The 140,118-nt window shown below is 43.8% G+C and overlaps 8 protein-coding genes and 1 long non-coding RNA gene across 19 annotated transcripts in view; 4 read left to right on the forward strand and 5 right to left on the reverse strand.

Annotated features, from left to right (window-relative positions):
* Window positions 1-1,493: 1,493 nt before the first annotated feature.
* stag2b (STAG2 cohesin complex component b) lies at window positions 1,494-25,066 on the reverse strand. Of its 3 annotated transcripts, none has more exons than XM_030104686.1 (34): window positions 25,002-25,066; window positions 22,761-22,885; window positions 22,601-22,682; window positions 22,323-22,466; window positions 22,135-22,231; window positions 21,887-21,963; window positions 21,512-21,716; window positions 20,481-20,632; window positions 19,289-19,362; window positions 19,066-19,189; window positions 18,447-18,545; window positions 18,194-18,273; window positions 17,750-17,857; window positions 17,433-17,544; window positions 17,197-17,314; window positions 16,991-17,094; window positions 14,881-14,973; window positions 14,693-14,782; window positions 14,401-14,604; window positions 14,126-14,196; window positions 13,948-14,035; window positions 13,771-13,851; window positions 13,582-13,674; window positions 13,047-13,221; window positions 12,810-12,949; window positions 11,975-12,076; window positions 11,718-11,866; window positions 9,948-10,076; window positions 9,511-9,737; window positions 7,403-7,637; window positions 5,992-6,099; window positions 5,777-5,906; window positions 3,739-3,816; window positions 1,494-2,661 (listed from the first exon to the last, which is right to left on the reverse strand). In XM_030104686.1, the coding sequence occupies exons 2-34, from the start codon at window positions 22,802-22,804 to the stop codon at window positions 2,638-2,640; spliced, it is 3,837 nt and encodes a 1,278-aa protein (XP_029960546.1). In that variant the 5' UTR covers window positions 22,805-22,885; window positions 25,002-25,066; the 3' UTR covers window positions 1,494-2,637. The 3 variants fall into 3 exon arrangements, with proteins under 3 accessions (XP_029960546.1, XP_029960537.1, XP_029960554.1); XM_030104677.1 differs by having other exon boundaries at window positions 24,869-25,054; XM_030104694.1 differs by lacking the exon at window positions 25,002-25,066 and adding an exon at window positions 24,524-24,723.
* A 1,993-nt stretch (window positions 25,067-27,059) lies between these two features.
* Window positions 27,060-33,808, reverse strand: xiap (X-linked inhibitor of apoptosis). Of its 2 annotated transcripts, none has more exons than XM_030112553.1 (8): window positions 33,671-33,808; window positions 31,439-31,726; window positions 30,795-31,353; window positions 30,589-30,688; window positions 29,371-29,449; window positions 28,306-28,345; window positions 28,026-28,208; window positions 27,060-27,944 (listed from the first exon to the last, which is right to left on the reverse strand). In XM_030112553.1, the coding sequence occupies exons 2-8, from the start codon at window positions 31,676-31,678 to the stop codon at window positions 27,751-27,753; spliced, it is 1,395 nt and encodes a 464-aa protein (XP_029968413.1). In that variant the 5' UTR covers window positions 31,679-31,726; window positions 33,671-33,808; the 3' UTR covers window positions 27,060-27,750. The 2 variants fall into 2 exon arrangements, with proteins under 2 accessions (XP_029968413.1, XP_029968403.1); XM_030112543.1 differs by having other exon boundaries at window positions 33,613-33,800.
* Window positions 33,809-35,191: 1,383 nt separating this feature from the next.
* Window positions 35,192-40,030, reverse strand: psmd10 (proteasome 26S subunit, non-ATPase 10). Its single transcript, XM_030107672.1, has 5 exons — window positions 39,830-40,030; window positions 39,470-39,568; window positions 38,493-38,639; window positions 36,649-36,815; window positions 35,192-36,276 (listed from the first exon to the last, which is right to left on the reverse strand). The coding sequence occupies exons 1-5, from the start codon at window positions 39,941-39,943 to the stop codon at window positions 36,123-36,125; spliced, it is 681 nt and encodes a 226-aa protein (XP_029963532.1). The 5' UTR covers window positions 39,944-40,030; the 3' UTR covers window positions 35,192-36,122.
* A 249-nt stretch (window positions 40,031-40,279) lies between these two features.
* On the forward strand, window positions 40,280-45,869 carry nxt2 (nuclear transport factor 2-like export factor 2). The gene is made up of 4 exons (XM_030106762.1): window positions 40,280-40,442; window positions 40,558-40,644; window positions 44,692-44,836; window positions 45,586-45,869. The coding sequence occupies exons 1-4, from the start codon at window positions 40,428-40,430 to the stop codon at window positions 45,768-45,770; spliced, it is 432 nt and encodes a 143-aa protein (XP_029962622.1). The 5' UTR covers window positions 40,280-40,427; the 3' UTR covers window positions 45,771-45,869.
* Window positions 45,870-45,897: 28 nt separating this feature from the next.
* Window positions 45,898-55,645, reverse strand: acsl4a (acyl-CoA synthetase long chain family member 4a). Of its 2 annotated transcripts, XM_030106742.1 has the most exons (15): window positions 55,574-55,645; window positions 52,486-52,998; window positions 52,229-52,406; window positions 52,045-52,154; window positions 51,354-51,492; window positions 51,087-51,237; window positions 49,976-50,099; window positions 49,798-49,869; window positions 49,499-49,638; window positions 49,246-49,418; window positions 49,088-49,162; window positions 48,789-48,977; window positions 48,525-48,639; window positions 47,300-47,457; window positions 47,050-47,207 (listed from the first exon to the last, which is right to left on the reverse strand). In XM_030106742.1, exons 2-15 carry the CDS (start codon window positions 52,840-52,842, stop codon window positions 47,050-47,052), a joined length of 2,139 nt encoding a protein of 712 aa, XP_029962602.1. In that variant the 5' UTR covers window positions 52,843-52,998; window positions 55,574-55,645. The 2 variants fall into 2 exon arrangements, with proteins under 2 accessions (XP_029962609.1, XP_029962602.1); XM_030106749.1 differs by lacking the exon at window positions 55,574-55,645 and having other exon boundaries at window positions 45,898-47,207; window positions 52,486-52,842.
* A 3,479-nt stretch (window positions 55,646-59,124) lies between these two features.
* Window positions 59,125-62,883, forward strand: eif4ebp3l (eukaryotic translation initiation factor 4E binding protein 3, like). Its single transcript, XM_030107374.1, has 3 exons — window positions 59,125-59,522; window positions 61,236-61,412; window positions 62,271-62,883. The coding sequence occupies exons 1-3, from the start codon at window positions 59,390-59,392 to the stop codon at window positions 62,297-62,299; spliced, it is 339 nt and encodes a 112-aa protein (XP_029963234.1). The 5' UTR covers window positions 59,125-59,389; the 3' UTR covers window positions 62,300-62,883.
* Window positions 62,884-71,645: 8,762 nt separating this feature from the next.
* LOC115399791 (cysteine-rich and transmembrane domain-containing protein 1) lies at window positions 71,646-76,983 on the forward strand. The gene is made up of 3 exons (XM_030107364.1): window positions 71,646-71,794; window positions 74,505-74,827; window positions 76,271-76,983. Exons 2-3 carry the CDS (start codon window positions 74,533-74,535, stop codon window positions 76,372-76,374), a joined length of 399 nt encoding a protein of 132 aa, XP_029963224.1. The 5' UTR covers window positions 71,646-71,794; window positions 74,505-74,532; the 3' UTR covers window positions 76,375-76,983.
* Window positions 76,984-82,724: 5,741 nt separating this feature from the next.
* Window positions 82,725-140,118, reverse strand: part of tenm2a (teneurin transmembrane protein 2a) — a 232,366-nt gene continuing 174,972 nt past the window's right edge. For 4 of the 7 annotated variants that reach the window (XM_030101639.1, XM_030101613.1, XM_030101664.1 and 1 more), the window contains 32 exons: window positions 131,161-131,399; window positions 119,512-119,634; window positions 117,703-117,929; window positions 116,366-116,561; window positions 114,739-114,840; window positions 114,021-114,215; window positions 112,221-112,421; window positions 109,042-109,227; window positions 107,943-107,969; window positions 102,781-102,927; window positions 102,276-102,486; window positions 100,432-100,551; window positions 98,890-99,151; window positions 98,342-98,609; window positions 96,934-97,077; window positions 95,493-95,742; window positions 95,092-95,112; window positions 94,735-94,964; window positions 93,428-93,582; window positions 93,039-93,140; window positions 92,558-92,731; window positions 91,771-92,408; window positions 91,310-91,485; window positions 88,641-88,876; window positions 88,258-88,554; window positions 87,454-88,011; window positions 87,087-87,356; window positions 86,492-86,902; window positions 85,278-85,388; window positions 84,858-85,125; window positions 84,275-84,405; window positions 82,725-83,714 (listed from right to left, as the gene is read on the reverse strand). In XM_030101639.1, the coding sequence (XP_029957499.1) occupies window positions 82,977-83,714; window positions 84,275-84,405; window positions 84,858-85,125; window positions 85,278-85,388; window positions 86,492-86,902; window positions 87,087-87,356; window positions 87,454-88,011; window positions 88,258-88,554; window positions 88,641-88,876; window positions 91,310-91,485; window positions 91,771-92,408; window positions 92,558-92,731; window positions 93,039-93,140; window positions 93,428-93,582; window positions 94,735-94,964; window positions 95,092-95,112; window positions 95,493-95,742; window positions 96,934-97,077; window positions 98,342-98,609; window positions 98,890-99,151; window positions 100,432-100,551; window positions 102,276-102,486; window positions 102,781-102,927; window positions 107,943-107,969; window positions 109,042-109,227; window positions 112,221-112,421; window positions 114,021-114,215; window positions 114,739-114,840; window positions 116,366-116,561; window positions 117,703-117,929; window positions 119,512-119,634; window positions 131,161-131,399 (7,414 nt within the window). In that variant the 3' untranslated portion in view covers window positions 82,725-82,976. The remainder of the gene's footprint in view (window positions 83,715-84,274; window positions 84,406-84,857; window positions 85,126-85,277; window positions 85,389-86,491; window positions 86,903-87,086; window positions 87,357-87,453; window positions 88,012-88,257; window positions 88,555-88,640; window positions 88,877-91,309; window positions 91,486-91,770; window positions 92,409-92,557; window positions 92,732-93,038; window positions 93,141-93,427; window positions 93,583-94,734; window positions 94,965-95,091; window positions 95,113-95,492; window positions 95,743-96,933; window positions 97,078-98,341; window positions 98,610-98,889; window positions 99,152-100,431; window positions 100,552-102,275; window positions 102,487-102,780; window positions 102,928-107,942; window positions 107,970-109,041; window positions 109,228-112,220; window positions 112,422-114,020; window positions 114,216-114,738; window positions 114,841-116,365; window positions 116,562-117,702; window positions 117,930-119,511; window positions 119,635-131,160; window positions 131,400-140,118) is intronic. The other 3 variants (XM_030101622.1, XM_030101630.1, XM_030101647.1) reach the window with 3 other exon arrangements.
* Window positions 132,438-140,118, forward strand: part of LOC115395961 (uncharacterized) — a 16,524-nt gene continuing 8,843 nt past the window's right edge. The window contains exon 1 of the long non-coding RNA XR_003932338.1: window positions 132,438-132,491. This is a non-coding gene — a long non-coding RNA (uncharacterized LOC115395961). The remainder of the gene's footprint in view (window positions 132,492-140,118) is intronic.

The following is a 140,118-nucleotide window of genomic DNA, read 5'->3' on the forward strand; positions in this document are numbered from 1 at the left end:
AAGCTCTGTGGCGGCCGACACGTGACGGACGGGCAGGCTGACTCGGCCTTGCACGAAGCCTCTTCATGTACTACAGGCCGGACATGAAGGGAGCGCTCGGCATTGATCTGAGCCCCTCTCTATTAATCATGCACTTAACACACAAGTCTGCCCGGCTTTCATCCTTTCTTCTGCCGCCTCGTGTCCTCACTTTTATCACTGGGACGACTACGGCGCTCTTTTGTCTGTGCAGAAACAAGACATTGCTGTGGCTGGAAAAGGGGCCCTTTTGATAGCAGCGTGCATTAAGCCCGAGCGGCGGCCGATACATATTCATGGGCTTTTCAAGCAAAGTGAAAAAGATACATACATTACAAGAGTGTCGCCAAGTAACACTGATCACAAATTTTAAAAAGCACGTGCCGGCTGGATTCTACCGCCCCCTGGTGATTGAAAGGAGAAAGAGCAGGGGGGGGGGGGGATTTTGAGGGGGGGGGGGTTGGAGAGAGAGCCCGTTATGGCTAAAAAGTAAAAGAGCACCACAGATGAAATGTGTTGATTTTTATTCAAAAGTTACTGTCTCCAGACAAGTACAAATCAGAAAACAGAGTGACTGAAAGAGGATGGGATAATAGACAACAACTCAGAGTGTAGGCAAGAGTGCAGAAAAAAAAAAACGAAACACAGAAATGGCCAAAAAAAAAAAAAAAAAATCAAAGAGAGAAAAAGGAAAGAAAGTAAATTTTGTATATATACACATGATCTAATAAGAATTTATACCGATGTAGTGGTAAGTAACAAACAATAAACAGTACTTTTTCCTTAAAAGAATTTTCTTTTTTTCTTTTTTTTTTTACTTACATAAAATAATTAGGCAAAAACACATATAGGCTGTTTATCTACTTTATCACATTACATCTGACCACCTCATATTTCATGTTCTAAAGAAGCCAATTATCCACCTTTAAACATGACCGATCCTCTGACATATGGAAGATTAACTGTGAGAAAAGGTGACCTCCACAAGCATGTTTAAGGCTTAAGCATGGAATGACTACAAAAAAAAAAAAAAAAAAAAAAACCTCAGTAGACAAAACATTTTCATTAAAACCTGTGTGTGACAAATATATGTCAAAATCTAAGCTTTGTCTAGCTGCCACAGCGCTGCTGAATATCTCCTCTTCAGTATTGTCTGGATGACTACCTTACAGTTTGAACGTGAGAAATCTAGAAGTTTCTTTTTGTGTGTGTGTGTGTATGTGTGTGTGTGTGTATGCGTGTGTGACAGGACTTTTTCATGTTTGAGAAAACCTTTAAAGCTGAATTTTTCACAAGTCTTTTTCATCATAAGCTTTATCCAAACTAATTTACATGTAGGAAAAAAGGTAGAAACCCGAAGACATTATCAAGACGAAAAGGAAAAACAAACAAAATAAAACGTAAAAATACAAATTTAAAAATCTTCCTTGACGCATGGCTTCACATGCTTTCTTTTTTCTTCTTTTTTTTTGGAATTTTTTCTTTTTTACTTACACATTTCTTAAACTTTTGTGACTGAAGGTTTTGAAAAGTTGAAAATAAGAAAAAAACAAACAAAAAAAAAAAAACAAAAGCACATATATAAAATCAGCACCGATTCATATATACTTTTTATTTAAAATGTAGAGATACCCATTTCAACATTACGCTGCTGGATTTTAAGAGACAAAAAACAAAAAAAAACAAAAACAAAATAAAACAAGTGTGATCTTACTGCTGTCTGTCGGAGCCCACACAGTGGCACTACTGGAAATAAACTCTGCTCGTCTTAAAGGAGGGGAGGGAGGGGGGGGCGATTTCGAGTACATGATGGTTAAGGAGTGATCCGAATCTCGGGGGAGGGGGGAGGGGGGGTTCAGCTCGAGGACTTGCTGCGTAACAGTGTGGAGCGTTCAGTGGACTCTAGCAATCTTCACAGCATAAAAGGGATCTGGACTGATTCTACGTGACGTCTCACCATCTTAACCACCAGTGGTTATCAGGGCCGCGAGTCGAGCCCCGCAACAGGGAGGGGGGGGGAACTCAACAGACAGAGGGGGGAGAGGAAAATAAAAAGAAAGAGAGAGAGAAAGAGAGAGAGAGAGAGAGAGAGAGGGAGCACAGAAACATAAAGACCTCCATCCACTTGGCTAACACAGTACAAGCAAGCTACTACAGTCCGTTTATAAATTACTACTTCACACCTGGTAACTTACTACAATTGTAAAAAGGGTTAGACATAAACAAAAACAAAAAAAAAAAATGTTTCTTAAGTTAAACACACCAATTCATCCCCGTTTAAAAAAAAAAAAAAATAAAGGGAAAAAAAAAAAAAGCTATTATTGATTTTTCTTCGGACACGTTTCTAATAGGTTTGGAAGTGGCCTGTTTCACTATTTCTGAACAGGAAGAGCTTACCCAAGATTATAAAAGTAAATATTTGAAACAAAGTCCTCTCTGAGCAAGCAACACTGAGTGTGGGTTGTCATTGGTCCACGTGGAGTACAAGCCAGAATTTTTTTTTTTGTTTCATTTTTGCTTTTTCTTACAGAAAACACTTCTGTTTTCGCATCTAAAATTCTCTTTAAATACAAAGCGCCTCTTCTCTCATCGCAGCCGCAAAACCGTCCGGACACGAGCTCAAAACATGGACACTCCCAGGACCTGCAGGCGACACACAACACCAGCCAGTTAGACTTTCACGTTTCATCCATCTGTGACTCATTTTCTATCAGACAGGCTCATTTTATTTTAATTATTTTTCCCTCTAATTGTTTCTATTCTCATTACATTTAAAGTAAAAGGCTTCCAGCATTTTTCTGAATTTGCGCTAACTTGGTCCTTCAGTTGACAGAAAATATGAAAACGTCTGATTTTATAATATATTCCAATAATGTAGAGACACTGCAGCTTCACAATAAAAAAAACATATGACATAAAATGTTTGCAAAATGTTTCAGTCTGTTTGCAGTCTCTTAAATATACCGTAGTATCTTGAAAATGTTGATTAGCTTATTTTAAAAATGAACTCTCTAATAATGTCTGTGACATCCATGATGTTTATATTTGGGGGGAAAGAAAAAAAAAAAGGCTCAACTTGTGTTTCAAATGAACAACCGGTCACATCAGAGATGGTAAAATATCTAATTCAGTGAAAACTGTAAATAAATACCGATTGTTCGTAATAATTTAAGATCCCGCTGCACGGGACATGTGTGGCGTTCTGTTTAGTTTTAAAAATAAAATTAAAAACCACCACAGCATATCTGAACCTTGGGGGGGGGAGTGAGTGGATCTGAGGCCGTCCGGTTCGGAGCCGTGGTGCTCGATACTAAATACTTCACAGTGGAGAAGCTACTTTCTTCTCTTCTACTGTTTAAAGTTGAAGCCAGACTTTCACACGGAGCTCTGCTGGGACTGGAATTCAGACGGCTGGCTTTAGCGCGGCCCCCGGGGGGCCGACCCCCGAGGTTTCCCGGGGTTGTGACACGCTGGAACCGGGAACTCGAAATGAGTGTTTACATGAGCAGAAGCGGATGTTCGGCAGCCAAAATGGAAAGCGGCACTTGTCTCGAGGTCGGATGAACTTGTCTTAATATTTAGCATAACATCTTAAGACCGGTGACCCGTGTCATGCGACGCCATTACGGCTCAGACTCCAAGACGGCGTGGAGCAAGTGTGTTCACACGCAAACTGTTCCTCTATCCGCTGTGAGCGGCGCAGAGAGAGGCGCCTCTTACCGATTCATCCATGATGGAAGCGGGGTCAAAGTAGTCCGGCTTGAGTTCAGACCGCTCGCGACGGTTCTTGGAGGGCGGCTGGAAGAGAAACACGACACATTTAGAGGACAGGCTCCACTTCCTCTCTTCTGATGCTTTTTTTTTTTTTTTTTGTCCAGACAGCCGTTAGTCTGAAAGGTCATCTCCCAGAAGAAGGAAAAAATATAGCGATTTGTGTAAGTTTATTTAACTTCTATAAAGTCATTACGAGCAAATTCTTTTACTAAAATATTATGGATTTCATTATATTTAAAGTTATCATCAGATTTTTATCTAAGGGTTTAGAAATGTCAAAAAAATCTGCCTTCCTCAGTCCGTCTGCCCCTTTTTCCAAGACAACTTCAACTCTCAATATGTGGAAAATGATTCAGCGTTACTGTTTAGATGCTAATGAAAACATCGTGTTTCAAATGTTTGACAGTGGTGATTAGATCGCCGTGCTCTATACGTTCCACTTTAATGACTACATGAGCTCCATTTCTCTGCTTTCGGTTAGCTTGCGAATTCTCCGCCTACCGTTGAACGGGTTATGAGGAACATACACGCCAACCCTTGTCGGCGGCAACAAGACAGGAAAGGGTTAATAATAGCGTGCGCAGATATTTGGATCATTCGACTGGAATGACTTCAGAAAAGTAGGGCAGTCGCACAATTTTCTGCTTGATTGAATCTGACATCCTGAGCCTGTCTCGTGGAGTCCGGCTCCAGCTCCCGCACCCAAAGCAGACGCCGGCCTTGAATGCGATTCAGTTGTGGCTTTAGTCATCGTGCGACGCTCCGCGGCGTTGGTGTAAACGGTCAAATAGATTTGTCATGTTGCAGCGACAGCTGCAAGGATCTGTCAGCAGAAAACATGACTCATTTTCTTTTAAGACAAAGGAGACTATTGTCGCTGCGCCACCGTGGCAACAATATTTTCTTAAGATTTCTTCGGTTTCAAAGATGCAATTTACATGTAAATAATCCGAAGATGATTGTTCTTGACAGGTGGCTGCAAGATAAAACTAAATTCGCAAGAGAATCTGGCTACTGGCTGTTAGTTCCCCGGGTAAACAAACAAAAAACAGTCAACGAAATGAAGTCAAACGAGGAAACATTTGGTCTCGGCCAAGACAACATTACTTAAAGTTCGTTAGGCTGCAGTCAAATCTTCACTGACGGATAAAAATGAAAGGCAACGGTTTAATCTGGAAGCTATTACGCTGTGAAACAAAACGACGACGGTTTGATGTGAAGGATGCTCGGTAACGACGCCTCCGAGGCCCCTAAAACATCTCAACAGCGGCTTTTCATTTCCCTTTAGCAAAAATAAATGGTATAGATAATAACGGCTTTCACTTTTATTGCAATTCATGATGGGAGGGTTTGATGAATACAGATCCAAACAGACACCAGAGTGTTGAGCTTGTGTGGATTTATTTGTTTCTTTGATCTAATTCTAGGATTAAAGGAAAATCCAGCATGTAAAACGGTAAAAATCCTGACCAAACCGGGAGTCGATGCCTCACTGGTGCGAGGTTTGACAACTTCACTCACACCGGGTTGCCTTAATGTCACAAGAATCTGTCGAAGAAACTGTATAAAGGTGTCAAACTGCGTGATGCACCAAATGAAACGCGAAGCGATGGCGTGGTGAAAAATTCCCTTGGTCCACTGAGGAGCACAAACCGCTCCAGGAGCCCTGCTGTTGACAGCCACACTTCATTAGAAAACTTAGATTGAGTCAAGCAGACAAATATAGAACCGAGTGACGAGCGCTGCTGAAACCTGACATAGTGCTATCTCCCAGAGACGCAACTTCCACTGCAGGAGCTTCTCCAACAACGAGGAGCATTCACAGAACCGGGCTCTAAATTTAGTTCCTGTGGGACTTTCTGCTCGTGTGGCAACAACACGAAAAGCTTCAGAAACTTCAGGGGTGGAATTTGCAATGAAAACAGTTCCAGATTATTCATCTTGGCATGAAGGAATCCTAGTGGTTTATAAACGGGCGTCCTACCAGATCAATGTCCATGGTGTCGAAGTCCATGCCCTCATTGAGGTCGTCCATACGGCCCTCAGAGGACATCATCACGTCCTCCACGATGGGCTCCTCGTCCTCCTCCATGAGCCCAGTGCCGCGTCGACTTCTAAACAGAACGAGGACAGCGTCACCGAGGTGTGAGCGTGCTGAGATTTGCCCCTCTGGGCGCGCGGAGCGTGTGCGAGTCTTACATAGCGTGCTGCAGATTGGTCCTGAGCTTGGCGTAGTTCATGGCTCTTTCTTGCTGCTGGCGTGCCTCTTCCTGCTGCCTCTGGGCCAGCATCCACGTCACCTGGGAGCTGAACGCAGACGCACAGGAGCACATCAATTAGCCACGTGTGTTCCACTCTTTCAAATGGAAATACCATGTGGATGTCAGGAACAAGCATGTTGCACACTGGCCCGGCGCCTGTGAAAAGTCAGGCTAGATAAATAAACTAGTCAGTCATTGTCCCTGTAGAGCCAACACTTGGCAGGCTGTTAAATACGAGCGTTTTACTGCCGTTTGCCCTCGAAATTAACAGCATGCAAATGGGAAATTACACTGAACGCTCTCCTAATGTATTTTGGCTCATTCCAGCCGGATCCCATTCTCTCAGAACAAGTGATCTGCTGAACTGAATGATGGTCCTGGATGCCGGCCGAGATATATTTATAAAGTTTTGGGGCTGTGCGGCATTGGGATGCTCTGAAATAAGAGATAATTATTTTAAAGTTAATGGCCATTAAAGAGTTTTAGGACCGCTGGGTCAAAGAATAGGAAGAGAGGCAGAAAATGTATTAATCTAATATTTGACTGGGGAGCTTGTGAGTGCTGTGAAGTCATTTCAGACGGTGATTTGTTGCCGCCGCGGTCGCTTGGCAGAGCTGGTATTCTGTATTTTGAACAGGACGCAGCAGACACGGGGCTGCTGTTCCACCTAATCCACCTTGAACGAGGCCGTCATGAAGGTGAGCGGTGACTCACAGCCTAAAAGCAAGCAGTGTGTTCCCGAAATGTTATATTTATTCAAATTCTGCATGGGAACAAGAATAAGGTTATTTATTGTAATCATAGTTAGAAGCTGACGTTGAACAATGATTTTATCTGCTAAATAAAAAAATGCATTCTATGCTGGTGAAGAGGGTCAGCAAATTCAGGTATTTGTTTTCCCTCTGCGGTTTCCATGGACACACAGAAAGCTGCGGTGGCAGGCTGAAGCTCAGCCATCATCAACTGAGGCGAGAAGGACAAAGTTTCCACTGAAAAGGACCCCAGCGGCTTGTTGTACGAAATCTAACCCGGCTTTCTGAATACGGAAAGTATAAAACATCAATACATAATAATCTATTTAAATCGATCCGTTGCTATTCAGAAAATGGAATATTAAATTGAAGTAAACTGCATGACAACCAGGGGAGAGTTACGCTCCAAAACTTTAGATTATAGCGCTAAATGAGCGTATACGCAGGATTTAGCAAGCTCTGCTCCGTCAAGCCGTTTCATTTAAACTCCGGAAAAGAAACGGGCAGATACTGAACTGTGACCCCTTTTAACAAGCATTATCCTGAACTGTGAAGTGCCTGAAACAGATGGGGAATGTGGGATGAAGGCATGCGTACTTGTAATCCATGGGTGTCTGGTGGTGCTGCGGCGTCTGTTGATGGTGCTGCGGGTGTTGGTGGGGCTGCTGCTGCTGCTGCTGCTGGTCGTGAGGGAGGGGGTACACTCCCATGTAGCTGTCATCGCGCCCCCTCTTGGGGTCTCGCATGGCAGTGGAGGTGAGGTGGGGGGACGGCATCATGACTGGGGTCTGCATGCTCTGCTGCCACACCTCGCTGCTGCTGCTGCTCTCCTCTGCAAGGAAAAACAAAAAAACACCAAGCGTTTAGGCCACGGTTAGCTATTTACTCCCACTAAGCTGCAGCTAATGACCAATTTTAAATTAAAGACTGAGCACATTAGGTGCGTGATTACATTTCTCTTAGATGAATCACCGTACATTACGCTTGTTTTATAGCTTTATAGCTAAAGACTTTTTTGTGATCTCCAGCAAGAAGGATCAGCGACAAAACAGAATTGATTGTTTGGTTTTGTAGGTTTCACCATGACTGCAGTGAATCTGTGTCACTGCTTCACGGCTCTACCTGCTCAGAAGGAGACGGAGACGTTTTGAAATCATTCCAAGTCTGGAAACCATTTTCAGGGACTCAAAACGCTGTTGCTGCGTAAACAAACAGCCAAAACAAAAGTTTACGGTTTCCACTGGGAAACGGCGTTGTGTAAACACGGCGTCAGTGATATGAATCGTCTCTGACTTCGTTAGAGTGTTTAACCACGTTGGGGGCAGGAAAATCTACACAAGTGCCAGATATATATAGAAAAATAAATAAGCAAGAGAAACATAACGCGAAGTAGCTCTTTTCACAATTAGTAGTTACGAGAAAGAAACTGTACTGTGTTTGTGTTTTTTAGAAACCGGAGCCACGACCAAGCAACTTTCAGATGGGAAGTATAGTTATTTAGTTTTAGGTGAATATGTAGTTAGGATGTCAGCTCGGAGGCTTCAAACGCTTCAAAAACACCGTTACTCACCACGTTTTCAATGCATCAACGGTATTCATTTCTGCTCATTCGATTTAACGCAGCCAAGTAAACAAGCTACTTGAAAAAACTCGAGTCACGTTGTACCCAAGTTTGTTAAACTCATATCAAAGCGTAGGAGCTAATCAACTTAAACAAGTGTCCTAGAAGCCTGTAGATAATTGTGGAAATCTGCCAAAAATAAAAAACGTGAAAGACACTCGACTGAGTTTTGCTCAGTGTAGTGGCACAGGGAGTCAAGTGCTTCTGTTGGAGGGTTTGGAGGGTTCGCATGCTGTTTCAACACAAATTATAGGTGAGAGGTATATAATGCTCACTGCTTTTTGCTGACATATTTACTGCCATGAAAATTACTGCTGCTAAGCCCAACTGTGGCTACAATACGGCCGGACTGTTTCTCATTAGAAAATGCATCGTAGTTTTTTCCCTCCCTCGTTTTAAATCTCTGGTGATTAGACTCAGCAGGGAGTCGATTTAAGCCCAGCAGCCTGCCAGCGGCTTGCAACACACGGGGAAAGCATGTGGTATTTTCCCCCAAAAAGTTTGAGGCATGAAGTGAGGACTTTGCATGATTTTGTACTTTCTCAGAAGAAGATGAAGTCTGGACAATACTAACTGCAGAACTGCTAAATCCAAAAACCATACTAAATAATCTCAACAAAATACGCCCAAAATGTGTTGTTGATGTAGTGACACAGAAAACCAAAAACACTGATGTTTTTTTTAGAAAGATCCCGAGTACAAACTAAGATTTAAGAGAGACTGTGCGATTCTTGCTAAGGAGTGGTTTGACTCTCTCCCACCATCTGCTGTTTAATCTCCACTTCCATCAGCTCGGCTGGCTGAGCCATGCTGGTACCAACGCATCTGGGTTAATCTGGGCTCCAACCCTGCTTTTGTAACATCCGTCACACTGAATGTGGTTTTGAGAAAAAAAAAAAAAGTAGATGTCAAGGTGTTCTGACATATATTTTCTTGTTATGTATTTAGTTTTCTTTTTTTAAAGCTTAGAAATCAAGCTTCCTAGTATGCTTAAAAAAAAAAAAAAAACACACAAAGTAAAAACCATAAATACCACTGTTCATTAAATATACATGAAGATTGTGATTCACTCCTGAGTGTGTACCTTCTGGCAGCTTCCTCTTGGCTGCCGAGGTTCCCGCTGCAGCAGCAGGAGGCTTGGCCTTCTTGGAGCGAATGGAAGAGCCTCTGCTGGAGTAGCCGCTCATCACAGACATGGTGTCGTCGTCGCCGCCGGCCTGCAGGGAATTCCTGTAGGAGATGAGGGGGAGCCAGCAGTCCTCCCGCTGCAGGGCCATCTGGAACGTCATGAAGCGCTCCAGGTACATGTGCCTGGGGGAGGCAGGAGGTCATGTCGACAAGATGAATAAACTCCGTGCATGCGGAGGACAAACTTTACGCGTGAAACCAGGTGCACATTCCAACGGCGGCGGAAAAACGAGCCCCTCACGCATCAGAAACACCAGTTGCACCAGTTGTCACAGACACCTGTTGCGCCGCGCCACTGACGCCTCTGAGCAGAGAGAAAGAGGGAGAACTTACACAGTCCTCTTGTCTTGTCTCATGAGCTTGGAGGAGAACTCGCTGAGGATGTCCAGGAAGGCCAGGTTGAGCGGAGGGCCTCCTTCTCCCTGCGGACTCGGGTCTTTAAACGCAAACTCGATGCCATCCCTGAAGATGAACAGAGAAAGAGAAAGGTTCAACAACTGCATTTAATAAACCCAAAACAGATCAATCCAGAAAAAATCGAAGTTATTCAGTTATTGCTACAAATAAAACAAACGGAAAAATTTCAAACATGTAAAATTTTGATGATTATGGCTTCTGGTTGAAAAATAAATGAAAACTGATCTTATGTCGTGACAATCAAAAACCCAGGATCTCAAAACATTGGAATAATAAGTAAAAATTGCTGGCTAAATACAAAAAAATAAAGACTAACTTATGTGTAATGAAGCTGAAACTTGAATCGGTGACAGTTTAAATCAAATTATGGGAAAAATAAACTTTTCCACAGTATTCCCAGTTTTTTGAGAAGTGCCTGTATTTTACAAGCATGGCTGACTCTGTTTAGTGTTTCGGTCCAACTTTTCACAGTCTTAAAGACAACGAGGAATTTTCTTTCTGCATCTGACTGACTTTTTCCTTTAAAAAAAAAAAAACTTTCACATGATTATAAAATGTTTAGAATTACATCAGCCTGTTCCCCTTCAAAAAATCTGCTGAATTTTTTCCCCCACCACTCGAAAGTTTTGACAACTAGAGACAAGATCATTTTTTATGTACACGCAGGAAAAGTTTCAGGTTTCCTCAGCTAATTTCTTATGGAGCCGTATGAAAAAGAATTGGCTTCCTAAACAGCAGCTGTGGGGCCACAAATCAAACTCGCATGTTGATGTCTTTAACAAAGACTTCAATGAACTTTGAGGAAATACATCGGAATCTAAAAGTTCTTGTGAATCGTGCCGATCTAATTCGAAGAGGCTGCCGGGTTAGAAGTAACGTTGGAAACATCACGGCGGGATTAAATCATTCAGGATCTGTGATTCTTTAAGACATCAGTCACAAGCAGTTTTATTTTCTGACTTGGTCTTTTTTAAAGCACAGATGTGGACCGAGCTGGAATAATGTGACACATTAAAGGAGATCGAAAACAAAACAAAGCTGAAGATCAAAGATCAACCTGTGCCTCATCACTTGTTAGCCACACGCTCACCATAATCCTTCAGTTAGTGTATTTACGTCACACAGGTTCGATGATACATGACTTTCTGAAAAAAGCTGCACAATAGTCCACTTTCGGAGTGTTTGTGAAGCTGAGAGAACCTTGCGCTTTAAAAGATTGAGTTTTCCGTTCCTGAGATAAGAGATGACTTAAAGGCAAAGATGTCTCTAAACACTGGCGACAAGTTACCAAGAAATGTGCAACGATGCGGCAGGAGAGATGATTTCAGGCTTAACACTTTGTTACTTATGAACAAAAAGAACAGCCTGTGCAGCGCTTCAGATGGATGCACAAGTTCTGTGCACTTACTAAGTAACAGAGCTGTTTTATACTAATGTTGCTTCACTCTATTTGAAGAGCTCAGTGTGTTTCTTTTCCGTGTTTTGCTACGCTGCTTTCAGACCATGGGAATAGGCTAAACTGAAGCATTTCAGCACTTAAGCCCTCAGAGGCCCAGAAGAAAAATAACAGAGCAGAAGGAGACACAGTATTCACGGAGTAATCTGTCTAACGTGACAGTTCCCAGATATTCTGCCAAAACTCTATGAGGAGTAACACAAACCGCCGCGGGCTGAATAACGCCTTACTTGTGCAGCATAGCTATGGCATCTCTGGTTTTGACTTGGTCGAGGCCGAAGGTCAGAGAGAACCGGCGGGCCAACTCTTTGATTCCACAGAACGCCGAGGAGGAGCGGTCGAACCCGTGGCCCAGTTCAGACAGCATCTCGTTGAACAGCTGGCACAGACAGAAACACAAGTTAGACCAACAATCTAAACACGGGTCAGACGGGAGGCAAGCTGATCAATTCAGAAATAATTTAAAGATAGAAGAGAGCACACCCACCTGCTGCAGACTGAGGATGAGTGTCTTGGCACATTGAATCTTATCAATTTGCCGGGTCTTACTCATCGTCTCTTTGATTATGTCTCCGTAGTCGTTGTAATACTGTAACAATAAATGCACGTCAAAATTGATTTTTATACAAAATATTACATGTTGAGTTGCATGTGTAACTGGACAAATCTGACACATCAACATTTGATACATTAAAAAGAAAAAGTCCTACTTAACACTACATACGGGCCCTGATCAGAATACTTAACATCGTGACTTTTTACAGCTCTAAGAATAAACACCAGAGTAAATGAAGTGAATGCATTAATAAAGTGGAGAAATTGTCCAACCACAAGCATAATTCACATTATATCATCTTAAAACATTTTTATCAAGAATAAAATTGCCACAAAAATTGGTTGAATGTCACATGCTGTAAACCACTGAGGTGTACTACCATCTAGTGTAAAGTTATTCAGAAAGAAAAGACTCCAGATGGAATATGCTGCGAAAACGGAGGTTATACTTATTGTGGGCTTACTGTTATTTGCTCTAGTGGTGTAAATATGGCGTCACTAAGAACTTGTTTTCATTGTCAAGTTCAAACCATCAGTTGGGTCAAATCTGATCAAAGTAACACCAACGTCAGAGCATAGCACTATTTAATCATGTAATCTTTAACTTCCTTTGACGTTTGATTATCTGTCTGCAAAAAACTCAACAAAGAGCAAGTTAAACTAACGATTTCACTGATTAAGGGTTCATGCTTCTTCAATACACATCCCTTTCATACCAAATAAATGGCTTCGCTGTCGTCGTTTTAAACATCAAACATGTGACTTACCCTCATATACTGTTTGAAAATGTCAGCCCCAGTCTTCATTTCCACCACACAGTAGATGATGAGTTTACAATAGGCTGCCAGAAGGTTTCTCCTCTTGTGAAGAGCCTCAATCTTCACCGCCTCATCATCCTGCTGCCCATCTAGAATCACATCAACACAGAATACGTAAGAAAACTTGATATTTTTCCTCTCATCATCATCACAGATGTTCCAGAGAAAGATAGTTGCACGGTATACCTGTGCTATTTGTGTCATCATCCTGGTCTATGAAGACGTGGTTCAGGATGAAGGAGAGCAGTTCAGACTGCAGCGAGTCCTCCGGGGAATAGATGAGCGACTCCAGGTGTTCCCTGCTTCCGGACACCATCTGGTGGCTGAAGATGAGCAGGAGATCACACAGGATGGTGAACGCCTGTGGGAAAGAATGAAGACGAGCACGTTAGTGATTTTGGTTTCCTTTGCATCGTTTCCTGATACACTGCCTGAATTTCATAAGCACCTTATTGTTGAGTATTTTGTTCTAGTTTTTCTCTAAAAAAAAATTCACCGATTTGCACCTGACTGGCTTTTTCCATTGAAACAAGCTGACTAATTAACTTTAGCTGGATAAGCTAACAGAGCATTTTCTTACAGGTGTTGTCAGACAAACAACTGACATCCAAAGAGACAGGACGGAGCCTTTAACAAAGAACTGAAGTCAGTTCTGTTCAGTTTTGTGTTGCTGTTGAATTGATGTAACGGTTCATGTTTTCTCTTCTCCTTCCTGCGTCACCTGTTCTTTGACGGCGGTGTTGACGTTGGTGAGGTAGCGCTGACACATCATACAGAATGCCCGCATCTGCTTCCTCAGGGTCACCAGATCATCCTGATGAGAAGAAGAAACACCTTCTTTTTAAGTATCCCGCTCAGATCTTTCCGGTGTTGGTGAAACAGCGAAGGACAAAGCGGGTTTGGCCCTCACCTTTCTGGAGCTCCCCTCTGACGATTTGGCCAGATGCCATAAGATCACATAATGGGTACATTGCAGTGAATGGATGACTATCTGTTTCCGAGGAAGAGAAAAAAATGGGTTAATATTAAAAAAAATCTCTAAAAGCAAATTAGCTTTTGGAAACATGATTGAATTTTTTCTAACTACCTGCTCTGGCATGTCTCCGTTCTCAATGCCTGTGTTGAGCAGCTTGAAGTTGCTTGTGAAGAGATCCCACCCTGACAGGTCATGTGCACTGTGGCAGAGTCCGATAAAGCATCGTTAGGATCAGACACGGCGGGATACAGACACAGGAACAGGTACATGTCAGGAAATCACTTCGTACTTATGAAACGCCGTGATCCTCTTTAGAGTCGACAAAACCTGATAAGCATCATCTTCATCAGCATCTTCACCCTGAGGAGACAACGCACGCAACTGTGATTTAACGGCTCAATTCCACTTTGGTTCAACAAACAATTTAACTGAGAGTTAATGGATTATACAGAGGAGGCTGAAATATCACATTTCATGCATTTAGAAAGTACTGCTTTTGTTTGGTGGCATGACAACAGAAATCTTAAAAGTTAACGTCAATAAGCAATCATAAATTGTCTCCACCTCTTGTAAAAAGTCCTCCAGTAGCCTGTTGAACTTGTCCACCAGCTCATCCAGCAGCTGAGAGCGGGCTATGTCCACCCTGTTGAAGATTGTGAACTCCTCGTTGCAGAGGGCGTGGTAAGTCTTGGAGCAGGACTCCAAAACCTCAGTGTCTGTGTGCTTCTCCACAATTTCTCTGATCTGACGCAGCAGGGACTCCAGGTGCTGGAAGGGAGGAGGATTCAAATTATTTAAGAGAACTGTGCTTTGTAAACTGATCAACATTGCAATAAAAACAAAAAAAAAGCTTCACCTTCTCTAGACGTCCTGTGGTATAAATTTCCAGATCGAAGAACTGAGGCAGCTGCAGCAAATTAGTCACCTTCTCTGCATCCACCGCGTACTGTACAACAAACAAATAACATCATATTTTATTTATGAGGAAATCCTTTTGGGACGGTGATGCATAGTGCACGGGAGCATGTAGTTGAAGTAACAAACCTTGGCCAGTAGAGGGGGCAGTGCAACAGCAAACAGCTCTGTCATCCTGGTTCTGTCATCCAGCTGAGTCTTTTTCTCTTTAGCTGTCATCACCTGATCAGAAACACAGGTTTTTAACTCTCGCTGAAAAGATTCTTCAGTCTCAATCACCACACAGTTTGGCTCCTATGAACAGATTTGCTATGAAGTACAGCCGTTTCCTCCCGTTTGTTCAAGCCAGTCATTCTGAACGGTCCATCAATTTTTAGGTTTCAAACACACTTCAGACAATCGCTCAACTTTAAGGTAATAGTGGGGAAAGCTTCCCTTTCACATACTCCCCTCCCAAGTATCTTCTCCTACAGGACAGAAGTACACTGAACTTTGGTCTTTAGCCATGATGTAGTATTCCACATGTATGGAAGAAAAAGAAAAAGATTGGTATGTTTAAAAAAAATAATAATTGTGTCTACATTTAATTTCTGATGGGAATGTTCCTGCTACCAAAAGCAATAGACTGTATGTGTGTGTGTGCCCACGGCTTAGCATTCAGTCACTAAGTCAGTACAAATAAGGACACCAAGACTTCCTGCCAATCCAGATGTAGTTCCAGCTGTTCAGAAACCAGAGGACTGTGAGCTGTTTATTATTGTGTACTTCATTTGCTCATTAACACAGTTATGCTACAATGATCATCAAAATATAACATGACAGCAAAGAAACCGTGGCACTGTAGGCTGCTGGCCCGTTAGCTCGGTTTAAAAATGATAGTAAGATTTATCCTTCGCTCTTCGATCAAGTGCGCCCCCACGACTGCGAGGACTAATGGAGGGAAAATAATCCTGCTTAAGTAAGAACTACAGCATTTATTTTCTAATGCTACAGTGAGGGTAAATACAAGCTTTGTTAAGCCTAGAAAAACAATAAGGATTTAACAATAATTAACTACTTTTAATCATCTAATCGAAAGTGTTTCGAAAAAGCACTCATGAATATATTAAGTACATTTATGTATAGCTGCACATATTTACAATAATGTTGATTACGCAGACCTAGGTTTTTGCTGAGCTGCTTGTTTGTGTTCACAAAACCTAAAACTCAACAAATATACTAACTTTAACAGAAAAAAACAAATTTAGTAGGTACAAATTACAGGCAGATCAAAAACAAAGGGTAGCATAATGTCAAGTGACTTTAAAGAAACTTCATTAAAATGCTTTGATGCATTAAAAAATGTCAAGGGTTTATCTTCTCGATCACTGACAGAGTTACAAACAGCAGCTCTCAGAAAGCAGCAAAGGTTGAAAAACAAATTACCCCACTGGCCTTCTTACAGTGGAGTCAGTTATTGAAGAAAACATTAGAAGAGGTAGTAGAGCAATTCCTCCAACTCAGTCGGGTGTGCTTCTACTGACCCAAGTTCAAAGTTCAAAGTAATCAATTTTGAAACAAACGGTCACCTCAACAATCCCAAGACAGAAAAAATAGAACAGATTTATTGTGTACAGTGTTAGAAGTGGCACGGGATGAGCAGCTGTGTGTATCGCAACCAGCAGATGAGAGTCGGTATGCTCTTAGTTTGAAGACGCGGGCATGAGCGCTAAAATTCAGAGATCACTGGACTGATATGACTAAAGTGAGGCACGGAGCCAAAGTCAGGGCGGGTCGTTTGTCACACGATGTGACCACGAGGACACAAAACCTCTGGCACCCCGAACAAGCAACTTTCAGCCTATTTCCCAGTGATCACTGGTTCACATTGATTCAAGTTCTCTGAATGGCCCGAACACAGGAAGTGACTGGCTTTCGAGGCACTTTGTCTTTGTAGTAAAGTACATTATAACTTCAACTTGTTGTAATCTTGTTTCCATGAGCTTTCAGCAGGAAAAAAACAACAACAACAACAATCAGACATACACTGCTGACGTTATTTAACAACTTTCTGCTCTCACTGTTTGCACAGCAAGCTCCTGTCAAATCCAGTTTAAAACTTCACTAAAAATGTGCACACGGCCCAAGTAATTCACTATTGTGAACAGTCAGAAACAACCAGTTTGCCACAGACAAATAACGCCACTTCAAACAATCCAAATGATCAGATTTGGTTGTCTATTAAAACAGCTTGTCTTACCCTCTTTCCTGTTCCTCTTCCAACAGGTGGGTGGCATTCAGCAGCCTGGCGCACAGTGCACAGCATGATTTCAATCAAGGCTGTCTCTTGTCTATCTGTAAGAGCTGCAAGGAAAAACAAACAAAAGGCAATCATTGTAATCCTTCCCATCCATGCACTGGACTGCAAGACGGAGCAGAGGTTTATGGAGGAGAGCAGAGCCGAACCTTCTTCTCCTGGCAATGGGTCATCTAGCAGTAAGCTGATCATACACTCCCAATCTTTCAGTAGCTCAGCACCACATTCCCAGAGGGAGTCCACAAGGTAAGCTGCATGTTCGTGAAGCTAGCAAAAGAAATATTAATCAAGGTGGTGAAGAAGCTGTTTATGTTTTCTTGTGAGCTTTCTAAAAATGATGAGTAAAACATGACCTGAATATACAGAACATAGTAGGAAGACCCACCTCACTCTCCAGGAAGAAAAAGACAGTGGTCTTGATGAGGTTGGCATTCGGGCTTTGTCTGCCTCTTCTTTTGGGGGCACCTTCCTCTTCCGGTTCTCGCTGGCTGAACAATCTTCAACAAGAATCATCAGTTAGTGATCACTGAACAGACTCAATCCATTCGTAGTATAGTAGGCACCTTCCTTAAAATATCTGATTCATACAGAAAACAGATTCCTGATTCCAACAGTCAGTGAGCAACTGTACAAACTAGACGTCTGGAATTAGCTCAAAATCACCCAAACAATAAACCGAAAACAAATTCATCTCTGACGTACTTCTTATAGAGGAACTCTCCAGCTGCAACAGCGACCGGCCTGTGTGCCGAGTACACCAAGTGGTACACGCTCTCACAGTCCTCGGGGGTCAACACCTCATCTGTACTACTGCAGAGACACAGAGAGAAAGCCGCACATGTAAAGGACATATTATATAAAACAAGAACAAGGACTTGACCGCTGTGTCAGAATAACATGTAAAAAACACTTAAACATCAGTGTCTCCCTTTTGCTTAAAGGTGAGATGGACTGAATATACTGTTGAAAAAGATGGACGACCTAAAGAACAACAACCTATTCTATAAGCAAATGTAACAGTTGCAATGTAGAAATAAATGGGATATAAAGCTTTAAAAATTTGCTTGACCTTCAAGGGACAGGGGAATCCTCATCCTAACATAACGACAGCAAAAACAATCAACATCAACAGAGAAAGCCACTTACTTCAAGACCAGAGTGAGAAGTTTGATTGCTTGTACTGCAACATCGTACTCTTTGTCCAGAGTCATCGAGACAATACGATCCTGAGCAAAGCGAGAAGACGGGTGTCAGAAAGTCATTAAGCTGGCAAGTCATCAGTACATTCCATTTTTATGAGCAGAAACATATGCTGAGAACGTGTGAGTCGGGACTGTGTTGCAGGTTTCAGACAGAGCAAAGGAAAAGTGGCAGCTGTTGTCCAGCAGGTGGTGCTAACCTTGAAGCGACTGGTGAAGAGCTCCAGCCTTGCATTGAGTTCTCTGTTGTAATAGAGGCCCTGCAGAGCTGTCAGACACTTCAGACGTACCTCGCCTTGCTGTGGGAAAGCAGACATTTGTCTATTATGAGTCCTCAACTGCAAGCATACAGGATTTAAAACTTGACTAAACCAAAAGGGTTGGCTTTTGGAGAACATTTCTCTCACATCTGTTTGAAGTTGACAGTTTTAACTCATTTTTACAAAGATGACTAAACATCAGAAATGAACATGAATGACGTGTTTTTTGTTGTTGTTTACCGATTCATCCTTTCTACGGCCCACAGAGCTGAAGTTTCAGGAATGCACGAGGCTACACTGTTTACATCTTAATCAGGGGCCACAGTTGTTCACAAACATTTATCTTTCTTTGTTTCTCCAGTTCTGCTTGTGACTACAGTGAGCGCCGATGAATGGGAGTTACTCTATGGTGAAAAACACAAATTGTCTAGACAACTAAATTCAGTAAAACTGCAAGGTAAAAGGAGCAGCAATTATGATTTGTGTCTGATCGGCCTCAGTTTTATGCTGCAGATCATTTGGAGCTTGATGGAGAAACTATAAACATTTTATGTCCCACCTTATCGTGCATCGTCCATCCCACATACTTCAGATAGCTGTCGTTGAGGAAGGCATCGCTGTACAGTTTCATCCAAACGCCAATCTCCTCTATACAGATCGCCCTGATTTCTGCTATCGAGTCACTGTAAAACATCAGTATTACAAAAGTTTAATCACATCAACTAGAAATACTGTACAAAATGATTTTACTGAGGGCAGATGATCATTACGTCGAGCCGTACCGATATCGATGAACAAACACTCCTTTGAATATTGCATTCATCATGTTCTCGATCTCATCCTGATTTTCTTGGAGCTGAAAACAAGAGCAGAAGAAAAAAAAACATATGAAGACACTTGACTGATCAAACATGCAGCTTTACCGTCACAACTGCCAGAGAGTTAACAAGGAGGTATGGGTAATATAAAATGATTTGTGTGACAGCCAAGTGTACCACCGTGCTGCGGTGTGGCTGCACACTGAACGAACAGATGGATGCCCGGTGGGACCTGGAGTTACATAACCAAATAAACTGACAATGCGAGCTGAAAAACACTTGGTAATGTCAGTCCAGCACTGATGGAGCTTCAGAGCATATGGGCAGCATGACTCTGAATTGATTGGTTAACAAGAAAAGACAGAACAATATGCTCAATGGAGGAATGACAAATCCAAGCTGGGACATTACCCGTTTCTAAGTTTTTCTCAACTCAACTTTTTTTCCCTTAAATATTTAAGAACAGAATAACAATCTCTCCAGGAAGAGAATCTGCTCCATGTACTGTTAGAATAGATGGGAAAGGGGGAAAACAAGTGGTTCTCCCCTGCTGTGCTGTTATCGAAGTCCTACCTCCAGCAGCCCAGAAAAATCTCTTAGCAGCAACATTATTGCCGGTTAAAGCCATCATGTTCCACAACTGTGCACACACAAGGCTTTTCAAATGATACAACTTCTGCAAAAGTGTTTTTCAGCTGATAAGTGCTGGGTTATAAAGTGCATGTTTTTCCCCCCATCAGCTTCTTCAGTGACTCCAGAGTTTATTTAACAATGCCTACATCAGTCTTGATATTACCGTCATACACATGAAGCCAGAAAATCTGAAACAATTCTAAATGTGTGCCTGGTGTGCACATGTGGCACGCCATCAGGGCACTGCAACGTGCTCTCTGGCGTTTTTCCCTTTACGTTAAAAACACAAAATCAAATTAAATTAAGATCAGATTTTTTTTCTTTCTACCAATACTGTTTTCTAAAACAAAGAATTGTGGCACAGGCCAAAGATGTGTTTGTGTAAACAGTGAGCTGCTAATAACCCCAACAAATGCTCACGAAATAGTTCAAATCGACCGGCACGGTACATCAAGCAACAAACAGCCCAAACAAAGATTAGATAAACCTCGAAACCACGGCAGTTTTTTGTGGATAACCTCACCTCTTTGCGCTTTTGCAGGAGCAGCTCCAGTCTGTCATTTGCCCTTTTAGCCACCATTTTGTTCCTCTCTGCCTCGTACTGGCGCTGGGTGTTGTCCATGTTGATGCTCAGGTTTAGAGCTACATTCACCAGGGCAGTCATCAGCTTCATGGCTTTTAGGAAACACAACAAATAACATCAATACATTTATAAGAAAAACAGATAAAAGCAATAACAACAAAAATTTTATGGCAAATATGTGTTAGTATCCTAAACAATAGAAACAAAAGCAACGCCGCATGTATTTTTTTGGCCTTTAAGGTAGATGTTTAACACCAAGCATTCAGAGCACCTTTAGCTACACAGTGATCAGGACCAGCCATCAATAATATATCAATACAAACTAACCTGTGGCCCAGACGAGCACCGACACCAAAACAGGTAGAACAGACAGACCACAACAAACAATAAGGGTGTCGCTTTGCTTGTGGTCACACTGCCCACCTGCTCAATTAAGGATTGGTTATGTAAAGGACAAAACACTAGTGCAGAAACAACAGTGTTCTGCATAGTCCAGGCTATTATATAAGAAGCACGGCCAGTGGCCAACCTGTGAGACCTTCTGCTGAGGCAGGCACAACTTAAAGCAGAAAGTTTTAGCGCTCTGAAGAGATCAGCAGGCAGCACATGTCTGGTCACACCACACAGGTGGGTGTGTTCTAGAGTCTGGTGACTTTGGTGGTTAAATTGTTTCAGCTTGCATCTAACCCACGACAGTGGCTTTAAAATTATCCAAACTCAGTGTCAACAATCATAATCGATAAAAACAAAAGAAACTATTGTAATATGAAATTCAGAAAAACATTTTACAAAATATAAAGCAAAGGTTTATGATCATTTGGACTGAAAATAGTTTTTTTTTCTTCTATTTAACCCCCAGAGAAAGCAGTGCATTTTCAGTCCTATGATAGATTATATTCTGCCAAGTCAACCTACTCACTCTGGTACGTACTACGCAACAAAACACGCCATTTATTTACGGATGATCTTACCCGCCAGTGTTGAGGTGTGTCTGAAGGCTCGGACTTGGGAATCCGATAGTCCGGTGAGAAGGGAGATGACGGTGTCCATCATGTACTCATCATAGATGATACTGTATTGACACTGGCGCACTAGCACCAAAATGAATTCACAGAAGCTTGATTTGAACTTCTTCCACTGAGGCCCAGCTATGGTTAGAGGGTAGTCACCGCTATCCTGAGGAGACACAGAATAAACAAACATAAAACATGCTTAGTGGTACCTCACTAAAAAAAATAGCCAAGTTTTTCCCTCCTTAGCAAGTAACAGATATGGATTCGCCACTTTAGAAGCTAATGGTGAACATTAAAGTGAATTAGTAATGATTATTTGATAGGACCATTTACCTCATCGAATTCCTCTGTCATTCGTCGGATGATCTCAGAGTTTTGCATGTTGCGAAACATTTCTCCACTGACCACACCTGATAACCACAGAGCAGACACACAGAACATCCTTAATTAAGCACCCATAAAAATAAACTCAGTCACAACAGTGTTTGCTTGACCAACCAATCAAACCATTCAGTTTCCTAACTACATTTTTAAGGACAACAGAAACACAGATCAATGACCCGATCAGGCTTATCACCGACCTTTGCATCCTGAGCACTGGATGAAGAAATTGATGAGATCCAGTAGTGCAACGTCTCTGTCATGTTTGTAAGACTCAATCCAGTCATCGACGACTGACTACAGAGAGACAGGGATACATATGTTCAACCAAGTGCAGGAAAAAAAAAAAAGACTTCTCTTATGTTAAAAGAGGGCTCTCCTCTCATACCTGCATTGCACTCCGACCAAGCTTCACCACCTCAAACAGCATCATGTTTTCCATGCCATTCTCTTGGTGGTGGCCATTTATCCGGCCTGCTCCCTTCCCACCTTTGCCTTTCTCCCCTGCGGCCTTCTTTCCCTTCTTACCACCCTGGGAGTACAAAAAAAAGCTGAGTGTTAATGCACAGAGTCAGAGAAAGCAACACTAAGTTCACAGATGTAAAAAAAAAAATGCTTGTGCAAAAAGAACAAAGCACCAGAAAGTTTTCATGCCCACTTTCATACCTTTCCTTTAGCTGAATTTGCACCCCTTCCATCTGGATCTTCAGAAAAGTCTGTGTCTGAGGAGAAACGGGTGTCTGTATCCCTGGCACACACAAAAACAAAAGTTAATAATAATGATCTAAGAACTTAAGCAGACTGAAGACTTGTATTGGAGACTTACTGAGTATAGGAAAACTCTGATGGTATTTCTGGTGCTGCTATCATTTCTGTAACATCTTCTGGATAACTTCAACTTGCAACTGGCTTGAGATCTTCAGAAAATCCAAGACAGAGGTTGCATGTGACCTGGAATACAATACAGAAATACTGAAATAACTAAACATACAGTCAGAGAAAATTCCTACAAAAAAGAAAAAAGAAAACCAAAACATATGCATGTGCATTCATGGGAGCTACAGCCTCTGTAGTGTTTCTTTGATGCATTCAGAGAGAAAAAAAAGCGTTTCACATGGTAACAGGGGGCGGACACAAGCCTCCTGTCACGCTCACTGTCTAGCCATTGGCTCCCTCCTTTTCTCTGCTTCCCTCCGTTTACAGACAACGTCATGAGAGAAAGACTGGAGTATCTTCCTCAATGGCCAAATATGGCACTGCCCTATCCGCCCCATACATGCCTAGACCAATCAAAAGACAGTATCAACATCAACAAGATACTGCAGGCCACAGGGAAACTATTGCATGGCTGTGATGTGTAAATTATTGGCACATACATCAAAGTTGGGAAAAGAAGCAACTTTTCACAAGAAGACTCAGTCGACTGATCACTCGGAGAGAAATTAACTACAGTTTTTAGCAGCCAAAAATCAACAAAAGCACTCCTGAGTCAAGTGCCCAGTCTTCAAAAGGCAGACACAAACTCCACCCATCGTACAGCTCGGGGTGCAGTATGTGCCTCGTTCAGTCAAGAGTACACTCAGTGCAAACATGGAACTGTGTCACTGACAAACGCACAATAGGTGAAGTGAGTAGACAGCACAATTAAATTATAATGATGTGGTATACGGTTTATAAACAAACCGTTTCTGCTGATTCAGTGAAGTCCGTGTGCTAAATCGCAGTTCGTAAGATCTGTAATTGTTACAAACAACGATTTATACAATTTACTCACACAACGTTTTGCGTAAATCCATTCAACGTGAGCACCAAGTTTGAGGTAGTTGCTACGAGTTTGCAAAATCTAATTAAAGTGTTATTAATCCCGGACTAGATGTCTAGTAACGTGTCTATTTCCTTGATTTGTGGGGGGGCTCCAGAACGCCAAGACGACCGGATTGTATGGGTGTAGACTGAAAAAGTGGCGCCAAATCTGCCAGTGTACCTCATAAACTTGTTAGTAGGCAACCACACTGAATTATCCTAAACAAAACGAAACGGCAAAACCCGGTTCTGTGGATGAGCGTAGGACACAAAATACCCACTCAGGTCCATGCAACGACGCCGGCGCCGCTGCGCTCTTCGTCGGCTACTGTCAAAATTGACGCCGGTGCGCCGCTGGTGCTAGCGCTGCTAGCTACGCAGCCGATGGTTTTGGCGTCTTTTCCCCCCAGCGTTAGATAGTTGAAATCGGAGGAAGTAAGCATGCACTCCTCCGTGCAAAGGAAACGCGGGCAGTCGAATAAAAAGTGCGACAAGACCGTACGGAACATTGCAGCTGGATTTCGAGCGTCTGCCGAGCTAAACCACTCGGATCATAATAACAAAACAACGCAAGCCTACTGTACTAGCGCAAGCTAACGCGAGCTAATGTACCTCAGCGCGGCTCAGCAGCACTGCCATGAGTACTAACCGCCTCCCGAATGCGTACCGATCGCTTAGGAATGCTTGTGGAAATTCAAACGGAATAAAATCGGAGATGGGCTGAAACTGACGAGATGAAAAGAACTCCCACTGGTTAGCCTTGCTAACAGCCACCGCTAGCGTTACCTAAAAAAACATCACGTCCTTGCGTCCTCCATCTTGCCTCGGGAGTTCCAGTAGCGTATTGCATAAGCAACAAACACTTTGTTTACAAATATATAAAGTGCAACTAAGTGGATTGAAACTGCGAGAGGCTTCGTTCTGCGGCGAACTACGTATTTTGCGCCGCTGTACTAAAAAATCCAGGTCGTTAGCGTGCTAACACCGAAGTAGCCATGTAGCGCGAGCTAGCGAAGCGGACTCGGTTGAGGCAGACATCCGCGCGCAGGGCTCCTCCACAGCTAGCCTGGCTAGCAAAATACAAATCAACTAAGTTCCACATAGCTCTCCGCCATTTTACAGCTAACTTACCTTGTTGTGAAATGTAGTCCCGGCCGAATCGTAACTTTTACTATTCTCACACGGCTTCCGTCTGAATTCCGCTACAATACTGTAAAAAGAGTTTAAAAGTCGCGGTCAGAGGCGGTTTCGGACGTTCTCTCACCCCGCTTGCTCCGTAGTTCGGTTTGTTGTTTCGACGACCTGGGAGGAGGAAATCCTGGTGCAGAGCTACCACCTAGCGGCCACAGCACCGCGCCGGAGCCCGGAGAGATCTGCTGACACCAAGTGGCGAGTGGAGGGAACTGCACCTCAAACGGCGCATATGGAGTTCACGCAGACACAACATCTGGATTTTAACACTATATGCCGATATACGCAATGTAAAGGCCTGCAAATAATCTGTTTTTCTCAGTTCGTGAAGTGCTGATTTATTTTCAATATTTTTGGACTAACATTTGCTTTTAGGCCTATTTATTTCACTTAATAATACCTTACATCAAGGGTGTCAAACACGTTTTATTTAGGGCCACATAAAGCCCGAACGTTAACATTGTGCCATTATAATCTTTAAATGTAAACCTATTTTTTTTATTGTTGTTGTGCTGAGTATGTTCTAAATATGACGGGGATCAATAAAGGAGTATCTATCTGATATTTTCACAGATATTACTACAATCTCAACATAAAGCCAATTTTAATGATGCTGTCAGTGCAAAACATTGAAATGGCCTCGAATCTTCTTCCATAGATATTGCATTATATATTATTTTACAAATTCAACCTGACAACACAGGTGTCAGTGTTGTGATAGGTTGTGTCCAAGAATGTGTTAAAAAAATGTTTCTCTTGAAATTTTGAGTTTTGCACTAGTTTTGACCAGGGCCTTATGTTTGACAACCCTGCATTATTTTGTGGGGCAGTGATAGCATATGTTTGTTTCTTGAACAGAAATCTCCCAATCTGAAGACTTTTCAGACTAGATATGGTGAAATATGTGATGTGGTACACATGTGTGTATGCACACTGACTTTATACATAATATTTCATTATCTTTGGATAAACCTCTGAGTTGTGGTATGTCAACAAATGCCCGCTAAATGTTACATTTGGATTCTACTCAGAAGTGATCAAGAGACCTGGTTCTAACATCTCTCATACATTATTTTGAATACATGCTTTTCTTATGTGTATTTATTCCCATTTGTTAGCTAAGTTAAGTGCAGTGAGTAATTTATTCAATAGAATTCTAAGCAACCTCAGATAAAAACTAATTTAACCTAAAGAAAATCCCCATAAGTAATATTTAGCGCCTTATTTTTATAGTCAAATGATTATCCAGTAAAATATACTGTATATGTTTACACTATATTAAATGTGCTTTGAAAATATGCATGTAAATATTCCCTCAAAGGTAAAACAAGGACATGTAAAGTTCCTTCATATTTTTACCAATCTTTTTTATAAATAAATAGATCAAACAGGCATGCTAAGAAACTGAGCCGGTCAGATAATTAAATAAATAATATAAATACGAATAAAATTCGGCAAGAATAAATAAACTTACAGTAGCAGATCTATTTTTGATTTATTTATGGTGAACTAATGCTTTTTTTGATTAGAGCAAACAAGAACAGATGCAACAAAATGAAATCAAATAAATTCAAGCAAGAAACAACAACAGAAAACAGCATCACAAAATTTGTTAAAAAAAAAGGAATGTTGAGCAATATAAACTCATTAAATCAGTTTATTTTAACCATTCCAATGAAAAAATACTGGTAAAACTCAATTATCAATGAGTCTGTTTCGTTCATCATTGCTTTTATCTTTGAAAACTTCGATTCTCAATAGCTAACCCCAAAAGTTTATCTTATTGTGAAGAAAAATACTAAGTTTAATTTTTTTTCCAATATAACACTGATAGAAGTCAGTCTCTCATATCAGTCCAAATCTTCTTTATCTCAAATTTAAATGTTAATATATTAATAAGTTGGAACATTTATTTGAGTATTTTGAGTAATACCTGGATTCACTTTGGGGTTTAGTGGAAAGGGTTGATAGTTTACTCCAGTGAATTTTGTGGTTAAGGAAGTGCACGGTCATGGTTAGTGGCCTCACCTCACAGCAAGGATCAACCTGCAGGTGGTTGAATGACAATGAAATCCTTCTGTACGCCCTTTCTTTAAATTATTATGCTATGATGAATTGCACGTGTTTTTTGAGGACTGATTGATTTAAAGGAAATGTTTATTTGCTTATCATACAAGCCCTTCATAGATGTCTATCTTCCATTTAGATGCAGTGTAATGACAATAATGAAAAAAAAACATACTTCAACACCAACTCAGAAGATTTATTGACTCTTGATAGCATCATGATGGAATGGTAAAGTAAGGTCACAACACACTAATTCCTTGCGGTTCCTAAACTACAGTTTCTTAATGATAAAAGCAAATTCTTAAATGGGTTAATGTCCACAATGTCAGTGGAACAGCCAGAGAGAGATGAAAGTTCATTTCAACATAAAACAAGATAAATTACATAAGTCAGACATGAGACAAACTTTCAGTGTCAGATTTAGTTTATCTGTGACCAAGGAGACTCATGGATTACATAAACCTAAATAAAGGAAGGCACATCGGGCAGTACGTGTTTCCAAGAATGAAAAACGCCCATTAGTGAGTATTTATATATATCAGTAATCATTTCTGACCTAGAAAAATCTGCACTATATACATACCCACTAAATGAGAAAATAATTCTCTCATCCTCTGATTTCAAAAGAAACAAAACAATCCATAAATATATTGCAGCCTATCTGCTGTTCATTTATGTTTTTAATTCAATTACAACTGGATTAAAAGGATAGTTGGAAAGCAGCACTGTTGATCGGCAGGAGTCTGGGGGTCCCTTTAAGCGATGTAGGTCATGATCTTCTGCGATATGGACTGGCAGCAGATGGGACACTTGACCAGCGACCCTGAGCACTCTTTGCAGCTGACCAGGTGACCGCACGGGATGAAAACAATGCAGATATCTCTGTCCATACATATTTTGCATTGTTTCTCTTGTTGCAGCTTCCGCAGCTTCTCCAGTGGGTCTTCATCTTTAAGAAAAAGATGGAAAACTATTAAAAAAACGCACAAAAAAACCCAAAAAAGTGGTTCATTCTTAGGTTTGGCACTACCTTTCTCTTCAGTCTTGGCAGCGTCGCTGCCTGGTGTGTTGCTGAGCGTGTCCTCGATGAGCCGCTCCAGGCTGGAGTATCCCGAGCCGGTCCTGCTGATTTTCTCCAAGATGATGTTCTCCACCACGCTGGGGTCAAGACCCATCTCTATGGCCTTCTGGGCCATCGGGGACTGCAGCACGTCTGGAAACCAAAGAGTACAGGAGAAAACCTCAGTTTCTGCTGCTCTGCAACTTGAAAAGAACAAAAAGAAATGCTTCATTGAAATATAACTCCTCACCATTCTTGGCCCCTGAAAATCCATTCTGATGACTTGGATTCTGAAGAGAAAAGAAAAGAAATACACCTTTTTAAAATACATAAGTTTCAATGTGATATGGACTAATCTATTCATGTTTATGACAGACAGCATTTTCAATGTATTACCCAGAAATTATTAGAAAAAAATTAAAACCTTTTTAACAATTCAACCAGGACAATGGGAAAAAACAAAACAAAAAAAAAAACTGATTTATTTTCAGGTTTTATGCCTTGATCCTGCAGCACTTTCCTAAAGAGATGGATTTTTGTTCAACAAGATACTGAATAGGTTTGACCGAAAGGACAAGATCCCGAATACAAGCGGCTGAAATGAGCTTCCTCCGTAGGGTGGCTGGGCGCTCCCTTAGAGATAGAGGGAGGAGCTCGGAGTAGAGCCGCTACTCCTCCACATCGAGTTGGGCCAGCTGAGGTGGCTCGGGCATCTGGTTAGGATGCCTCCTGGACGCCTCCCGAGGGAGGTGTTCTGGGCATGTCCCAACAAGAGGAGACCCCGGGGAAGACCCAGGACACGCTGGAGAGACTATGTCTCGCGGCTGGCCTGGGAACACCTTGGGATGCTTCCAGAGGAGCTGGAGGAAGTGTCTGGGGACAGGGAAGTCTGGGCATCCCTGCTGAGACTGCTGAGACTGCTGCCCCTGCGACCCCACCCTCGGATAAGCGGTAGAAAATGGATGGATAGATGGAAGATACTGAATAATCCTACTTTGACAATGTGGCATGTGCCAAGTATGCACTGCGACCGGAAGATCCAATTACGGGAAAACATTGTTACACTTATGAAGGTCATGAGAGGAATGCAGACTGACCAGAAACTAATCAGATTTCTCAGTTGTACTACTTTGCCATTTTTTCCACTTTTTTTCCCCCAGTATCTGTATTTATTTAGGAAAACGCTGCACCTCCATGAAAATAACACAAACGCTCTTTTCATCTAGACCTTTGTTGTGCTAACGACCAAGATGTGTTTTTTGAACTATCAACTCAATGAACCCAGTTCTTTAAGAGAGCAGGAGAGCATACTTACTGATTGGTTGTGTGACGGTCCTCGTAGCTGAATGTTGCTCACAAACTCCTGTCCTTTCTCTGCTAACACAAAGCTGCAACTAATTGAAAAAAACAAACAAATAAACAAAAAAACATTTAGAACACTAAAAAGCTTCTCTTCAAAAGTGATCCAGTAGAACATGTCAGCCTCCATTAACAGTCAAATATTGATCAGTTCTGCTTCAGATACGAGGGTGTACCCAAAAAAAAACGGAATTTGATTATAACTTTTTATTTATTACATTTCAAAATAAAACACCACCGTCGCCTTCAAAATAATCTCCATCAGCATTAATGCAGCGCTCCAGCCGTGTCTCCCACTTCACGAATGCGTCGTCAGACCCGCGCGTAAAAGTGCCGTTTTGTGCCGGCTGCGATTTTTCTGTCACCTCCTCCACATCTGCAAACCGCTGTCCCTTCAGCTCCTTCTTCAACTTGGGGAACAAGAAAAAGTCACTCGAGGCTACTTCTGGCGAATAAGGCGGATGGGAGAGGAGAGTCATTTATTTTTCCCCCCCTATAACTGCGTGACGCGCAGCGCCGTGTGCGCTGGCGCACTGTGGTGGTGGATCACCCGGGCTCCACTCCGCCACTCCGCGGGCCGCTTCCTCCTCACATCCTCACGGAGCCGTCTGAGGACTTCCATGTAGTAGTCCTGGTTTACAGTCTGACCTGGAGGGACAGACTCGCTGTGGACGAGACCCTGGACAGCGAAGAAGCAGCTCAGCATTGTTTTCACGGCTGAGCGCACCTGACGCGCGGACATCTGGCCCTTTTTAAACCACCCGAACCACTCATGGACCTGATTCTTCCCCAGAGCATCATCCTTGTAGGCTTGCTGCAACAAGGTGAGTGTTTCTGCTGCTGTTTTTTCTCAGCAAAAAGCAGAATTTAATGTTTACGCGCTGCTCTGGCTTCCCAGTCAATGTCGCCATTTTGGAAAAAATCGCAGACCGCCTCTGCACTCTGTTGCTATAAATAGCGCCTGACAGGCGTCAGTGTCACTCTCGGAGCTCAAATTTCTCACAGATGTGCACGAGGCTTACCTGCAGCACATCTGACGGCCAGAAGTCGGAACTCCTTATTATTATTGTTTTCTGACCAAATTCCGGTTTTTTTGGGGTACCCCCTCGTATTCATTGGCAAAGCTGTTGCAGTGAATTACACAGCAGAAATAAAGGGAGTGTGTTGTTCTCACCCTGGGTAGTGTTTGGCATGTTCCTCCCACGGATCCTCTTCAGGCTGCCAGCCTTTCAACCCTCCACCACATCGGAAACACAAAACCTTGTCTCCTGTCCCTGAAAATGGCACAGTCCGAAATATAAAGGTTACTCCGCTTTGAAATTTACAGTGGTAGCTCAGGAACAAGGCCATGTTATTCTTAGTCCACCATCTGTGTTGTACCTGTGCTGTAGAAACCGGCCCTGGCGAGCCTCTCGTGCTCGATAGGGTGCTGGACACCTGCAAAGCTTCTGAGTCTCTCCTCCAGACTCCCCATGAGGACGTCTGTGCTTCCACGCTGACTGCTGCTGCCGCTCTCCTCCTCTATCGGGCCCCCCTGGAATGGGACATTACCCACATCGTGCCCGAGGATGAAAAAGCAGTTGGAGTAATATTTGCTATGTTCGTCCCACGCGTTGTCCTCCGCTGCCCAGCAGCTCAACATGCCGCCGCAGCAGAAACACTGCACGGAGTCGTCCTGTCCCAAGTAGTAGAAGCCTGCCTGGGCCAGATCTCGGGGTCTCATCGGATTATTAGAGGGCCACGATGAGAAGGTCTGGAGTCGGGCTTCTTCATTCCTCATGTGAGGGCTTAATGGGTAGGTGCTCTCATCGACCACTTCTCCCGTCCTCAGTCGATATTCCATGTCCACTGCGTCCTCGTTGGAGACAGAGCCGTTAGTGAGCGGGGACTCAGAACCGATCCGGTGAATGCAGCTCAGAAACATGCAAGACGGGGAAACCTGAAACACAGAGGAATGTTGGATTTCTCTATGAATAAAAGAAATAAAGCTGAGCTTAGCCACCTTGTCATTTCATCACTGTCACCTCCTTGTGCCTCTCGACGGGTGTGTCGTCCTCACACCAGTTCTCCACCGTCTTCTTGCAGCTGAAACAGCGGACACGGTCAGCCTGGCCAGTGAAGTAGAAACCAGCCCGGGCCAGCTTTTCTGCAGACACCAGCTGGGTCACTCTGGAGCCATGGAACGAGCTGAGACGGCTGTTCATCAGGGAGAAGTCAGTCCTGTAGTCCGATTCCAATTCACCATCTTGTGCGTGATCACCCATTATTGAACAAGGAAATCAAAGGATGGACTGGCTTGAGGAACAGAAAGTCTGCAGATAAAACAAAAAGAAAAAAATGTTGCAGTCAGTGGGTGTACACAGGTTTATCAGAATATCAGCTACGGGTTAGAAAATATAAGGAAACGACATTTCGTGCCAACCCAGTATCGGGCAAGGGACCATATATGGTAACTTCCTAAGTCCCGGTTCTTCTATTCTAAATATGATGAGTTCAGGACAACTACAGAAGAAACAAAAGCAAGTTGTGCTTCACAATGAAACAGGCCAGCAACTGGAGGAGAAACTACACAAAAAACAAAAACATATGAATCTCCTGCTTTAAACTTATACTAGAGACATAATCGTGCAGATTGTGTTACATGAAATATTTAATAATGGAGTATTTCATGGCAGCACTCGCAACTTTTGTTGCAAATAATAGCATATAAAGAGTGTTTGTATAACTTACAATAGATATTTCATTTTAAAGATATTTTGAGACTATAAAGCACAAAAGCTGTGCATCAACCTCTTAAATTTACAAAACAAGCTCAAGAAAAATAAATTCAACATATTGGTGTTATTCATGTAAATATTACAATTGCATATCCCTCGATATCTTCTTTTATTCAAATTAATCTGTGACAAGGACATTTTCAAACAAAAATCCAGTGTGTGGTAATGTGCGATGATGAATCTTAAGTCATATCTTATCAGAAGTAAGATTACCTCACAGTCACAAGTCTTTAACTGATAGAGTTCAGTTTACAGAATGTCCAGACCGAGCAAATAAAGTAAGCATTCAATAACAGACAACAGCCTGTTTGCTGTACATGTTGCATCCTGCCTTTGAACCCTGGGCTCAATAATGCAGTATAAAAGATGGTATGACAGTATGTTTCTTCAAAACACAAACAATTTGGTGGTGGTATGTATTTCCATGAGGGCCAAAGCTCTGCTCAGAACTTCCAGACTTTCACAGGATCACTGTGCCTTTAAGAGAAGCAGCCCGTCTGTAATCACATGGAGGAGCTGGATAATCCATGTGAGGGATGGGCACTTTGGAGGCAGACTTTTGCACAGGGCACCTCATTCGCTGTGGCACAGGAGTGCAGCCCATCCCATAGCAGCCCAACAAATACCGTGCCAGGCAACAACAATAATAAAAACTTGTCCTTAAGGATCTCAGGAGCAAGTTAGGCAACCACCATGTCGGCTCTGGTTACAATACAAATTAAAATATCAATAGAGTAGAGGTGTGGCATGATGTTATGGGAACGTTTTGTTAGTTGTTCAGAGATGTCACAACACATCAAAGAAATATCCTTCACACCCTCACTGGTGTCACATAATGTTCAGGACCTGCGCTCAACTAAAATGCAAACTTTCCACCATTAGAGCCATTCAGTCCAAAGTCTACTGCAACTGATTAAGCGACTGCTGAAAAAACTGATCGAGAGACAGTGCATTTGTATAACTGAAGGATGCAGCTGATTATCTTTGGGCTGTTTTGTGAGCGTTTATTACGCCAGTTGCAAGTTATATATGTGTATTTAAAAGGAAACAAACATATCAAGCAGTTACGAATTTGCTCCGCATTTCACTGCATGTTAGCAGCTTGTCTGCATTGCTTGGACACAATACTGACAAGAGAGTAACGACGTGACTCAAACAAAATAGAAAGGACTGGCAGCTCTGCTTTTTTAAATGCCAGCGACCTTACAGGTCTGACATGCTGCTGCTAACACCAAGCTAACCAACTCTTTAATCTACTGTCCGGGACGGCGTAAAACAAACACAAGTACTTAAATTCGTAAAGCATTTTCAGTTTCACTTGTTTAGGCCGAGGCTACTATCTGAAATGTGGCGTGTAGACGAGACGGCTAACGCCTCCTGCAAATGTCTGACAGCTAAGTTAGCTTAGCAACTCCGCCTACCGTTAGCTCGCTGATGAAGTTACTCGGTTAAATATCGGGGCGAAACCAGGTTGGTCACCTCTGAGCGGCTCGCAGGCGAGTCTCCGGCAGCACGTCCCCGGGGTGTCACTTCAGTCGGTCCTTAAAGTGAACATGGTTCGGAGAACCCAGTCAGTTATATGAGACCCAGCTCTGCGGAAGTGAGAGCGGAGGGGACGCACGTAAGCGTTGTGACGTCATGAAATAGAAATATTTTCCGCGGTTTTTCACCAAGGGGGCTTTTATTCTCCACTTTTAATAACACTTTCGAAATTGATTGGGCCAAAAAAAAAATTCTTAAAAATCCCTTCTTTTACTAGAACTTTATACGAATTGTGTCTTCGCTCCTTTTGGTGGCTTCAATTTCATTTTAATTTTAAATTGTAACTGTAAGATTGAAAATCTCCCTGTTAAACTTTCATCCATCCACAAACAGGTACTTTCACTCTGTTTCCTTATCTATAAGTATAACTTCTCACCACATAAATACCTTGTCTGGAACAACAGAGATCTTTTATAACGAAATACATCCCTTTACATGGAAGATTGGATTAGGCATGGGATTCTGCATGTGGTTCAGTTGGTGAAGGAAGAGGGATGACTACTCACATACAATGACTTCCTGTCACTATATAACTTTCTAGTTCATGCCAAAGAATTCTCAGTAGTAAATAACACCTTAACACCTTCAGGTACTTTGATGTTATGTAAACAATCAGGTGATTTTCCATCCACTTTGATCCCTCTTGCTGATCTGACTGACTCAGCAGTGGGTAAAATCTGTCTTTCACAGTCACCAACTCACAGTAAAAAGAAAATCCACAGTTTGTCCCAAATGGAGGTCGTCTCTCTCCTATATGTGATACCCATTGGAACCGTTATGTCCCAGATATTAAATGACAGAAAATTCTGGATGATTCCACACAAATATTTGATTGAAAATAAGGTCGAGGAAGTGAAGTGTCATTTGAAATTCTCTATAAATGTTATGCAGCCAGTCGCTATAAGATAAAATTTGATAGAGACATGAATACTAAAGGAGGATCATCCAGAAACTGTAGCACAACTCTTCTGGCACTGCTCTTTCACACAGAAGTTCTGGAAAGAATTTAGAAGATTTATAATTGACCATATTTTCAAGGACTTCTCTCTGCAATGGGAAAATTCATTGCTTTTTTTTTATTCCCAGAAAGGATGTCAAATGCTTTTTTTGTAATAGACCTTTTAGCCAAATTTTTCATTCACAAATATAACTTTTTTAGAAAAATACCTTATTTCCCTGACTTTTTGAAAGATAAAGGAACAATATATACAAACAATAGTAGACGCCAGTAACAAGAAGGCTCTCTAAAAGATCAATGTGAATCTTTGCATTTGTTTGTATAATTTAAATAACACCCCTGGCAATTTGAATGTGGTTATGTTCATTTTGTATACTTTATCTGTTTGTATGTTGTAGGCTTGTTGTTGTTCAATAATTTTTGTTTATAAAAACACAGGGTTTTCATAGGGTGAGACTATGACATTCATTCAAAGTACACAAAGTCACAACAACATCTCTGGCTTTATTCACCTTCTGCCAAACACACATCCTCATACACTGACACACATAGGCCCAAGGCATTGTTACATTTCAATTTGCGACTTTTCAAAATCTCACCAGGTGACCAGTATCCAAGCCATATTAATACACATTTACACAAATTAAATTAGCTGACAGAAAACATGACTGTGCCAACACCCTTTGCCCGACCAGAAACTGTAAACTGCATCCTGCTCACAAGGGAATCCACCAATTACAATTTCCAAAAAAGCCGCACCATTTTTGTCAATGAGGAACTAGGACGGGAATTTCAGTTTTCAGAGCTCTGATTCTTAATAGCTGCTCAGCAAGGAAACAGAAAATATGTTGTTTTTTCATTTTACACTTCCTCAAATTTAGACTCCATGTCATTCCCACGTAGTTCTCTATTTAGGCACATTACTTTCCAATTTATTCCTATTACGCAGTGCTCAATACACTGGCCCACAAATATACCAGTCAGCAGAGAGCAATCACTCATCTAACGTGTGTCAAATTATTTATTCCCAACTATTGATGAATAACGATGGAAGGCAGTCGTTCAAGCTTGCCAGGGTTGCTCATGTACAAGTTTATTCCAAATATTCGTCATTAACAGGCTGAACAGATTAATTCAATCACATTTGCAATTCAAACTTAACAGAAAATAGCCTGTGATGTTGTAAACACTGCATTCAGTGCATGAGTCAGTGTGTTGTTGGTCTTTATAGTTTAGAAACCCCATTAGTGAAGCTTTTAAGTGTAGTACAAGCAAATTGTTCTCTTTCCTTCACCTTCATCTTCGACCATTCTCTCTTTTTGAAAGCGTCACACCAGCCCTCCTCAGCAGGACTGACTGGGAGGACAAGGTTCAGAATTTGGCAATGGAAGAGGTTTGAGCTAGGGCGCCCTTGACAAGTCAGTTCAAGCATCATCCCTCCACGATCCGGCGAAGTAAGTTGCCAAGGCTGCCCTTAGCTATCTGAAGAGGGGTCTTCTCCTCCTTGTTCTCAATATAAATGCTGGCACCATGTTCCACCAGCAGCTTGGCCGCCTCCACTCGCTCCTCATCGCATGCAAGGTGTCTGGAAAAAGAAAGAAAAGGAAAAATCACAGTTTATGCAGAGAGAAAATATTTCAATTAACCTTTTCTTATGGTTTATCCAGCTTTGCAAGGCGGATTCCAAGAGCTGATCACAAGTGTAAGCAAGTAAAAACATATGCAATTTTCATCACTGTGAATGCCGACAAGCCATAAGTATTTTCTTTAAGTGCCTAGCTTCTTCCCCCAACCTGAAAACAATCCTAAATTGCCCCCTCAGAGAGTTATGTTTGTGATTGTGTTAGCAGTGATGGAATGGATTCCTACAACTGTATCATGCAAGAGGTAAACATATATGATAAATCCATGGCTGGGTGTGGAAAACCACAGGTGAAAATTACGGATCCACACATACAGCGGCGTGTTGCCCTGCGAGTCCTGGATGTTGGTGGAGGCACTCTGTTTGAGAAGCAGCTGGATGAGGCGGTAGTTGCCCTTAGCAGAAGCTCTGTGAAGTGGAGTCGACTCCAACTTATCGGTGGCGTTGGGATCCGCTCCGTTTTCGAGCAGCAGCAAGGCGATCTAACGAGACAGAAACCCACAAAATGAGGAACATTTATATGCAGTGCTTCTTCCGAAACCCACATTTGGTGGTCCTGACTACTCGGTTTCAGAGATGACTGGTTACTAAAACCTGAATGTGACCGTGAGAACAACGTGCAAAAGCACAGTTCCTGGAAAAGCGGTGGAAGATGGATGGAGGGATGGACCACAGCTTTGCCATTCATACAGCAAAAATTACTGAAATAGTACCATCTACATTAAAAAAAACAAAACAAAAAAAAAAGGTTTATTTTTAATAATGGACATAATTTAATTAAAGGCAACATTAGTAAAAGTCTAATTTGAATTTAATATATACTTTAATAAAAAAAACCTCTCTCTTGGACTGTTAAACTGTGAAAAACAATCCCATCAATAATTAAAAAGACTCCTTTCATCAAGAACTCACTGTAGGAAAAAAAAAGTATTTTATTAAACTCTCAGTGGTAACAGTGCTATTAAAAAAGATAGTCGCATTGTTTTAAAATATTGTGCTAGAAAAACATTACCAGAGAGCAGATATTTCTCTCTCTGAGCAACACACTCTTTCATATCGAGCAGATTAGACATATTAGAATATAACGATCCTCTGTCTGATCTGCCAAAGTAGGCTATTTATCAGCAGCAATTAAATAAAAATTCAGCTACAAGAGTACCTAAAAATCCCACAATTCAGTCTGGCTGTTATGTTTTATATGTCTAATAATTCTATTGAAGAGCTTTTGTCTCTGCATAATTTCATCTTCAATTAATATTTTAGAAGTTTTTTTAAGGTCTATCCAACTTCTATATTAGATGGAGCCTTCAGCTGACGGTGGGTGATAGCAGTGCACACCCTGTCCACGTCACCAACCCATCACAGGGACACCATGCAAACTCTATACAGCCCAACATTAAGTCAAACCAACGGCTACACAACTGTATTTTTAGCTGTATCTTTTATTCATCTCATGTATGTCTTAAAATTGAGGATGAACAGGGTTTTATTGTGGCTATATATACACATTATGATTGATGTAGGTCTTTATATTTTAAATACTTTGAGCTGTATTTATTCAGTGAAAGATGGAATATAAAGATTGATTAATTAAATACTACATTCTGAAACTATTCCATCATGCTTGCTGATGTTTTTTTAGCACAGCATCAAGTCCGTTCTAAATAAATTTCTAAATGTGTATAAATCTGCAGACTGGTTAACTGATGTGATAATACCGAGGGTCTTAAAGTGAAGTCATATCAATATTTGATTTTTGTAAAATCAGTAAGGGAGATCAAGTATCAACATTTCAGAAAAGCAACGTTCGCTAAACTATTGAAACAACTAGTTTAGTGGTTGTGTTTACATGCATACTTTCCTTTCTGGAGCACCATTCACAAAACTGCTGAGGGCGCCATTTAGTTAAGAACAAAGGGCTGTCCTAAGCTAAGAGTAGTGGGTGAGTTTCAACCCTGTTGCCAAGAACAACAACCTATTTTGTCAATGAATCTGTTTTTGTCTGCGGTTCTTCACTGATCTGTCAAAAAATTTGATTTGATGAGATTAATTCAAGTATTTAATTCCTTTTTTTTTGTGTATTACTATTTACTGCACCAGTAATGCATGAGACAAAAAATGAAGAAAATGTAGGATTACATGAGATTTTTTTTGTTTACCTCATATCTATCTTTAGAGGCGGCATAGTGCAGTGGTGTGCATCCATTTTGGTTGACAGAATTGAGCTGGGCTCCTTTAGATATCAGGGATCTCACGATGTCTTCTCTGCCGGCAGAAGCTGCGATGTGCAGAGGGGTCCATGAAGCCTGGGGAAATACACACAGCATCAGCAAGCGTGCACACAGATCCACAGTGGATGCTGCTCAAGTAAATGTCCTTTCAGTAGGGTGCAGATAAGCACGGACCTATTTTTATATCCTATATTTTGGCTTTTAAAAGTTAGACCTAGGTAAGTTTTAAATCAGAAGTGCTGTCACTGTATCAGGAAAGTACACTAATCTTGTACTAATCTTCTAATAACAGAAAGTTTAGCAGATCGGGTAGTGTTAAGCTTCCATACTACAGGGAGTAGGACATGTAAGTGTAAACGGTTCAAAATAAATCAATTTACCATTTAAGTTTCGAAGAAAAGAAAATGAAGAAATTACCAGATAGACTCCTTCTCCCTTATAAACAATTTAATCATTACCTTCTATAGCTGACCTGTTTATGGCAAAGGCAGTCCTCGTTATTGTGTAAAACCTTGATAATGTTTATCAGTCATTTCAGGAGGACACACTTTTAGGGACTTCATTGAGGATGTCATAAGTTTGGTTAAAAAGGTTCTCGAAGTTGAAAAGCTTGATTTCTCTGATCCCAAAAGAGCAATCTTATGAATTCATAATGTTATAGGATTTTTGGAATTGTTTATCTGTTAAAATAAAGCAAATTAAAGACCAGCAATGTTCAACTTTGTTCTTCACACATGATAAAAGGAAGTTTTGCTTTATGAGCCTCAGCCATTTGCTCCTCAAACTGTTCATGTCTCTGCAGATCAGACAGATGGTCTAACAGCAACTTTCCAATCTCCTCTTATAATGTGTTGTATTCTATCACAAGCTGTCATGTTTACATGATGCAAAAAAATAAAACTCACATCATCCTGCAGATTCACCTCCACACCCAGGTCGAGGAGAAACTGCACAATGTCAGTGTGTCCGGCTGAACAGGCCCAGTGCAGAGCGGTTCTCCGGTCCTGAAAAGACAGACCTGCACGTCATCTTCATTTCCCCACATCCTCCTCAGACCCCCACATCCTCCTCAGACCCCCACATCATCCCCAGACCCTCAGTCCATCATCCTCAGACCTCCACATCATCCTCAGACCGTCAGTTCATCCTCCTCAGACCCTCAGATCATTCACCCCCGCACCTTCAGGCTCCCACTTCGTCTTCAGGGGTGTTACAGACTGAATTGCATCCCCTCCTGCTCTGTGGTCTGGATCATGTTTTCTTACCTGGTCCACTTTGCAGGCGAGCGTTTTATCTGAGAGAATGCACTGCTTTAACTTCTCGAACTGCCCCGTATAGGCTAAATTACAGACCTCTACGTTTGATACGGAACCCTCCATATTCTAAAATAATAATAATAAAAAAAAACAACAAAAAACAACCAAAACAAAACTTCAAGTCCGAATGGTTTGAAAGATAAGCCGAATGACTCAGGAAATTCTGAATTCTGTTTCCTTTTCGCGCAATTGTTTCTTTTTCAAAATAAAACACCAGTGGCTTTCTGACTTGACATTTGCATTATTGGGTTCGGACTGGTGCATAAAAGCGTTGTTATTGTCATTATATATACTCTCTTGTTTAATGAGAGAACATAATAGGCACAAAATAGGATAACTACGTTTGAAGAAAAATACAAATATTTTATTTTGGTAGTAAAGCATAATGCCCCCGGAAGTAATACATGTAACACAATGGCTGTGATGGTTGCTAACTAAACAAGCTAAAAGTTGCTGAAATTATTTTTTTTGGGAGCAGCTCATTACATTTTCTTTGTAGTGTTTTATTATAGCAAGTGTCCCAGTTCCTACCGATATATACGTAGTCATGGCAACCACGCTGGTAAGCCTAATTTTCCGTCTGATGTCCGTTATGCGCCTTTTTTTACACCCAAAGTGTCTCACACACACGTCATGGGCGTTCAATCGTGATCAGAATGTCGTTATTTTCTCAACAGAATTTCAGGACCCACGTAGACCAGTCATGCAGATATTCAGAAGAATTCGTCAACATTTACTACGATTGCATGGATAAAAAAAGGAGGGTGAGTGGCTTTAGTTTTCCAACACATTCTGTTCATATCCTATTGATCATATTGTCTTTCCAATGCACTTGATATGACTTGGTTTGACTCCAACTTTAGAGGCTCATTAAGGGTGAAGAAGGCACAATACTCCCTGGACAGGACCCGTCCATCACAGGACTGAGACAGACAGGCAGAGGGAGACAGAATGCTGCACATACTTACATTCTCACCTCCAGGACATTTCGATGCACAGTTTAACTTCAAAAGCATAAAACTGCAGTATAACAGCCTTGTGTCATTATATTCACATTATTAATATGTATTTATTAGGAATCCATATCATCCTTCTTTTGTACAGCTTAATTTCTGTGTAGGGTCGCAGGGTGCTGGAGCCAATCCCAGTTTACTAAAGGTGAGGGTATGGTGCGCCCTGAACAGGTCTCCTACCACACATACTCACTTTCACACCGAGGGACAATTTAGGGTCCTCGATTAACCTCACACGTATGTTTTTTTTGGACTGTATGGAGATAATTTTGTGTCTTTATTATTCAATCAATCAAAAAAGGTTTTGCAAACAAAAAAGAGAGTTGAGACCAAAAAACATAAAGTTGCAATCAAAAAATAAAAGTTCAATCAAATAGAATAAATCTGAGAACAAAATTATTTAAGTGGCAACCCCACCAAATTTTTTTTGACATCAAAACAGAAAAAAGCTTTGGTTTTGAATTGTGAAGTTTTGCTTGCAAGCTCAAAAGTTTTGGTTTTGAATTAAAAAGTTTTGGTTGCAAATTCAAAAGTTTTGGTTACGAATCCAAAAGTTTTGGTTGCGAATCCAAAAGTTTTGCTTGCGAATCTGACTGAACCCAGTGGGCGGGGCCAACACTAGTGGAAGAGAGAAGAGCTCCTATTGGTCGCTTTGACCTCGCTCCTCCACCGCCTGTCTCCGCGCTGTTGCTGCTGCTTCCGCATTGGTAAAGGCCAGTAGACATTGCAGGCTTTTTTCAATCTTCCCCGATTCAGAGACCACACACTGGAAGACAACAGAGGACAGATCGCACCAGATCTTCCTCTCCTGATCTTCTAGCGTGTGGTGTCCTGTGGAACACACGAGAAGATTGTTCATTAGAGAATCGGCTCCTCGCTCTTCAAAATCTCGCGGAGTCAAACTTGATTTTGAGCGTTTTCCCTTCAGTCCTGTGTTTACATTCATCTCCACTATTAATAATAAGCGGAGAGCTTATTCCCTCACGTCATTCATTCATATTGGCTCAGTTCTTTCAGAGCACCCCCCCCCCCCCCCCCCCCCCCCATCCCGTTCGCGCGCAGCACGGAGTGTTTACTGTCAGAAAGTTTAAATGTTCCAGTATAGACGAGGGGAACATATGTAGTTTGACATCATTTTCTTATCATGTACCCCGTATTTGATAATAATTTAGCTCATTCATGTGTGTTTATTTCTTTTTTTTACGTTTCACTCCAGAGAGAAACAGTATAGAAATAAGTTATCGCAATCTGTGACGGACAAGCTACTTTTTAAAAAAATCATCATTTTTTGTCCCCAGATCGAATGGTTTAGACCAAAATTAAAATGCATTGATTAGGAAAAAGTTTCATTATACGTCCAAGTCCTCAGAAAGTTGTTTTTGCAATTCTTTCGTGATGGTTAATAATGGAGATGAATTGAAACATTGGGATTATTGCAGGACTGGCGAGCTGCAGATGAGTGAACCAGATCTGGGTTTGGGTCTGAATGAAATACAGTTCATCCAGGAGCGACACAGTTATTGAGGAATAACCTCTCGTTTTCTGCACTACTTAGCTTTTCTGTTTCACTGTCATATAGTGAATATATTTCAAAGACATATATTCATGTCTCCAGCTCTGACAGCTGAGAGGGGATTTTTTTTCAACACCTCAGCAAAACGGAACTGTTCGGCCAATCAGGGAGCTTTATTCTGAGGGTGTGGACAGGTCGGCTCTGAGCTGATGGTCTAGCAGGGCACCACACACCACAGGATTTGCGAACGGAAATATTAAACATGTTCATTATCTACGATCTCGGCTTCCAACGCCTCCCGAGCGGCTCCGATTGGAAAAAAAAAAAAAAAAAACCTCTCGGAACACACCGCACACTACAGGAAGATCGGACCCGAACTCATTTACATACTCCTGACAATCAGACCTTTGGCATCATTCGGGAGGAGAAAACCGGGACAAAATTCGGCCCATGGTTGGGCATGGATAACTGCCAATAATCCTGTAATATCTACTGGCCTTTACCAATGCGGAAGCAGCAGCAACAGCGCGGAGACAGGCGGTGGAGGAGCGAGGTCAAAGCGACCAATAGGAGCTCTTCTCTCTTCCACTAGTGTTGGCCCCGCCCACTGGGTTCAGTCAGATTCGCAAGCAAAACTTTTGGATTCGCAACCAAAACTTTTGGATTCGTAACCAAAACTTTTGAATTTGCAACCAAAACTTTTTAATTCAAAACCAAAACTTTTGAGCTTGCAAGCAAAACTTCACAATTCAAAACCAAAGCTTTTTTCTGTTTTGATGTCAAAAAAAATTTGGTGGGGTTGCCACTTAAATAATTTTGTTCTTAGATTTATTCTATTTGATTGAACTTTTATTTTTTGATTGCAACTTTATGTTTTTTGGTCTCAACTCTCTTTTTTGTTTGCAAAACCTTTTTTGATTGATTGAATAATAAAGACACAAAATTATCTCCATAGTGACTGTGGAAGGAAACTGGAGTACCTGGAGGAAACCCATGCACACTCAGAGAGACCATGCAGACTCCCTGCAGAAATATGCAGCCAGTCTTTGGACCCATTATTTTCTCTCTATGAAGGGAGAGCACTACCCCTGTGCCGATACAGACATTGTGGGAATATTTCAGTGAGAACCAGTAGACTTCATTCTGATCTGATTCAAATACAGTACAGTACTGCTGATAAGAGGACATTCTGTTTTGTAAAGTACTGTAGTGATTAGATCCTCCTGCGTCACAGTGAAAATCACCCGAGCGTGGTTCTGAGCTGGGGGGTTCTGTGCATGTTCTCCTTCTGCATGCTGGATCCATGCATGTGTTCTATCATGACGTGTTTGAGGTGTGGGTGGGTGTGTGTGTCTCATTGTGTTTACCCTGGGGTGCACTTGGTATGCAGCAGTACAAAAGATGGACGTTTTTTCTTTTTTTTCTGTCCATATGACCTTGCTCTTGAGCTGGTAGTTTCATGGAAAAAGTGTAACAAAGTAATATATTAATCATTAGTTTATCTGCATAGCTCAGATTTTACAAGGAGCATCTCTGTGATGCACAGTGCCAGCGGTGCTGTGATAAAAGCAAAGCAGATCACACTGTTCTGATTACACAAACCATTTTATTTGCTGATATTTTATGTAGACTACTGCTTGTTCTTTCCAGTATTCATTGAATTTTCTCAAAATGAGCTCACAAGAAATCACACAGACACAAATTCTGACCAAAGCAGAGTATGAGGACACTTTGTGGGAAAGAGGAAGTCATACATAATACATGATCCATTGTCTTTGCCAGTTTGTAAACAGTATATTACATATTCAGTTGCTGCCTCAGTGCATGCTATTTGCCACTTCGATGGTCATGGCTGGTTCTTCTGTATCAAATCTATCGAGGCAAAATGTAAAAACGGGCACATTTTAAACTTTTTATCTGTTATTTTCTATTAAAAGTCATTGTTTTTATTCCTAATATTTTCCTGAAACCAAAGAACTTTGCCATTTATTAGTTACAACTATTCAAAGATTAAGGCTGTTGGATTACCATTCTAATTGTTGACAGAGATGTTTGGAAAATGTTTCAAAGACTCAACCCATATACGGTTATATGTCATTTAAAAGTGAAATAATGAGGCAGAGGGTTGCTGTGGCGACCCTCTGTAAGGGAGCCGCTGATGCGACTCTCATCTCTCTCTAGTTTGTCTGTTCGTCATGCTGTAGGATGAAGGCAACACTTTTTATTCCTTCATGTTTTCAAAAGAAAGAAAGAAAACAAACTGAACCTTGAACTTTGTGTTGCAGAACTTGACCCGGCTCTACCTCGACAAGGCCACCTTGGTGTGGAACGGGAACGCCGTGTCTGGACAGGATGCTCTGGGGGAGTTTTTTGAGTCGCTGCCCTCGAGCGAATTCAAAGTGCATATACTGGACTGTCAGCCTGTTCATGGTGATTATGATTATTATTATTACTATATGCAATTTTTTCCACTTTGAGCTGTTTAAAAAGTAATGGTTATGGATATACACTTATCAGGTGACAAGTGTCTGGATGATGAGAGAAATTCTATAGAATTTTTAGACCGCTTCTGTTGCAAAATCTGCCAGAATAGAGATTTACCGGACCTGGATGTAGTGCTCTTTAAATAATATTCTTACCATCAAACATCGTCAACGGGATTGCAAGTACAAAGTGTTCAGCGCTCAGAGACTTGGCCAAGTAATATCCAAAGACTTGCCAAATATTTTTCATGAACATGGGCCAAACTGTTTCAGGATGAAGATAGGCTCATAGTTTACTCTCAAACTGCCGGGTTCCCAAACACACTTCTTCAGCAGCATGTCAGGACGAAGTGTGTGTCTTAGAGAAAGACCATGTTGTATTTTTTTGGGAGGAAATGGTCCATCACATGCATTAAAGTGCTCTACTATGTGGTGAACCAGTAAAAGCCTTGAAGATGATGGAATAATGGTGCATCTCCATTCCCCGCCTGACTTGGCGCTTATTGAGAAGTGGTTTTTCCTTTTTGAAGGAGCAGACACCTCTCTGATAAAGTGTGGATGTCCTTACGCCGGAACTCCACATTTTGGATTGACTGAAAGCACTGGAGCTGTTCAGTAAAACTTATTCTCAGAAACACCGGATGTGCTGGTCAGTTTGCTGAATCATCAGTGAATCTTTCTCTCATTCATTCACAGAACAAGCGACTCAAGGCCAAACGACGCTGCTGGTGGTGACCGGCGGCACCGTAACGTTCGAGGGAAACAAAGAACGTTTCTTCAACCAGAACTTTCTGCTCACAGCTCAGGCCTCGCCCAACAATGATCAGCCTGTTTGGAAGATCGCGAGTGACTGTTTCCGATTTCAAGACTGGAATAGCTGAAGCCCCGTCACCTTTCCTCTGACTCACCCCCCACCACAAATGTACTTTTTCATGGTTTTGTTCTTTTTTTTTTTTTGCAATAAAACTGTCTGACCACAATGAATACGAAAATGTTTTTATTTCTTTGAAATGCTCAACAAGGCATGTGACCATGGTGGAGTCATAAATACAAATAGGCTCATCAAACAACTGTAAAGTGGCTGTCATTGTCCGTGTCCTCCGAGTTTCCACAATGCAAATCCATCAACACGACAATACTTGGAAAAATACATAGAAAACACTCCTATATTATTAAAATGAACGACGGAAGTTCTGATAAAACGCCTTGATACCAAATCATACACGGATCCATCAACTGAGGTAAAGAACGCACAGTATTACAGTATGCTAGTTTCCAACTAGAGCTAAGAAGAGTTTTTGAAGGTAAGCATGCTCCATCTTTAATAAATAAGGTGCCCACAAGAATTTTGACAGAAGTGGTTTCGTTTCTGCACAAGTAACCAACTAGTTGACATTTTCATATATCTTAAAACATCTGCTGAGCTTCCTGAGTCGTTGAGTTTTAGACAGTTTGGTCTTCCTTTCTGAATTAATCATTACAGTAACAAAAGCATAAATAAACCATACTCCGTGAGGGGGCGTTAAAAAAAAAAAAAAAAAAGAGTGGATAAACAGACATGGTCATTGATCCGTGTCTATACAACTGTGGCTGGAAGAGGTTTTTCTCCTTAAATATCAAGTAAACGTCTCATGGCAGTTTAGTTTTTTTTTTTTTTTCCTTTTCCCTAGTTGCTGCTTACTTCTGCTCGACTAAACAAGTACTGCAGACTGAAGGCACAGTAACATCTGTACTCCGCTTTTACAAAAGAGCGTAACAAGCCTCCGCGGCGACGACGCTTGCAAACATCTACATGGGAAGTAACAGCAACGCATCAGCAGCGAGTGAACGGCGGTCAAGTTTTCGCCAACTTGGAGGAGTGCCAGCAGGTTTCGGTGGATGGCAACGCGGCGCTGTGACGGTCACACAAACACGCCTTTCTTTTTCGGATGGGAGTCGCCACCTTTAGTGCATCTCTTTGACAATCAGAAAGTTGTTACAAACACATGAAAGAAGCAGCACGTTTGGCTCCAACAGCTACAACTACCTACAGTTTCAGCTTTTCCTCCTTTGAGAGCCTGCGGTACACAAAATGACCTAAACCTGGGTACCAGGACAAGTATTTACATATCAAAACAGTGGTTGTGATCAGAAAGACATCCCGGGTGAAAGTGGCGCAAGTTATTTCCCGCCATACATTCTCTCTATGTGGTCCAGGTAGTGGTTCTTCAGTTCTTTCCTCCGCAGCTTGAACGCGTCGGTGACGAGCCCCGTCTCGGGCGTCCAGGGCTCCGGACTCAGGACCACCTTCACCGGAATCTCAAATCGTTGGAGTTTAACTGTATTTAAGAAAAAAGATTTTCAGAAATATTGTCTTTCCTTTACACCAAATGAAGCACGAAACACGGAGAGAAGAAGTCGGAGCTCTTACTGTTAGCAGCGACCTCCTTGATCTCCTTCAGCACCTCCCTCTCCATGTCGGGGTGGGTGCAGATCTCCTCCCACGTCCCCGTGATGTCTCGCTGTTTGGCCAGTTCAGTCAACTTTTTCTGGTTGGGAACCACAAAGCTGATGACGTAGTTCTGGTCACTGCGAGGGGAACATCACAGACAATATTCCAGTTGTTATTAACATTTTTTTCCCCCAATCAGCAGGTCCGTCTGTTTCAAGTCGTGGAAATCGATTCAAGCCTTCGATGAAGCTGCATTCATGACTCGACCAGGGAAATGGTTTGAAAGGAAGAGTCCGGAAAAGTAAGTGTTTGAAGCTGAAGTGTTAAATCATCACGAATCAATCTGCCGTTTCATCCAGCTCAGGTCACTGGAGTCTATCTGAGCTGAATATGAACAACACACACAGTATAAGGCTCTTCCTAGAAGTGAAGACCTGGAGGGGTTGGGAGTTTCAGTGAAAGTTTACTATTGGAAAAAAAGAAAAAAAAAAATTCAAGCACGAAACACTGCAAAATCAAATTGATTTGGATTTGAAAGTTTATACAATACAAGTAAACATAGACTCATATCAGCTGATGCAGACGAAATATCAGCGTGGAAGGAAATTAAGGGCTCCGATTGTCCTGAAGCAGACGAGGTGCTACAGAAGGAGGAGTTGGTGCATGATGGTCCATGTGTTGGGGAAACACTGCTGTTAAATTTACATCCTGTTTCTTCAGGCTTGTGATTAAATTGTGATCAAGTTTGTTCTCCAAGTTGATAACCAGTAAAAGAATATCCTCAGTCATAACTGGATGACTGACATTATCCCTGCATCCACAGGGCAATGGAGAATTTGTTTATACAAATACTTAGATGGAAATATCTAGAGTGAGAACAAATATTTATGTGTGAGCTCTGATACGAGAGGCTCTGGAAACAGCACCCTCCTTATGATAAGGCTGAAAGATAAGTCTCTGCTCAGCTCCACGCATACAAAGCCCTGTGGTTGTAGCTGTGCCGGGACAGCCAAACCAGTTTCTCTAAAACGATCGTATCAATTCTTATCTTCATCCACTCACTTCCTGTTTCAGATGTAAATCTCTAAACGGGTATGAAAAACCCCATTCAGGCCTGAAAGTGACGTTGAAACAATTTCATTGCTTAAAAGTCTTTAAAAGAACGTCTGAAAGGGCTCATGATTAAATGGAAGGTCCTGCTCACCTATTGGCATAAGCACAGATGTTGTCGATAAGCGGGCAGTTTTTCAGGGCCGACTCCACTTTTCCCAGAGACACATACTCCCCGGCCTGCAGCTTGACCAAGTCTTTCTTGCGATCTAAATAACAGAACAAAGGTTAGAAGACGAACACAACCATGGCAACTTTTGTTTCTCAAAATTAGGTCAGCATGAAGTCAGACTGGTTTGAGATTTTAAAAATAATTGGCAGGGGAAAAAAAAAAAAAGAAAAGAAGAAAGATACACACCCACTATTTGAAGACAACCATCTGGATAAATCTCTCCGACATCCCCGGTGCAGAACCACCTCTGACCGTTTTCATCCACAAAGAAGTCCTGGTCGTTGCTCTCGGCCCGGTAGTAGCCCATGGTGACGTTGGGGCCACCGATCAGGATCTCCCCTCTTGGATGTGGCAGGTCTTTGCTGGTGTATCCACCTGATTAGCGTGAGAGGCGCAACCATAACAAGTAATTACCCAGCAATCCAAAAAATGCCTCGCATTCTACACTGTAAGCACAGCGTGTTCCGACAGGCTTCGAGCAGTACCTTCAGCCCAGTCCCTGAGTCTGATCTCACAGCAAATCAGAGGAGCTCCCACGCGACCCGTGCTGATATCCGCAACTGTAAAACGATTCAGAACATGTCATCTTTCACACCTTCTCAAGGTCGTACCACCTTTTTGTTTGCTTAGAATCTGGTCTCACCCTCTGTGATGGTGCCGGCTCCACAGGTTTCCGTCAGGCCGTAGCCCTGGCCCACCGGGCAGCAGAAGCACACGTTCATGAAGCGCTGCGTGGCCGAGGACAGGGGGGCTCCTCCGGACAGCATCATCCTCACCCGTCCTCCCAGCAGCTTCTTCACTTTACCAAACAGCAACCTGCAAAACGCCCAGATCACAGGTCAAACAAACTACACCACCGCCCGTCACTGGACGGAGCTGGAGACGAGCGTCCTTACGCATTGCAGAGTGGTGCGTCGTAGCCCCTCTTTATTTGCTCCAGTTTGTATTTGTAGCCCAGGGTAAACAGCGTCTTTTGAATCACGCTCATTTCCTGCACTTTGCTCATCACATTTCTGTTGATGCGATCCATGATTTCCTTTTAAGGAGAAAACATAGGATCAGTCCAGGTGCTGGATGACCAGACGTTAGGCAGGGGGGAGGGGGGGGGGGGACGTGTGAAACTGAGTGGGCATTGCAGAAGAGGAAGAGAGTGGTGAGAAGTGGGCAGAAGAGAACATTTAAGATGGATTCTCACCGGTACAGCTGCCATCAGGGTGGGTCTGAGCACAGAGCAGTCGCCTTTACTTCCCTTCTTTATCTTGGTGGACTGAATGGAAAAGATGAGGGAGACAAAAAAAAAAAAAAATCAGATTACATTCTCGATAAGCCAATAATGACAGGGATCAAGCAATGTCACTGGTGAAACATTGTACCTGGTCTGATAGTGTTTGGGGGGACGAGTAGCCGATCCGGCTGCCGTATGTCACACAGGAGATTTCAGCAGTCATTTCCAGAACGTGCGCCAGGGGCAGATAAGCTATGTAAGTATCATCGGGCCTGATGGGGCACAGGAAGAGAGGGAAGAGGTCAGAGCCGGGACTGAGTGTTCACTTTCTGTTCCTCTTTCCAGTGCTCAGTGGCTTCAGCTTCTTTGGGCATGGTTTGCAGTCTGTAGCAGTCACCGTGTGTGTGTGTGTGTGCGTGCGTGCGTGCATGCTGTACGCTGAAATGTTAGAGTATCCCGGATCTCATCAGTCATCGGGTCAAGTAAACACACTTAAGTGGAATGAAGGCTGGTGATTTCTGATCTACTGATACAGGTTAAAAAAAATGCATCGATAAAAATGTAGAAATTAACTTACAAGTTAACAACTTGGACAGTGAGTGCTTTGCCTATCTCTGCTTTCAGCTGTGGAAATCTAAAACATGATAAACTCAATCATTCTTATCAAGTGAGGTTTTTTTCAGTTCACTTGGATGAAGTGATTCATCTCTGTTGGAATACGGTTTCTGTGACTTCGCCATGCGTAATTCTCAAGCATGTAAACCCCTTCATTACATTTCTTACATAAATATACGTGTTGGAGCAGATGCCGATGTCGGGTGACAACTTGATGGTTGGCGGCAGCGGCTCACAAGCTCGAGGTGGTAATTCAAGTTCTACGTTACAACCTGTGAAGAGCCGGCTGATTCACTCTGCTGCAATTAGGTGACCCCAAGAGAAACACGCACCCAACCTGAACCTAAATACTCTGAGGCTACGAGCTCACAGAGCTGCTGTGAAAGTGGAACAGAGGTCTGACTGGACCGGTTGTAGCCGTTTCATGCTGGATCGTAAACTTTAGATGCGAGTGACGAGCGTGACGCGACTCATGTTTCATCACATTAGGAAAAAATAACCCAAACAGACGGTAACGTTCAGGTTTTGAGAAATCAGAGTGAGATAAGATGAGACAAGATTAACTAAGTTAATCATTTTAAACACTGAAACTAGCATATTGATTTCTAAATGATCAGGACCAGGATGCAATTAAAGCCACGTACCCGAGCCCAGGGATGCGTTCACACTGGCCTGTCATTCCTGCAATCAGGTTACTGTGGACAATCATGACTCCTTTGGGTTTGCCGGTAGAGCCGCTGGTGTACATCACCACAGCCAGATCCGAGGGCTGGGGCTTCACAACTGGAATCTCCACTGCCAGAGACAGAAAAAAAAAAAGACTGTGAGCTTCTCCATCTGAGAATTTTTCCTACAAAAAAAAAAAACAAAAAAACAAAAGCAGATCCACAGTGAGTCAGAGGAATCCGTACTGTTTTCAGGCAGCTTGCCCAGGTCTTGCACAGCTTGCATGCTGTGGAGGACGAGTCCTGGTGGGTAGCCTTCTGTGCTTAATTTCTTTTGGTCTACGTAGATCACATGCTTCAGTTTTGGGATATGTGGCAGCACATTCTGAAAAGGGGAAGAAAAAAAAAAAACACCAAAAACTTCACTCTGGTTTCACAGCAGCATTTGCCAATTTCATGATTTCCTTTATGATTCACTAAAATTATTCCACAACAAGCATCTGACCTGCAATACGATCTCTCTTCTGCGTTTGATTCATTCAGTATTGACACAGATTCATAAACTGCATTTCAGGTTTTATCTTGAGCTCTGAGAGAACATGTGGAGCAGATTCTTCTCCACATTAGGCTCACGGATCACATTTTCTTAACTAAATCTAAGCAAACGAAGATTTTTCAGCCAAAAGGTGAGACTGTACAGTGAGAAAAGCTTGAATTTGCTTCCTGAAACACTTCACAACAGATACAGTGTTCATTCATTAATTAGTTTGATGTTTCATGAGACACCCAGCTGATTTCTACATTCCCTCATACTAACCTCAATGTTGAGGAAATGTTTGCTCCGTAACAAATTATATTCGCATGATGAACTTTTTTTATAGCTACTTCTTTAGTCACACAGGTTTTATGAAAATAAATAAAAATAAAAGTTGCTCACTTTCAGTCTGGTCTCAAGCAGCTCGGTGCTGGTAACCAGATGAGTAACTCCAGTCTCGTTGAGTCCGTACGCGATGGCGTCCTCTCCCAGCGTGGCGTAGAACGTCACCACTGCAATGAACGAAAAGACACTGACCGAGGGACATTCTCACTTTGGAAAAATAACATGAGTGAAGTCGTCTTACGTGGGAAATTGCGCCTGAAGCAAGTCTGAGCGGTGAGCATCCACTCTGCTCGGGTTTCGCAGAATATTGCGATGGTGCTTTTGGGCTGCTGTCCCAAAGCTGCCAGTCCGTTCCCAAAATCAGTGATGATGGTGTCCACGTCATTGTAAGACAGCCACCTATACTCCCCAAGGATCAGCTGGCAGGGGGAAGGGTGAATGTCAGTGGAATATTTAGCATTTGTTGATGTTCCAAGCGTCTGCCAGTCAGAAGCATACCTTTTTAAAGACTTTCCCGCTGGGCTGAACCTCGTTTTCTTCGCTCAGTACGTCTCGTGTTCCAAGGCACTGGGCATCTCCAAAGCGCTGCACAGCATGGTTGAACAGCTTGTCCAGCGTGTCTTTGCCCGGGAAGTCTTCCCTCGCCAAGGAATCGAAATGATCCACGGAGCGGTACGGTCCGTCGGCGCGGCCTGACGTGGAGCGAGCCTTCACCCGCTTGGCCCGCTCTCGTTTCTGGCCCGCTCCGGTGATGAAGTACCAGGGCAGGAAGGACAGGATGGAGTAGAGCCACACTACGAGGTGGACTGGAGAGAGGAGGATCGCCTGGAGCGTGGAGTCTGACTGGAGTCCCATAATGTTCCCAGGAAGAGTTTGTGTGAGCAGAACAGGTTTTTTTTTGTTTGTTTGTTTTTTTAAAAAGAGTTTCGTTTGCGAGATGAATTCGTCAGAAAAAGAAATGCCCCTGTGTGAGGCTGTTCTGATCAATCCGCTGTTTCCCAACTGTTTTGCCTAAATTTGAAAGAGAAAAAACAGTTGAAATTAACTTAAAAAAAAAAAGAAGACAAAATTCTCTCTTTGTGAATCAGAAGTGAGCCACTTGCTGCTGCAATCACCAAACTAACTCTTCTTTTACCCAACCTTCCTTGTCATTCCCATTCACTTCAGTGGATCTGTGAATTCTTAGTGCTGGGTTTTATCTGCAGCTCCTGAGGAACACGCCCTTCACCAACACAAGGCCCCTCCCTTGTGTTCAAACACCTGTCGGCATTCTGGCAATAAAAGAGGGGTTGTTCTAAAAAGGTCACACAGGGATGAAGCCGGGCAGGCCCCTCTGACCGGGCAGTCTGTCATCCGCTGGCCACACCCCTGCGAGTTATGTCGAAGAGGATCGAGCCGCAGACGACCAATGACAGTACTCTTGAGGCTCACCCCACTCGGTGGTCAGTGAAAGGCCACTTTAGGTCAAGCAAAGCTCACAAATGACCCCACAGTGCAGGGTGGGTGAAGGACTTCCTAACTAAACACTATCATTGGGGGAAAAACAGCATCATCACCCTGGACAATGTTTCTCAAGCAACAGCAAGCAAGTGCAAGACAAGGAATGCAAACACATATTGGGAAACTTAGTAATTGTAGCTTGCGGATGTCGGGGATTGTGCAGAATCAAAAATCAAATTACAAAACAGACAAAAGAAACATAAGCTTTTGTGTTTTCACACTGTATTTGTAATGAAGACAGATCGTATCTCTTAAACAGAGAAGGTTATAACACAAGAGATGAAATGCAAATGAAGATTTCTCTTATCACAACCATCAGAGTGATATTTATACTCTAAGAACAACACCAAATTGTTCTGAATGTTTGCTGGGATGAGTTGAGGGGTTTAATCTGAAAATCAGATGCAAAGACTAACTGGAAATCCAGATTTAGAACAACAGGACTCCTGGGATTTTTATATAATAAAAAATACTAAACTGATCCTATGGCTTTTATCAGCCCCAAAGATAAAGTCTTTTCTTAATTACTTTATGTGCTGATGATAATGTGGAAAGTACAAAAAGATTACATGGATTCACTGGCTGCAATTATTCAGTCGGTAGCAGATTTGGATGTTTGCTTCTTCTCCTAGGCGATCAAGCAAGTGTGTTTTCAGGTACTGCTTGTTTGGGAAAGGCTGTGTGAATCTGCTGTAAGAAAACAGGTGTGCGATTGCACCTGGGTGTCGAGATGGTAACGTTTAATTTAGGATCTGGAGGCGAGCTCTCAGCAGACATGAGCTTTTTCCTTTTGTTTTTTTAAATATATCAGGAGCATTGTGTAATGGATCATTCAAGAGGTCAAATCCCAAAATCTAATTATTGGATTCCACCATAACTGGACGACAATCCAGATCTATGATAACTACATTCCTGTGAATTTCGAAGCGTCTCCAGTGGGGCCATTACTTTTTGGACTGCAGTCCATCTTGAGGTGAAGCCATTAGCTGAACATAGATGCTTTACATCCAGAGAAGATATCAACAGTTCAGCCAGAAGGTAAAGGTATTAGATTTACTTGTTTTCAGATTTTACGGTGAAATGAAGAGGTGAAGTGAAGAGTGTGTTTGAAGCGCTGCTTCTTAGAGAGAGGCTGTGTGTATTTATTTGTGGAAACAGGTGGGTGGTGGGATGATATAGGGTAGCTCCAAGGATAAAAGCATTTCCTCCCATAAATATTCAATTTGTACAACAAATTGTTTCTCTTTACCTGAGATTTCTGTGGAATTATTCTTATATATTGTGTGGAAACTCAAAGAAAAGGGTAGTTACATCAATATGAAGTAAAATCCAGGAACAGGCTGTACCTGGCCTGAAGCAGTGATTCACAGGAGGTGAATCATGTCTAAGTACGTCAACCATGTCTGTATATCTTAACTTAAGATCCTGGCTGCAGTCCCGGCGATAAGGTGCTGATAATGACGCGCGTTATCCGGAATTTTGTGCAATAGCAGGACTTGAGGTGTAAACTTCGAATGATGGATGTTTCGGTAGGACCACACGCTTTTATCTCCGGGTGAAACAGCGCGTGCTCATCATTTTAGTGACAACAAGCGCTTTTCGGCGCAAATACAACATATCGCTCTGATGAGGATGATAAACATAATGTACCAGCACGGATTTTATTCATTAAAGTAGCAGAGAATGCTACGAATTAGCATTTTAAACGGCGAAACGCTCCAGTTCAACGCGTTAACCGACATCACATAACAATAACACCGCTTTGGAAGCATCATTCTAAATCAAGACCTCCTAATATGGGGGAGTGATCTCAATAAAATGAGGCGTCTGTTTTGTCCCACATTAGCCCCGAAAGCGGGATGTCCGCCTAAAATGATGACAAAAAGCCGCCACACGCCGCCGCTCCTGCTCAAACCCGTCGGCAAGTTAATTAGCCGCCAAGGATGTAGCTAAACCCATTCAACATCACCCTCTGAACAAATCAACCCGACACGAATCAGCAAAGGGATCAAAGCTGTAATAAGATTAGAGTAGGGCGCCAGAGAGTGATACCATGCTTAACTGGCAAGCTGGAAGGCTTTCTTACCTCGATAGGAGGAAGGGAAACCCGGTCAGTCGTGTCTCAGCTCAGAAATGACCGACAGTTACCTTTTCTGTGAGGCTAGAAACCCGGAACAACTACGTCATCTGAGTCCATATTTCTCAACCAATCAGAAGCCGAGGCTGGTTACGTTTTTTTTTTCCCTCTTTACGTCCGTTAGTTGATAAATACCCAACAGGAAGTGAGCGATCCGTCTGTTCACAGCGGTGTTACTTCAGTTCAAATCCTTCTATTCTTTCTAATATGTACATAAATTAAAACTAAATCCTCTCATATCAGTGACGTTTGTTTTGCATTGTCTGGAGACAATAATTCAGACTTTTTTTTTCAACAATTCACTTTAATTCATTGGCATGGTAAATTAATTTATTTAGCACCATTCAGACACAGGGCAATTCACAATGTTCTACAAGGAAGTTCACATTAAAACAAGACAATTTTTTTTAAAAAGAAATGCAATCACACGTATGAATGAAAAACAGCTATGACCAAATGTTTCTGTTTAGTTTACAGTCAAATGATGTGAAAAAATTGACACAGTATTTTCTTTAGTTAAACCAGAACGTTGGCAAGGAAAAAATTGTACATTTGTTGCATAATTCCCTTTTTTTTTTTACCATTTGATGTACTGTGGTTTGAAATGTTGTGAAATGTTACAAAAACCAAATCCTCTGTTGCAAACTCACTGCAACAGTATGGTTTTGATGGTGAAGACACGTCACAAGCATCAAGGCAGCGAGCATTCACTGCTGCTCTGTGCTGTGCTATGTCCACTACACTCACTAAAACACAACAATCTCCAGTGCTTAAAGCGACACTAAGGAACTTTTCAACCTTAATATAACATTTTAATATCTTTTGTGTTGATACGTCCACTTACAACCAGTTGAATGACCCTCTGTCACGGCCTGAGGGCGTCAGTATTGCGTTCACTTGGACTGAGCAGCTGTGAGGAGGGTGGTAGGAACCCTGCACACTAAAACACTCCAAATGTGCAAACTGCTTTACGGCATGCGTCACATCATGATATAACATTGTTTAGCCACCATTAGATTCATTACCTCGTCGCTATCCGTCCTTCACACAGCCGCTGGAAACAAATGAAGGCGAGTTCAGTCCAACAGCATGCCACCGGGAGCAGCATTTTACGACGTCACGCGCTAGGCCTCATGGGAACTGTAGTATTCCTTCAGGCAAAACACTACCGCTTTTGTCCACTGGCGCCGCCAAAATCAACAAAAACTGAAAGTTCCTTAGTGTTGCTTTAAGTTGACAACAGCAGTAACTTTTTTTTAAATAAATTAAAAAAATTCCCAACCATTTTTTTCTTAGCAATTCTTAAACTTAAAACGTTTTCCTGTAGGCATGATTTTAACCTGAGTCTCCAGAAGGTCAGGTGTCTACAACCTTAAATAAGCAGCTGTGTCTGTTTTACAGAAAATAAAATGTATTTGGAGCTGCAAAACATATAACCTTCAAAATGATTATCACACACTGTCAAGATTTTAAGATATCATTTTGCCAAATCAGAAATTGTATTATATGCTGATTAAACTGTAGAACCACTTGTATTTTCAGACATTTTATCTCTTTTCAGCCTGCTGTTAAACCGTTTTAATCGTTTTGACAGTTTGAACTTTTCAGCAATTTTGTCCTTTTTTTCAGCTCTTTTAGCTTCTTAGCTGTTTCAAATGTTTTAATCTTAGCCATTTCGACATGACTTTTCCTGATGCATATCAAACATGCATGTAAACATGTGAAATTCATCTACAGTAAGAGGCAAAAGGGTTGTAGATGACAAAGTAAATAATTGTTTCATTATTCAAGCGTCACCTGTGTCATCAGAATAAAAACTCAAGGATACAGATACATTTCACTGAACACAGCCCCATGCATTCCTTTGTCCTTAACACTGTGGATTTGTTTCGAGCTCTGCAGCTGTTGTAAATTTCGACAGTCAGGTCCAACACCAAATCATAGATATACACAGACTTTCAAAGGCCAATGTTTTCTGTAAACACAGGTTGCCATGCCAATGTCGCCCTCATGTGGTTACAGAGCAGCAGACAATAAAGTCATTTAGACCACTGCTTTGTTTTGCTTGTATTGTCAGTATTATTCCTTGAAATTAGACTCCATTAGACCTCAGCGGACATATTTATTCCATTGTCGCATAGTTTATTCAATATTTTCATTACCAATATTTGATTGAACACAAATTTACACAGATGGTGCTGCTGATTTATAAACTGTATGTCCCGCATATAGGGCCAAGAAAATAAAAACATCCAATACAGCAAATGCAATGCATAAATATTTCAATAGTGTAATATTATAGCTGCATATAGGTTACGATAGGTATGAGGAGCTCTTCGTGTGAAACGTGCACACTGTTCCCAGAGCATGAGGCCTGAAGGAGGCGGTGCAGCCCATTGATTTAGACAGACATGGTGGAGGCCCACGTGTTTAGTGGACCTGAAGAGCCTCCTGGTTACGACTCTGTATGGCTCCAGCCAAGTCAAACAAAGCCATTCATGTGGTTTATTCAACCCTCTGTTTAAATATATGACACTTTACACAGTTATTAGTGAGTTAATGAGGACTTTGAGGCTTAAATGAGTGATTGATTGAGGAACTTTGTCCCTCTCAGTCTTTAACAAATACAGACATGTTTAAACTATACAAGTAGTGTGAATTATGTTGTGTTATATGCAGATGTGTGAACTTATGATGGTTTGTTTTACTGAAATATTTGTAAAAAGATTTTGTTCATTTTATTTAGTTCAAGTAAACCATATTCTGTAGATTGCTTTCATGAAGGACATCAGGGCCAGCAGAGAAGTCCTAATATCTATTCATTTATATTTGTTTTGGAACAGGTTTCTCAGAATACTGAGATTAAATTCAAGGGAAAATGTTAGAAAACAAATTCAGATTTCCCAGAAAAGAAAAAATCTGATGCAAATGTCAGGATTTTCCCTTTCATAAAATCAGATTAAAGCCATACTTTTGTCTTGCATCTCATAATTCAATACACTTTTTCATATTATGACTGCAAACCCCAGAGATTAACGTCAGAAGCAAAGCCCCCATTGGACGACCGATGTGTATTTCCATTGGAGCTCTGACTTAAATAACAGAATCCTGAATTTATGTCTAAAAATTTCTAAGATAATATTCAGAGATATTATGTTTTTCTGTTTAATTTCAATTTGAATCTCAAAATCTGAGTAAATCTCGAGATTCTATGAAAAAAATAAAAGTCAGAAATCAAACTTATTTTTCTCTGCATTCAGATTTTAACCTCAGAATCTCACCTTTTGAATCTCCTCCACTTTACGGTATTTGTTCGTTCAGCACGGTATATTGTTTTGTGTTCGCTATCACTTTGTTTTTCTTCCCCGATAACTTGCCCCCCCCCCCCCCCCCACCCCCCCACCCCACCCCCCGGACTGTCACCGCCCACTCGGACTGCCCATTGCTCAGAAACAGTCGCACTGCATCCCCGCCCGTCCCACGTGCCCCACATAGCTGCCGTACAAAAACATGACGGGCTGCGGCTACAAACACACCACATGGTAGCTCCTCCACGCCGTCGGCCGCTTCAGGGACGCCAGCAGGCCTCGGACTATCCGCTTCTCCTCCCGACCCCTCCTCCGAGTTCAAGCTAAACTCGCGAAGCCTCCGCGTCGGAAACTGCTCGCTCGTGTAGACTGACACGTCCTGAAGTCGTGAGTTTGCGTGATTTTAGTGAGTTTGTAGCAGCAGTCTCCACTCCGTGTGCAGCGGCCAGCAGCTAGCATGTCGACTGGTACGAGTCAAGTGAAGAGCTGCCCCATCCCCACCAAGGTGCTCACCCTGAAGGACTGGTCCCAGCTACCGGACTGCTACAGCCAGACCCCCGGGGGAACCCTCTTCTCCACCACGCCTGGAGGTAAGGACATCAGGCGTCGTTCAGGGATCACTGTCGTTACAGGATTAGCCACAAATAGGAGCTAATCTCTGCTAAATGTTTGTGCAAACTCATTAAGAAAGCACACACGCACGCCACGGCCGTATAAAGCTTTTAAAATGCTATATCTATTATTACTTTTGTCTACAAACAATAAAAAATGAACCGAAAACCAGTTAATAAAAACATTTCCGTGCCCCCAGGCTGTTGACTGGATTTAGCCCCCATGTTGTCAACAAGTTTACTTAAAGCTTAAATTCAGTGTTTGGTTTAAACGTCATATGCTTTTTGGAACTTGTAGCAGTACTTCCTCCTACGTTAATGCAAATCTAAAGCGCCTGCGCGTCTCTTTTGTTGTTTACATTTAGTTCAAACACGAGGTGTGCATGAGGCTTTATGTAAACACCAGGTTTTCCTGCACATTTCGGTCTGATGTAACATCGACCTGCGGCTGCATCACTAACCGGGATGTCCCGAGACAGACAACAGGACCAGTGTAACTCGTGACAGAGGGTGTATGTGTCCAGCTGTCAGCTCTGCACCGTGATTGGCCTCCGCAGGACTGTAGGAGTGAAAGGCCGTCCTATCCCCGCTGATCTCTGGGTTTGAGGAACAGTAGAGAACGTTCTGTACAAGTCAAGGTGGGAGGGCGAGCAGAGAGGGGGGCTGTCTTACGCAGGGGTGGGGTGGGGTGGAGGGAGGCTGATTGATGCAATATATTTTGTTTGTGCCCCAAATGGATGGCACAGGGCAAAGGAGCAGAGTTGGGAGGTTGCGAAATAAGCCTCACTTCATGAGCAACACATGGCGCTCTCCTCTCAGGGGTCACAGCCTGTGCTGCTGGGCCAACCCTGTTATTTTTCCTATTTTACATAACTGCCCGGCCACTGGTGCACACTGGCGCTGCCTTGTAATTCAGAGCTTGCAACTATAGGTTGCATTCCAGCCCTGCCCCCCCCCCCCCTTTTTTTTTTCCCCCTCTACGCCAGCTCTTTCTCCCATCTCCCCTCCCTCTGCTTTTCCTTTGTCCTGGACCAACTGCTCAGTTATTACATAAGGTGTTTTTCCTTACAGTCAGAGTGAGCTGATAACTGTACACAGTGGGTCAAACTCCAGAGAACAGAAACAAACCACTCCTTGATGCTCATGTCCTGTCAGACATGCCACAACAAGTCTTTCCTCACTGCATTGTTTTAAAGGAGCCAGACAGTTTTTTTTTTTTTTTTTTTACAATTGTGGTACCTCTGCAAAAAATTAACAAAATAGAAAGGACATTCTTGGATATAGCATCTGTCATGAATAATGAACCCAGTCAGAGTTGAAAATACTTGGTTTTAATCCCATAAATCCCTGCTTTACCATGAGACTGTTTTGTTCTTTGATTTCCAAGAACTCATTCCTTCAGCAGCCGTCCACTTCCCCTCCCAATGCGTGCGCGCACACACACACACACACCCTCAGACAGGGAAAGTTTCCTGATTCAAATTTCGTGGAGTAGCAAATTACAGTACTTCATTCCTGATGTGCAGCTTTCCCCACATGCAAACGTTTTCCAGTAACAGCCCTGCTGTGGTTCCATCTTGTAAACCGAGCCGATTTTATTGGTTTGTATGCAACAAAGGTCAGACTAGACTTTTCATTGCAGCTCCTCAAACATCATTTTCTTTGTTTTGCTCCATTTTTCTTTTTAAACAGGCACCCGCATAATCTACGACAGGAAGTTCCTCTTGGATTGTCGGAACTCCCCCCTCGCCCGGACCCCCCCTTGCTGTCTGCCCCAGATCCCAGGGGTGACAATACCCGCCACGCACCCCATGGGGAAGCTGCAGGACCTCAAAGAGGAGGCAGAGGAGGAGGAGAAAGACATTGCAGGTAAACACACACTGCTGGTTAGTTGCTGCACACACAACGTTGATCGACTTAACATGACTAGTAGCGGGTCTCGCCGAATAAACAGACAAATTGAAGTCTCTTAGAGCCTGTAAGTCTCTCAGATATTCAGCTGCTGTGGAACTCTTGATGGTTTTTTTTCTTTTCCTTCTCCTGCCTCTCAGTGCTAACACAGCAGACAGGTGCTGGGTTTGCTGCGCCCACATTTCTCATAGCACTTGTGCCGCACATCAGCCGAGTGTTTCAGAGGCTCTGACCTCTTCGGCATAACCGGGATTTAGCACCCTCTAAAAGAACAGGGCCAGCAGCTTATTACGGAAGTTACTTTTATATTCCCCGCTGTGACCCCACATCAGGTTTTTTTTTCTTTTTTTTCTTACCAACATGAAGCTTTGGCAGAGAGAACGGAAGTAGCAGTTTAATTTAAAATACAGACTTGCATGGAGATTTGGTGTTTGTGAAAAGAAGTAGTTGTTACCACAGAAGAGAAGTAGTTGTTACCACAGAACTGTCAGTCTGATCTCAGTCGCTGTGGTCAAACCAAAGCCCGTGAGGATTAACTTTGACCTCTTTTTTTTTTTTTTTTTTCCTTCCTTGTTGGTAAACACTCAGTGGGGGTTTCATGGCGGCAAACTGTGGCCTTTTTTGTCTTATTCTTTCTATTATTTTGTTTCTCCTCTTGCCAGTTCTCATTGTTTTGATAAGATCTGGTGGTTGCCCCCTTCCTCTGTTGTCCGTTAAGGTGTGGTTGTGCTCGGGCTGCAAGTGTTGAATTGCCGGCCGCTTGTCAAACATCTTGTCTCTTTCTAATCGGATCCGTTTTCTGTCTGTTTCCAACAGATGACAGCCAGTTCGAGATGGACATCTGAGCTGCAGTATTACCTCCTGTGGAGAGTTCTAAGTTAAAACACCTCCAAGGTCATTGATGACTGTTATGCATTACACAAAGTTTTTTTTTTTTTTCCTAAATAAAGCTTCTTTGAGGAACCAGGAAGAATGAGAAGATGAAACTGTAGGGTGTATTTTTTTTTTCCACCCTGAAAGTGTGTTAAGCCAATGAATTGTCTTGTTTGTATTAAATGGGTTGATTGGTTGCTCACTCACTTTGGAGCTGCAGCAGGATTGGAAAAAAAATCCAATTTGATTTAACTTTTTTTTTAATCTTTTGTAAATAATAAACTTGTACTATGTAGCCTTTTTTAAGTTGGGAAATCTGATTGTCACATTGTGACAATGTAAAGGATTTTTTTTTTTCCAGTGCAGACGTCAGTTTTTGTTTTGTTATATATCCCCTCCCCAAAGAGACGGGCCAGGTTTGTTTGTGACAGAACAAGTGCCTTCTTCCAGTGGGGGTTTCAGGGCTTTGTGATAATACAGCTCCTACTTTGTTTTTTACGGAGGGAGAGAAGAAATGTGAAACAAAAAAAATTAAATAAAAGCTGTAAAAACAATCGCCAGGCGTGTCTTGTGTTTATCTTCTTGAAATGGGTCACGTCTTATGTGGTTATTGCTGTTCCAGTGTGACGTAAAGCATCATAAAACCATAACATGAGGTAACACGTTCCTTATGCTTTGCTCTTGTCTTATCGGTGACTGTCTGACCTCCCATTTCATGGTGATTGACAAAAGTAAATGCAAACTAAGCAAATTGTGGGCATTGTTGATATAATTGGACAGTGAAGTAGATGGGCCTGTCACTGACGTGTAATCAATGAGAAATGATGGATCAAATGGAAGTTGATACAATCCATGCTTTGCTTTGCGAGGCCATTAAAAAAAAAAAAAAAAAATCAATGCCAAAAGTTTGGTTTCTGTAAAGATAAGTACATAAAAATATGAATGAGCTTCCAAAGCACACCGAATTCAGCACTGATGTAGATACTGGAACAGTAGCTTATCAAAACCATGTGACATTTACTGTTTTACTTCCCATGAGTGAAACTGTACTGAAGGTATTGTTTAGCTTTCAGCAGCAGTCCTTACACATAATGTGGCCAACATTATGTGGAGCTGATTTTTACTCCTTGAAAACAACCCTCTTCAATGATTGACATGTGGAGCATGAGTTATTGATCCCTCTGACATTCAGGCTTAGCTGTTCTCTGCTGAAGTGCGCGATCGTCTGACTGAAAGGTTCTCTCAGGTTTTCAGAGGAAAGGTTGTGGGTGCCTTTGGGCCTGGCAAGCGATCAATCAACCAGAAACCATTTGATTATTTTGCATATATTCATTTTCTATTTCCACCGTACGCGAGTCACTGATGTGGGCAGGGACATGAAAGGAAGGATTTTCCTTGGGCAGGTTGCAACACAGAGTCGATCACTTGCCCACGGGCACTTTCACCATTAATTTGAGTTCAAGGAGAAAGCCAATGGTGTCACAGGAAAACATGCATATTCCAGATTGATTTGGCATGTTCTTGTGTGTTTTTGGAAGTTACAAATTACTTTTACCTTTGATGCAAGAAAAGAGTTGTGGAGCTGCTGTCTCTGTCCTAATCCCTCCTCGGTGTTGGTGACGTGTTTGTAAGCATTAGTTTACCTGTATGAAGGCTGTCTGCATGATTTGTCAGCCTTTGTGTCGTTTCATTTTCATTTCAGTGCATCTAGATGGGTTTATTTTGGAGAGCAGGTGTTTTTATTGAGTTCTGCTTTACTGCTGGAAATGGGATTGTATACGGTTAAATTAGAGGTAATATTCAGCTCACCACCACAACGAACTAATGCATTTGCAGGTGTTGTCGGCTCGGGGTAACCTGATTACTGCAGGAATGGCAGTTCACCTCATGAGCATGTGACGCACCAGAACATAGCCACAAAATTGATATCACATACTGTCCAAGTATTTCTGAAGTGATGGGCCTGCTTGGGGTGAGCGGGACTTTGTCTTGCAGAGAAACATGCTGGTTCAGCACTGCCATGGGTTCCAGTGGGGCAGCTTCCACCCTTTAATCAGCTGTAAAATTTCTTCTACTCCATATGATTTATGTGATGTGAATTTTAAGACAGGATTTCGTCAGTAAAGAAATATAAATCGCTCTAATATTTTACCTATATATATATATATATATATATATATATATATATATATATATATATATATATATATATATATATATATAATAGTTTGTTAATAGTTAATAGTTTGTTGTAAAAAACAGCTCCTTTATTATATATAAAATGAAATGCACCATTCATAACATTGTTTAAAGTCTTGTGGAGGAAGGTCCATTTGGTTACTTTTCCAAATTTTCAGAGCCTGTTTTTTTTTCAATCATTAATAGAGACAAACAAAGTTTATTTTATTCTGCTTTGCTCATGTCTTTCGCAGCCTGGGCCTGGTGAACTGTTAGAAAGTAGGGAAAGTTTGTGGTCAACATAAAGTGGAGGAGGGAAAGAGAACGGGCCGGTCCTGTGGAATGAAAGCTCCCCCCACAGCCTCATGATTCCTTGTGTAATGGAAAAGCATGAGGCCGCAGAAACCTACATGTCAGGCACGTAATGGGTTTCATAACCCGCTCATGTATAGGCTGGTATGTTTTTGTGCAGCGGGGCAGGAAACTCTCCTTGCGAAGGCATTCAGAGCTGCTTTATCTGTGTCAAAGTCATTACACAGCAGTGTTGTTGTCTCATGAAGTTAAAAGGCTAAGTGATTAGGGTCAAAAGATTTGTATGCATGCATTATGACGACTTTACCAAACACAACTAATGGGAATATTGTTGTTTTAAAAAAACAAAAACAATATTGATCTTGCTTGATTTGTAAAGTTGTAAAATTTATCCTTGATGCTGCAATTTTCAGTTTCACATTTAGAAAATATTCATCTTTGTCTCATTCTTCCTCAGAATGAAATTTTATACCAGTTGATGTGTTGGTGAGCATCATTTTCCAGTTTTATCATAAAATGTATTTCTGCACTTTCGAAAATTATTTATTGAAGCTTCATGTTTTTCCACAGATTTTGATTTTCCTTTCATTTTTTTGCTTTATTTTCAAGCTTTGTTCTTAATTCCAACCTAAGTTTTTGGCATTTCAACTTACAACATGTAAATGTAATTTTAATTTAATCATAACTATTTCTTTTTTTAATTTGGACTTTTTTCCATTTAAATTTTATTTAGACTTTTGACTTCCATCCAACTTTAATCTCTAATATTTGTACTTTTTTGTTTACCAGTAAACAGCGTTGCTTGTGATAAACGTCATGTTGATTTGTGAAGTCTGCCGTAAATCTAAAATGCCCCGTCACCACACTGTCAGGCTGAAGGCTACCTGGACCCATGTGTCCATGGATTCCACCCGTCACGGTATCAGCAGCAGGGTCAGGGCCAGACATGAGTCCCCATTCCAGACGCTGATCTGTAGATTAGTGGGATGGACTGTAAGAGCATGCCTGGGTTGAAAAAACGGGGGCAGCTGCAGTCTAAAGGCCAGACATAGTGAGACCACAGGACAGCGTGGGGGTGGGGTGTGGCACCTGCTGGGGGTTTCTGGAGGCTGTAATCCTAAATATGTAATTGTGTGTTTACTCATGTGTTTTATGAAGGTGGCATAAATGTTTAAAATGGATCTGACCTACAAAATGCATGTTAAGATCTTGCTGCTGTCGATATATACCTCATATGGAAGCAGATAAGCAGTTCCCTATGCATCCTGGGAAGTGTGCTTATGTGGGTCAATCTGCACAGCTGTTTGTTTCCCACTACTTTATAAGTATGACCAGATAAGATTTTCAAATTGCATTAAATGGGGCACGAGACGTTGTAATTGTTCTCCACACTGGGACAGAGGCCCAGTCTGAGTGTTTGATCTGTGGAGCTCTTTTGAAGAGCAGGCAGAGCAAACTCGTTATGTGCCAGAGTGTCATTGTGTCCCACTGCAAACACTGAGCCCAGGCTGCAGGCTGATAAGATAAAACTTTCCCAAAAAGTGTAAAACTAAACCAACGTGCAGATTGTGCACACTTCACTCTTTTTAGCAAAAGCACGTGAGAGATTAAGCGCACGTGGTAACAAGGCTGCGTACCAGGTGACAATGCCAAGAATCACATGTGGTGAATCTTAATGGATTTCACCTATGAAGCTTTTCCACGGCTTTAGCAATCCCCAAAGAAACTAAACCAACCCATGCAGGGAATCAGTCCATTTACTGGGGTTTTAGTGTTCTGCCTAATGACACATCCACATATGGAACGGGGAAATAGAGAATCGAACCTGCGACCTTCCAAAATGAGAGTTGACACAAATCAAGTTGAAATTTGTGTTTAAATCATGCTGTAAACTACATTCATTGCAAAAGATATAACGCACTGGGTTTGAAACGAGGATTTCAAGCTTACAAAATTTCCAACACTGTGTGCTGAATTATGTCTCAACCTTTCGCTCTAAACCTTCAGCGGTTTAACTAAGAAAATATTTCAAAGTGAGCAGGGCTGCCCATCGCCACCCTCCCTGAAAAGTAAATACGCACCATTATGCATGCTAAAGAACATCCTGCATGTTGCCAAACTGATCTCTTTAAAGCGTGCGCACGCTGGGACAAGTAACGGGGTGAGAGAGGTTGCCTGTCATTTACCACAGACCCCGCTGCCATAATGACTGACAGGCAACATCTGACCGGTCGGCGCTCAGAGCAACACCTGTTCAGGTGAGAAGACTGACAAGAAAAGGTTGTTTACAGAGCAAGCAGGAGAAAACTAAACACAAGAATCCACAGCACCTCTCCAAAATGTCTTGCTTCACTGTTAAAAATAAATGCAAAGTTGTGTCAATGTTGACTTTATTTACAACCTGTTAATGCTCAAGATTCAGTTATTTTCAGCAGCAGACTTAAAGGTGTAATACAACATTTTGATTTCCGGGTGGATCACCTAAATAATTGGTGGGTCTGTTTGTCAATCATTCTGACGAGCTGCTTTCGTAAGGCGGTTCTCCGTGCTTGCGCCCAATCAGCTTCTCCCTTTTGCGCATGCGCATTCAGAGTGTTTATGTAGCCGGTGAGCTTCTGAGCTCGTACTTACCAATAGCGAGTCTGACATAATGAAACTGTAGCTGTTTCGGAAAAAAAAGCGTTATTTATGAGCGAGGCGGATCGCAGAAACTGTACAGAGCCGTGCACGCCGGAGAAGAGGAGATCGCGCTCGTACACTTCCGCGTTTTCTGGGAGAAGCAGGCGAGCCGGGCGGACGGTCTGGCGCATGCGCGTTGTTCAAAAAGTGAGTAACAGACGTGGGGCTTCGTCTTTTCGAGAAAATGTTGTATTCCACCTTTAAATGTCCTGTTAGTGCCATAATGACAGGGACGGCTCATTCAAGGTCTTAATATGGCAAGGAGCTGCCCTGGACCCAAGTTAACCACGAGCCTTATCAAATGCGAACATTTTAAACCTTAACAGTAGAGATTATCAACCTCCGAAATTGAAACTGGGAGCTGGTTCCAGAGAGGAGCCAACTGTCATTTAACAGTGCAACTCAAAAGCTGAAAGAGAGAAAAAAACATCACATTTCAAGCTAAACATACTATTAAATACCCACTTTAAACTTTAATATGCACTTATTCCAACACTTGGAAACGGAATATTTTAATAATTATCATGTATAACTGATAAAGAATCCCCCTGCACACTGTCTTTTTATTTTTCTCAAATTATAAGCTGTTTGTTTTACAGCCTATCACTAAGTTGTGAACATTTATTGATCCATACTTGAAAAAAACTCAGCTCACTTAACATGCTGTGTGTTGTGATGTGTGTTTATTCAGTGATAAACATGTTTCAGTCTTTTGTTGCTCCTCAAAAAGTGCCTACAACAGAGAAGATTTCTCATTTGTCTTTGAATTACTACTATTTAAGTTTGGTTTTATTTACATGTCAAGCATGTTTTGAATGTCATAGATGATGTTGTGTCACAAAATGTAGTGGTGGTTGTTGCACGTTGCTTGGAGTAGGAATGTTTTGACTGGTATACGTTCCACCGGGCACGTGAGAGTGTCACATAAGGCTGTCAGTAACTTTGTGGACCAGGTATAAATAACATAAGGTCAAAAGTCTTTGCAACAAGCATGCTTTAGGTTTTTCTGAATCTGTTAAAAAAACGAAATGTCACAACAGAATGAATTCAAGTTTGAATTCAATCTTCATTAAGATTGAATTATGCTTTATTCCCATTGTAACATATCGACTTTTAATCAGATTGCAACCAAAAACGTGTCAATGGGACAGGTAACTTTCCTTCTTTGTGGAGAACCAGTCGATGGCCCTCCACCGTTGCAAATAACTCTCTCCTGCCCTCCATCAGCTGAGGCGACCTCTCCTGAACTTGCCTAACTGGACTTTTCCAAAGACCAAATACTGCTCCTTTTCATCTCCTCGCTCGCTGCCTGCTCTCCCCTCCTGTCCTGTCTCCCCTGGGGAGGGTGGGGGCAGAGCTGAGTTAGAGGATGAGCTTCTATTTCTGTCAGCTGCTCCCGTTGAAGTCCACAGTGCAGGCTGAGGCTGAATTTCCAGGGTGACGATGTAAACAGACGTGCAAACACGCAGCTCGCCTGGTGCTCTCCGAAGGGCGGGGACAAGAGCAGAAGTTTATCATGTTCGGCTCATGCGTAAATACATATTGACAAATGCAATCATTACAGACATTTTGGGCAGATTTTATGCAGTGAGGCCAAAGTCAACAGTGTTTACTTGTGCAATGTGCATGGTGATTTAATACACTGTCTGATGCAATGTCTCATTAACTATAGAACTTTAGGATTGAATCACACAAAATATAGGAGATTCTAGAATTTTTTATTTTTAGTATCCATTGATTTCTACTACTTTGACTTTTCTTTAACATCGCTTCTCACTTTGAGCAGCATCTCTGTCTCCAGCTCCAGATATGTACCGCAGCCTTTGCACCAGGCACAACACCTGCCCTCAGCCCTTGATATTATATTACAGGAGCAATAACTATGCTAATACCCAACAATCTGCCACACACTTCAAATTTCTGATGAGATTTAATACATTTACCAGTACCCTGGGCTAGGAGCAGATGTGGATGGTTATTTATGTCTGGTGTTGTCTTCTTTTAGCTTTTCTACTGACAGGAAATTAAGAAAAAGTACAAGCGTAACACTGCAGGATTACTTTGCATGCTTGTAATGCCTCAATTCTTACTAAAAACAAACGTGTCACTCTATTGTTATGTATTTGATACATCATAGCGTTTATGCTCACAGTTTGTTGAGCAATCTTGCGTTTGCCTCACAGGACAGTGTAAGATCAGTCTGTTCAAAGTCGCTGCCAAGTTGTTGCCTCATGTTCCAACAACACCTTTCATCAACAACCTTCCCTGCTCACAACACTGTGAGCTCAATGTGCGTACGTATGTCAAAGGTCAGATCGGATCTGCAGGTCTATGTCTTGATATACGCCACGCTACGTGCTGTACATGCTCATTGTGCAAGCCGTGTCACATGCTGCCATACGGGGTGGTATCGCCTTGCTAAAGAGAGACCATTTCCTTTTTTAAGTTCCCCCGTCAGGGACAGCTGTCATGCTGGTAGGGCGATGGTATGCTTCTCTATCCATACTGTACTTGTGTAATGTCATATCCAGTGGATATTTTGTTTTACAACCTGCCTGTGCTGCTATATCCCTCCTTGTTTTGATCATGCATTATGTAATATCCATATGTAGTGGATGGTATTTTAAGTAACTCTGTGTCAGCTGTACATGTATTTATGTCTTGGTTGAATATTAAATTAGAATTTCACACTTACACAGCCCATGTAGTTGCATATATACTATTTGGACCCCTGCTTGTGATGTATTTTGCTTGTAATCATATTTTTCTCGAGCTAAAAATGTGAATGCGTAACTTTTCTGTGTAATACAGGTTCTTCCACTGTATGTGGGCAGATGAGTTGCATTTTACCGATATGTTTGCACAGGGGGGGTCATACCTGCGTTTCACTCTGTAGTGAGCCGTCTAGTGGTCCTGCTTTTGAAATGTGCAGAGTTGACGCCAATTCAAAGCTCAACACATGCAGAGTGGGCCCAGAGCCATAATTCACACTTGTCATAACAGAAGCAAAGAAGACTCTCTCAGATTTAGACCGTTGTTCTATAAACAGAACAACTCACAGACATACCACAGGCAACTTGTTCCCAAACCAGTCTTGACGTGTATATCCTTTGTTATAGTCATTGCGTCAATATTGCACTACATACCACATTTTCATGGTGCATTTATTTACACATATAAAGGGAGTGGTGCTTCAGATAAATCAAAATGCTTACTCTGAAGCTGAAATACTGTTGAAGACTGTACGCTAGTGGTTCTGCAATTGCGCTATGTCAAAGTGTCTGTGGCTCTTCAATGCAATAAACTGTAATGCTGCAGTGTCGTAAAATGTCAACAGATCTTATATTCCATAACATAATCCACAGTTTTAGAAAGAGTGGTTGAAGCTGTGAAGCATTTCCCATCCATCCTGTTTACTGCTCCGTCCTGTTTGGGGTCACAGAGTGCAGGAACCAATCCCAGGGCAAACACAGAGACACAAATACAACAATCAATGAAACTATGACGTTCTTCCTGAGAAGGTAAAGCACTCTGCCATCATAAAGAAGCTCGAACATTTTATTTTGTGTATTATCTCCATCTCAAATGTTTTTTGGAGTCAGATGGATTATATTTGGAGGAAAAAGTCCAAAAACAGTTTTTTTTTAAGACACAGAGGTTATTTGCACCACAGCATGTCTGCACATGAACGAGCTGAACTTTACAAAGGTCTTAGATGTGAGTAGACTGACATCTGCTGGCGGAAGGTGTTCAATGCATCAATGCCTGGTCCGCCTCGTTATATGATGAACAAAAGAACTGTGATGTCGGGGGGGAGAAAAAGCTTTGATAAAACGAAAGAATATCATATTTGCAACTGTAATTGCTTGATGAGATCTGCCAAAGCTCGAACTTTCCGAGCACAACAAAAAACCACGCCGGGTGCTTAAAAATGATCATTTATCGGTTTGTATCCTCCTGTGTGATGGACTGACGCGCTCTGGTTAATCTTCCATCGAGTCAAACCATCACGAGCGATTTCATTTTCCCTGACGTCATGCTACTCATCGCTCCGGCCTCTGATTGGACGACGCCCTCAACGGTTTCGTCCCAGCCGCCAATCACGTCTTCCGTAGCCCACTCGCGACGTACCCTTTAGGTGACGTCACGTCCAGCAAGCGCTCGACGCACTGTGTGTGTCCGCTCACTGTGTCGCTCATTGCGGTAAAAAAAGGAGAGAAATAAATACTGGTGACGGAGTTTCTCGCTCAGGCGAAACTGTAGCTTTTTACTGCCCACCGGGATATCATCACACAGAGGTAGGTGGTCCGGATATTAATAGATTTGTATTGTAATTCGTGTTAGAGAGCCTCGTCACTGTGAACTTTCAGCAGTTATGGACTGGGCCTGGCTGCAGGTGCCTCTAATGTCTCTCTTATGCTAATAATGTCATTTACAGAATGTTACTACCTCTTTATTAATATTGTCACGAACTCATAAATTCTAGTTGGAAACATTAAATATAATACAACCAGGCTGCCTTTATTCGAAGCAAACAAACCAACGTTAGCTTTTTTGTTATTTTGTTTTCGAATAAAAGCCTCGTGCCAGCGAAGTGGGGAAATGGGGGGAAACGAGGAGGATTTGGATGAGTCTGCTCTGAATATCGTGGGTTTGTTTGTTCTGTGTGAGATGGGTTAATTGGGTCCGATGGGGTCTTTTCTTGCAGCCCTAGCCCTGACTCGTGATGTCTCCAGACGCAGAGTAAGCAAACACAGGCTGCCAGGCTACAGAGCAGCTCTGTCACATGGATGCCTCGCCTCACCGTATAATCACGCTCTTTCAGCCTAAACTAAACAGGATACATGTTTTGGAGCTAATTGGGCAACATTTTGTTTTGTATTAAACTGTGGGTCCATTGAGTTGCTATTAGAGGTAAAGTTCATCATGTGATTCAACAAGAAGGGTGAATTTGTTAAAATATGCCTTGTAGTGAGCAATTTTTAGTGGACTGACAATGCTTGTTTATGTTTTTGTGTCAATACAAGAAATACCAGTCGTGTTCAGAGATGTGATGAATTGAGAAAGATCTGTTCCACTGTTGTGGAAACATGTTCTGAAGTCTTCCTGTACCTCTGCTTTAGAACACGTGCAAAAAACAAATGAGACATGCAAATAAATTGACATTCAAACCTGATCTTCAGAGCAATACAAGCCTCATGAAAATTTCTGTCCTGACAAAGGTGAACTTTTATGCTGCCGGTAGACGTTTTTATTACTGTTACATCACTGATTATTTTCCAGGTCCCACAGAAAGGAGTGCCTTCTAAGCCCTTTGGCCAGTGACCTAACACTATTCACAAAAGAGAGTGAAGAAGGAACTTGACAGTAGACAATAGCTCTCATGGCTGACGTTTAGGCTGGTTGTGGGAAGAAGAACACTGACGTTATTGATAACAGTCAAATGGACTGTGTCATTAAGCTACACTACTTCCAGGTACCTGCCTGGTGTTGTGCTTACTGGCGTGGCAAAAACAAATCATCCGGGATCGTTCAGTGCTCCCTGGAGAATTGTAACCATAGTTACAGGGGCCTCTGATCTGACAGTAGCTTCTTTACATGTTAGGGCGGTGAAATGTCCAGACTTCCAGCACAAAGTTACATTAAGCTAAATCTCCTTGATTAATCATTTTGACCTCTCTCACAAAGCCTTGTATATCACTTTATTATCACTTTTATTCTATCCTGTGCCACCCAGTTTCTGCATTCAAGTCTTTTGTTGCAACTATTGAAATATGTGTTAGTGGTGAGATAAAGGCTGTGTTGTGTTTAGAGTAAACTCATTTTTACACTTCATTATGCGTCTGTGTTGCTTCATTACACAGAGAGGAATGGGTGGAAAGGATGATGAGCAGCAGTGGATTGGATCACTGTTTGGATGTTTACAGTGTACATATACAACACGACAGAGGAATCCTGGGAGGCTGTGCACAGCCGCAGTTCTCCAGCTGGCCCACTTTTTGGTTGTTATGGCCGTTCCACATGAGCGAATTCAGCAATGAAGGCAAGCGAGGGCGTTTGTGATGAGCCCGGATCCATCTTATCATAAGCAGTGTGTGCCTGGATGGGAAATGCACCACGTTCTCACCAGCTCTGTGAGTGGGGAAAACAATAATTCGTTTTACATTTAAAATTGGCTTATCCTTGGGAATGCATATCAAAAAAATGCCCTGTAATCTTCATTCCCATGTCAGTTTCAAACATGTGACACCACACAAATGTGTGATGTGTTGCTAAAGTGTGAGTAAAGAAGCAAGTCATGTGTGACGATACGGCACAGACCAGTACGGTCACAGCAATGCCTTATTTTTCTCTTTCCCAGGGTTCATTTAATGAACTTAGGCCAGCAGACAGTGAAGCTCCCATTGTTAACTCACTGTATGAACAGTGTGATTCTTGTGCTCGTCTCTAGTGAGGCTCATGTGGACGGTGATTAACCAGCGAATTGCAACACTCCCTCTTCTAAAGTCCTGAGCAGGACGTGTGTTCAGAGATCCAGAGAGTCGGAGGGTTTAAAGTATACTTTTCTGGAAGCAGCTGCATCATTTATACGGCTGTCTGAAAATGTGAAGTTATATCAGGACTCAGGGGAATTTGTCGAGAAAAGAGGCAGTGAAGAGAATGTGTGGAGATGAACTTGCAGAAATGTTTTATCCAACAATATCTAAATCAAGAGCTTTTCTCTTTGAATAATTAGTGTGTTATTATAAGAGATCTTCATGATGGCTTAATAACCTCAGATCAGCGACACTCCTAATTATATGTGAGATAATTCACCAGCTGTGACTTAGGTTGAAGTTTGAATGTAAAGTGGTCTTTTTTTTTTCCCAGTTTATAACTATATTTGTGATAAACCATTTCATGGGTATTTCTACATATGCACAATGAAACAAGCTGTACTCATTATGCCTACTGACATGAAATGAACAATTATTTACTCGATCGCTCCTCTTCTCCTTGTTTCTCAAGCTTTTTGCGGTGACTCTTGACTCCAGAGATGAACTTCGAGCAGCCTCCTCCGTACCCAGGCCCAGCGGCTCCAGGCTACGCAGCCCAGGGCCCCCCTCCACAGGGCTACCCACCCCAAGGTTACCCTCCGCAGGGATACCCCGTCAACATGGAGCAGCCAAATCCGTCTTACCCTAACTACCCTCCTGGAGCCATGGGCCCCGGAGGGCCTTATCCCGGGCCGGGGCAGCCTCCCTATCAGGGTTACCCAGGGCAGCCGCAGTTTGGCTGGCAGGGCGGACCTCCTCCCGGGCCCATGTACGGGGAAGCTCCCAAAAACACAGGTGAGCAGTGACATGCAGATGTGCCGTGTATGAATTATGAACCCAGTAGCTTTACAAATATTTATACAACAGCAGCTGCTCTGCTTATGTACATCTTCAGTGTTTACTTTTTTCTTTGGGAAGAAGCATGCAAATAGCAAAGATTGCGCGGAAAACATTGACTTAAATAAATTATACTGTGCCTCAGCAGTGAAAGCTAGCTAGATTAATGCATTAGTGTCAGAGCTACAGAATCTCGTGACAATGAGTTCGTTAAAAGATGCTGAAGGCTGCAAAAATCCTACTGCATGGGGAAGTGACAGGCTATGAGAGACAGGACATCAGATTTCGCCATACATTTATCAAGAATTTACAATTGCATTCAGTTTTTATGAAATCTCTCTCTCTCTCTCTGGCACTAGAAAGCATTTTTAAAAACAAAACGAAAAAAACTAACAAAACAGCATGATGTTGAAATTGCACAAATTCTTGTTAGAAAGTTGAAAAGATAAGGTAAATTTGCATTTTCTCATAATATGCTCGTGCTGTGCTCATTTGTACTGAAACAAATGGGAATGTTTTGGAGTTGCTGGGATTTAAAGGTTATCATGACGTCTTTTTATTGGACCAGCACATCAAAGATGAAGTGGTGCCGTCTGTGGCCTCTGAACTGAAATCAGCTTTCCCCTCCTGCCTCGGTGTGTCAATGCAGATGACTTTCTGCACTGGTTATGTAACATCGCTCTGCAGGTTTCAGCAGTGTATTCAGCCTTTTCTCATCTGGCTGTTTGCATTCATGAAACTTGATCTGCTGCAGAAAGAGGAGTCCAGGTGAATAACAGGACTCCTGAATCCTATTCAGCTTCTAATGAAGAGCGAAAAGACGTGTTGTGTTTGTAATTGTTGAGGACTGCTGAATTAGAAATGATAAAAAAGTGTGAAGGCAAGTGAGGATGCGAATCTGTGCTGAGCATCGAGTAAACTGTAGTACAAGCTGCACAAATATCACACCAGAAAATATTCACAGTGAGAGCATTGTTTGGGCCTTCGTCACACTGTTACAGCTGCTGCCGCTGACTTCAGATAATTCTTGTCCTATTTTGATTAAGTTCTTGGAAATCCGGCAGTAAGGAGTTATTTCTTGACTATCTGGTCATCAGAGTTCAGTGTGACATGAAGTCAGCCACTGTATCGTCACGTGATCGTTTGACCAGGTCTCCGTGGTAACTTGTCGCAGCCAAAGCCGCTAAAAGCCGGATGAGTGTTTGCTTCACATGAATGATTCAGCACAAACACAAAGACAGGGTGGCGTATTTGTTGTTTGACTTGCTTATTCCCCCCGTTTGGACGGGGCAGCTGTCATGAGTAACACCATCCAGCCACATGTTTAATTCAGACACAGAGGAGGAATAGAAGCATCCGAGTCGCACGGTTGAGCCTGTGTCTTCTCTCCCGTGTCTGCAGTGTATGTGGTGGAGGACAGGAGACGGGACGACGCCGGGGACACATGTCTGACCGCCTGCTGGACCGCTCTGTGTTGCTGCTGCCTCTGGGACATGCTGACATAACGCCCCTCTCGTCTGTTTACCCCGACCATAATCTCACCCCCTATTTCTGTGCCTCAGTCCCCGCCCCCCCCTCCCTTTCCTTACCGCCTCCAAACAGCTCCCCTGTGTTTCTCGACAAGTCTTATACTTGTGTGAAAGTAGAAGCCTTGATCTGGTGCGGAAGCCTCCTTCTCAGAGTCTCTTGCTCGAATGTGAAGCCTCGGCACTGACTGACTGACCTGTCCACTGATTCCTCTGTAGCAGCCTGTAACTGAGCTTCGAAGCATAACATGAAACTCAGGCTGCTCACTGAAATCGTGCACCAACACCCAGCAGGCCCAGAGTGCGTGCGCACACACACACACACACACAAACAACCACACACACACTTACACAAAGCAAAAATACACAACACACGCTTAAACACTCGTACAGTATACTTGGATCTCAGGCTCACGTGGCGTGAAGCTCTTTGGCACTTTACGATGATTACCTCTCTAAGATTCTACTCCTGCCTGCCTGTTGACCCGTCTCCAGCCCCCCCTGCCCCCACCCCTGCTCAGCTGTGCTAGCTCCAGTGCCCCAGGACTACCCTTTACTCTGGGCCCCACACCCAAAGGCCACCAAGACCCTGGCTGCTAATGAGCCACAGGGCGCTTGTGACAAACTGAAGCTTGAAACGTACCTTCTTTCATTTGCACACAAGTCATGTTTGCTGATTATGTCTTCAGGTCAATCATGACACAATAACCAGGAAGCATTTTTAAAGGTGGCAGTGATTCATGTTTGATTACAAGCTCAATCTGATGGCCACAGTGTCCTTTTTTCCCCTTGTCCTTGTTGATATGAGAATGATTTGAATCTTATTTTTACTACATACCTTGGAAATAAAACTGAAAAAACAAAAAAAGATAATGCTTAACAGACACCACCAAATTGCCTGTTGGATGCCTTTTTTTTTTGCTTTAAATGAGACTTGCATTAAAAATAATTTATTGCCATAACAAAACACAGTTTGTCCTTTGTGTTCTTTTGGTTGACGGCAGCAGTTTGTAAGAGTGTGTGGGATTAAAGTGAGACATTCTGACCATCTGCAGCGGAAAGACGCAGTAGCAAATGTGACATTTTACTGCTTATTTTGTTCCTTTTGCACAGCAAAAAGCACAAATGAGCTTTTTTTCATTGATCATCGACTTTAAACAACTGCATTTCTGCCTGTTGCTTTTCCAAAGAAAAAAAGAAAAAAGAAAAGAGTGTTGGGAACAAGATGGAGGAACTGTGAGCGATGTTTGTTCCTTCATGGATTATCTCGTGGATTATGACTTCCCCGCACACTCTAAACACTGGAATGTTAGGTTACGTTAATTAGTGACTCCAAAATGCCTTCAGGTTGTGTCTGTGTTTGCCTTGTAATGGATGAGCGATTCATTCTGGTGCCTTCCTCTCAAAACTGGCTTTTGGTCGACCAGAGAACTTAAAAATTGAAAAATATCAAGTGAGAATTGATGAAGCAATATAAGCTGTTCTTTACATGAAATTAATTTTTATAGTGTCTTCAGTTCTGCTTCATTCAAAAGTGGCATATATCTGAATTGTATCCAGCATATGAGGTTATCTTGTTGAAAATTACACAAAAGCCATTATATATATATATATATATATATATATATATATATATATATATATATATATATATATATATATATATATATATATATATATAAAAATAAGTGGAATTTAAATTTAAATTAAATTTAATTGTGCTTAATGATGCAACATTTAAGGTTTTGTTTCCCAGATATGGCCACATGTACTTTGGCATCTATGGATTTTTAAAAATCTATTTCTGAAACTGAATTTTTAAGGTTTTACATATAAAAACTATACATACATACATACATACATACACACACACACACTCACACACACACACACACACACACACACACACACACACACACACACACACACGCACATATATATATCTCAGTACATCAATAGATTTGATTTTTTGTTGGAAAGATGTCTTCAATTTTGTATGATGAATACATTGAAAATAATGCAATCCAAAAAAAAGTGTGAACACAAAATAATCCAATAAAAAATATAAACATTGAAGCAAAAAATAACTACTTGACAAAATTTGTTATAAAGATTCTAAGAAAAAAAACGGGTTTACACATCCACAAATCTGTATTTAAATTGCAAAAATAGTCTGTGATAACCTTTTTCTCTTTTAACCGCAATATTAGGATCAAGAAAATGCCACCTACGGGTTAGTATTAGTATTACAATCTACTACACAGTGTCCAAATATCAGCTTGATGAGGTTTTATTATGGCAGTAAACCCAGCTGACAGAACATGAGAATATAATGAAGGTGATTAAAATGATGGTCGTCCTCTTCAGCTTACCTTATAACAGGAACGTTAGAGCCAATATTGATCTCAGGAACGCGTTCACGATGACCATCCATATGCAGCGCATTATGAACAGGATCCAACTAAACCTTTAGTCCTCCGTATCTGCAGTTATGCTGGCATGAACATCAGCCTGGGCTTATTGAAATGCACGGAAGAGCATTTCAACTGTAAGTCGTATTCATGAGTGGAGGAGCACTGCTGTTGGAGAAGAGGCACTTTATGACTTTCCGGGAACAGAGTCCTATTAGGAAAGCCTCCACAGCAAAAGGTCATCTGACCAATAAAGATAACTCAGTTTATTATATTCAGAATTTTTACTGCTGACATATTTCAGTGGCCAATTATTACTAAAACTGTCCCTTGCTGTTTTTTTTTCCTGCAACATAATTGAGTTTTTTTTTTCTTTTATATTTGTCAGAGCTAACAATGTTATAAATGTTATGTAAGCATGACTCTGCAGGTTCCAGTAGTTTCCAGAAGGCTGTTTGCAGTGATAACACTGGATGTCACTGCAGGTGAAGTCCGGGAAAACCATAAAACTAATGATCCCGAAGGCAAATTAGCGCACTGCCAGGACTCATGGTTGGGAGACGGAAATTTATGTTGCAACTGATACACCATGAATGTTTGTGTCTCCTCCTGTGTGTGACGGTTAACTGCTGATGCTGAACTGATGATGTTGGCTGAATGTGTTGTAGTTTGTCTTGTGCTGAACCTGTTGGAATCGCAGCAGCTCCAAGCAATCCTGAACTGTATATAGGAAGGGTGGGCAGACAGAGGAGCTGTTAAAGTTTATGATATTGACATTATCCTCCCACATGTCTAATTTACGAGGATCAGCCTGAAGTTTGAGTTCCCTGAAATTGATCTCAAACTCTTCCTTTTCAGTTTTTTGAGAGCAGTAGTGAGGTGGGCCGCCCACACTCCTAAAGTCAACAAAAAGTCAAAAACAGTCATCACATCATGTCAAACACAGATAAGATCACCAGCCCATCCCAGGCTGTCCCAGCTTTTCCCCTTCTAACTGTAAGACGCAGCATGGAGTCACTGCAGAGCTCCGTCTGTCCTCAGTTTAACCAAACAGAAGCAGCAGGTGCCTCCACTCTCGGAGGAACAGTAAACACAACAATGGCCACCATATGGCCGACATACTGCACATATGGCAGCAGCATACCTGGAAAACTGGGCATCAGCAGCGCTCAGATGAGACATTTGTTGGTGAGTTTTTCTTTTCCAAATGCACAAAGCGCCCATATGAGCGATTAGTCTGTTAGTCTGCACAGTGGCTGGATCACCGACTCAGACTGGGTCTAATTTTCTTTTTTTTTTTGCCCTCGAACTGACAATACTGTATTATCCTTAATTAAATGCAACAAAATATTATTTCAACACCACATCATAGGACAAATTACCTGGAGTTCATTGTTAGTTGACGTTTCAGTGATACTACATAAAAAAAACCAAAAAAAACCCCAAAACAATCGAAAAGCACTTTATTTGAAATCTGCAAGACAGAAAATGCTGTGAGGATTTTTGTGACGCTACCTAACTTGCAAAGATCAATGTTCGACAATTTCTGTTGCACTTTTTGGTGGCTTTGACCTTTTCAAAACCAAAAAATTTGTTGGTATAATGAAAATATGCAGAATCATGGTGTCTATCATAAAGCTGTATGGAAGCAGTGATGTATATATATAATGATAACTTCATTAAATATATAACATGTAATGGCTACACTGGAAGTGTGCATGCATAATTCAGTTTGTCAGAGCAGATTATTATGAGCCACTGATTTGAAGCCAGTGAGAATCTGAAAAACCAGTGTGGTGTATGAGGAGGTTCAAAAATCTGTGAAAATGAGGGAACAGGCAATGGTTTCTTGCTCTGGATTTTAAATTATAAAGCAATTCTTTTGGCATTTTGAAGCTGCAGGATAACAACCTGCAAAGAGTTAATGAGAAACTCCAAATTAAATACTACTTTAATGCGTATGATGCATGCTTTCTTTTATTCCTAGAGCACAAAGCACTTTTAGAGAATTGAAAGATCACTATAGTGTTTGTCAAAAAGAGAGAGGAAAACAGCCCAGTGTGTGTGTGTGTGTGTGTGTGTGTCTTTTGCATCCTGGTTCCTGTGTGATAATGTCCATCTTACCTGCTATAATGCTGTTTTTTCCTGTGATCGCGGCAGCCCTGCGGGACTCAAACACAACAGTGAAATGAAAAAAAAAACAAAACAAAAAACAAAACAACCTGTGGTGGGGAAACAACAGGAGTCGTCTTCACACACAGCACTGAGATGAAAGTGAACTCCACGCTGCTCGGTTGAAGTAAACAATTATGTTTTTATTGATAAGGTTCTCAGAAGAGTCTCGTTTCAGTGAATGTATAAGAATCATCCTTCCATAATACTGATTTGGTACAATATGACATCCAGCACGAGTCTCTTCACAGTGAGAGGGATCCATTACTGCTACTGCTGTTGGGATCTAGGACAGAAATATCTCTGCTTCCAAACCGAAGAACAGTCAAAAACAACAAACTGCGGACTGATATTGTAGATATGGAGTATTAGAGTGCCACAAAACTCTAGAGTAGTAAGACCAGCTAAAGATTTTGCACATTACAAGCCACTTCCTCTTAGAAATATAAAACTTGATATTCTGAACAATATTCTACTGTGCTGCATAAAGGTAAGTCTATACACTGTACATCGAAATATATTTCGAAAAAACAGATTTCACAGTTTTAAAGACTTTATTTAAAGTATAAACTGTTTTTTTAAACACTTTATTACATAAATTATTCTTTTTGAGAGTGACTATTATTTGCCCTGGCAGCAAAAACTGAAATTAATACAAAAACAAAAAAAAAAAGAAAGAACATTTATTACATATTATACAAAAGAAAAAAAAACTCATCCATTAATGTTCATCTGGAATAGAACCGGTGACTCATTCATGATTGTCATATAGTACTAAGAATAAATAAATAAAAAAAGGAGTAAACTGAAATAAATACTAACTTCGCATGTATTTCAGACTGTGAGTGGTGCGTTTGGATCGTTCTGTACAGAAGTGCCTTGGTGAAAGTCTCACAATTCTACCGCGACTGAAACGTACAAAACTACGGCATCTACAGTATACGCAACATCCTGAAATTTAGTGTAGTCGGACACATATGTAGTAATATGATTCTTCTCCCCATTTCAAAATAAACAATGCTGTGTGACACCACTGTCCACAAATATAGCCATCACGTTTTTGACTGTGTTGTTGTCTGTTTGTTCGTTTTTTTTTTTTTTTTTTTTCCTTTCTGTTTTTGTGAAAAAGTTTCTCGACTTGTCCGTGAACAGCGCGGTCTTCTTAAGGATGCTGCTCCGCCCGCCGTGTTGCTCGGTTGGATGTGCGCCGCCCCGGCAGCAGAGGGCCGGTCCGAGGTGGACGATGGGAGGCCTGAGACAGGGGGACGACTCATAGTATTGGACGAAGCCGCGGCTGTCGTATGAAGTCGTCCTGTGATGTGTGGCTGTGAGTGCTCTCGCTCCGGAGCGGCTTTCTGTCTCCGCTTTGGTCCCTTTTTTTTGTTTTGTTTTTATTTATTTATTTATTTATTTATTTTTGCCGTTAAGAGACAAGACAAGCCGTGATCGCAGAAGCCAGCACACTACAACCCCCCCCCCCCCCTCCCCCCTCCCTCCCCCTCCCCCCCACAGGGTGATCAGTAGCTGTCATGGCCGCTCTCAGTGTGACCCAAAAAATATGGGCGAAAATATCACTATCTTTTTTAAAAAGGGGAATCTTCTTATTTGTTAAGCAACAGTTCTCAAAGTTCTTCAGTGCTTTTTCAGTTGTTCAAAGTTTTTTTTTTCTCCAAAATAAAAACAAAACAAACAAACAAAAAAAAACCTTGACGAAGCTATAAGTTTTTTTTTTCTCTCTCTTTTTTGTTGCCTGTGGCAGTAAAATTAACATGTTTTCATTCTTTTCAAAAGTCCCTGCAGCGTTCCTTGAATAACCCCGTGTGTTGGTTATTTCTCCATGGGTTTTAAGAGGAGGAAGGGTGAGAGGAGGCTGGGTAGTAAAGAAAAAAAAACAAAACAAAACAAAACAAAACAAAACAAAAGGGGAAAGAGGAATTTGGAGATGTAAAAGAGGGAGAAAGGGAAGAGTCCGCCCTCCGAGCCAGTTCCGGTGGGCTGTTACCTCCTGCCCATCTCGTTCTGTCTGAGGAACTGGATGTTGTTGCTGCTGTCGGCCAGCTCGGGGTACTGCTCCACCGGCAGCACGTAGTAGCCGTCGTAGCCTTGTACCCGCCCCGTGGTGAGCAGCTGCTGCCGCTCCCCCTCCGTCCAGAGGCGGCTGCCCCCCTTCCCGTCCCTCGCCCTCTGCTGCTCCTTGGCCCAGGCTCCGGCCAGGGCCCTCTGCCGGGCCAGTTCCAACAGTCTCACCTTCTCCTCGTCCACCACGTCGGCGGCCAGCCCGTAGCGGACGCTCAGCACCAGCGACGGCACGGCGAACTCCACCGTCACGCCCCGCCTGGACCGGCCGCTCACCGTCACGTTGATGCCGCTCTCCAGGGACTTGCGGCCGTTGGTGAGCCCCAGCGCCAGCAGGTCGCTGTCGGCGGAGCCCACCTTCACGAAGTAGTGGCAGTCCTTCCCGTCCTGCGTGTAGTGCGTGCCCTCCAGGTACTGGGCGCCGTTCAGCACCAGGGCCACCTTGCGGCTGTCGTCGCTGGCCAGCGCCGACACGCCGGCCACGACGCGGCCCTCCTTCAGCGCCAGCATCACTCCGCGGCCCACGATGGGCGTGCTGGTCCCGAACCAGTGGCCGGGCTTGTCCTTGCGCCGGCGCCGCTCCTTGTTGAGCAGACGACCCTCCAGGGCCATGAAGGCCTGGTTGTGGCGCTCGGCGGCCTGCTGCACGCCAGTGATGAGCTGCAGACAAGACAAGGAAGAATAATGCTTCCAGTTCCAATGTAGTTTTAATTCTTGTACTTACCATCAGCTGTTTGTAATGTTTTTCTGTCCTGGTCTGTTTTATTGTGATGTACTTTTAGTTTTTATCTTTTCTTGTTTTTCTTCACGTTTCTTCTGCCTGCTACACATTTGTTCACATAAAGCACTTTGAATTGTCTTGACACACAACTATCCACATTAGAAGTTCAGATAAGCTTGATTTCAGTCTGTAAACATATAAAAGACAAAAAAACCCTTCCCGGACCAAATAATGATATAGACATTTGCTTAATTACAAAGCCCCTACATTAATAGATTATTTTCTTTATTTTGGTCCCACCTCTATGTATTATATAAACAATCCTCAAATATAAAACTGCACTAAGTGGCGTTATTGTCACTACATGTGCCTTATCCAGACTTTTTCTTGTCTCCTACAGGAGCCAATCTGCTCCACATCTCGACTGCCGAGGCAGCGTAAACCCTTCAGCGCCGCTAAAGGTGCATTTGGGTTTGAAATGAAGAGAGTTTGACGGTACCTGTCCGTTCTCGCAGTGCTGCGTGGCCTGCAGCTCGTACGGCGGCTCCACGAAGTAGAGCGAGTGTCGAGGGAACCCCGGGATTATGTTGCTGAGCTGGAAGCCAAACATCACCAGCCAGCTCTTCACATCTACAGCAGCAGACGAGAGGAGAGGTGACTTTGCTGAATGACAAAGTTAAACACAGCGGCTACTGAATCAGCATTTTTATTCTTAAAAAACTTAACTCGTGTTTGCTTCTGTGACTCATTTGGTGTTATGCAAATCTATCAGATACCGGGCCATCTGCAGTTCCCTCTTACTTATGTAAACTTTTCTTTCCAGAACAATCTGCTTCTCCTGAACACTGGGGATCACTGATAACACCGGGACATAAACTGAGCTCAACATGTTGCGGGATCTGAAGTGACCTGAGCAAATCTTTACTCCAAAGGCTTATTATCTCTGTGGATTTATCTAGATTCACCCCATAAAGGTGCAAATTCTCTTGTATTGTGACTTCAATACAGCAAGAAAAAACAAAACGACCCTGAATCCACATGAAAATAAATTAAATTCCAGTGAATCAACGTGAATGCTCCACCTGTGACGTAGTTCTTGACATCCAGCATGTCGCTGAGCGGGTTGTTGTTCTTGAACATGTACAGATTAAAGGGTGAGGGATCTTTCCCGATCTTGGGCCAGATGCTGTAGTCCGGTGAGGTCCACCGTCCGGCCAGGACGTCATAATCCCGCTGGGTGAAGTGGACCAGCTTGGTCAGCGGATCGTAGAGACCCCCGTGGAAACCCACCACCAGGGGGAACTCTGGGTTGGAGTCGAGGTAGACCTCGCCATAGGCAGTGTACTGCACCTGAGAAACAATATGCGCACAACAATGACGTTTGATGCTTTGGCGGGCCGGATTAGAACCTCTTTTAGCACAAGGGCCTTATGTTTGGCACCCCTAGCTTGGAGGATGGAGATGTTGTTCTAGCAGAAGTAAAGCGTTGCTTTGTGTGTTACCTGTTTGATCATCTGTCCGTTGCTGCTGAACACTGCCAGTGGCGTCCCCGTGTTGTCAGAGGCGATGTAGTATTCCTCGCCGCTGCTCACCTCCATGGCAAACAAATGGCCCTACCAACGAGAAAGCACATGTATGTAATGTGGCTCATGCAGCAAAAGTAGCACAGTTTTGAGAAGCACTTCAAAAACGGGTAACTGTGCTGATCAGCAGGGGGCAGTGCAGCACTGCTCCTGGTAAATTGTCCTCCGGCTTTAAGTTGGAGGTTTTTATTCCATTGGACACGAGAGAAACTGAGCGGGAGACGCTTTGAGAGACTCTTCAACAATGCTGCCGTGAGGAATATAAGTGGAGCTTTTCTCTAAGCCACACTGCTGCAGTCTGAGGGCCGTAGCATAAAAGTCGAATTAAAAATACATGCTGGAATGTAAAGACATGCTGAAGTGATTTATGTGCTCAGCCAGAATACATCTCAATAGGAAATAGATACTAAATTGAACATGCAAAACAAATTAAAGCATGCATAATTAAAACACATTCTAAATCGCAGATCGACATTAGATCAAAATGCAAGTTGAATTAAAAATACATGCTGAATAAAAGGAAAAAAATATTAATGTGAAATAACTGGTAAATTAGCACTGCATTAGAAACTTAAATATATACCAAACGAGACAGATTCTAAAGCGAAAGATCTGCTAAACTTAAAATACATGCTAAAGTTAAAAAAAAAAAAGTCAGAGAAACGGGCCAAGCTCAAACTGCACGCTAAATTGGAAATAGATGTAACTATAAAATGGCTGCTAACCCGAAATACTGGCTCTACAAATTCGACAGGTAAAAAAATTACAGATCGTATCCTTTCCTATTAAATTTATGATGCATGCAAAATATCTTTTTGTGCTTTAGGGGCTGGCATATAACATTACTGTTAAACTGCCACAGTGGGGAATGCATGAAAAAAAAAAAAAAGTTACTCTCTACTTTGCATCTGTTAATGGCTTCAGACCTCTGTGTTTATTGTGAAACTGAATGAGAAAAAAACAGTCATAAAATACACGATGGCAGGCTAATGTGCAGGTAACCGGTATTGCAGGGCAGACGGCGGGAGTTCTTGGAATTATGATAGTAATACTGGTCCCTGACGCATTCCCACACACACACACACACACACACACACACACACACACACACACACACACACACACACACCTACCTGCAGGTCATAGTAGAGCGACGAGATGTCAGAGCTGGAGTGATTGAAGATGTGCGTCACCCGGGCCGGATGGTTGAGGTCGGCGTAGAAGAACTGCAGGTGCTGGCCCAGGCTGTTCCTGGTGGACACCCTGCGGCCCAGGCCGTCGTAGTGGTACACCACGCTCCAGCCGCCGGGGCCTCTGTTGTAGGCCCTCAGCAGCTGGCCTTTGGAGTTGTAGTCGAAGACGTCGGAGCCGCGCTGGCTGAGGAAGCCGTCCTCGTCCAGGCGGTACTGGACGTCCCCCAGGCGCGTGATGCGGTCCCTCAGGTCGTAGCGGAGGGGCAGGATCCGGGCGCTGTTCCCGGGATTCAGGAGGTGGAGGTTCCCGTTCAGGTCGTAGCTGTAGCGCCAGGTAGACCAGTCGTTCACCTGGAACGAACAACAGGGTTTTTATGTGCGACTGGGCCGGTTTTAACTTTCAGGCTGACCGTGGCGAGGTCCGAGTCAGTCACAGACCGCATTTCATCCATCAAATAAAGTGTAATGGACACTTTAGCCTCGAATAAAAGGAGGAATGTCTGAAAATTAAAATCTCTACGTTCAGAATTTTCACCTTGACGCCGCTCAGTTGTCCGTCCCCATCATAATCGTAGCGGTACTGAGTGGTGTTGGCGTAGGGCCCGATCTTGAGCTCCCTCTTCACCACCCGTCCCATGCTGTCGTACTGCACCGTCATCCAGTACATGAGCGACCGGAAGATCTCGTACTGGACCTCCTTGATGCGTCCATGGGTGTCGAAATGCTTACTCAGTGTCATAACGGCTGTGGTGATGATTTGATTGATGTCATAGTAAATGACCCCAAACTTTCCAAAGTGCTCCACCTAGAGGACGGAAGGGACAGTTTACAAGGTGAGTCTCTCGGCAGCCAACAGAAGGTTTTCTGAGGTAAACGTCTGAATTAGAGAAACAGCTCTGCACCTTTCCGGAGATCTCGTCGTATCGGTAAAGGTCGACGGGGAGCGGCGTCTCGCTGATGACCGGCTTCATGCTGGCGATGCGGAAGCTGTTGTCGTGGTAGGTGTAGTCGAACCTTGCGTTGACCATGCCCTCCTCGCTGAAGCGGTAGATCTGCTTGTCGATGAGCGGGCCCATCTTGCGGTAGCGGATGGTGCAGGAGAAGCCCCCGCTCTGCAGGTTGACCATCTTCAGCACGCCTGCCGTCTCGTCGTAGCCGAAAGTGACGGCGGTGCTGTCGTACACGATCTCGGAGAGCTTGGCCAGCTTGCCGTACTTGTAGAGGACTCGGCGTCCGGTGCCCAGGAAGTACGAGGCCTGGGGTCTGCCGTCCTCGCAGAAGTCGTGGATGATGGAGGCGTTGCTCTCCGGAGGGTTGTACGTGTTGCGGATGTAGCCCACCGACACGTGCGTGAACATGGTGTGGCGGGCGACGCTGGGCATCGTGACCGCCGTCACCCGCCCGGAGGCGTCGAACTCAAAGACGTACTGTCTCTGGCTCTGCAGGAGAAGCACCATGGACTGGAAGCAGAGAGAAAACAGTGGAACGGGGATTAACATAATGGCATTAGCAATGGGTGGCTTGCCTTCTGTGAAACAGCACTGCGAGTAATTTGCTATCACCTGACAAATCCCAACCTTCATAACCGTAAAAATGATGTATTATTTCACTCAGTTCTGCAATCCAAATTACTCCGCTCGCTTGTTATTGCCTTCCTGAGTAAGACACGACTGGTGGATGACAAAGTTAACGATGAATGTACTCACTTTATCGAGGTAGCTGTAGCTCCACACTTTGCCGTCAACAAAAGAGCGGGACAGGATGCGTCCCTGGGGGTCGAACTCCGTCCTCTCGCTCATGCTGCCCCTCTGCAGGCCCACCAGCTGCCCGGTGGTGGAGTAGGACACGTTGACCACCGCCAGGCTGCTGCTGGGCAGCCACATGGCGGGGCGGCCCTGCGCGTCGTACATGATGCGCAGCGTGAACTTGCGATGGTCGTCGTAAATCTTCTCGGTGCGCGTGTTGCGATCAAAGTCGATGGAGAGGAGGTTGCGGCCATGAGCCTGAGGACAAGAAAAATGCTTCCACGTTATTTTCCGACTCAAGACGGAATTTTAGAAAAATTAAAAAAAGGCCGTCGCCGGCTCACCCTCAGCTTCCTCCCGAACACGGTGACCTTGCCCTTGGTCTGCTCCTTGCGCAGGCGCCACTCGATGGAGTTGAGGCCGTTGTCCGTGGGCAGGGTGATGTTCCGTCGCCCGATGGTCGGGCTGACGGAGCCGGCCAAGATGTGCGGCTCCGTGTGGAAACTGATGCCCATTCCGTTGGCGTACATCACCCTCAGGGTGCCGTTGTTGCACAGCTGATAGCTGTTCCTCACTTGATCTGCAGGGGGAGACATGATACTGGGCTTCAGTTTATTAAAAAATAAAAATCTAAATTCAAACTGCAGCATCCAGGTATTTAACATGAAAAACTTGTTTAGGGGCACAAACTCAAAAAAAGTGCTAAGGAAAAAGAAACGACAGTTTTAGAAATTGGGCTCAAACTAAATTTTTCTGTAGTAACAGTCAAAACCTTTAAAACTCTTTACGAAAGGCAATTTTTTTTTAATGTTACCAAATTGCTGTGCTTCAGTACAAAATCAGCCCCTTTACTGCTTTATTGACAGTTTGGCATGTATACGTCTCATACCTATAAATCTTAGATACTTAATGATATCTGAAAAGTTCAGCAGAGAAATTGAGTTTTATGTGCACACACTAGCCATCAGTCACAGTACTGCCAGAATCAGTCACATTAAAGAACTGACAGATATTTAAAGCTGTGGAAAGAGGTGAAATTATGTATTAATTGCACATTTTTGACAATTATATACTGCCATAAAATTAAAAGGTATGATGGAAATAATGAAGAATGAACAATGAAGATTGTCATTTCCTTGGTTGTATTACAACCACTGTCTGATTTCACCTCTCTGCTGTTGTTCATCAATATTGCAACTTTTCACTTGAGGTCAAGGGAAAAAGAAGATAAGCTTTTGACTTTTTGGATTCAACTGAATCTGTGAGTCGTGACAAACTCCAAAAACAGACAGCGCTTACTGACTGAGGGCTGTGTTGACAGGCCCCGATGTTTACTCTGGCTCCTACCACACCAAATCCAAGCTTAAAGGCAACCAGCCAATCAGGGACAAGCTGATAGAGCAGCCACTTCATGTCAACCGAAATATGATCGAACCGGGGGAAAGTCTGGTCAGGAAAGCTGGTGTCAGTGGGGAGGAGATTATGTCTATGAAATGTTTATGGATCTGATTCCTGATTCCTATCCACAAACTTCAAAATATTCTGAATGGAAACAGCGAGACTACAACAGACATCTCTCTCTAATCTCTCAATTTAATGACTGTCTCACAAGAATGGAAACAGATAAGCCCGCGCCTAATGCCGAGGCTCATTTTTTTCCTCTGATGTCTGAAAACAGGCGTCTTGATCACAATGAAGTGATTAAAAGCAAGATTAAATTGCTTTCAGCTCAGACAGATCAGGAAGCTGCAGGATTGGGATTCCTTCTTTTGGATTTCATTTACAAAAGGTGAGGAGATGGGGCTTTTTTTTTTTTTCCCCTCCTCAAGTCCTGCCATAAATGACAGTAATCCATAAGGCCAATTTGTAATAAAGCTCCAGGCACATTTAACAATGCCTCAAACAGACAAGTGAAGCTTTTTCCATTGACTTGGCAGCAACAGCCTTTAGATAAATCTCCTCTGCTCTCTCTGTCTGAACAACCTCGTAATAAAACCGAAGCGAGGTAGAGGGAAGGAGAGAGAGAGAGGGAGCGGGAGAAAGAGAGAGAGGGTGAAATGGGAGCTTGAGGGCCAAGGAGAATTCACTGTGCAGGAGTTAATGAAGAGAGCGAGAAAGAGCGGAAAGAGAGGGAGATGGTTAAGTGAGTATGTCAGCAGAGAGTTGTGCTGAAACCCACACAGTGCAGTGGAAACCTTAAATGACTTACATCTCCGTGAACAACTCTTCCAGCGCAACACAGGTGGACCACTGAATATATCTGCAGCCTACTCCCGGGCCGTTCGGCTCCTGCAGTCAAGTCTGCATTCATACCTCTGTCACGCCTCTCACACTGGTCAATGAAAGGCGATTCTTTGTCTTTTTCTTCCTCTCTAAACAGACCGAATAAGCTCAGGGATCATGGGAACTGGCTGAGAGCCGTGTTTGTATGTCAGCGCAAGTGTGAGTGTGTGTGAGTGTGTGTGTGTGTGTGTGTGTGTGTGTGTGAGGAGAAGGCTTGAGGGATGAGGAGGATTCACTCTACACGAGTTAATGAATTTTGCTGTGATGATATTCAAAAGCAGGATGATCCCAGCTGGGATTAACAACTATATGGTGGTAATTTTACTCCATGAGAGGGAGCGAGAGAGGCCCGGCTGTGGGTTGGGAAGGAGAATAATCTCCTGGAGCGTGCACATAACTGAGTGAAAAATTACAAGACTTTCAATTAGAGTCGGCGGGCCAGCGCATATTCAGCATCACAGTGGGGGCCTGTGTATGAATACTAAGATGAAGCACTTCTGGAGTCTCACTGAATCTTGTCAAAGCACTGACATGATGTAAATACTTTTATTCTATGATCATATAGAGCTACTCAAAAAAAAATGAAAGAGCCTTTTCTTTTTATTTTTCAGATTCAACTTGGATTGATTCTGTTTTATGTTGACGATTTCAGCCCAGCTCTTGCCACCTCTGACAATCTCTTAAAAAATTCACGAGCGGATCATCTGGTGCAGCGTGTCCTCGCCCGTACCTTGCACCACGGTGTAGGAGGCCTCCACGGACGACAGGTTGGTGATGACCGTGACATCGTCGTCCCTGCTCGAGCTCTCAATGTCGATGTTGATGGAGCGCTCGATCTCGCGGTGCAGGCTCGTCACCATGCCTGTAGGGTACGTCACATTGGTCAGGCGTCCCTCGCTGTCGTACCTGGGAGAGGGAAGATCGCCACCAGTGAGGTTAGGAAGGAAAGGACAGATGGGTACTTGTGTCACACGGAGGTTTCAGGCAAACAAGCAGAGACAAAGTCAGAGAGGAAAGTCAGCTCATCCGACACCGCCTGACCGTGGCTGTAAAAAGCTACCACCAGGGGGCAGCAGTGCACCACGAGACGAGTCAGAAAAGCGACAGCAGAACATGATGAAACTGAATTTTTCCTGCAGAATGACGGGGAGTGGAATTACACAGTAACACATATCCCGACACATTACTTACTGGTAAAATGTGGTCCATCCAGTCTCATCAGCTTTGGTGGCCAGGAGGCCTGTGTTCCCACTGTAGCCCATCAGAGCCACCTCCTGGCCCAGAGCAGACACGCTGCGAAGCCCCCCGGTGGGGTCCAGTCCCAGCGTCACCACTTGATTCTCGGGCAGCAGCACCAGCCTGAGCAGGCCGGCGCCTCCTCCCTGGCCCAGTCCGTCCCGCCTCACCTTCACGGTGTTGTTGCAGTTGTCCACCAGAGTGGTCAGCTCGCCGTCCGGTCCGTAGGTGAAGTTGTAAAGCGGCTCCCCGGTCACTAAGCTAACGGTCTGGATGTGAAGCCCCTCCCCATTGAAGACGTACAGCTCCTGCTCCCTGGGCGAGGCCACTTCGTACTGCGCCGTTCCTCCGTATCCCACGCTGGAGAGGGCCGGGCCGGGCCGGTTCGCCCGCACGGCCCTGATGCGGATGTTGTTCAGGTCCGCGATGAACAGCGTCCCATCGGGGGACACGGCCAGCGACGTGGGCGAGTTCAGGCCGGCGTCCGGGGCGTAGCCGTCGTCGCCATAAAAACAGTTGCAGTTGACGTCATTCTTGCAGTCGCAGTCCGAGGCGGCGCCGGCCAGGAGAGAGATCTCTCCATTAGTGCTCACCTTAACGAACAGAGAGGGGGAAAAGTTAAGCTCTCCACCAGGAGCAAAAACAATTCAAAGATGTAAAAGGAATATCGAAATCAATTAACCACAAGTTAAGACATTCCTTTCAAAACCAACACAATGTTCAGTATTTCCAGGTCTCATACCTGTCTAACTCGGTTGATCTTTTTCTCATCGGTCTCAGCGATGTACAGGATGCCCGTGTGCGACAGGGCGATAGCCGTGGCGCTCTCCAGAGCGGCGTGGATCGCCAGCTTACTGAGGCTGTAGTCGATGCCCGGCACTTGGCAATGCATCGGTCGACCTGCGATGATGCTCACCTTGAGGAAACAACACACACCAGTTCATTTACCGGTGGTAATGCAGGGATGATTACGGGGGCCTCAAACCAAAGTGGTACTTAGAAAACTTTCCACAACAGTTCGATTGTAGAAAGGAGAATATTTTCAGAACTAATTATTCAGTAATTTTGCCACCACTGCTGAACTTGAAGAAGTACTGCAGGAATTTGAACTTTTACTTCTAAATTGGCTTGAGAGAGCTTAATTGGACCAAAATCTTGTCAAAGCCCTCCAGTGAATGTCCAGCCCAGAGTTTGCGGTGGTAATTCAGGCTTGCAGTACAGACCTGGTGGTTCTCGGTGATGCGTAAGATGACATTGTTTTCCAGGACGTAGAGAGAGTTGTCCATTGGGTTCACCGCTAAGTCCGTAGGCCACTCCAGACGCACCTGGTGAGCAGACAGAGGAGTCACGAGCCGGACAAACGCTACGCCTTTGAAAGGATGCCAAGGTTCAGACAAGTCCGTTCCTCATTTTTTTAAGTGACTGCAGCAGTGCTCACTTTCTTTTGATTCATTCATTTATCCATTGACTCTTTAATCTCTCTCTAAATCAGTCTGTGTGTGACCCCGTGGCTGGCTCCTGTCCACAGAGTTATCATGGCTCAGCACTAAAGGGGCTCTCTTCAGATCATCATCTATCACACCGTCACCTTTTGTCTCTTTTTCAGTCCCACCTGGCTGACGTCCATGCTGGCGTCGCAGCTCAGCGGCCGCACGGCGGTCAGATCGTTGGCCCCCAGCAGAGTCGAGATGATGCCGTTCTGGTCCACCTTGCGGATCATGGTGGCGTCCACAAAGTACATGAGCCCGTTTTTATCCACCGCGATACCTGTCAGTGGGAAGACGAAAACCATGACTGACGACTCATAAGTCAAACACTGCAGGCAACCCACGGACATCTTAAGTCAATTAAACTTCACTCTCTCCTCCGCCGAAAAAGAATAGCAGCGCTGGCAGCCGAACTGCTCGATGCCTCATCGAATGAGAGGGAACACAGTGATGGAGAGGGCACTGAACTGTTGAGAAGTGTTGGTTTTGGGATGAGTCATCGGGATGCAGAGCTCAGCTCATGCACCTCTCAGAGGGCAATTGTAGACTGCGAGCAGATTGTCTGGAATGGCAAACGATCTGACGTGATCTCCTTTCTTTCCTGCACTCCTTTATTGTGAATCCCAACCTTTTTCTTTCTTTTTTTTTTTTTGCACATTACTTGTTCATAAGTCTTACTTTTTACTAGCGGGGTGGTGTCAGCTTTGTCGTTCTAAGAGGCAGAAGGCATTCGCTGAGGTGTGATTGTTCAAGGCAACTGTTCCCCGAAATAACCGCAAGACGCACTGAGATACAAAACAACAGATGGAGGATAGAGCGAAGGCCACAGAGTAAATGAGGGAGGGATAAAGGGAAAGCAGGAAGGGTTTGAGGGAGAGGGGAAACGGGCAGGGAGAGGGCAATCTGATGTTTGCTGGCTGACTCTGCGACAGGTACAAAGGGAATTGGCGGCTCATTGTCTTCTCCGGCGCACACACACACACACACACACTCACACACACACTCACACTCACACACACACGCAGCGTATACATCTCAGCATCAACTGTCCTACATGTACACACACTTGTGTGTGACTGATGGGAAATGTGACAGTGTGACATCCTTGACAGTTTGGTGTCACAGTGCTCTAAGATCCAACGATCCATAAAAATAATCCCATTTTAAGTTTAACATTAACCTGGTTTATGACCTCTTTCTGTCTCTGTCCTGCTTTCAGTTCAGTCACACAATAAGCATATTATGAAAATAAGAGGGATTTCTCATCATTTTTCAACGCATGCGCTGCAGAGCAGTTTATAGGGAGAATATCCTGAGTACTATTACCATTAAACTTTAGAAACAGGAATTAATTTAAACAGGAATTAACTCGATAAAAACGAAGATAAATGTGAAGTGTGCTTTGGAGCTTCAACCCCCCCGAGTGGCTCACCTTTGGGGCTCATGAGTGTAGCTTCAGTGGCTTTGCCGCCATCGCCGCACCGCTCGTCAAAGGGCAGGCACTGCTCGCCCGTCCCAGCCACCACCTCGGCGTTGTCCGACAGCAGCCGGCCGCCCGTTAATGAGCGGACGCGGTATATTCTCCTGGAGTTGGTGTCGGAGATGAACAGCGCCCCAGACACTGGATCCACTGCCAGGAAGTACTTGTGCGTTGGGTTATTACTGGGGGGAAAAAAAAGGCAATAATATGTAGCTTGAGTTTATATTTTCAATTAATTGTTTTGGGAGTTGCTGTTGGTACTTGCGCGTTTACGGAAAACTTTTAGTTTGTCCTCATAAGGGTCTTTACCTGTGTCTGAAGTCTTTGTTCCTTTAAAGGGAAGAAAGGAGAGAGAAGCACAACAAGACAAATGTTAATTCACACAATCTGTGCAGAGCAACCTACAGAGAGCAACACAACACTGGCTGTGGTGTGAAAAGCAAAATTTAAAGATGTGTAAAAACACCCCGGAGAAACGGTATCTTGCGCAGGGTATTTTTCTACTTCAGTCTTGCTATCCCCAGTGTCTCACCTCGCGTCTTTTATCCAACATGTTATATGTGTTAAAAACAACCAGTCTTTAAAGCACGGCTCCTTCTTCTCTGACTTCAACCTTTACAGCTCCGTTTTGAGCTCTGTTCTCCCACACATATCAATACACCTCAACTCTTTCTATCATTTCAATCTGCGTGACTGACTTGGCGTTTTACCTCAGTTCCAGGATGCTTGTTGTGTTCATAGACGGATAAACCCGGCGCACAAAGTTGAGATCCCCGACGTAAAGGCTGCCGTCGATGCCCATGGCCAAGGCGACCGGCGCCAGCAGCTTGTTGCCATCTGCGAGGCCGTTGCAGCTCGGGCAGGAGATGCTGCGCCTCCGACCGTTCCCCATGACGCTGGTTGTTACAGGGGGCTGCTCTGTCACGAAAATGTTCTCGCCGCTGCCTTTGTGGAGAATGCCTGGGCGCGAGGAAAGATGAAGAGGAGAGTTGGCGTCACTCCCGTAGATCTCTGGTAAAGCGGCAGAGTGGCTGGAGTGTCGCGGTGGATCAGTGGTGAGCATGTGTGACTTTTCCCACGGCACTATAACTTCTTCACACAGTTGGATTAACTGGTGGCTTGAATTAAACATACTTATCAGACTCCAACTGGAGAAGAGAATATCTTGTAATGACCCCGAAACACTCAGCACAACTTGCTCTGACATATAAGTGTGTAAATATAAACAACACACAATGTTATTACTAGAATTCATTTAAAACTTTCGTGCAGCACACTAACGTATGTACAGTGTACTCTGGAAAACTGTCAACAAAACAATACATTTACAACACAACGTACTAAAACATAAAAGCAGAAACAGGCATATCGGCAGAACATAGACACAGATACAAAGGTGGTAAATTGAACTTGTTTCAAGCGGGAGAGTGTGTGTGTATGTATGTGTGTATACTTATTTTTTCATGGTTCTGGGATTGGGATTTAGGGAATGAGTTAAGTCCTTGTATGGCTGCTGGGTAAAAGCTGCATTTGAGTCTTGGACTTGTATCGTCCTCCACAGGGCAGCTGGGTAAATTGACTGTGTGTGTGTGTGTGTGTGTGTGTGTGTGTGTGTGTGTGTGTGTGTGTGTGTGTGTGTGTGTGCGTGCGTGCGCGCGCCTTGGAACTAGTGACCTGTCAAGGGTGCACCTTGGCTCTCACACAGCGCCTGCTGAGATCGCTCCCAGGGACTCTAGTCTGGGTAAAGTAATAGAAAATGGATGGATAGATGACTGGACGGATAAAGCCGCTGATGAAAAACTGGAAATATGGCCTCCTTTTGTGTTGTGGAAATTAAAGCGCCTGCTTCAGCACACCGAAGCTCCTGCTTGTTTGTTGGCGCACAACTTTAATGGATGAGGAAGTCAGACTAGGTGAGACAACACAAGTTCTTCCTGTGAAAATCAGGTAAAAAGCGGCGCCGAGCATATGTGAACCACAGGTAGCGCGACATGGTCTGAACCCCTTCCCTACGCAGTCGCACGTTTTGTGAGATATCTAGTGCTGTGAACCTGCTACTCGTGGGGAAGTCACTAAAATTAAACTCCAAGGACAAACAGGAAAAAAACCAGCACTTGTTTGTTTGCAGATCCGTGTAAGTTCGATACGTACCGCTGCGCGTGTTGAGTATGTGGTGCTTGTCCAGCGACCAGCCGCCCAGGTTGGAGGGGTCCAGCTCGTAGCCCTGCAGAATGGCCGTCCTCTTCTCCCACAGGATGAGACTCGCACATGACTCGTACTCGTATCCCACCGACACTGCAGGTAGGAAAAATATGGAAGAGAGGAGAGGGAATTAGAAAAAAATAAATTAAAAAATAACAGGAGTAAGACAAAAAGACCAAAGACCTGTGAAAGAAACAACAGAGGATGTGAAGCATTACAAAAAGAAATACATCAAAGAATATACTTCTAAATTAATTTAAGCTGTGAAGGGTGCGATACACTGTGAAGCTAGTTAGCACATGTGCCACAACCCGCACTCACACCTAACTAACTCACACGGTGCAAAATCAATTAAAAACCTTGTTAATTAGGCCTTTGAACCTGAAGGCCATGCAGATTAAACACAACGAAAACTGGGAAGGTTTAGGAATTACGGCCCATGCGCATGTCCACAGCAGCTGATTTGAAATAAACATAGTGTATAATTACCGGATGTGAGTTTAGGTCAGGTGCATGCACGCATCAAGACTATTCACAGACTGCGTGTATGTGCTTGAATTTATTGTACAGGATGCCCGCATGTGTTGTGTTGTGTTCCTACTTGTTAAACGAAAAAGCGTGTTAACACATCATCTCCCACTTGAGTCACAGCGAGAGTGCTGCTGCCAGCACATTTTCAGCTTCACTACAAACTGCAACGCACTATACCTGTCTGTGGCTGTACGGTTAGCAAAATATAACCTCCACATAAACCATATACACAGCTATATTCTCCGGAAAATGTTAAATTGTGATGACTCTGGTTTGTGTGTGTGGGGGGCGGGGGGACTTTCAGGGATCTGTTGAGTGAATGCAATTTTCCAAACAGGATGCCCCTCATGATTTGAGCCTGCACTCAAGCCCCAGATGTCCACTGCATCTGTGGCCTGACAGCGCTGTTTGGCTGACAGCATCTGTGAGCGACTGTGACAGCGGAGTGTAATAGCACTGAGGCTCCCCTGGACTCCTGCTTGCTGCTCCAGTAGTTAACTGCTAACTCACCCTGATGGCTAATAACCCTTCACCACAGCTACGGCTGGCTGACTGAACCCAACGCAGCTTCAGTGAAAAATAGACATATGAAGAAAAAAAAAAAAAAAAAAAGCACTTTACTGTGGCCATACTGTGAAGTGGATCCAAGCTGGGTTTCTGGTGTATTATCTCTCCTTCAGGCTCCCTAATTAGCCTCTCTCCCTCTGTCATAGCCTGTGCTGCCTTCGTGGTAAAGTGTCCGATCTATTCTGTGAGAGCAAAGCTGGGAGAAAAATGTTCTACGCCCGCCGCCGCAGCTTCTCCCCCATCCACCGCCCGCACTCACCAACAGCTTCGGACAGGCCGTACACCCTCTGCCCGTACGCGTCCGTCTTATCCCAGATGTAGGTGTACGCCAAGTTGGGGGAGGCGTGGAACCACTTCTGGAAGAGGTGGCCCTCCACCGCTACCATCAGGTGAACCTTCAGCAGGCCCATGGACACCACGGCCGGGGTCATGGTGACCTTGAGCAGGGACCGGTAGCCCTGGGTCCTTGAGCTTAGGTAGCACAGCTTTAAACTTGAGCCGGGCACCTCGATCTGCTCATGCAGCACCTGGAAGACAAAGAGAGGATGACAGGAGAAAGGGATTAGGGGGATTAGAGGGAGAGGGTGTAATGGGGGTCACGCTTCCACTGATGGCTGAAGGACAAGAAATGGTGAAAAAACAATGGCCGAAATAAAGAAATAGGAAAGAGGGGAGAAAATGGGAGGAGGGACTATGGGAGCGGAAGGAGGAGGAGAACGACAAAAGATAGGCATATAGGAGAGTGGGAAGAGAGCGAGGGAACCAGAAAGAAGATTAGCCGGCTGCCAGAGGTCAGTGGTACTGCACCTGTGTCTCCGGTATGATGGGTTTCTCCCCTGGTTTGGAGCTGAAGAAGGAGGAGAGAGGGGATGCAATCACAAGAGGGTCAGGCCTGACGAAGCCGCTCAGGTCACAGCCTGGGATCGTGTTCTCTTCTGTCTTAAGCACCAGAGTGTCCATAGCATAAAACTGGCTCCAGGGCAGCCACACGGTGCGCTCCTGGCTCAGGAAGGGGGCACGCTCGAACCGCAGAGTCAGCGACGCCCCGCCATTAGCTATCAGGTCAAACCTGGAGAAGTTCGTGAGAAGAGGATGGGAATGAGGTACAGATGGCGAGTGCTGTGGCGGATGATCAGTTACTTATACACTTCTTCTGCTTCAGGACTAATACAACAACAGAACACCTGGAACAAAAACTTCGGCATTGTTTATTAAAGTGCAAGCATACTTGCAAGATAACAACAACAAGCTCTAGAAGGCATGTCTAGACAAAAGTTCAGTCTGAAAGATAAATACGACGTTAGAGCACTTTCCTTAGAGAAAAAGTGATTGTGTTATCTTTTAACCTTTTGTCACCAAATCATTGTTAGCAGCAGTGGGTTAATGATCAGAAGAGGTAAAGGTTACATATATAACTGTCATTTGTCTGGAAACGCTGTGGACAAGAGCATCCAGCAAGTGGAAAGAAAATAGCACTCGATAAGACACAACAAGGCCAGACAGGGACACCACACACCGCTAACTGCCTCTGAAATGCAAAGTCAATTAAATGTTACTCAAAACTCAGACATTTCTGTGAGAGGATGCTGCAAAAAAAAAAAAAAAAAAAAAAGGCTCGATAAGAGCAGAAGACCGGCAGAAGAACAGAGACAGGAGACACAGAAACTGCATGTTTAATGAGTAGAGGTCAGTCTGCAGATCCAGTGAATCAAACTTTCAAGCAGCATGTTAGGGATGTCAGTCTGACTTAAATCCAATAGAACTTGTGGGGAGGAAATTGGACAGAAGAGTCAAATCAAAGTTGCCAAACTGGAATTGCTGCAGAGGAAGTAGAAAGCTGTGTGAGATAAGTTAATTAAATGTGTTTTTAAAGTGCCCATCAAATAAATTGATTCCCCAACCCAACAAGATGTAAACTGTTAATTTCTGTGAAAAAAAAAATCATAAAGAAGGTTATTTAATGAAGACAATAAAAAAAAAATCCTCAGTGTTGAAATCATTCAATTTCATTTAAGTTTCTGCAATTTGCATACAGTTTTGACAAATTTCTTCTTAAAAAAAAAAAAAAAAAAAAAAAAAAATCACTTTTACAAGCCAGAGTCATGCTGTTCTTGTTAAATGAGTTGACTCTATGGAGTCAACTCATTTACTGGAAATCTTGCTCAACAGCCTAGAATTTCTAAAGACCCTTCTGTCTAATCTAATCCTATCCAATCTAATCTAATCTAATCTAATCTAATCTAATCTAATCTAATCTAATCTAATCTATTCTAATCTAATCTAAATAACCTGTGTGGTGAGGTAGATTCCAAGTTTCAGCAAGGAATGCTGGGTAGCTGTTGTACATACATTCCGTCCTGCCGTGTCAGCGTGTATCCGTAGTGTGGATAGTTGACAAAAGACACGTTCACCCCCACCAGAGGGGTTCCATCTGTAGTCAACACCTGACCCCGGATTAGAGATGCCAAGCTGGAAGAAGACAGAAGAGACAGAGTGAGCGAGCGAAAAGCCAATCTATCAAGCCTGTCTTCCCACCCATCCATCATCTGATTTGATTAATCTCTTCATCTTTCAATCATCCAATTTGCCCATTCGTTTATGTCTGTGGTCCTCCACCACTCATTAATTAGAAACAATCAGCAACCCCCACCATCGAGATGAGCTCACGTCAATCATGTAAACAAACCGTGACAGCATGGCTCCCTACGTGTGAATGCTCGTGTATGGTTGGATGTTGGGCCGCTTGCAACCTAGAGAATTGATGCACATAGAATAACATTTAAATTTTTCAGGGTAACATCACTTTGATGAGTTATTTCCTTTGAAACATCTGATGTCGGCATGTGTAAATATATGCAGACAAAAATCAGCACCCTGGACAGCGCTTCACAGCTCGCCTGAATCTGCAGGGGATCTTGGCGTGCCTGTCTGCGGCGCTGGGATTTGTTAAGGTCTTGGCGAGCTTTGCGGACCATTCCCAAGTCTTTTTGATATTTGTGTTGCTGAATCTAAAGATAGGATATTTTCCATGCCACCCGTTTCCTCGCTTAAATGTCAAATCTTCTAAAAGCATCAAAGTGGTTACCAGCCACAGGCATGTGCGATCATTTTCTTTTCATGACATTTTTCTACTCCATCCATAAATGAAGGATGCTCTTATCCTGCATTAATTACCATCTTCTAGATTGTGTCAAATGCACGGAAATAAGTCTATACGTCAAGAGAATCTACAGCGAAAAGCTGTTTTTCTTCTTCCCGGAAAAAGGCTGATCCATCCGTCAGTCAGCTGTGAACTCATTACTCATGAATTCATCATGTTAAATCCAGTCGTGAAACGATATGATCGTGCGATTTTGATATAGTAGAGGTCATGCAATGATTCACCTTTTTAATACTGCAACCTTTAGCTTAGATGTTTCAAATCTGTGTAGTTCTCAGAGAAATTTGTGAAAATATAGTGCAAAAATAACACATATCAGGGTAATTTCCAATTAATAATCAAAACCATTATTTTGTATGGAAAGATTCAGACTAGTACTTATCAGCTTTCAGGTGGCTAATATATAATACAATGCTGTGTTGGGTTCCTGAAATCTGTCTTCCATAATGTTTTCTTAGTATGACCTTCTCTGAATTGCTACAATGAGGGTGAAGATGTACGCATCAAATCACCACTGACAGGGTTATTCAGTATGCATACTTCTCAATAATATAACTCCCAGACTGAGGAAGCAGAGAAACAGAGCGTGGTATCCATATATTATTCATTGCAGTGGCCCTCGAGCCCTCCTTCAGGATCACCATCCAATCAGAGACAAGATTCACCAGTGTGTCAAACATTCATAACACCAGCTTCTGAGGACCATCAATAACAGTGGTATTGAATTCCTGCCAGATATTGAAAAATGGCCACATTTTTGACTATTTGTCAAACATAAAGTCATAATAATAAACGCATTCAATCTAGTAGTAAAGAAGATTTGCGAGAAATACAACAGACTGGAATAAAACAAGATTGTTCAGTGGAGTGTGTTTTATCTTTACGCCACTTTTATCTGAAACTGAAGCACAAGAATAAGACAACAGATTAATGTTAATATCGCAACCTTCGGCTCAGATGTTTAATTTCTGTGTGGTTCACTCAGCTTGTCAATCCTAATCTGATAGATTTTAAGCGCCTTTTCCTGCCTTACCTGGAGTTGAAGGGGTTTTCCCCAGGAATGATGTGGGTGCTGTCGCGTCCCACCAGCATCTTGACGCGGTCGTAGAAGGAGCGGACCCGGGGCTGGGACGTGGGGCTCTGCTGGATGACCTGCAGGGGGTCCCGGGAGCCCCTGCACAGGGGGCTGTTCTGACAGGGGCTCTGAATGCAGCAGTCGGGATCCATGCAGTCTGTGAGTCCATCTGATAGAGGCGAGAGATACCAGTGATGAGGTTCTGGTGTAAGAACAGTGAGGGAAAAAAAAATTGCCCCGACTTCTTCCATGCTTGATTTAATATTTTGATAATCTTTCAAAGAGGAAAGTTTAATTTTGCACTCTCCTCTCAGGAGACCTGTATCTATTCTATTTCTTGTTTAATTCATTTCTCTGTCCTTCTATATCTTTTTTTTTCTTTTTGCAGAAGGTACTCAGAAGTAAAAGCTGCATTATGCAACAGCTTCACTCTAAGGTTTCCAGAGCCTCGCAGTAAATTCACCTCCTTCGTTGTCCTTGTTGTCAGCACAGGAGGTCTCCATTGCAACACTGCAGCCGGGTCCCCTCCAGCCCGTCTGACATTCACAATGCCAACTCTGCTGGCCCATGGTGCACTGGCCGTTCCCGTTACACAAGTTAGGGCAGCCATCTGCGTGAAGACGACAGGAGGGGGGTAAGGGAGGGGGGGGAGCGGGAGGTGAGGAGGAAGGGCGGAGGGAAAAAAACAGAAGAAGGAAAAAAGGGATAGAAATGGTGTTTGTTTATATCATTACTGACAGTAAGATAAACACAAACACACACACACACTCTCGCTCTCACACCAACATGCTCATGTGGTCATGATAGATCAATGAGTCTCACTCAGGTTAATAACCACCTGCTGGTAGCATACTGTCAGTGTTGATTGTTCAAGAATCAATTTAAATCAGCAGGTCGGTTTGCACGCACACCTTTCCATCTTTGTGCCCCAGCACCTGAGGGATGGCTGCAAACATGAGTGTGTGTGTTTGTGTGTGTGTGTGTGTGTGTGTGTGTGTGTGTGTGTGCATGTGTGTGTGTGTGAGAGTGAGTGTGTACAGGGTGGATAGATCACTTTATTCACCTGCTGGATAGAGCTCCACCTGATCATCACTCTCTCCCTCTCTCTCTCTCTCTCTCTCTCTCTCTCTCTCTCTCTCTCTCTCTCTCTCTCTCCCTCTCTCACTTATGATTCAGTGTAGGTAATGGGATTCTGATGGCCTGAGAGTAATGCTTTCTCATGAGAGAATGAGATTATGTCTGACTGTGTGTGTGTGTGTGTGTGTGTGTGTGTGTGTGTGTGTGTGTGTGTGTGTGTGTGTGTGTGGTCGCAGTCTATGAACTAATAAACCTTCCCTTTAGCTTATGCAAAAAAAAAACCCTACCAGAATCTGAGGCCCGGGAGCCAGGCAAGTTCTGTAACTAGCATAGCAAGGGCACCCTCAACTCCACAGTGACTTAAAGGCAAAGACTGGATAAGGGAATTTGCAATTATAGACGACAGGAACATTTTTTTTATAGGGCCATTATCTGGTAACTTTTGATTGCTAGTATTACTAAAGAAAGTTTAAAGTACTTTTTTTTTTTTTGCAGAGGAGGGTTGATCAAGCCTTATATTTGGATTTGGAGTCAGTTATCTTCACTTAAAGACTTGAGGAGCGGAGACTCATTCCTGATGCATCAGCAGCGCCTTTAAAACACAGTATTGAACAATTTGCATCTTGTTTACTTAGGAGAACCGAAACTCCGATGTTTTTTGGGTTTAACAAGCTGATATGTTTGAGACTAATTCTTGACTGGCGGCAGTGACTTCCTGGAGTCTCTTCACAGCTCGGGTGCCAGAGAACCAGCAGAGACACCAGGAAGCTATTGTGCTTGGCTAAGAAAAAGTCCCATGTATACCCCCCCCCAACCACCTCCCACCAGACACAAACTTGCTGGTGTTACACTTTGGACGGAGCCAGACGGGCTCCTTCCCCCCCTCCCGCTCCTCGTCTTTATGCTAATCCGAGCTAACAGGCTGCCGGTTACAGCTTCACTTTGAAAAGACAGATATAAGACAGTATCAGTTTTCTCATTTAATTCCTGGCAAGATTTCACCAGAAGAGCAATTTATTTTGTAAGATTAACCCTTGTATTAGAAGCAATTTGTGAAAAACTCCCAGAAATAAATGGCTTTGCTTTGGAAGACGTGAACTCTGACATTTAAGTCGTCTAATTGAGGATTTCTATCATAAAGAGGGAGGTGGAAGACATGTGAGACATGGGAGCTGGGGACCCCGGCTTTCCTGGAAAATATTAAATATTGTCCCTGGTAATGTTTCATTTGTGGAAACCGCATTCCAACCAGTAATGTAATAATGACCAATAACGTCATACCTGGCAATAAGTTCATAATTTTGGCCTTTTTTAATGTAATAAAGCTCATAACTGTCCAATAGTCATAAAATATTTGATGTATTGTCATATTAGCTTTTCTCTATTATTGTGATAAGTTAAAATATCCTTTGAAAATGTAATAACTGCAGTCAATAATGTGGATAAAAGGGCTGCATTTACTACATACAAAGGGCAGCATTCCCAAGAAATAAAGTTTTTTTGTGCACAGTTTAATTAAGAAAAAACATTCAGAACGGCCAAAATGATCATGTTATTGGCAGTTATAACATTATCGGCTTTTAAAAACCCAGCAATTTTTATTTATTTATATGACTGTGAAGCACCTGTGCAGATAATATCACTACACATGATGGATTGTCCGTCTCGACAAAGACACGCTTTTCATCACGGCCTTGTTTCATTATGAGCTCCTGGCCTGTCTTACCATTTCCCGTATTCCTCTAAATCGCACCTCTCCAACTTTAACGCAAGATTGTGTGTTTGTCACATTATAATCTATCAAAGAGAAGGGGGGGAGGGAGTGGGGGGGGGGGGACGGCATGATGACACACAATGACAATGTTTTTCTCCAGCAGCACAAGGAGCCCCAAACAAACTTGTCACAGCGATTTCCTCTTCAATAAATGAGGGTGCGGGATGCGACACTCTTAAGTCTACCCACGGGAGATGGAGGCAGAGACAGGGGTTGACTGATAAAACAATACGTGCATGCAAGGGAGGCAGTCACACACCACTCGCTCGCACGGACACACACACTCACACTCTCACACACACACACACAGCCAGCGTGACGCACCCTGGAGATACGACCTGACATTTCTCACTCAGTAGCGGCGTGGCGACACCGAGCGAGGAAGGACAAAATAACCCAGGAAGAGATTATGAATATGAAATGCTTTTCACTGAGTCCTGCTCAGTAGATTAATGAGCATATTTTCACTCAAGTTGCACTGTAGGATTTTGCCCTCTAACAAATCGCTGCATCAATAAAGCCATGCATTATGAATACAGATAGTGCAATCTAAACCGTGGCAGCAGCTAAATTAACAGGCATTTCACCCCGATTGGCATTTTATCATGTGCCTCGACCACCGGGCGATGAGGGAAAAGTCAACAAAGGACTTAAAGAGAGAGGGGGTGCGCCATCTTTATTTCGGGGGGAGCGTGGGTAGAGGCAGAGAAGCTTAACAACGTTTTTCAGCTCAACAAGAGGAATCAAATCAAAGGTTTTATCTTTAATTATTACCATTTTCTGCATCAGGGGACTGCTCATAATGCTGTATTAACAGTCAAGCTGGAATAGATTGTCCCCAAGTATTGAGCTCAGGGAACAAAGGCAGTTAGCAGTGATTGCCTGTTAAATGGAGTTGCCATTTAAAGCAGCCAAATACTTATGAAGCACCCGGACAGGACAATCCATAGCGGGCATTGATTGGCTTGCCTGGGCAGGCCGGCACGAGGCTCCTCTCTCTTTAATGCCAGGGCCCAGTCGATACCCCCTCATACTAACTAGAATAAAGTGGGATTTCAGAAACTATTAAGTCCACCCTCCCCAGTAATGTAGTTGGACTCTGATGAAATCCCCTTAAAAAGGAGAAGAAATTGCCTTGGGTTATGGGTCAGCACACACACTCCTGGGTGGTATGCTGTGTCTCTGGGTGTGGATGGCAGGGTATATGACTCGATAGATAATGGGTAAGGCTCCAAGGATGAAGGCAAAGAGACGGCGAGGGAAGGTGTGAGACGGGCAAAAAATAGAGAAAGAGACAAGACTGAGAATGACGCATATAGGAGAAAGTGAGTTAAGATATCGTGCTGAAAGTTCACCATTTTCCCAGTTCCTCCTATATTCAGTCCTGTCTCCTCTAAAGGTCATAAAGTAAAGGTCGTGATCATAAATCCTCTGCTTATAGATGAACCAGATCACAGTGCACTTCCTCAAATAAGCGACCAATCATCTCCCTCCTCTTTTCCTTAACAAGCTTCCTTGGAAATTACATTGATTGCTTTCTCCCACATTGTTCTTTGACCTGACCCTCTGCTTTCGTTGGCTCCATCTGTTCTCTCTCTCTCTCTCTCTCTTTCTTTTTTTCCCTTCTGCCCCCTCTCTGTCTCTTACTCTCTCTTTAACCCTGCAATTTACCTTTTTTCTCCGGCCTGGCTCTTCATAAAACAATGAGAGCTATTCCATTAAGCGCAGAGGGTGAGAGGACACTCTGAACGGTGCTCCGGGGACCCGTACTGTCAGGCAATCTGTGCCGCTCCGTGCAACCTGACAGAGGTTCAGCTGCAGGGCTATCTATTAAGCATTCTTGTTGTGCGTGTGAGACAACTCACCCCGGACCTGCGCCCGTCCCCTTGTTTGCAACGATGTCTTAACCTTCGCTGTTACTCTGTTTATCTCTGCGTGATCTCACTAGACTCCATTCCATTTCTTGGCTCGTGCAGGAAGGGAGGGATGAATTTAGTGAAAAGAAAGAAAATCTGGAACTGTGACTCGTTAAGTCACGCACGCAAAGTCCAACACACACACACACACACACACACACACACACACACGCACTCACACACATACATGTACACACAGAGAACAACTTCATCAGCCACTCAACCATGGCCGTAGCCATTGCCACAAATATCCAAATGTAAACACACACACACACACACACACACACACACACACACACACACACACACACACACACACACACACACGCACACACACACACACACGCACACACACTTAACAGCTCTGTATTTTTTGACACCACATTAAGGCTTTGCATCAGTGGCCTATGAAATTCACCAATTACCTCAAAAAGTTCTTTACAACTTTCATTATTTTCTCCTCGTGTGAAGCAGCCGTGTTTACGCAGGACATGACTGGAATGTGTTTGTGCTTTTCTGGTCCCACGGTGGAAAATATCGAGGGGAAACACGCACACACGCATGCACACACACCACACATCCACAGCACAGCCCCTCAACACCGCTGGTACCACACTGGGCTCTACAGTACCCCACGACACATGGAGGCTCAATGACAGCTAGCCCCCGCTGCAGTGCACTGCTGTAAATGGGAGTGCACGGCGTGGAGGGAGTCATCATTGAGGCTGGCGCCCTAGTCTACGGACAGATAGCACCACAGAGTCTACAGAGCCAAGCCAGGCCAAAACCCACAAATGCAGCAGCTAGCTTCTACCACCACAGGCTAGGAAAACAAAACACTAGAGTCAGATACGGTACCTGCTTTGTCAACCATGCTCCCATGGTCTGCAGTGGGAGAAAATGTGCAAAAGGTAAGAGATGGGGAGAGTTCTTTTTATTTTACTTTTTTTTTTTTTTTTTTTTAAATGCAAGCAACATCATGCAGAGCTGAAATGAATAACAGGCAAGCTGAGATAAGCTAACACTGAGTGTCTGGTGCTAGTGAAGTGTGCTTTGCGCCAAGCTGAGGCCTGACAACTCTTTCATCTTGGGCTGATGTTGCAGTCAAAGCTGCCCTACTTTCTGATGGGGGAAATAGGGAGATCATAAACTGCTATTCCCCTGTGCATATGTATGTGCTGGTGTGTGTGTGTGTGTGTGTGTGTGTGTGTGTGTGTAGGTGTATATATGTGATGATGTGTGTCTGTTTTGGTGTTTGTGTATCAGATTGCAATCACAGTGCTTCTGGTGACAAGGAAATGAGACTTTGTGTCTCAAAGCACTGCCGGTGAATCAAAGGGATCTGGCACTCATCCATCCACAGTGACAGTGATGTCAATATGAGACAGTGATTGACTGACAAAAAACACTCATTCACACACACACGCACGCACGCACGCACACACACACATACATACACGCGCGCACGCACACACACACACATAAACAAAGTGAGAGTTATTTTTTGATCACAGTGAGGTGAAGAGTTTTGCCTTTCATCACAGAACTTTGGTGTTTCAAAGGCCATGAAAAACTAAGACTCCTGGGGTATGCAGTTGAGAGGCAGCCTAAAAACAGCTAAACCCTGCTCTTTTGTAATCCTCCCACTCCCACTTCTAAGAAGTTTGCTTCCTCTTTCCTGTGTTCTCCCACCTTCTACGTCAGCCCCCTCCTTCAATTCCCCATGGCCTCCCTTTTTCCCCTCCGCCTCTCCTTTTCCACATCCCTCTAAAAAAAAAAAAAAAAAAAAGTAAATGCTGCCAGTTTAGTCTGACTGGGTGCTGGTGTTTCTGTGCACACCCACGTGTTGACACACAGACACAAATCAAACACGCCTCCTTGACGTCAAACGCACACACACACACGATGCACACAGACACACACACACACACACACACACACACACACACACACTCACCGATGGTGCAGTGCTCTCCGTTCCACCCCTGGTGACACTGGCACTTCCCATCCTTGCAGGTGCCGTGTTTGATGCAGAGCGGGTTGCACACGCGCTGGTCGCAGCCCGCGCCGGTCCAGCCTTCCTCGCAGCGGCAGGCTCCGCCCATGCAAACTCCGTGCGTGCCACAGTCCACCGAGCACACCTCTGGAAGAGACCAGAGAGATCTGTGTCACAAATGATTTGTTTGGAGGTGAAAGTGTGAGTCAGTTTTACTTATTTATTACCTAATGTATGGTTTACTGTGACTCCTTTACAGCTGTGCGTATAAGAAAGTTCATTTCAAGGAATTACATTTATCAATCTTCAGATTATCAAAGCAGAAGTACGGGTGTGTTCATCACTAACTGGGATGTAGGAAAGTTTCTGAAAAGTTGCCTGATATTATATGCCGGAGAGAAAGTTAGCATTTGTAGGTGATGCATTGGTTTCAATAAACCAACTTCATCCCAGTATAAAAATAAATACGGCCACCCTTCATTAGCCCGGTCTGCACAGTTATCATTATGACTGCATGTGTGGAGGAGTTGTCTGTGGGTGAGGCTGAATTTATAAGGTCATTTTATTTGAGTGTGAGCTTATATGGTGGCCACAACATTGTTTTTACTCAGCGGTTCGCAAGATATGGAAGGATGAGCCCCCCTTTACAAGGCTTGAACCACACTGTGCCCCCCCCCAAGAACTCACCTGCTTGCTTAGTTTTACATCAAGAAGTAATTTACTGCTGCATTTCCTAATCTTTCCTCACATTATAAGATTAGAATTAGTAATAGATTTTGAAATACAAAGGGAATTAAAAGCACAAGTCTTTTCTTTCCTGTAACAATTTGAAGTCCGGTAGAGCTTTCTATACTATGCTGGTAAAAGTCCGACCCCCTCAGGAGGGGCGCCCCACGTGTTGTCATGTCTCAACTGGGAAGTTGGGATTTTCTCTACTTGTAACTTTCTGTTTCCAGCTGCATCACTTGGAAACAACAGTAAACGACTTTATCCCTGGTTTTGTAGTGACTGTCTGATTAAAGAACCCTGAAAATCGGGCTCTGCTGTTTCCTCTGCATGCTAAACTGTGTGCTGCCATCACACCAAGATGGAAGGAGCTCTCTGGAGGCCTTTAAACAGATAGGTTGTGGATGCCTGTGAGCCATGGAAGGGATTAAAAAAATATCTCCAAATAATTTGAAATAGGTTATTACTCACAAAATGACCTGCAGGTGGTGCAGATTTCAAACAACTCTTGATTTTCACCAGGACTCAGTGCAGCAGCGAGTCCAGCCCAAGAGCAGGCCATTTGATGAAGTCCGAAAAGTTTTTTTATTTATTTCAAAAGCGTCTGCAGGTGGGTGCTGTAATTGTTGGCGTCATAAGTAAGGCTAAACATTTGCTTTAAATCACAATTTTTAGGTTAAAAAGAAAACGTCCCATGTTTGATTTATGTTTTGTGGAAATGACAGACAACTTCAAATTACCTCGGCAAGCACAAAAAGACAGTACATTAAGCTGCAAAGCAATCAAATCCACATTACGCAAATCACAATCCTCCATCATGCACCTTTAATTAAAATCAGTGATTATAGTTTTGTGACGCCCGGGTTTATTTCCCCATCCTCCAGTTGCAGTCGCTGTCTGGAAAGCCGGGGACGTTGCAGGCGGCGACGGTGCATGTGGTGAGATGTGACAATAGCGGTGGTGTGCTGCAGGACCCCCGGTGTGCGGGGATGGTAGTATGTACAGACGTTTTGATACGCACTTGCTGAGGGATCCTGCAGAGTGGAACAATGTTGTCTTTGTAGAAGTTAAGCTTTGCTTCTCTGGAAACAAATGCTGGTGCTCGGTTTGCGCTCCGGAGACGGGAAGCGCTCTCAGGCTGGCGCGATGGAGGTTACTGCCTCTCCTGCCGAGGAAGCTTAACGGCTTTATTTTATTGAAACGGAAAGCTGCGCAAGTTCAGTATTTAATTATAAAAGGCATTTAAACGTGAACTCGGCAACTTTTACAAGAATTATCTGTCATCTCTCTGACTCTGTCCTGGGGTGCAGGAGGGTTATTAGCACCATGCTCAGGAAATGACTGCAGACGCCCTTCCATCCTATCTTTAGTAAACTTGAATGCGTCACCGTCTGCAATGCATCCACACACACACCTCTAACCTTCATGCACTCAGGCACTTTAAGAGAGAACTGGCATTTCTCCATCTTTTCAAGTTTCAAGAACGATATAGGGTCAATCTGATAGTTATAAAACCCACAAAAGTTTTCGTTCCCGGTTTGTTTTTGATTGACGACACTGACATTCAAGGTATGAATGCTTTAATTTGGCCCTTTTTTCCCCTGCTGCAAGCCGACAGTGTATGGACCTGAGATCCCTCGGAGTGGAAGTTTAAAAGTTGCTTTTGATTGGTGGGCTCGAGTGTGAAAGTCACTACGGTGAAAACAACAGCAGTGCAAACGCATGAGCTGCAACAAGGAAAAGGAAAGCCACAGTACAAGCAGTCACCATTGTTCCTAAGCTTCTTCATCAACAACAACTTTTTGCATTAATATTGAGACTCCTGCATTTGTTTTGTGGCTTAAGTTTTTGTGTTACAGCTTATGATTTTGTGCTGTGATCTTACTTTTTTTCCATGTATGATTTTGGCCAAATTTTTCTTATGCTTTATTCATTACATGTTGCGTCTGTTATGTAAAATCCAATGAAAACTGCTGATTAAACACAAGTGCCTCATCTGGTCTGACTTGTTTTGAATTCCGATCGCTACCCAGATAATCATAAAAATCTGTCGTAAACATACTGTTGCTGGAAGCCTTCTGAGAGAGATGACTTTATATAGTTTTGACAGTAAAAACTTGCCACATATTATCCCTGCATGTTCCAATTTGGCCGAGCTAAAACAACAGTTGCTGCACCGCGTTTGTGAGCATGCTGTAATGTTTTTTTTTTTTTTTTTTTGTTGGTGGTTTTGCTTTTCATTCTGGTGCAGAAAACCAGAACAGTATGAAACAGGCTAATTAGCCGCGTACCCTGGGAGAGCACAATATGTTTGGCCGCTCACAATTTTCCCTTAACTTCAACATCACAAACAATACCTTCACGCCACAGGGTCCGCTGCTGCGGCCTAAATGATTCTGCGCAGTGTTAGTTACCCATGGAGCAGTCGGGTCCCATCCAGTTGGGGTCACAGCTGCACAGGCCGGTGTCTGGTATGAAGGCCCCGTGGCCGTGGCACTGGTCTGGGCACTGAGCCCTGGGCAGCTCGCAGTGCAGGCCCCCCCATCCCGGCTTGCAGTGGCACTCGCCGTTCACGCAGATGCCATTGTTGGAGCACGTGGGATCCAGGCAATCCACTGCATTAAGTCAGCGATACGTCGACGTCGAGGAAGAAACAAACAGAGGAGGAGGAAAAAACACAAGCCATAAAATATCACATCAGAGCTGATGGCAGGAACAAATTAGCTATTCTCTAAGAAACAAACAGGGCTGACATATTTTTTTTTTCTTTGTGTATGCTGAAGATAATGAAATGAAAGAGAGAGAGAGAGAGAGAGAGAGAGAGAAAACATCACCAGACAACCAGACATATTACTAAAGCAATTAAAGCACACAATAATGAATAACTAAGTATAATTGGGCCTTAGCAGAGGAAGTGTTTGACTCTGCGAGAGCAGCGAGCTTCCCCGTCATGTTATTTGGTGTGTGTGTGTGTGTGTGTGTGTGTGTGTGTGTGTGTGTGTGTGTGCATTTATGTGCACCGGCACATGTGCCAATGCATCAGAGAGAATCTGACACTGTCAGTCTGCCAGGTTGACAGGCAGCTCGGAGTCCGCGCAGTGAGTGAAAACCAATTTGACAAATTACCTCCTCCCGGCATCGCGCCCACCCACCCCTCCCCCCCCATCCCCCACCCCACTCCCCCCTCCACCGGGCCTCATCTCATTGCTCCGTCCTGGTCACTCACACTTTCTCTCGCCTTGTCCTCCTGCGCATGACACCGCCCCCCTCTCCCCTCCTACTCAAGCGTGATTGACCCCACCGAACCCCTCCATGCACACACACACACACACAAACACACACACACACACACACACACACACACACACACACACACACACACACACACACACACACATTAATACAAGCGCACGCTCACACATAACCTCGACCCTCCATTTCTGTTTGCCTGGCAGAAATGGTGGATCACAGTTATCGATTTTCATGTCGCTGGCACTTCAGGTAAATTGTTTGAGGGACTCTGCTGTGATGAATATCAGATTTGAGACCAGAGGAGAAGGGAAGAAAAAAATTGGATGAGAAGGAGATGTGGAGGAGGAAAAAAAAAAAAGAGAAAAAGGAGGCGTAGTAGTGGAAAATGCTGACCTTGTTCTCAGGCCCTGTGTTTTGACTCCTTCTGTCACTCCACTGCTTTCTTCCCTTTGTCTTTTGTTCACTCTCTTCATCTTCACCCTTGGCATGCTCCTCACTCTTTTCTTTCTTCTTCTCCAATTCTCTCCTTCTTCATACATATTCACCTCCTGCCACCCTGGCTCCCCCCGCCCTCTTACCCATCTTTTATCCCACTCTCCTTTTCTCTCCTACTTTCTGATGACTGAGAATGTGGTGTGCTGATCCTTCTTAACAAGGATCAATAGAAGCGATTTCAACCCTTAATAAAATCTCTGATGTGTTTGGCTGCGGTATCATACTTCATCTGTATAGATATATATATGGCGGGAACGGACACTTGCTCAGAGGGAGATTAGACCATGGTGAGCTGTCTTGACTGGAGTTGCAAGGGTGTGTGTGTGTGTGTGTGTTAGGGAATGCGTGAAATGTGTTTGTCTTGCTTGAAGCGCCCTTTCCAAACAACCACACAGAAACACAGAAAAACGGCTGACGCACAATAAACAACCACACATCCCTGATCCCTGAACGCGTCGTGCTCTCACCCTCGGCACAGTTCTGGCCTTTGTATCCGATGGAGCACACGCAGTTTCCATCTGTGCAAGTGCCGTGGCCGCTGCAGAGGGGGTCTATGCACTGCGTGACGGGGACGTCGCACTCGGGCCCCTTCCAGCCGCTGTAGCACACACAAGAGCCCTTGTCGTATTGCCCGTTGCCGCTGCACAGCACAGGGCAGGCCGCTGCAGGGGGAGGGGGGGGGCGCAGAAAAGAGAGAAACAATAAACCATGTGCATTAGAACGGAAAAAATAAAAACAACAACAATAAGCAGGCATTTTAGAAATTCTTAAAACTGTGAAGAGCCACGCTGCCCACCCACACGCAGCCGCCCTCCCTGAGCAGGAGGGTGAATAGAGTGGTTAAGGGGCTGGAGAGTGCCAGTGACATGAAGAGTAATTACAGGCAGAGGTAACTAAACTATTCATCAAAGCTGTCTATCCCAGGTGAGCACAGAGCCAGGGAGTCGTTAGCTGGGGGAGCTGCCATTCATCATCAGTCATCTTGTCTCGGCTCCACCTTAGGCCATGCGCCATCTTGCCACTGTTAATCCTCTCTACTCTCTGCATGCAGCCGAAATGTGTCCGCTCATCTAATTAGACGGCGGAAAACGACCAAATTGCTTTTTTTCCCCCTCCTTTTTTGCTTTCCCCCCCCTCTTTCTCTCTCCTTCCGGTGGATGAAACACATTTGTAAACAGCTAATACCTTTGGAGCAGTCCATGCCATGGAATCCTGGGAAGCAGTGGCACACACCAGAATTACACTCTCCGTTTCCATGGCAATTGCGCGGGCACTCTTGCACTGAATCTGTGAAGAAGATGAAGTGAGACAGAGAGAGGGAAAACGAGGGGAGGGGTGAGAGAGTTTGATGGCAAGCATCAAAGCATTCCATTAAATCATTGGCACCGTTCATTCTTTAAGATACTACAAATTGAGTCAAGGCGCTGCGAGTCACACAGTCACACGCACATCAAACGCAAACACCGTCCTCCAGGATCCGACGCCTGCTTGATGCTGTTTATTTCTCATAGTGTGGGGAGAATGCATTTTCAAATCAGCCATTTCTCAAGATGGTATCCATCCAGCCACGCTCTGCAGGCTTTATGAGAAAACACAAACTCTCCGTCTCTGCGTTCGGGTCCTGCTTCCATTGTTTTTGGCTGTTTACTCCTCGCTCCTGTCTGGCCCATCAATACTTCATACAGGTGTGGCTGGACGGCACAGTGACACACATCTCACACGGGCTCATTCTGCATGTTTCTGCCTGTGAGAAGGCATGACTTCAGCCCCTCGACCCGCTCTTCAGTGCCTCTTAACCCACTTACCAGCTCATGGAGAGAAGCGGGGTCGATGCTAATCACAAGTAGGCATTTTGGACCTTTATCCATCTCTCGCGCCTTTTTTTCCAATTTCCACTTTTCTCACACAAAGCGTTACTGGGCCTATCTGTGCCGCCTCTCCTTCCAGTGCTTCCCTCTCGCTCTGGCCGCAGCCATTTCCCCCAATATCTGAGCCCCTTGTCTCCCTCTTACACTAATGCCACCCTCTTTTTCACTCTCCTCTCCAGCCTCCTCCTCCTCCTCCTCCTCCTCCTCCTCCCATCCTTCACTCCACTTGATTCCATTCTGGCTTTGCCCCTACCATTATGTCTTTCCTCCAGCTCCCCTCCTTTCACTACTCACTTTCTGGCCTTGCTGCCTCTGCCTCTTCATCTCTCCACTACTCCTGCCGCTGAAAGCTCTACCCCACGATATTGATGGTGAAGGATTCTTTCACACTGCTTGACTCTTTCTATTCATCCCCCTCTTGTTCTCACACTTGTGGCTGCAGCACAAGTGAAATCTTTTTAGGCTGCTGTTTTCAAGTTCCTAAAATTCCTGCATTTACAGAGCAGCAGTGCTGTTTTATCCGGGTAAGTTGTGGTGTAGTAACTGTTCAGGAGCTGATTCATCCTCTTCATACATGAACACACATAACGGGAGTGCTCTGATTAAAAAAGAAAAAAAAAAAAAAAATCATTCATTTTCACGCGTACTGCAAAATGGTTAATCCAACTACATTTTGGCAGACTGAAATCTAACTCTCTGAGCGGTTCTTCCTACTTGACAATGCTTCTGTGGTTGTATGATTATTGGCAACACTGTGCACACACTACTCGCGAGTGCTTTTTGCACATCGTCGATGTGTAAAGTCTTCCAAACTTCACGGACCGAAATAGCGCATAACTGATAGCATAAGTTTCATTTCCTTTTGAAAGCCGGCGCTTGATTTAATTTCCCCCGACCTGCACAGCCGCCGTGGCGGCGGCAGCAAAACGCTGACTCTGTCTCACCCATGACATTTGTGCTGAAGGAAACGGCCTCCCTCTCCCGGCCGTCGTTGTAGAAGGCCAAGTGCCAGGCACCGGCGTCCAGGTACTGGACAAACACCGCCTCATTGAGGACCACGGTCTGGATGCTCCTCCTCTCCCGCGGAGACTCCACCACGCTCCACTTCTCCTTCCCGTCGAGGCGCTCCATATAGTCATACTGCAGGGGAAGAAGGTGTGAGGGAAAGTTCAGTGGAAGTGACAATGTGAGAATGAAATCTATGATTCAGCTACGAAGTGCTGCGGTGGTACTTTTGCGGCTTTGGGAGGCGACCCCCTCGCTGTACACACAGGAAGTTTAAAGCAAAGGCTTGGGGGGTTGGTTGGGGGTGGGGGGCAGTAAGTGTGGCTTGAAATTGCAAGAGAAGCATGAAGGATGCTGGTTGTGTGCCGTCATTCTCTTTGGGCTGTTTCCACCGGAGCACGGCAGCCACCCGCCGCACCAGCTGGAGTCAGGTCAGGCTGTGAAACTGTTATCTGGATGCAATTATCCCTTCCTACAAATCGAATCCATTGTTAATTGAGGAGTTTCTAATTAATACGAGGCAGTAAAAGTTACATTAGTGTGAAATTTAATTAAGTGTAAATCTTAGTCTAAATGAGTTTTTTCAAACAACTATAATAATGAATCACAAATGAATTTGAACATGTCCCATGAAACAAGCAGCAAGCTTTTTTTTTTTTTTAAATGTATTTGCCATTGTGTTTGATGAATATGGAGACCGCTTCTTTATTATGAAGCTTTCATTCTGAATAAAATGATAATTCAGTGAGGAGCCCCGTCAGCCCCAAAGCTGTTAAATCCAGACCAGCCCTCTACATTGTACGGTTGCCTACCTGCCAACAGGAGGTCAAAGACTCATAAGGAATCTAATAAAACCTTGTATGCATTCAATACAACTGCCTTGCTGTGTCTGCTTTGTGTGTTTTCAGTGTATAAAGCTTGTTGTTATACTAAATTACAGAGTTAAAAATCCTTATCCTGTAACATTTTGGGCTCATATTAAAAAAAAAAAAATCTGATTTATTCCGGATAAATGGAGTTTTTACAGAGACAACTATGTCCGTATTTACTAAACCGGAAGGTAAAGCTGTGTGCTGTGTTTGATCAGATCACTGTTTGAGGATTAAAAGTGAATCTCTGTTACCAGACAAAACACACTGTGAAGTTCAAGACTGAACGGGATCGGCAGCTTATCTAAATCACGTAACAAATTGCTTTCTATTCAGAGATGTTGTCATAATGAGCAGAAACGAAGTCGACGTGTGGCTCCAGCTTTTAAAGCGGACCGGTGCTTTACCTGTGCGTGAGAGGGAGGCAGCCCCTTACGAATGTACACTCCGAACAGGGCGTCCTTGCCGAGAGAAATGTTGAACTTGAGGAACTGGGGCTGGCTGAGGTGGAGCAGGGACCTCCAGAACACCCCCGGAGGGACTTCCTGGGTCACCCGCCTCCCCACTTCGATGCTGCCCGTGTCTATGCTGGTGTTTCGGCCGGCCCACGGACCTGGAGCGAGGGGAAAAGAAACTGCATAATCTGTGATTACATGCATTGATTGGGAGAGTCAATAGTTAATCATCACAGTTTACTGGAAATAATCTGCCATAAAAATGCACGGCCATCGAATAGTGGAGGCTGTGGACCATTAGCTCTGCAAACTGTGTGTTCAGAGTTTATGCCGAAATGAGTGTTGTTACACGCGATGGTGGGATGCAAAATATTGCCTTTGTATCAAAGCCTGTAAGACTGTTGACTTTGTTGTCTGGGCTGAAATGATAGAGGGCTGATAGAACTGCGGAGCGGCGATTTCCAGGCAGACAGGCATGCCCACAGAAACACACAACATCCTGCAATCAGGTCAGTCATCTAACAGCAGTGTGCTGAGGCCCAGACACAAAAAGACCGAGTGCGAGATGGTGGTGTGTGTGTGTGTGTTAAAAAAAAAGAAAGAAATAAAAGTAACAATGAGAAGAACAGCAGCAGCAGCAGCAGCAGCAGCAGCATCTGGCCTAGACAGCGAGGGAACACAACACAACAGTCCTCTCATTAATACAGAATACAGACGCGGAGCAGCAGCCCACACGTACCTATAGTACACAGGGTGTGAGTTACACAGCCAGATCGAGCGAGTGAAAGAAGAATAGATAGAAAACCACATGGGGGCCTTAAAGGAGACGGGGGTGGTGGGTAGGGGGAGTCTCGCCTCGCTACCGACTCAAACGATAAAACCCAGCTACATACAACACAGAGGAGTGGTTAAACAGCGCGTACGGACAGCACAGCTTGCCCGACGTCAGGAAAATCTAAATATTTCAGCTTTGTGATTCTGTTTCGTGGGCCGAGCATTCTGCTGGACTGCTTTGGGGTTTTGACGAGATGCAGCGGAGGAGCGCGGCTATATTCGCAGACAATGTGCCAACACGTCCTTCAAAACTTTCTGACCTTTTCCACGCCGCGCGTCACGTGCGGCGTGATGCCAATTTGTTCCGAGACGCGGCGCAACTCTTCAAGAATGGCTGGAAAAATTAGAGCTTTATTTTCAGAGTAAATAATGATTTGCTGAGGACTACTTACTGCTGTGGATTAATACAAATATGGCATGCTAATTTGTATTCATTGCACAGGGTTTAGTATAAGGCCCGCGGAGCTGATTTAAATTAAAGTATACTGCTGCTACTCCACTGGTGACCTATTCGGTGTGTACCCTGCCTGTTGCCCAGTGTTCGCTGGGATCGCCTCCTGCAACCCTCCTATGTATAATGAGAGTTCAGAGGATGGATTTATAGATGATTGTTGCCCCTCATTATAGTGAGGAAACGTATCACTGTGTGCACAATGTGGCACATAAATGTGCTCTATAGCAGAGAGGAACAAGTCATATCGGGCTTCGGCTGTGCAAACAATTCTTGTTAGGATCTATTTATTGTTGATTTTAGTCTTTCGTGGGATTTGTTGCTAGGAGGAATAACACAGAGTGTAGCCATCCTTATCCCTTCAATTTTTTAACATGTAAAATGCTCGCCGCTGCAGGCTTTATCTCAAAGCAAGGGTAGGGGGGTGGGGGGGTGGAGGTGGGTGTGGGAGGGCGAGCGTGTGCTGTCGTTCATACCTCTGCCTCCAGAGGGCCGTGTGGCCACATCGCTGTTGACAGGCAGACCGGCTTCCAGTCCGTTGTTTAATACGTGGCCGTCGGAGGGCTTCAGCTGCCACGTCAAGCCCAGCAAGTTGATCGCTGAGCACAAAGAGAGGGAGAGAGAGGATGCTGAGAGGGCTGGATGAGAGGTGGGGGGACATGCGACTTGAATGGTGGATTGTCTAAAAGTCAGAGAAAGAAAAGGAGCCGAGCTGAAAGCTCATCAAGCCAAAGAAATACAAGAGACCAACCCTCTTAAGTCTGATCTGTCATTTATACCTCAAATCCTGTAGCTTTTACAGAACCATGCCTTTATGCTTCTGCTGTATCAATCAAACGGCAGCGTTATCAAAGTGGCAGCTACCTGTACCCACAGAAAGGGCGAGCCAAGTCTGGCAAAACATAAAATTAAAAACTATGAAAATCCTGATTTCCTCTTGTTTTCTTTACCTCAACCCCTCTCAGCCGTCGTTGAGCGTGACAGCGTCTCCTGCTTTTATTTGGAAGCCTTTACACCATCTCACAGAGAGCAAGTGACAGATTGCTCTCTGAAGAGAATGCTCTATGACTCTCCCTTCCCTTCCCTCTCTTTTGTCCTCTGTTGTGTTATTGTGGGCTGGTGGTATAAGGCTGCTCGAGTGCGTTCACTCTTCACTTTGTCAGCTCTTTACTCTCCCCATGTCTCCTCACTCCTTAGCCTGCTGCCAAGCCGGACCCCCCCTCCCAAAACAAAAGCAGCCCCTCGATAGACGTCTGTTCAGTGACTGCATTTGTGAAAGCGCCATGCGGTTCAGTGCTGTCTGTGTCGACAGGTATGTTTGTTTGTTATAAATGCTGATCTTGATCTCTGTAATGCTTTTGAACAATCTCCAGGATGGTTTAAAAGGAAAAAAAAAAAAAAAAACAAAAAAAAAACGGAGAAGCATCTCTTCAGCTCGTGTCTGCGCGTTAACATTAACGTCTTGGTGATGGAGGGACGCTCTGGCGGGATCTATATGAATACTGCGATGTGGGCTTTGTTGACGCGCACAGCTGGGATGCATTATGTAGGTGTTATTGCACACCTCTCAGCCCCGGCCTTCTCCCCACCAGCAGAGCTCTGCAACAGCCGCACGTGAAGCCTGGGAATCAATTTCCTTCTTGTCAAATTCTATCTCCCCTCGCCCGGGGTTCGCACACTGTGGCGCGGGTGTAAAAGTTGCAGGAGAAGGGGCCGCGGCTTTAGGATTTGCTGTCGGGGCAGACTCATTTTCACCCCTGATGTCCCATCTCTCCCCCCAGCTTTTTGTTTCTGCCTTTTTTTTTATGTTTCTCCTCCTTCTCGCCTCCCTCGCTCCTGGTCAAAGGAAAGCGCTGACACCTTGGCTGCTGCCTGGCCTCCACTGTCAGCTCTTTTTTTATTTTACATGGGTGGGGGGGGGGGGGTTGGTATAGAAAACAGAAGACAGAGCGAGAGGACGAGAGTCTCCCCCCAAGTCTCATCTGTCTTATATCCAAGTCCTGCCCTCTCCCCTTTCATCGCTCTGACCTTCATTCCACTCCTTCTTTTCTTTTTAATTCCCGCTTTTCTTCCCCTTCTTTTCTTCTTATCTTTTGTCTGTCCTTCCTTGTAGATAACGCAGACATGCATCCACGCGCACATGCAGGCACGCACACACCGCAAAGATGGTATCACAAGGAGCAGTCGATAGAAAGATTGCCTATTGAATCAGATGGAGACAGTAAGCAATTGTGGGTCTATTGTGACGGCGCGCTCAATCTAGGTCATCCCCGAGAACGGATCAGACAGCCCTATGGTTAGCTTTTGTATGTGCGTGTGTGGCTGCTCATTGTGTCAGCGTGCAGACTGGGGTCGCTGTGCATGTGTGTGTGTGTGTGTGTGTGTGTGTGTGTGTGTCATCTCCCCTCCGACAATTTGTTTCCCCATTTCTCAGTCCGCCTTGTAATTTCTGAAGGCGGCCTCCCGAAGTTGACCAATAGATGGCACACTTACTCCTCTGTGACAAGACCACCAAAGCCAACCGCTTTGTCAACAGGTTTCTTTGCAGGAAGACACACAGAGAAGGAAAGACAAAGAGAGACACTTGTTATGATTCTTTTTACTAGCACCAATCCCTCATTTTAACAACACTTCGAACTTTGTTAGGCTGTAATTTTACCAAAAAATGAAACTGCTGAAATTGATGTATTTAGCTTTGTGTTGCCATAATTTTGAGCATTTTCTTTTCTGATCATAATTGCCGTAATTACTGTTTTCAAGTTGCATTGGAAGACTTTATTAAATGCTGTGTCAATAAAGCCTATCTGAATTGAATTCGACGGATAGACGCGCGGAGAACAAGAGCGATCCGCCGACTTGGGCCGCGTTTGTTTCTTCTCACTCATGTTCTTTTCGATGGATGCGCACACGGATCCACGTGCGTACACGCCACGTACACGCGGAAAGATCACAGAGAAGCAGGTTTAACAAGCAAATGCGTCAGATTAAAAATAGATCAGCTGCTTCATGAGGCTTTTTTTTTATGTAATCTCAATGCATAATTCAAAGAGGCAAAGTGCTTGCCAGTATCATCTGCAAACGACAGCGTCTGAAAATACAGCGGCACACGTGAGCCTGTGACAAAAAAAGGGGGTTGGGGTGGGATGATGGACGGAGGTACTAGCGAGATGAAAAGGAAGGAGGTGGTGGCCGGGCTCGGAGAGGGGGCAGCGGTCAGGGGGCTCTCGGAGAAATTGTGCCAAACCATGGAAGAGAAAAGCAGAGGAGAGGAGAACAGAGAGAATACTGGAGGACGGCGAGAACTGAGAGAATATTAAAGAACAGATGAATTCCCCTGAGGGTTAAAAAAAAAAGAAAGGGTAGAGAAACCGGCTGCAGAGGAGGGAAGCCGTGGATGAAGGCCCCCATGGACGGAATGAAGAGAGGGGAAGAAGAAGCTGAGACGCAAGATTTAAGGGATGAGTGGACCTGTATTCATTGACTGGTTGGGTGGGGGAAGGAAAAAAAAAAAAGATGGGTGTGATTCATTTTCTGACAGTAAGTGGCTCCCAACACAGGCAATCGGACAGAAATACAATGCACATGTGCGCGTTGCGGGAAATATTTATAAGTCTCAGAGTTAAAGGGTGGAAATGGATTTCTGCATGAGAAGAACAATAAGAGCAAGCAGGGCAGAGATGGAGAAAGGTGACTTTGTGGCAGGCGGTGCACCCAGCGTCCCCTGACTGGAAAATATTGTATCATCATCATTCTGTTCTCTGGAACATGCTCCAACCGCTCAGACTTTCTCCCTCACCCGCGCTTCCCTCCTCTCTGATCCTTCGTCTCTCGCCCATTTCTGTCTCAACTCAACCTTGTCATTGCCTATTTAAACAGCAGCATCTCCCACTGAACCAGTTGTGATGCTCCTAATTGCTCCAAAGGCGCAGAATGGCCTCTTGCATGTTTTTGTATGTAATCTCTCGTAATGCAACTAAAATTACACAAAGAGCACAAGCGCAAAAAAGCGCGCACGCACACTCACACACACACGCATCAGCAACACACTTTCATTTGCCTTCTCCCCTGGCCATCCTGATAAATGCATATTAACTGTTCTAATTCACCACTAAATTAACAACTCTGACCTCAATTAGGGCAGTAATTGTAGCTGAGACCAGCCCCCCCATCCTCAACCTGGCTTTTAATTGGTTTAGGAAGCCTTTTCTTTGCCTCTCTACCTTCCCCTATCTCCCCCATCTCTAAGGCCCTCACTTAGCAAACCGGCAGACAGTTTGTTTCCCAAAACAAAACACATGCTCGCAGAAAAAGCAGCCACCTGAGAAACAGCACCTCGGCTCTGTGTTTCTGTGTGACTCGCGCTCGTTTCTCGATCTCTGCAGCACGGGGGCCGCGGTGCTAATATTGGAGAGGCTGAGGAAGAGAAGGCTGCCTCGGGTTCTCCGTGCTCACACCGTTTGGGATATTTTGCAGAACTTGCCGCACAATATCCACTTATGTAATCTATAAATAAGACAGCCTCCTCTCTCGGCTAAGTTTTGAAGGCGCTCGCTCGCTGAGATCATTTAGAGTCTCAGACGGAGGGACGGGGGCGGCGGTTGGCTGCTGCCCTTGGGGGTCATATACACTGAGAGAGACAATTTGTCTGCTTTCTGAGAGACCGTGTGTGTGTGTGTGTGTGTCTATATCTGCGTATATGCATGCAGAAAATTGCATGGTATTAACAACAAGCGCGCACGTACACTGCAACCCCCGGTGGGACCTCCTCACTCAGCTGATGCAACTGAACTGTAATTGACTGCAACACAAAAGGTTATGTGAGTTGCTCGCAGCTCCTACCTGCAAGAATCGCGTCTGGTGGGGAAAAGTCACTCAATCACACAGCAGCCAAAATGGCTTCCGCACCGGCACTGAAATATTGAGACGCAAGACGCACGTGTGTGTGTGTGTGTGTGTGTGAGAGTGTGTGTGTTTGCGGGCGTGCATGCGTGCGTGTGTGAACGTGTGTGATTGGCTAAATGAAAAGAGATGTGAATCAGAGTGATGTCCTCCTTTCTGAATCCTCATTTCCTCCTCAGATATCTCTACCCTGACCCCCTTCCCCTCCGTTTCCTCCCCGCCACATCAACCCACTCCGCCTCGTCTCTCATCCCTTCCCACCTCGGTCCTCTCGCTCTCATCGATCTGTATTAGAAACAGGATATGAGGAACTATGCTATCTTATCACAGATCAGAGAGAACGGGAGACACTGAGTGTGGACGAAAAAAAAAAAAAAAAAAAAGACGGAGAAAAGAGTACGTTCTGGAGGCCAAGAGACTGAAAGAAAACGAGAGGCAGAGAGAGAGAGAGAGAGAGAGAGAGAGAGAGAGAGAATAAACAGGGAGGACAGTGATTTCTTTCACGTTGCCTCCATCCATCTCCTGTTTCAAACACACGACTAGTGAAGCACCGTGGGCCTAATTGGACTAACGATTGGGGCCAGATAAGGCTCGTACTAATGAATAAATGAATGAGGAAATAAATGAATGAAATGAGCCCATGCACACTAATGCAGGCAAAATGAGCACCACTCAGCAATGACATCGGTGATGCTGCAAATCTGGGATTTATGCGCACATCAAAGCGGAGAGCTTCAGTCTCTGCAGGCCACGAGGAGAAACTCCGGGTATGCCGACAGAAAGTTCAAAGCAGGAACATCGATATTGCGGCTTAAACAACTGCACAGCCTGCTTTGTACTACCTGACCGGTGCAGGTGACCCATTTATCCCCCTGCTGCAGATGGTACGGCACCTTGCGCCCGATCCCGGCCACGAACTGCCCCTTTCTTCCTGGACTGGCAGCGTGTGGTAAGATCCTAACCTTTATCAGCGCGACAGGCCCTGCTGCTGCCGACACACGCTCCACGTCTGATCCGTATGCCCAGGTTTCTGCATACGCCATATGCCCAACTGCGCCGCCACATCCGCACACGCACCCACACACACACAAACACACACACACTGAATGTATACACACAGACACTAACACTGGCATGAGTGACACATCCTGACCTCTAGCTGTTCAACCTTGGACCGGCAGAAGGGAAACCACACGCAATGTGAGAGGGGACTCTGGGGTCGAGGAGCCGGCTTTGGAAAGCAGCCACTTTGTGTGGCTGCAGGTTCAACGCTCGTCTGCAGGTGACACGTTCAAGATATTCCTGTTTTTGCTCTTTGAAAACGGAGACGATATGAAAAAACATTAATAGAAAAAAATCTTTTTTTTCTTCCTGATACAACAAACCTGCTCTATGAAAGAGGTCCGTGTGTACATTTTTGTTCAAGGTTTTCTTTTTTTTCCAATTGAAATAATAAATGGATTTACTTCTCCTGGCTTCTAGGAAAATGTAGAAATAAAGTCCAGTATAGAGACAAAATGCTTTCTTTCACTCATTCCTCCTGTAAATTGCAGCCACAAGAAATAGTATGAATTAGCAGTTATTATTTATTAATATTATTACGGGTTGTGAGACTATACTTGGAAGTTCTGGTGATGGTTTATAAGCAAAAGAAACAACAATACAGACTTTCATTTTCAGAAACTTGCCAATTTATTTTTTTCTTCACTCTTTATTCACTGATGATTTAACTCTACACTGATCTTGTGTCCTTGCCAGCTGAGCATCAAATAACGTAGGGATTTCAACTGTGATAATTTAAACACATATAAAACTGGTCTTATTCTCATTACGGTGAAATGTTTATCCAGTGAAATTTTCATTTTCATGAAAAACATGAATCTCGTGATATTGCATGCAGCATTACTTCATTAACATGTTATTGCATAAGAGAGCAGCGATTTGGATACGCTGCAGTGAGAATCCTGGGATTGGGAATAATGGGCAGTAAGCGATTGTGATCAGTCTGGAACAGCAAGAGAGCAGTGATGGATGGAAAGTGGTCGGCTGAGAGGCATGAAGGTCACGCTCGATGACAGTGCACGACTGTGTGTGTGTACGAGATGTGTGGGACTGTTTAATCAACAGACAAGGGAGCTGAGAGCGAGACTAAAAATACTGTGTGTGTGTGTGTGTGTGTGTGTGTGTGTTCGTGCTCATTCATCAGTGATGACAATACCATGCGGAGTGTGCCACAGCTTCCAACAAATCCAGCAGTCACACACACACGCAAACACATTCACACCAAACACTCCTGCAAAGGTGACACAAGTGCCCGCTAGCAAGTTTGCTCATTGCAGTGAAGGGCGCACCTCTGTGTGTGTGTGTGTGTGTGTGTGTGTGTGTGTGTAATCACTCCACCTGAATGTAACTAGTTTGACATGTCCTCGATCTTTCATCCATCAAACCTGCCTCTCGTCTTTTTTTTTTTCTGAACCACAATGCATCTCTCTCTCTCGCTCTCTCTCTCTTTTTCTCCTCTGTTGTTCCTCTTCCATACATTTTCGGTCCTCTGAGGCTTACATCCGTCTTCCCCCTTTATCTTTTTTCAAGCTTCTTTAGTCGTGGGCTGCGCCGGCGTCCTCCGCGGCCTCTGCCTGTCCTGCCGTCCCCCTGTCACACTCCCTCTGCTCTCTGCTCGCTGTGATCAATTAGGAGACATTAGTCCCACAGATATTCCAGGTGACAGAACCCTCAGGAGGCCACGCTCCCCTTCATCTCTCCTCATTCTGCCTCCCCTCGGCTTCTCCTCTCCACACCTGGCTGTCTTGTCACGCCTGTTCTTCCTCCCCGTCATTTCGCCGTCTTTTCAGCAAACAACAAAAAAAAAAGAAAAGAAAAAAGAGCCGCTTCCCCTCTTCGCCAGTCTCACGCTCTTATAGTGCTGACAGTGACATATCAGCCCCTGCCTTCCATTTTCCCCTCTCTCCGGTGATCTATGCTCCTTTCCCTCTCCCCCCTTTATGTTCCCCTCTGCCCTCCGTGCACCAAAACTATTTCATCCTCTTCTCTTTTTCCCCTCCTCTATCTCGCTCTCTCCAGGTTGCCATTCACATTGATGGACCTGTATGCCAACCGTTCACCTGTATCCTAGCAACCACCTCTCCTTTGGCTCCGGTGCTCCATGCGGAGCAAGCAAACAAGACGCTGGGGGAATGAAGAACAAGCACTCTCGTTTATCCTCCTCCCTCCATCCGCTCAGTCATTCCTTCACACGTAAAGAGAAGGCCATACTCCGCTGGAGTTTGGAGCAAAGCACTTTAACTGAAAATGCAGCCGGCTGTCCTCACTTACAAATAAACTCTCTCCAACTTGCGCAAAAACACAAATAAAGAATGCAGGGATGCTCAGCCTCACAGCTGCACTTTCTTTTTCCCATTTTCCTCAATCTATGTGTGTATGTTTATCTTTTTCCCATGGCTCCATTCTTACTGTGGGAAATAGTGAGCGAGCTTCAAAGAGATATTGTCAGCCGTGCTCCTGCAGCATGCTCAGGCCCGCATTTCTGAAAGCTCCTCAGTGTGTGCGCACACGTGTGTGTTTCTTGAAGATTGTCGAGCAATCTTTGAAGCTTTATTTATGGAATTGAAAAAAAAAAAAAAAAAGAAAAAGAAAAAGAAAAGAAAAAGTATTTCAAGGCCAGCAGCATGCTCCCAAAGCTGCACAATGAGATGCACACAGTTGTTCGTGCGCGCGCATTTTATATAGGCTTGCTTGAGTAGGAGCCACTCGTGCACACGTACAGAAAGAAAAGTGCTGCTCAGGCACATGTGTCCTGGTGTAATTTATGAGTGGGCTCCTGGGCGGACGCCTCAGAGGGGTCCTCTTCACGCTGCATGGCTCTGGGTGCTCTGCTCGATCTCCCCGGTGAGACTCGGGCCCGTACGTGCGCACGCGCGCATCCGCACAGACAAAAAAGGTTCTACGAGATCCCCCTCATGAGTTGTGAACTCGCCGCGCGATTAACGCTACAAAAAGCAAGGTAAACACAAGGGTTTCAGGCTTGGCAGCACTGCTACAGCTCTGTTCAGCGCAGACAAAACACCAGAGCAAAACATCTCCTCACCACAGCCCGAAACGGGCCCCACAGTTAGCAAAAGTAATAATAACAATAAAACTCCGTTCCAGCCTTGTTCAGCTTATTGAATTATCGCCAGCCGGACGGTTGAGTTTGGTAGTAAAGCAAACACGTTTGGCATTTAATAAAACTGCAAATATACAGAAGTGGAGTTTAAAGAGAAGCTTAATACGGAGTCGTGCACCGCACTCGCATTCAGTCACTCACTGAATTCCATTAAAAAAAAAAAATACAACAATTTACAGTAGACCCACGCTGCTCTTGGACAGTGTGCCTGCCATCACGATCGTGCTATAAATACATCGAAATTTAAAGCAGTGTGGCTTAACAAGCTAATAGGACCAATTACTAAGACAGACAGGCACGGTTGTTAACAAATTGTATGCATCTGGAAAGTACCCAAATGGTGCTCTGACACTAACATAGTGCTAAAAAAAAAAAACAAGATAAGGAAGCAATTAGTCTAAACAGACAGGTTTTACATTATATTCCTAATTAGATCTTAATTTAACAATTATATGCTGTGATAAAAACAAATAGTCATGTCAAGCCCAAGTAAGTCCCTGTTGATGGTAAAATTTAAAAAAAAGAGAGAGAGCGGGAGAAACAAACAAACTAAAGCCTGAGGTTTCGGTTGTTTCTATGCTTCGATACACCTCTGTCCTTAATTATCTGCATGCAGGCGCGTTGCACTCTGTGCTGGTCGTGGCCTCGCCTCCTCTCCCCTGCTCCTGGTTCAGAGCTCCATATGGGGCTGTCCAGTGCAGTGTGACCACACAAGGCTCAGGAGAGGATGGATCTGTCTGTGCGCCCCAGGCAAGAGGCCTTGATCTGCTCTGGAGGACGCGCACACACACACACACACACACACACACACACACACTTGCACACACACGCACGCACCGCTCTCAAGGGCACTCCATCGTGTTAGAAAAATCATACAAACAACACGCACACACGAATACAGTGTGGACACGCGCACAAAAAGCACGTATACAGGTGAGCAGTCAGCAGGGCTGCATACAAACTCGTGCTGGATGCGTGGACGTTAATGCATCAGTGAAAAATATATATACGTAGAAAGATAGATAGATGGATAAATAATGTACAGACATATTAATAATGTATGCAGAGGTGATGAGGGGGTTGTTTCTTTTTGCTGATGCCACTGTTTCCTAAGATCCCCCCATCTGTTGAGTGCTGTCTCTGGGGTAAGAGGCCAATCAGGGGCTCAGTGGCACATCTGCCTACTCACACTCACACTCACACTCACATTCACAGACACACACACTTACATTTTCACATGTTCTCATCCTACTCCTCCTCCTCTGTCTATATGTCTCACAGACACACTGATATGCATGTCTGAATTCTCTTGACCAGTGAATAAGGTCAAGAAGGGAAAAAAAAAAAAAAAAAAAAAAAAAAATCATGCCCACACACACACTCCCACGCACTTGAAGCGATGCCTTTGCTCCCCTCCCACACCTCCGCCCGTAGACAGCCATCAGAATTTCTTCCTGATGTGCTCTGTAAGTGCTCTCCTCTGAGTATGTGCCATTCCTTTAAGTACGACTATCACACATTGGCTTCAGATCAGTAATGAAAAATAAAAAAAAAGACAACAAAAAAACATTCGCTTTCCCGCTGGGTCTGTTAGGATTTCTACTTTGACTGATACCTTTGCGCAGAAACAGCCTCAGTATGCGGCGGTTTATGTCTTCCTGCCTGTCTGAATGGCTGTTTACTGATGCCGAGCGGAGGCCAAGGCTCCTGCTGAGGCTGATTTTGACAGTGCAGCACAAGACTACAGTGACAAAGCTCACGCCTTCTGAATCCGCTTTGTGTTCATAACAGGCCCGTTATCCTGACACTTCTCCGATGCGATGTGGGATGAATAAAGAGTAGCGAAGTTCCTGCATTGTGGGTCAGCGCAAAACAAACAGGATAACTAACCTGAAATAAAAGGGGGTGTTTATGTTTGACCAAGCTTTTGTTTGTCAAGAGCAACCTTGCTTTTTTTTTTTTTTCTTTCCATGTAGATCCCCAGGATTTCCACTTTAAAAGACTATGGATGCTCTCTTTAAACTGTTTATTCAGAATATTACACTGAAGCCAAACTCTGTCAGACACACCCACCGGCTTTCCGAGATTTTCTTCAGCACCCACTAATTTTGACAACACCAGAGCAGACAAAGGTTTTTCTCCCGACGTTCCCCCCCCCTGCTGAACCCCTAAAGGGATTCTGGGCACCACTGCTCTGGAGGACTAATTTAGAGGGGCGTGCCTCCCCTGAGGTCAGGGCAATAGAGGAAAATACACCGGTTCAATAGAAAGAACAACAGGTACCCCTGGAGCAGAATGCCTCAGTTTTTTGTGTCTACTGGGAAAATCTACGATCTGACGAGACCAGGCAAAGAAAGAAGCCTCATTATCATGAATAGTTAAAATCTTAATCTTAATTTTGAACAAGTTATGATATTCTGCTGCTACAGTGTGGCATTTGCTAATTAATGCTCAGGAGGGAAACTGACGGAGCAACAGTCATAAAAAAAGCTAATCAATGTTTTTACACAGACAGAGTTGGAGTGTTTTCGAAAAGTTCCACTGCTTTCAAGAAGTTGTGTTTTCATATAAACGGACATCCAAAACGGAGTGAAACTTTTGGCACAGAAAAAAGGCCAAATAACTGAAGCGGTATCTCTCGGGGCAGAGACGAATAAACCCCACAGCAGTTTTCTGAGCGGTCCTCCTGAAAATATATTAACTGAATACAGTGCAAAAATCTGTCTGACAAGACCACCGAGCATCCCGGACATGACATCTAGGTGGAATTCAAGTTATCTCGACAGTTTGAAAAGATTTATTCAGAGGAATTACATCGGTTTGGGGGATAGCAGAGCGAACAGGTAAGTTTTTTTTTTTAAGTCTCTGAGGGGGAGGCTCAGTTTAAAAACCCCTTGGCTTGGAAGGTCAGTTCCGATGTGCTTCAGTTTCACAACATTTTACTGGGTAAATATATGCACAACTCCTCCACGAAAGACACCCTCTAATTAAAACAGAGTAATTAACCCCCGTCATGACAAAACGCTTGACGCATGCTGCTCACCAATGAAGTAGGACAGTAGAATAGCGAGCAGGGCGGCCGCTGCGATGGCTGTCACCGCCGCACATTTCCAGCTGCAGTACTTGGACGGCTTCTTTAGCTTGAAGGCGGAGCGGGAGAAGGTGTTCCTGGGCAGCAGGCGAGGGGGCGGAGAATACACGGTTCCCGAGGTCAGAGGGTAACCGGGAGAGGAGCTACTGAAGAGAGGGGTGGTCCCTGACGACGTCTTGAACAAGAAGTGCCTGAAGACAAGAGAAACGGCAGGAAAAGGTCATTCCACAGGTAGAGAGAGATGTTAGCCCACTCTCATTCCTTTTAATAAAACAAGAGGTTAAAAAAAGCTGTGGTTGCTCTGAGAGAAGGTAAACACAGCAATCTACCATCCAATCACCGTCTGGATGACAGGGTCACATATGTGCAAGCTTCTGTCCAATTCCTCTTTCCGATCAACCCTTCCTGCCATATGGGTCTGAACATCTTTGAACTGATTGCGTCTCCAATTCAGCCCGGTTCCAGTTCAAGGTCTCTTTTTCCCCTCCACCTGCTTTCCCCTCGCTCTTTTTTTCCCCGTGCCCTCGCTTCTCTTCAGTTCACCCCACTTACGATGCGCCTCGTTTCTGCTCTTGATGGCTGGCGAGGATCAGTGCCTTCGCCCCATCCCTATCCCCCCTTCCTGTCCTCATTGTCCAGGTGGGGTCAGAGCTCAGGAAGGAGATAAAAGAGGGATTTGAACCATCATCCCTTCGCTCATATTACCCATTATCCCCCGCTATCACTGCACCTGCTCACCCAACTCTTTTCTTCCGCCACTGTGCCGCCCCTCTTTTTTATTTTTCCATGTTATCTTTTTTCCGCTGCTGCTTCGCTCCTTCTCTGTTTTTTCTCTTTAATAATGCCTTTTCTCATTCACCCCTTACAAAATGTCCCTCCCGTCTTTCAGATTTTCTCCTCTCTCATCTAACCTTGAACAAACAGTTTCTGTACGGAAGAAAAGAAACCAAGCACTCGAGAAATCTTTTAAAGGATGCGGTGAAAAAAAAAAAAAAAATTAAAAAAAATATTAAACTTTTGAGAAATCTTTCCGGCAATGCTTTTTTTTTTCAGCACACACTCAACACACACATGTGGCGTGTGGAACAGCCTCTACGAAGTCCTCAGGTGGTAAGATGGAACAAAAGCCCCCCGGGTGACTGCAACATATCAGAGGAAGGGAAGGTCACTCCACTGCCTCAAAGATGACTGGGGAAATGGAGTCTTTGTCTGCCACTTTCTCTAGCACTTGTTTGTGTGTGTGTGTGTGTGTGTGTGTGTGTGTGTGTGTGTGTGTGTGTGTGGTGTGTGTCTGTGACTGATCTGCTTCTGTCTTTGTGAATTCCTGACCTTGAGAGTGAGGGACATTTCTGCAAAAGGGAGGAAATTTCATCGGGTCTTCAATTCTTCAAAAGCCAGTTCCAGACTGAGGACACTTGTGATATACTGTCATGCTGTCACATTTCATCTGTTACCAGAGAAAACACCGAAACTCTAACGTGCTCCCAGCAGCCCAAAAAACAACAAGAGGTCAGACCATAAGAAGGTAAACTCAGTAAACAAAATCAGCAAGCAATAAAGCACAGTGGGTCAAAACCAAACTTAGATGACAAACTGAGGTTGCTCTTAGCTTCCTTCTGGTCAAAATCGTCACATTTAAATTGATGTGTTGCTTGATTTCTGTCTGTCCTGTTCATGGAGTACCTGTCATGTGTTGTCAGATCCCTCTTTGGTTCCTGCTTTGTATTGAGCGATGTTAACCTGTCACGTCTACAGAACCTTCGCTTCCCAGTGGCCCCGGATTTTTCTGTTTTGTTTGTCCACCAAGTGTCACTCCTGGGTGTTTGTCGTTTACCCTGCTTTTCCTCTCCCCTCCGACATGTGTACGTGGCGTCGTGCTCTCCCCCTCGCGTTAATTAACCCTGTCCCTGATTGTTCCAGCTCTGTCTTGTTTGCCTCTCAGAGTGTGTGAGAGTCTGTGTCTTGACCTTGTTCTCCTGTCAGTTTGTTTGTGGCACTTTTTGTTTTTCCACCACTGCACCTGTTGTTTTGTTCTGATGTGATTTGGTCAAAGTTTTGAAGTTTTGGTTTTGCTTTACAGCTTTTGATGAGTTTTAGTTTTGAAGATGCTGTTTGTTTTGACCCGTGTCTGCGACCGGACACTCGTCATCTGTCTTGATTGAGGAGATTGCAACTTATTGAACGTTTTGCTAATCTAGTGTATCACTCTTTAAACAACACTTGTGAAACAGTATTACACTAAAAGACACACAAAGAGCTTTCTGCTCCAAAGAAAAGTTTCACCTTTTATCTGGTAACTTAACCATAACATGAATATTCCTGTTGGAATCTGGTTGTGGACATTTTAATGTGTAGTACACATGGGTTTTCTCCTGGTGCTTTCTTTCCTGAATTGTATTGTAAGCATTATCAATCATACCTTACAATATATCAAATTTTGGTTCTCTGCAATCTAATCTGTCAAAAATGACAGACAGCCTTCCAGTTTTGCTGTTATTGTTAAAAAACCTTAGAAGATATGTTCATCAATGACTGTATATGTGGAAGCCGAGGCTTTTAGAGAATCTGTCTAAAAGTTCTCTTTCTCGCTGCATTATGTTGTGAGCATGTGAAGCGTTCAAAATAACGATTAAAATTTCCTCCCCAAAAAGACATGAGTCACCGGATAGAGACAAAGTTTACTTACAAGGTTCTTCTTTGTCAAGTGGAGTCAACTACAGTCCAAGGCGCCAGATTGGTGACTCCTTCCTGCCTCTAGTCTGAGACACATGAGTCATATCTGCAAAGACGCTGCCTTGACTGTCCCTTTTATTTGGACTGGGCTCACACAACCAGTACTAACACACCACTGGTGCGGATGGGATGATCTCTGTTTGAAGCGGCGCTTGACTGCACTGTCTCTGCTCTCTTTTCTCTCCTCTAATCCTTTTGAAGTCTTTAATCGCTGCTGTTTCATAACTGTGCATCTGTACATGTGTCTGCTCATCTAAAAACAGTTGGTGAGAACAGGTGACGAGCTCAGAGCATGAAGATTTGGTTTGGGAGCACCGTTCCACTCTTCATCAATTATTCAGCCAGTCTGTGCTCGGTCTCCCTCTTTCTTTTTCATCATTTCATGCTACTGATTGTTGGAATGGTATCCAGCTGGATTCTCCTCTTTTCTCCTCATCTAGCTCTTCTATCCTCCTTCCTCTCCTTTAAACCTGCCAGGTATGCTGCATGACACTGTGAAAAATAGACAACAAAGACAGGCGGGGGGTGTGGAGGAGGGTGGAGAAACACTCCAAGCAGATAGAGGCTGAAAGAGCACCAGAAGATGGCACGCGGAAAAAATATGAGGTTATTGTCTAAAAATACCACGGCCTCTGTGTCACCGCCATCAGTTTTATTATGCATGCATGATCCTATAAGCCTCCGAATGCAAGAATGCGCATGGCATGTATACGCACAAATACACAGACCCCCTTCAAGGTCAAGCAGCATGTGTCTTTGTTTCAACCCGTTTTCACAGCCACTCATTGATGACAAGGCCAGAGGTAATTAATTACAATACTCTTAATGCATGTATGAACTCAAGGACAGGGTGAGGCGGCGAATTGCTCGCATTCTCTGCAACACAATCGGCGTGATTTGATGTGCTGGTATGTATTTGAACTCGAGCACTGAATTAATTTCATTTCCTGGCTTTCTTGTTTGTGTGCAGAAGCTCCACCGTGAGCTTAGTGTGGGATGGGAATATGTCTATGGGCCATACTAATTACGAGTAGGAATGGAAAGTGTCTAATGTGCTCTGGGGAGGTAATTGACATTGATTTATGTTGCGGAGGACTATGGAGGGGTTCTATCATAGCAGGCAGCCGGCAATCACAACTCTGTATCATTAGGCCGGTGTGTGTGTGTGTATCTGTGTGTGTGTCTGTGTGTGTGTTTGTGCTTTTGTCTGTGAATATTGTGGGATTTTTGACAGTGGTCCAGCATGGAAATGTCACACATAATTAGAGAGAAGCTGACAGAGATCTTCCTAACCAGCGCTCGCTACTGTCATGCATCCCGCTGTACGCATGCAACACACATGCACACACAACCGGCGAAAACGAAGTCACACACTGACACACATTCACACGGAGCCAGACATAGGCGCCTGCCCACGTACATGAACCGATGTGGGTTTTTCTTTCAAGAGATCGCCCTGTACGTGCTACCAAATGTTTCATTTGCATCCTCGCAGAACAAACAGCGACATAGGAGGAGGATGGAAGATGAAAGCTATGGATGAGACGACAACCCGAGGAGAGGACGGAGGATGTGCTTTCACTCTCATTCCAACCCCGTTCCCCATCGAGAGAGAAGAGGACCTGGACAATTAACCACAGAACAGAGAGCATGCTGGGTAATTAGCAGGAAGTCAAAGCTCGCATTCCCCTTGAGTGAACAAACACACACACACACACACACACACACACACTCACACATACACACACACGGTATTCATTTTCTCATCTTTCACAAACATGTGGTTGCTTCAGCTAGAATCATCAGATGTAGAGAACAATTAAGAGAGGTCAGTTTGGTACGAGGGTGAGCGAGAACCAGTCAGATCTGAGAATGAAACAAAAAAGCCCGGGGAGTGCAGGATGCTCAAGGATGGCACCATGAGAATAGTAACCTACTAAAATTGTAGCACAAATTTTGCCGGCAGATGGATACAGCCGAGTGGGCATTCATTTGCTGAGTGTAGCTTAGATGAAGGACATGGAACAATACCGAGGCTGACTGATGTTTGTAGAAAGCACATAAGCACACATCCAGTAAGTAGGTCTCTTTGATTTTATCCACAAGCTGGAACTGCTCCCTCACAGTTCTATATTGTCTTCTGCCAAAGTGCAAAGTTGCAACTGACATGAATGTCTGTCCAGGGTCATTAATTCAATGTAGTGAAAACTGACAGAACATCTGATTAAAGGATTTATATGCTGTTTTTTTTTTTTTTTTGTAAGAGTGAACCTATGTAACCTATGTAAAAGTAGGTTTTCGTTTTGCAAATCTCTGACTCTTAACTGCATGTACCGGTGAGTGTGTATCAGTCTGTGAAAGTCCTGTTCAATGTCAGCTGGTATTGGCTTCAACTCCACCAAAATAGGTGAACTGGGTGGAGATGATGGATGGATTAGTGTGTGCGTGTGTGTGTGTGTGTGTGCTCTAAATATTCTCTCCAGGCATTTAAGAGTGTCTAAATTCAGAGGCTTCATCATTCAAAGGACGCGGCCTTCTTCGTCTTCCAAAGAATGAGTCCACTGACAGCTGAGTACTCTGCAGGGTAAAGCTAATGACGCTGGATGGTCTACGGGAAATTACAGGCCGTGCAGTGGTGCCACGAAGCGTCGGGCTGGTCGAACAGCAATCAGTATCAGTACTGCAATACCGCTGAGATCTAAATGAAGGCTGGATGAAGCTGTGTGGTCCAAAACTGCTTTCCAGGAAAATAAATGGCTACTTTTAATAATCACTGCGAATCTTGGGATAGTGAAGCCGTGAAAGATATGCCCGTTGGATCCTTTTATTGTCTTGGAAATTGTGGACACATTTGCAGGCTTCATTTGAAGGAGCCATTAAATTTGGCCTGAAATCATTGTTCCTCAAATGCAAGAAGGAAAAAAAATCCGTAACAGAGCTAGAACTTAAACAGGATCAAGAGTAACAGACAGACAACTTTAAAAAAAAAAAAAAAAAAAAAAAAAAAAAAAAAAAAAAAAAAAACCTCGATCTGGCCTACGGCTGTGATGGGTTGTAAAAAAAAAAAAAAAGTAGAACTTGTCTGAGAGTTTTGACTGTTTATTACTTTCTCAGGAAGAAATGATGGAAAATAGACCGCTAGGATGATTTAATTTAGGAACTGGGACTGTAAAAAACATTTCCTTTGTCAAGGTAAACCGTTGGAATGGGGGGGAAAAAGGAGCCAGACATATTTTCACGCCAGCGTCCTGAGGCTCCGGTGCCGTTTATGGCGATGCTGCACTGGCTTCGGCCTGGAGCTGCGATAGGCTCCACTTGGCATTATCAAACTTAAATTTACTCCTAAACTTAAAACGATTTCCTCAAATGAATTACATTAAAATAACAGGGCTTGGTGGAGTGGCTTTTCATTAAAAATATTGGATATTATTCTTACGCCATGCATGGCAGATATGCTCTGATCACGGATCTAGTGTCCGACAGTATAACACAAATTCAGTCAGTGGTGGTTACAAAGCAAACAGGTCTCTCCTCCGTCCTCCATCTTTTTCCTCACCCCACAGGTAGCGTCTCTGTGTCTGTCCCCAGAGTAATGCATTTGAGAGTAACTTATAGTAGCCCCCCACCTCTCACCCCCGCCCCCCCCCCCCACTCGCCTCCTCCTTCCCGATAAATTGAGATGCTGCAACCTCCTCAGTGATCTTATTTCTCCCACAGAGTTGTGGCCCGCAGTGGAGCGGGCGGGGGGTGCAGGGGAATGTCCTGAGATCACACAGAGAGATTGAACCTGGCATCAGCGAGCCAAGAGGCTCCCGGGGACCGATTGGAAATCAGGTGTCTTCTCGCAAAACGCTTCAACACATGTACACACATGTGCACTAACATTCACACGGAGAAAGGCATTCCTCTTCGGTCAGTATTTTTTTCGTCTCCGACGCGCACACGCACACACACACACACACACACACACACACACACACACACACACACACACACACACACACGCACGCACACACACACAAGCTATCTATAGTCATTTATCTCACATCGGTAAATGTATCCATGTTCTGTGAGCCTCAATCTCCCTCGTCTGCCTTTCTATCTTCTCTCACACACACTCCCCAAAACAATCTCCTTCAATCACCACCTCTCTCCGTTCTTCTACCTCTTTATCTCTCCCTTTTCTCCCGTAAACCATTCCCTTCCACCCCCTCCGTCGCCACCCTTCGCTCTCCAGACTTATATTTCTTCGCTATATCACCGCTCCCTCCGTCGTCTGTTTCTGTCTCTCCCCTCCTCTGCCAGTCATCCGGGCCCCGGGGTGTTCTTAGGTGATCAATCTTCATCCTCTCAGCGCCGTCACACTATTGGGTCACGCCGAAACGCACGCTGAGACACGCGCGATCACGCCCGCTTTACTACAAGCAGTGGACAACAAATGCCAAGATTTACATATGATGCCAATGAGGAACGGTCACAAACACACACACACACACACACACACACACACACACACACACACACACACACACACACACACACACACACACACACACACAAACACACACAAGGACATGTACCCTCCCTCAGAGGAGCAGGTTGCTCATCACATCTTATAGCTGGTGGTTATAATGAGATGGTGGCCGGGCTGTGCCAGCTCTGGGATGGTGTGACTCTCTGGCTCTGCCGGGCTGGCTCCGGCCCAACCGCCGGTTCCAGCAGCTCCAGCCAGCCCAGCCAGCCTCCGCCATAGCCTGGACCAGGAAGGAGGTCCCAATCTGGGCTGGAGGGTGGAGCTGGAGAGTCCGTGTGCTGCTCTGGGCTTCATTTATAGTGCCGGGCTCCAAGCCATGCCCAACCCCGCCACCTGAACATGACCAAATACTGGCACCGCAGGGGGGCTCAACAGTGTCTGCGAGACGCTTCATTTAAATCTATAAATCTCCGTCTCAGCGGAAAAATGAGTTATAACTCAATCTTTGTTGCACTAAAGGTCACTGTGTCAAAACCACAAAAAAATACAAATAGCAAAGGTCTGGATTAGCAGTTGCACATGGAAATACCTTCTTTTTAAAGGTGAAAGTATTACTGGTTTGCATGACGTCCCAATTTTACCCATCATGCATTCTGGCACAATGCATCAGCCCAGGTTGAGTACAGACCTGAGATCAGTGGAGCTGAATTAAACATCGCGAGGACTCATAAATACTGCACAGGGCCAGCACTCAGGGGAGCTTCTGCAGGCCCATCAGAGCTGGAAGCCCCGGCGCCCAGCAGGAGAAACACAACTACAGCTTGCTGAGTAAATGCTCGGAGCGCGCCGGCGCGCATGCTAGCGAGCATGTAGGCAGTGTCCCTTTCACTGCAGGCCTCATGAATAGTAATACCCCGCATGAATGCTCTGTTTGCCCCGTAAGTGTTCTTTGTGTACTGGCAGGAGCACATGTGTAGCGTGTGAAATGGTTTGTATTTCCTGCTCCCTCTCGCTCCAGGTTGCATGCATAATGCCGTTGGTACACGTCAGCTTTTTATAGGTGATGATGACGCTTTTCACTGAGTCATAGCTCTGATTTGATTTTTTTTTCCCCCCTCAATTTGTTAGGTCCGTATATCCGGTGATACTGTACATTTACAGGATGTTCTGTGGTTTTGTGGTCGCTCACTGAACAAAGACATAAAACCGAATCTCTCACAAATGATGCTGAAAGGGAGGCGAACCGTTACGGAAAGTTCAGGTCTTCCTGGCTTCATATTTAGAGCGTTTACACTACAAGATTGTATCTCTGCCTTGGCGATGTATCAAATGACATGAGTCTCAGGCGTTCATGAAATCTGCTCAAAGTGGAAATTCAACAGAAGGGTGAGACAATCAGTGGAATAAAAGCAACACTAGTAATCCCTTAAATTTGATTTGGCCGTTTTACTGATTCTTAGATATTTTTGTTTTTGTTCATTTTGCTCTGTCAGATAACGCTGCTTTAAACTGGTTTGACAGTGACTCTCTGAAGCAGTGACAGTGATAAATTGTATTATATTTGAATAATTAATTGACTCAAAGCCTCTAGTTTATGTATCTCCTCCCCTACTGAAATGTTTTTAATGCAGGTGAAGACAAAACCCAATCAGGCCAACACCACTTCATATATATATATATATATATATATATATATATATATA

The sequence above is a fragment of the Salarias fasciatus genome, chromosome 2 (genome assembly GCF_902148845.1).
Source record: "Salarias fasciatus chromosome 2, fSalaFa1.1, whole genome shotgun sequence".
NCBI classification, from domain to species: domain Eukaryota; kingdom Metazoa; phylum Chordata; class Actinopteri; order Blenniiformes; family Blenniidae; genus Salarias; species Salarias fasciatus.

Excerpts from the sequence above, each read along its gene's own strand:
- nxt2 (XM_030106762.1), top strand. Across the intron at positions 40,645-44,691 it reads GCATGGATAAAAAAAGGAGG|AACTTGACCCGGCTCTACCT; the intron begins GTGAGTGGCTTT and ends TTTGTGTTGCAG. Across the intron at positions 44,837-45,585 it reads GGACTGTCAGCCTGTTCATG|AACAAGCGACTCAAGGCCAA; the intron begins GTGATTATGATT and ends ATTCATTCACAG.
- psmd10 (XM_030107672.1), bottom strand. The coding sequence starts at position 39,943 with ATGGAGGGTTCCGTATCAAACGTAGAGGTCTGTAATTTAGCCTATACG. Across the intron at positions 39,569-39,829 it reads TCGCCTGCAAAGTGGACCAG|GACCGGAGAACCGCTCTGCA; the intron begins GTAAGAAAACAT and ends CTGTCTTTTCAG. Across the intron at positions 36,277-36,648 it reads TCGCAGGGCAACACGCCGCT|ACACCTTGCATGCGATGAGG; the intron begins GTATGTGTGGAT and ends TTCTTTTTCCAG.
- eif4ebp3l (XM_030107374.1), top strand. The coding sequence starts at position 59,390 with ATGTCGACTGGTACGAGTCAAGTGAAGAGCTGCCCCATCCCCACCAAG. Across the intron at positions 59,523-61,235 it reads CTTCTCCACCACGCCTGGAG|GCACCCGCATAATCTACGAC; the intron begins GTAAGGACATCA and ends CTTTTTAAACAG. Across the intron at positions 61,413-62,270 it reads GGAGGAGAAAGACATTGCAG|ATGACAGCCAGTTCGAGATG; the intron begins GTAAACACACAC and ends TGTTTCCAACAG.
- xiap (XM_030112553.1), bottom strand. The coding sequence starts at position 31,678 with ATGGGTGATCACGCACAAGATGGTGAATTGGAATCGGACTACAGGACT. Across the intron at positions 28,346-29,370 it reads GACCGTCACACAACCAATCA|AATCCAAGTCATCAGAATGG; the intron begins GTAAGTATGCTC and ends TTTTCTCTTCAG. Across the intron at positions 27,945-28,025 it reads TGCCAAGACTGAAGAGAAAG|ATGAAGACCCACTGGAGAAG; the intron begins GTAGTGCCAAAC and ends TTTTTCTTAAAG.
- acsl4a (XM_030106749.1), bottom strand. The coding sequence starts at position 52,842 with ATGGGACTCCAGTCAGACTCCACGCTCCAGGCGATCCTCCTCTCTCCA. Across the intron at positions 51,493-52,044 it reads TGCTTGAGACCAGACTGAAA|AATGTGCTGCCACATATCCC; the intron begins GTGAGCAACTTT and ends TCCCCTTTTCAG. Across the intron at positions 51,238-51,353 it reads GGGCAAGCTGCCTGAAAACA|TGGAGATTCCAGTTGTGAAG; the intron begins GTACGGATTCCT and ends TGTCTCTGGCAG.
- stag2b (XM_030104686.1), bottom strand. The coding sequence starts at position 22,804 with ATGATAGCAGCACCAGAAATACCATCAGAGTTTTCCTATACTCA. Across the intron at positions 21,717-21,886 it reads TGACAGAGGAATTCGATGAG|GATAGCGGTGACTACCCTCT; the intron begins GTAAATGGTCCT and ends GTGTCTCCTCAG. Across the intron at positions 11,867-11,974 it reads TCATCCTCAGTCTGCAGCAG|CTGTTCAACGAGATGCTGTC; the intron begins GTGGGTGTGCTC and ends TGTCTGTGCCAG.
- LOC115399791 (XM_030107364.1), top strand. The coding sequence starts at position 74,533 with ATGAACTTCGAGCAGCCTCCTCCGTACCCAGGCCCAGCGGCTCCAGGC. Across the intron at positions 74,828-76,270 it reads GGAAGCTCCCAAAAACACAG|TGTATGTGGTGGAGGACAGG; the intron begins GTGAGCAGTGAC and ends CCGTGTCTGCAG.